Source organism: Calliphora vicina, chromosome 1 (assembly GCF_958450345.1).
Source record: "Calliphora vicina chromosome 1, idCalVici1.1, whole genome shotgun sequence".
Classification (NCBI taxonomy): domain Eukaryota; kingdom Metazoa; phylum Arthropoda; class Insecta; order Diptera; family Calliphoridae; genus Calliphora; species Calliphora vicina.
In genome coordinates this window covers 24,688,364-24,832,542 of record NC_088780.1, presented here as the reverse complement: position 1 = coordinate 24,832,542, position 144,179 = coordinate 24,688,364, and the positions used below count along the sequence as shown (strand labels likewise).

Below are 144,179 nucleotides of genomic sequence, written 5' to 3'. Positions count from 1 at the left end.
CAAAAAAAGTCAAAAATTTTATGTTTTGAGTTACAAAATATTTATTTTGATAGATATCCCACTCGCATCCCACTAAGCGACCAAGTAGGTGTTCAAGGAAAATATCTAAACTTTATTTTAAGAAAAAAAAAAAAAAAAAAAAAAGGACGTATTTTAAAAAAAAGTCAAAAAAGTTTTTGATTTCAGAAAAAAAATATTAAAAATTTTTTATTTTTTTTTTAAATATTTTTTTTCGAAAGATCGAAGAAATAGCTATCTATACTATTTGGGACACATTTTGCTAAGAACAATATGTAATAAGTTACATGGATAAGAAAAAACCCCTGTTTGACCAAATTGTCAAAATTTTACCCCCTATAACTCAGAGAGTTCTCGACCGATGTTGTTGAAAAATTGTGTCTGAGTTACTATCCAATAGAGCTAACCTTGGTGCAAATTTCATCCCGATCGGAAGACATCGATTTCAAAAGTTGGTTCACTTGACATGAAATGCCCCATATGTATCTCCACAAATTCAGCTCTAAACAAGTTTTATATATACACAATTCATGTCACCAAATTTTGTTACAATCGGTCCATAATTAGTCATAGCTCCCATACAAACTCGCTTCCGAAAATCACTTTAACGTGCATAAATCGCTTAAAAATGTTGGTATACACACAAAATTCAACATAGTTAACTTTAATATAGACATAAATCACACGACCCAATTTCATGGTGATCGGTATATAATTGGTCATAGCCCAAAAATATAATTTATTGAAATTTTAAAAGAAAAATGTTTTTGCTCTTTTACTTAGTGTAGGGTATGTCGGCCAAGCCCGACCATACTTTCTTACTTGTTTTTAATTTAATTTGCATGTTTTAGGCTAAAATTGCGGTTAAAACTATGCTCCCAATTAGACTATAATATGAAATGAATTTGACTCTGTTTACACAGAGGAGCAAAATTGACATTTTGGTTTGGTGCCGTGGAAAATATTTTTGATAAAACATGTATGGGACATTTCATAATCAAAACTATCTTTAGTTTTTTTTTGAGGAGCTCTTGTTTTTAAGATATCGCGGTTTCAATTTTTTTGGTTATTCTGTATTCTTTCTCGTTTTGTTTGATTATTTCATAAATGAAGCCTACATCAATGTTGTTTATCTAAATTTCAGGATATATTGGTGATATCGCAAGAATGTTGAAAATTAACTCTTTTCAGTTTTATCCTTTTAAGTTTGACCCATGGTGAAAGGGTTCTAAATTTCTTCACTATATACAATAAAAACATATCAATAAACTAATTTATATAAAAATATTGAAAATTTGCTGAAAATATACTAAATTATTTGGCAAATAACTCAAAGTTTTACAATATTTTTCATATGTATTTCGTATTCAAAAAATTATACAAATGTTCGTAACTTGAATGTTTTACACGTGTTTTTTTTTTTTTTTTTTGATAAATATAATTTCTCTTGTTATATTATTATTTCATTATGGCTAGTAAGATGAGATGCTGTGCTAAAGATCCTAATATGTTTTGTTACATTTGTGGCGAATCAATTACATTCACTGTTCTCCAATTGTATTTTGCTTACTTTGGTATTCAAATTCCCAACTTCGACATTTCCTGGATATATAATGTAGAAGTAAATCTATATGTTTGTAAAAATTTATTTTTTTCTATAAAATACTACACAGAAAAAACTATTTCTTAAACCGTTTCAATTCAAATATTTGTCACATATTGAACTGGTTTCAATTATTTCATAATTAAATCAAGTATTCATTTGCTCAAAAACAAAATTTCTTGATATTTTCTATTGAATTTTGAGTTTTGAATTTGATTATTTTGACAATTGAATATACAATTTTTGTTATTGGTTGAATTTCAAATACAAAAATTATTGAATAGATAATTTTCGAAATTGAGAACACATTTTTGTTATTTTTTGTGTTTCAATTACGAAAATTATCTATTCAATAATTTTTGTTTTTAAAATTCAACCAATAACGAAAATTGTATATTCAATTGTCAAAATAATCAAATACAAAACTGTTTTTAATTAAAATTTTAAGATATTTTCACCGAAAACGCTGTAAATCATGTAAATACAAAATTCGCAATATCTTAAAGACGTCAAATGAAGTATTTATATTTCTGTAGTTAAACTTAAATGTATATTAAGAAATAAGACTAATGAATACTTAAAAATTTATTTATAAAAAAAAATTTTATTTAGGACGTAAAATTTTTCATTTTAATTAAAAACTATGTTCGCTATCATGCCTTGAGTGTGCAGTGCTAAATTTTTAATTAAAATTTTCATAATGCACAATTTTATTAACCCTAGTTATATAAGGTACGTCTGTGAGACGTAGGCCTTTTCTATTTTGTGCTATTACTCTCACATTTTTTAACTTAGTACTTATTTGTGGTGATTGTTTCGTGGCTGTGAGTTATTTTGTTTTTGAGAAATAAACGAAAATAAATACAACAAATTTTTGTTATATTTTGTGTTTTCAATTACGAAAATTATCTATTCATTAATTTTTGTATTTAAAATTCAACCAATAACGAAAATTGTACATTTAATTGTGAAAATTATCAAATTCAAAACTCAAAATTTAATAGAAAATATCAGAAAATTTTGTTTTTGAGCACATGAATACTTGATTCAATTATGAAATAATTGAAACCAGTTCAATATGTGATAAATGTTTGAATTGAAATATAGTTTTTTCTGTGAAAAATAAATTTTTGTTTTGGTTGAATTTTAAGGTATTATTTTGTTTAAACTAGCTTTAAAAAATGGCTTTTAATTGCGGTTTGGCTTACGAAGAAATTGCTACCCTTTTGCAAAGCATTTTGGACGACTCGGATTCACTGGAAAATGTGAGGGAACCGAAAGATGAATTAATTGAGGATGATGTTTAAAGTGATGTAAAAGAGAACTTGTTGACATTCTTGAGCCTGATGAGAATATACCACCGATTCTGGAAAATCCTTAAGAATCTGATAATTTTACTATTTCTTTCGATAGCCGGGTTATTACGGTATTTTGATATACTATAAGAAGTAAAAGTAAGCACTGCTGGGCTACACCAAAGGTTCAAAGCCCTGGGCGAATTTCTGCAATGAAAGTAGTTCGTACGGAAAGAAAACCAACTCGAGAATGCAAGTCACTGTACTACCCAATTTCATGCTACGATATTTTTTATTACCGAAATAATTTCGGAAATTGCCCAATGGACCAATGCCAAAATTTCCATCGTTAAAAAGATATGACAACTTTAACTTTTAAAGAAACATATTCAAAAGAAATTTTTTCTCTAATAGGCGTACTTACTCTATCAGTAGCATTGAAGAATAATTAATTATTTACTGTTGTTTAACTCTACCTACAGTGGAACACGATTTACAGCACCCGTGAGTCGTATATGGCGACCACAAAAATTTAGTTTGTAAATCTTGAATATAATGCTTATCGAATTTATTTTTGTTTTTCGTTTATATAAGTTAATACAGATATTATTATATAAACAAAGTGCAAAGAAAATATTTATTTTAGTTTTTGGAACCGAATTGAAGAAGTCCTTTATAAAAAAGTCTTTAAGTTGTCATATTTTTTTTAAGGCTAATTTAATTTTATTTGTATTATTATTTTATGTATAAATATGCGTTTATTTTAAAATAAATTGAATAAGTAAATGATTTCAACCAAAAAAATTATCAATATTATTTTCGGTGATATCCCTTAAATGGTATAAACTAGCATACATCTTTAAGACATATCGTTATCTTTTCAGTACAAAAAAATAACGTTATCTAACTAGGGTGAGGATAAAGCTAAAATAGTCTAATTTCAACTTTCATGAAAGATCAGACAAATATGCCAAAACATCCATTAGAAATATTATACTCAAAATAAATATTATAAAAAAATTTCACATTCTTAGCTGCATTACCCAAAATTTTGGAAAAAAAAAACTCCAACAAAATAGGGTATTCAATGAAAATATAAAAACCGCGATATTTCGAGAACGCGAGCTGACTGAAAAAAACATAAGTAATGAGGTTTGAACTTGTACAAAGCGTAGTTCAAATCTCGGGCACCAAAATCTCTGTTCCGTAATGTTGTTTATTTGCTATTATAAAATTGTTTATTGAAACCGAATGTATATTTTCTATTAATTTTTTTTGTTTTTGTATACATATATTTACAGAATATATATTGTTTTATTATAAGACAAAAATCTGTCACGTGCGGTATGTCACGTACGATATTAAATTTTATTTATTATAAAATCATCCAAAGATTGTTTTTTTTTTTAAATATGATGGATTGTAAAGGAAAATTATTTTATTTAGGGTAAAAAATTAAAAGAAAACAAAACGCATCTTACCATTAGAAAATTTTCGCATATTTCGTACGATATACCCTATTTCGATTGATATTTTGGACAACAGTGTTTCAAAAGAACTTTTTATTTTTTAAAATATAGTACCCTCTGAATGGAACATAAAGACCAAAATCTATTTCACTCTATAGGCGCACAAATGTCACGTACGATGATATGGAATTGCCCATATGTTTCTGAAAACCAAAATATCAACCATCTATCCATAATACATTTTCAACAATATTTTGTCACTCATAAAATCATTTTTAAAAAAATTTCAATTGTTTTAGCGCCAAGTCCAATACATTTTTATATTTTACACTGTTGTTATTGTATTCCTTTTAAAATTATCATATTTATCGCATCTTTGACAATTTCTAGCATCACACTTCATTTGCTGTCTTAAGCACGCTTAAACACTCACTTTAATGCCAATAATTTAAAACAACTTTTCCCAAACCTTGATATACATATATTTTTTTATCAAATACTTACTTTTCCATTTTGCTTTGAATGTTATACTATATACTTTTTGTTTAACGAAAAATACAACGTGACTCGCTTACGAGAAACTGCTGAAAGGAAGCAAATAAGTATTAAATTTAATCATTTAATAAAAAACGTCTCAAATTTCATTTTATCCAAAAAGTAGGAAAAAAAAATATATATTTTATACAACTGACTAGGCCTAGGGAAAGAATGAATGAATCAGAGAGTGAGTAAAGTCAGTGGGTATGTGTAGCATAAATACAATTGGTTTTTGTTACTTGACATAGAATACGAACGAGTACGCTCGTTTACCCCACCAAGATCAATGAGTTGTGATAATAAGATGGCGACATAATATTATTGTATTGCTGTATCTATTTGACTTTTCACATTGTGTATAAACAATATTTTTTTCCATTTTATTTTTTTTTGTGTTTTTAATATCAAAATAAAACGGGGCGAACATGAGCATTTGTAATCAGACGTGTTTAGAATTGTTAAGTAAATGAAACAGACTAAAATTATATATTTATTTTAAATTGAAACAAATATAAGTGACAATGTTTATTAAAAACACTTTAAAATGTAAATATCAAATGGTATTATAATAAGTTAAAAAATAATTTAAAATGTAAACACATTTTTGTTGGAATTTAAGTCAATTTTGGACACGACTTTTTATTTTTTAGTACCTTGCACAGTGGATTCTATAAGGTGTATGCATCTCATAATTGATTTTTGCAAATGATTGAAATTAACTACAAAACAAGTTCTGTGGTAAAGTTAAGATGTCAAGCAATAATTATTTGCTGAAATTATAGTTATTATGTCAACAGAAGTATTTGAAAATGGTTACAGCACACACTACTTTCGACTTTAAAGATTTGGGGAGTTAAAATTATACCATGTTCAAGGGTATGTTTTTAAAATTTATAATTATTTTTTGGATTTTTTTACCTTGTTGGAAAGGGTATCTTGTCCAGATTATATCTTTGTAATGAGTTTTTTATACATTGTTAATAGGTTTGAAATTCACTCATTTCAAATATATAATGTTTTTTGGCTTACCTTCGCAACTTTGACTAGGATTTTAACTATTGGCGCCGTTTGTCGCCGATCTATTTTTAACCCATTACTGCCTGACCCCAGAATCCGTTGTCCGATTTTGATGAAATTTTATACAGACAGTACTTAAGGCATTTATATTGCCGTAGATATTTTTAATTTTTTTTATCTGCCATACCTCAGGGTATGGGTATTTTTCTACCCACTTCGGCATATATGGGTTCTAAAATGTATGTTTTTTTTAATTAGCTACTTGGAAAAAGGAAGCCTTAACGCATTTTTTTCGATGTTTTGATGATTACGTTGTAGATTTATCAATACCTAGCTACAGGCGCGGATCCAGAGGGGGTAAACAGAAAATTGTTCATATAAAAAAGGAAAAGGATGTAGAAAAAACTAACCACACACCCCACCCCCAAAATGGTTGATCTGGATCCGCGTCTGCCTAGCTTTCAGACAGATGGTGAAAAATTGAAACCACATATCTAACTGTTATGTTAACCATTTACCATCAATAGATCTACATAAGTTTGGCTTGATAAAAAATATTGTTACATTTTTTGATAAAGTAAAAGAAATTCAATAATTAGTCGGTAAAAATTTACAAAGTAAAACATCTTAAAATTTTAACAGTTGTTGGCTAACAATTATAAATATATGAGGACAAAAACGACGCAAACTACACATATTTTCCTTCAGATAAGGGTGATACCTTTAGAAAATATTATATTGTCTAATGAAATTCAAATAACTAATGAAAAGTCTGGTAAGTCTGAGATGGAGTGTATTTATAAGATCTATAGTTGTATCTTTACGTTGAAAATAATGAAAATATTGGAAATATTGGTCTCCATAATAGAGGACCATATTTTTGTTAATGAAGAGAATGTCTAGAAAACATTATATAAAAAATATATGAGGTTATCGGGAATTTCTGCATCACTTTATTATTCATATTCAACTTTTCTATGACTATTATTAAGACCATGGTAACGTGGTAAGTTAATAATGGTTCTGGTAAAGTTTTCACAAATGAATAACAAACTGAGGAGGAATGGAACTCTCTAACACTACCCAGTAGTTCGACAAGAACTCAATACACCCGTAAACTACACTAATTTTCACTATTGTCTAGACACCTGGTTGACTCTAACTTGCATGTATTGGATCATTCGTTAAGAATGTACTGGTTGTAATGCAGAGTGGAGACGGTTGTTACTTAAACATTCCCAGGTATTTCATGGCGGAGGCAGTCTTCACTTTACTGGTGCTAAGAAATCTAGAGATGGGGACATTTGTTTTTTTTGTATTGTACTTCAGAAAGCAGTTATTCAACCTATTATGACAGGCTAATGCAGAGTAAATTTTCCATTTGCAATCGACAATATGTAGCTATTGTCCCCAAAGAAAGTAGATTAGATTGCTAGTTTCAGACTGCCACCACGAACTGTGGGGTCTAAAAACCCCTACACACACATTACTACTATTTTTTTCAACATAAGATAATTGTGGTAATCACCATCAATATAAAATAACAGGTTTGGCATCATTATTTCATGATCAAAACAATTTTAGTTAGGTTGTTTCAACCTTTCACCATCTAAATATATTATATAGTCATGTATTCTCATACATTTAAATATTTTTGTTATGATTTTCTAAAGAAAAAACTAAATTTTTACTTGAAAAATTAAATTCATATTTCATATGTTTTAGAACCTACATATGCCGAAGTGGGTATTTTTATACCCAATCCACAAAATCGTACTTGTAGCTTAGTAAAGTGGGTCTAATCACTGAGTTATTTTGTTTGCTGATAGAGGATATCTAACACTATTAGACACATGGAGGCAGACCGTTTCTAGAGCCGTTTATTTTCGAATTTTGTGATTTTGTAAAATTGCTAAAATTTGGCTCACTAGTTCCCCACCAAGGAATGACCTAATATTACCGAAAATATTATTTTAAGTAGTTCGGTCCTTACTTTATCTTTTCCAGAAAAAAGATTTTTGATATCGCGCTCCTAGAATTTTCTAGAATTTTTCTAAATCGCTTTTGGGTATTTTTCTACCCATTCGGCGTTAATGGTTTAACATAGAAGTAAATTTTAACTTATTATTTAAAAGATATATCAAAATTAGATGCCTTTTGGTGCCTATAAACAAATGGCATGCAAAAATGTTGTGCAACTCAGAAATTTAAAAAAAAAAATTATCAACTTTTTTTGATTTCAGTTGCTTTTCATTGCTTTTTTTGCTACGATATCTTATAAAATTGTATAAATATGTATAAAGTAAATTTAGTTCTTAACAAAATAGTGTTTTAATTTTGGATGGATGAAAATTGTAAAAGTTATTCAATTTTTCATTAACACTTTTTATATTATTTTCTCCCTCATCGCATATGAATAAAAAAATAAGTATAAAAAAAAAATTTACAGTTTTTAATTTACAAGGTAAATTTTTTCGAAAAATATAAAATGATTTTAACAAGTGATGTCTCATTTTTGTCTCTATAAAATTTTCCTTAAAATACTGTCCAAAAATAAATAGGGTTTCATAGAAAAAAATTGAAACAACTATTGTTGAATTTGAAAAATTACGAAAAAAAATGCAAACATTTTTATAAAAACTTACATAATTTCATGAAATATGCAGACATTTATGAAAGAATAATTCGATGCCTATCCATAATTGTTTACAATTTTGAAATCGGTCTAAAAAGGTGTGAATTAGAGGTACTATAGTACTAATACTTTTATACAAAAACTCAAAAAAAAAAAAAATCAAAAAATTTATTTTTAACCGTTCGTAACTTTTTTTTTAAATAATTCGATTTTTATGATTAAAAATACATATTAAAGACTAAATTCCCTCCTATACAATAAAAAAAATCTTACAAAAATCCTCATCCATTCAAAAGTTACAGATTTTTAATCCGAAAATTACCAAAATTTTCCATTGTGCCTTGGCCTGAATTAGTTTGGTGAAGAGGCCCAAAACTTATCGCGGTTTAAAACATATTTTTTTTATTTAATATTTTAAGTTAATTTAACTCTATTATCGGGTGTATTACATAAAAATGCGGGAATTTTCTAATGCGTTGCTTTTATTTTATAACATTTGCACAAAATTCTTTCTGACATCTTATGGATTGCAAGCCAAAAGAACTGCTCAACTTTTGAGTCCAAGAATGAATTGAGGCAATCTCGGATAGTCTGTTCTGAAGTGAAGAGTATCCCAGAGAGAGAGAGCGTTCTGCATCGATCGAAACTAATAGTGCGGACGGTGCAAGGTCTTTACTGTAAGGCCGGTGAGGAAAACTTCCCAACCACTTCTTTCTATATAGTTTATAATAGGTATTGCAACATATGGGCATTACGGTTTCATGTCTCGCAGCATATTCTGGGCGTTTTTTGGACAATATTTGTGCCTTCATATCCTGGAGGGAGAATAGGTTAGGTGGTTCCATATTGAAGAAAAACTAACTACACCTGGCAACTAAATTTACTGGCATAACTTTTAAGCTTTCATTATACAATATTATTAATTTCAAACTTCTGCAAGTAACTATACTTCCAAACTAAAATTTGTGCAAAAAAAAATAGAATAAAAATATTTTAATAAATAACAAATATACAAGTTATTTTCTAAACACTCCACTCCCAACACTGCTAGTGACTCTTAATTTGGCTATTTGATCCCATGGTACAGAAATCCTTTTCACAAAACTTTTTTATTCTTTTCTATTATTTCTATTGGCTTAAAGCCAATTAAGCTATAATTTAATATACGTTTACAATACACAGAACAAAATTAAATAAAGAAGAGAAAAAAAATCTAAAACCTCAAGTCGATGATTATATTCTCAAGTGAGAGATTTTTCATACAACTTACTAATTCTCAGACATTTTTTTATATATGTATTTAAAGTTAAAAAAAGTAAACAAAAGCGGACAAGAAAAGTACAAAAAAAGAGTGAAAATGATTTTTATTTCACACCCAAATTGTATAGAAAATCATATAAATATGTAGGAATAAAAAATGCAGAGAATAGAATAGAAAAGAAATGAAATGAATTAAAGCAGTAAAAATTTTATTTTTTCAATACTTAAAAGGCAGGACTGAAAAAAATGTACACGAATTTGTTTAAAATCATTTTTTGTTTTTTGCTTTCCTTTAAGCTTTTAGTGTAGACCACAAAACAAACTTACACACACAACCGTACTCAGGCATTTGTCCATAGGAGACATTTAGATACACAGATCCACACATAGATATATAAGTACACAAAGTTGTGTACATAGAATAAAAGTTACGAGACCTCAAAAACCACAACACAACATAGAACATCATTTATTATACCACTACCAGTCTTAAGATGTACCGAAACACAGATACACATATTCAGACAGACAGTCTTGGTAACTAACACAGACAAGTTTACAAGAATTCTCACATCTATTTGTAACTGTGAGTACATTAGGTTGGCCGTTATTTTCCAACTTTCAGATTTTCTATGCACTCAAAAATTTAAATTTGTTCTCTGTCAAAATTTCCAGAATTTTCTCAAAGTTGCACATTTTATATGAAATTTTGTGTTTTTGGGTCAGATATTTAAAAAATTAAAAAAACTAAGAGATACTCGTAGTTTTCGGGAAAAAGATAATTTACATTATTTGTTTAAACCTAGCTTAAACTGAAATTGTAGTTTTTCACTTGCTGTTTATTTAGTTTATAATCTGGATTTGATTGAGCATCAGTGGCTAGTTAAACCTAAGTTAGAACTGTCAAAATGCAAACAGCGAAAAATATAAAATAATATAAAAGAGTAACGTTACTGACTGATTTATCAGCGCACAGCCCAAACGACTGAGGATAGAATCATGAAATTTTAACTGTGGGTTCCTTCCTCCCCAAGATGATCCACTTAGAAGGAATATTTGGAAATTCGGACGTTTAGGGGGTAAAAACGGGTAAATTCAGCAACGTTATACCCAATAAAATAATAAAGATACAAAATACTTAAAATTATTGTTTGGTACTTTTAGGAAGTTCGAAACGTTTATGGGATAAAACGGGTAAAAACTGTATTTTGGTACTTTTTGTCACACTGTGTATCTTTTAAAACAATAAACATAGAAACAATTTTAGAATCGTATTCTTTATTTATCAAAAAGTATTTTTGGTTCTATTTTCATAAAATATGTTTTTCTATAATTTGACATAGACATACGAATATTTTTTTATGAGCTCCCACGACGATACAGACATTTATTTGAATAAAATTTTAACACTGCAATGGGGATAAAAACGGGAAAATACAATTTATTTCGTTTGAGACATTTCTGTAGCACACAATTTGTTTTAGCAAATTGGAGTATTTTTTAAATTTCAAACTTGAAGTGTGTTCAGGTACTTTTTTTAATATTTTAAATTATTTAACTTATGGATATTAAAGTTTGATGATATGTAACAGAGTGAAATCAGAGTTAGGAATAAGGGATAATATTTAGGCTCCAAAATGTGAGAACTGAACTATATGTATTCTTTCGTTTTTCTAATGGTACTTTTTGAATTTTCTTTAATAATGGACCAAGAAATATGAAATTAATTACATATGGTTCAAAGTGAGTGAGAATTCTGTGGGGAGACTTTTTGGTACTTTTTTTTACTCGAATGGTACTTTTTGTAATTTCTTCAGCAGTGAACCTAGAAACATTAAATAAAGCTTATATGGACCTGTGCGAGTGGGAATACACAATTTGATTTTTTTTGTATAGTTACCTATACAAATTAAATATTTATGTTCGATAAAGTCGTATTTCGGAAGCACATTTGTATGGGTGATAGGTGAAACAATGGATTGATTGCAACCAGTTTGCGAAATATCTTCAAAATGGCGACCTGTACTTTGCTCACAAGGTTTACATAGACAGCCAGGCAGACGGACGGACGAACATCATTTAATCGACTCAGAAAGTTTTGATCGGTATACATTAAGGGTGGTGTTAGACAAATATTTTTTAAAAATTGACCACGCCCACTTTTTCCAATTTATATAAAATCGTTGAGTTAGAAAACATTTATTTTGTTATATGTTACACTCACATCCTACTACGAGACCAAAAAGCTCTTAAAGCAATAGACCTAAGCTTTCTTTTGAGCAAAAAAAGAGCCCATTTTGGAAAAAAGTTAGATTTTGCAAAAAAAAAAAAAATCAAAAATTGTATGTCTTGAGTTACAAAATATTTATTTTGATATATATCCCACTTGCATCCCACTAAGCGACCAAAAGTCTCTTAAAGGCATGTACATATGCTTTTTTTTCAGCAAAAAAAATTAAAAAAGGCTCATTTTGGAAAAAAGTTGCAAAAATTGTCTTGAGTTACGAAATATTTATTTTGATAGATATCCCATTCGGATCCTACTAATCGACGAAAAAGGTTTTCAATCTTTCTTTTGAGTAAACAAAAAAAAAATGGGTTCATTTTGAAAAAAATTTAAAAAATTTCATGTTTTGAGTTACAAAGCATTTATTTTGATAGATATCGAACTCGCATCCCACTAAGCAACCAAATAGGTATTCCAGGAAAGTATCTAAGCTTAATTTTAAGAAAAAAGGCAAATTTTAAAAAAGTCAAAAAAGTTTTTGATTTCGAAAAAAAATATTAAAAAATAAATGAATGAGAAAAAACACATGTTTGGCCAAAATGTCAAAATTTGACCCCCTCTAACTCAGAGAGTTCTTGACCGATCTTGTTTAAAAATTGTGTCTGAATTACTATCCAATAGATCTAACCTTGGATTCAATTCAATCAGAAGAAGTTTAAGAGTTGGTTGGTTCACTTGACATGAAATCCCCCATATATGTACATAATTAGTGATAGCTGCCATATAAGGCCCACATCAGAAAATCATTCAAGAAAATAAATTCTGTGGTGGTTTGGAAAAACTAGTTAACTAAATTTTTTGAAAACACGAGAAAAACACATTTAAAGTTTTAAACATATTACTAATTACACGGTGCTACGATGAGTACATTAGAAATTGTGTCAAAAAATGTCCAAAACACTCTCAAATTCAGAAGTTATTCTGAAAAAATCGTTTTCAGTTATATCCGTGAACTCATCGATCTGTAACTCAGTCAGTCTCTGTCCGGCTTTAAGTTTTTTAACGGGCGTAAAATAAAAACTGATTACGCTTTAAAATAACGTGAATTTTTTTTACATTTGTTAGTTATAAGTATTTTTTTTGTTAAGAATATCTAAAATAAAAACAAAATTTATCAACTATTGATTTTAATCGCTTTTCATTGCTTATTTTGATATGGAAGCTTATACAAATTTATACCAATGTATTAAGAAAATTTAGTTCTTAACAACCCATCGTTTTAATAATTCAAATTGGATGAAAATTGTAAAAGTTATTCAACTTTTCATTAACACCTTTTTTAGTATTTTCGCCCCCAACCCATATGAATAAAAAAAAACAAAAAACTATAAAAAAAAATTTTCTGCAATTTTTAATTTACAAGGTAAATTTTGTGGAACTTTTTTCGAAAAAGTTTAATAACTTTTGCAAGTATAAACCGATTTTAACAACTAATATCTCGTTTTTGTCTACATAAAATTTCGCTTTTTTCTCTCTTAGTTTCGAAACAATGTCGTTTTAAACTTCTAATTTTTCTGTTTGAAGAAAGCTGACTTATTAGCTTTTAAGGGGGTTGGATGATTTTAGATTTGAAGTGGACTGTGGATTCCTTTGTATATAAATAAAAGAATTAGAGTAATTTATTATTAAATTATTAGATTTTAAAAACAGTTTTTTTAAGAAAATATGGAGTTGCCTTGTTTTTTCAAAAAATGCATAGAGTTAGCAAGTTTTTACATGAAAATAACCTTTAAAAGAGAAACTATATCAAAATTTCGATCTGACAGAGTGATAGTAAATGAAACGTACTTTCAATTTTTGGTGTTATCTCAATTTTCTCAAAGAGTGGAGTTACCTAGTTTTTCCAAACCACCACAGAATTATTGAAATTTTAATTCTGCTATCTTGGACAATTTTCTTACCAAAGGGGTTAATAATGTCTTAGATATTTAAAATTTATTTTTAAGAAAATCGGCAAAGTCCATAATAAGCATCACCCTGGTGTTAACATATATAAATACATACATAAATTCTTAGAATTATACATATTCATGCAAACATTTACATTAATGGGGGAGATTTATATTTAAGGCATTTTTATTGTAAAATCACAGATATAGTTGATTAGAATCATGTAAGATTAATTTAGTATTGTTAAAGTTCATATTCAAATTTTTATTATTCAGGATTTGTATTACTTTTGTATTAAACTATTGAGGATGGTCCCAGCAGTTCCGGGAGACTGTCCCGAACTAATGATTTTACCTATCACTTAGTTACTTCAATAGCTACCGGCCTAGTTATTATACCCTACACCACCATAGTGGGGAGGGTATAATGCGTTTGTGCAGATGTTTGTAATGCCCAAAATTATTGGTCTAACACCCACCGATCGCCTTAGAATCACTTTCTGAGTCGATTAAACGATGTCCGTCCGTCCGTCTGGCTGGCTGGCTGTCCATGGCTGGCAATTTTGAAGATATTTCGATCAAATTTGGTAGATATAATTTTTCAGCCCAAGGACGAAGCCTATTGAAACTGGCTGAAATCGGTCCATTATTTCACCTAGCCCCCATACAAATGTCCTATCGAAATTGGACTTTATCGGTCATAAATGTTTAATTTATATATGTATCTACACAAATTTCGCTCCAAATAAGCTCTATATATACAAAATTCATGTCACCAAATTTTGTTACGATCGGTTCATAATTAGTCATAGCTCCCATATAGACCCGCTTCAGAAAATCACTTTAACGAGCATAAATCGCTTAAAAATATTGGTATACTCACAAAATTCAACATAGTAAACTTTCATATAGACATAAATCACAAGACCTAATTTCATGGTGATCGGTCCATAATTGGTCATAGCCCCCATATAAGGCTTACTCCGAAAATCACTCAAAAATATAAATTATTGAAATTTTAAAAGAAAAATGTTTTTGCTCTTTTACTTAGTGTAGGGTATTATATGGTCGGGCTTGACCGACCATACTTTCTTACTTGTTTTAATAGGTGCATGTCCTAAGCAGGGAGTTAATTGACCGATTTGGATTACAATGAGATGGATTGATAGCTGGTCCGTAGTACGCATTTGATTCACATACCGGGTACATAGTATAGTCAGTTATAGGATTTATGGGTTATAAATGTTTAACTTATATTGGCATGAAATTTCGGTTAAAGTAATTCTTATAATGGGTAATTCATCGTGAGGTTTGATTTATAATATATACCGTGTGATTGAATACCATTGATTTTATTTGTATGGGTTTTGTTTGAAGTCAAAGGCCAACAATCACCTGTATAGCATTAAATTTATCAAATTAATTCTGTCACATTTATGTGGCATCGACTGGTCATTTCTTGGTTGACAATATTTTATTACTTTCTAAAATATTGAAATACGAAACTCCCCACTTGTGCAATATTTATGAAATTGCAGATACTTTGGAATACACAAACATTTACAACAGTCAAAGTTCAAGAGAAATACAACAGCAAAAATTATACTTTTTAAATAAAAGACAAGTAGAAGTGTTGTACTCTCTTGTATACTTTAAGACATCCTGTGTGATGTTTGCTACCACTCCAATGCTTTTATTACTTCAGCTGTTTTGCTTTGGCTCCCACAGAGTGTTAAAGGAGTTGAAGAAGAAATATATGAGTGGTATGTGGGTGTGTGCTTTGGATGTAAAGTGCAGGCAAGTGTGTTTCAACAAAATATAAATTATTCATTTGGCCAAGTATCATCATTATACTTTGTGTCTCGACCGACTTAATGTTTTTTTGCTTCTCCGATAATGTTTTGGAGTATTACTCTTCATTTTTTTTCATGTTTTGTTTCATTTAGGTAGGAAATATTATTTTTTGGTATTTTACAAAAATAAATTGAAGGTTTTGCTATATTCTAAAGCAATTTATGAAAGTAAGTACTGTTGACATTTAATATAAATACAAAAAAGGGTTTTGTTGTGAACTAAAATTGTTGAATAATATCTAACAAATTTATTTTAAAGGTACTTGTAGTAAGACAAGTTAAGTTTTATTTTTATTATATATAGATGCTGCACTAAGTTCTCATTATTAATACTAAAATATTTATTGTAGTTATTTAAATGTTAAAAATGTTTCCGTTATGAAGCTATCAATTTCCTCCTTTTACTAAAGATGTTTTAACAAAACATCTTATTTATATATGAATATATTTTTGTTTGAAAAAAGACTCATACTTATGTCATTTCGAAAATTTGTCTTATAAATCTTGTTAAATGCACCCTTAATACTGATCTCCAACTACTGTAGATAATTTTAAAACAGAAATTACATAAATATTTTCATATGTTTGTATATATGGTGCAACTATAACAAGTGACAATCATTTATTTTTGGTAGAATATTACAAAGGTTTTATTACAATCTATCTTATATCTACTTATATATATAAAAAAAGTAACGTTACTGACTGACTCAACTTATCCCAGCTCAAACGCCAAAAGCTAGAGACATGCAATTTGTATAATATATTCCCCCTACTCCCTATATAGATCCACTAATACGGGATTTTTGGAAAATCCAATGTTCAGGGGGTAAAAAGGGTAATTTCGGTAACTTTATATCGGAGACAAAATTAAAAATGCATTTTTATCTACTTAAAAATTAACAGGTAGGTATTTGGTATTATCTTGGTGCTTTCGATACCCCATGTATGTTTTAAACCAATTAAAAACAATTTCAAATCGTATTCTCTAATCATTAAAAAAACAAATATAAGTTTGGAACTTTTTGAAAATTCAGACAATTAAATATTTTATTAATTTTTGGTATTGATTTGTTCAAATTTTTAGCATTTATTTTGAAAAATTTGTACAATATAAGTTTATTCAAAGAATTGGCCATTGTTAGATATGACCTTTTTTCATCTTTCTGGTAACAGTTGCCAAAACAACTGTTCATTGTTTGAGGCCAAGAACGAATCAAGCCAATATCGCATACTCTATACCAAAGTGACCCAAAGAGAGCATTCTGCATCGATCGAAACAAATAGTAGTCGAACAGAGCAAGGCCTGGACTGTAAAGCGGGTTAAGTAAAAATTCCCAACTACTTAATTCTAAATGGTTTTTAACAGGAATTACAACATGTGACCGAGAGTTGTCATTACGGAATATTACAGTTTCATGTCTGGCTGCATATCCTTGGCATTTTCGGTCAATCCTCACTTCAACTGTTGCATTAGGTACAAATTCCCTGTGATGGTCTGGCCATATTTAAGCTTCTCATAATAAATATGACTCTTTTGCTCCCACTAAATACAGGGCATTATAATAGCGCCATGAATATTTGGCATTGGTGTCGATTCGGCTTGTTGGCTGGGCTTCACGTACGATCTCTTACGCTTCGGGTTATCGTAATGGATCCTTTTTCCATTGCAAGTAATGATTCGGTAGAAAACTGATTTTCTTTTATAGCGTTCTAACATTATTTCAGACATGCAAAATCGTCTTTCAAGTTCTCTGGGATTCAATTTCCCTGCTTTTCGATGAATCCTGATACACTAGCAACATGATAGGAAAATATCAGTGCGGTTTTAGACCTGATAAGTCCACCATATACCAGATATTAACACTATGCTAAACCCTGGAAAAGACTAAAGAAAACCTACTAAACACCCACCATCATGTCGTCGACTATAAAGCTGTGTTATATATCCATGCAAAGATATTCCGGCTTTGCCGTTTCCTTTAGAGGTTTTAAGCAAGGTGATGCCTTATAGTGTGACTACTTCAATCTGCTAATGAAGAAAATTTGCAAGAAACTATTTGAAATTAAAACCACCAATATTATTTACAACATCAACAGCATTGGTCGGCACATACGAGCAGAACTTGAAAAGCAGTAATAAATTATGAGTCTAAAAGTGAAAAAGAAGTACTCATTTCGAGTAGTTAAACATCTCCGCGTATCGAACAGGGCAAGACTTTCGGAGACTACAACTTTGAGGTTGTTAACCCATTAATGCCAAATGGGTAGAAAAATATCCAAAAATAGAGCAATTTTATAAAAATTCTAGAAAAATCTGCAAGAGAGATATCAAAAATCTTTTTTCTGCAAATAGATAAAGTAAGAAACAGGATACTTAAAAAAATTTTTTCGGTAATATTAGGTCATGCCTTGGAACGGAACTAGAGGGGCAAAGTTGAGCAATTTTACAAAATCACAAAATTCGAAAATAAATTGCTCTAGAAAACGGGGGGAGTGGAAGTCCCCAATGTCCTCCCTGTGCCTAGTAGTTTTGAATGTCCTCTATAATGTCCTTATTTCGACTATGAAATAATGATGCCAAACTTGTTTTTTTATACTGATGGTTATTACCGCAACTATCTTATGTTGAAAAAAAAATGGCAGTTATGTGTGTATAATGGTTTTTAGACCCCACAGTTCGAGGTGGCAGTCCGAAACTAGCAATGTCATCTACTTTCGGGTTACCACAGAATTAGTTAGGTTACATAGGCTTGCCCAACTAGGAAGTCAATTGGCTCTTTGGAGACAGTTTACTCTGCATTCGATTTATTATGACAGGTTAAATAATTGATTTCTGAAGTACAATACAAAAAACGAAAAAAGTTTCAAATATCCCCATCTCTAGATTACCTTGGACCAGTAAAGTAACGAATGCCTCCGCCATGCAATACCTGGAAATGTTTAAGTAACAACTGTCTCCTCTCTGCATTACAACGAGTAATTTATTGACCCAATACATACAGGTTAAAGTCAACCAGGTGTTTATAATAGTGAAAATTACTGTATTTTACGGGTGTATTGTGTCATTGTCGAACTGCTGGGGAGTGTTAGAGAGTTCCATTATTACTCAATTTGTTATTTGTTTGTGAAAACTTTTTTAATAATAGTCATAGAAAAGTTGAATAGGCTTATTGGTGATGTAGAAATTGCCCATAAACCCATATATTTCTTAGATTTCCCTTCATTAACAAAAGTATGTATAGTTCTATATTATGGAAACCAATATTTTCATTATTTTCAACGTCAAGATACAACTTTAGATCTTATAAATACACTCCATCTCTGACTTACCAATCTTTTTAGTTATTTGAATTTCATCAGACATTATAAATAATATTTTTTGAAAGTATTAAAAATAAAGGTGCCACCTATGTACTTACCCATCCTACTCTATGGTGCTGAAATATGGACAATATAAATATCAGAAATATCAGTAAATATCTCGTTAATATATACGGATATATACGCGTTGATGATGGGTTCCGAAATAGAATGAACCATGAGCTGAACGATCTATAAGCGGACGTAGTGTAGTCAAGCGCCTTAAATTCCAGCAAATGCGCTGACTCGGATTACTTCAATTACACCCGGTGTTCAGGAGTGAAAGAGAAATTGTTAATTTTTCTCATAATGGTACTTTTCTAATAATATAAATTATTAAACTTGTCGACATAAAAGTTATCTGATGAGTATCAGAGTGAAGTTAGAATGAACGTAGGCAGAACTAATGGTAATTTTTGTTCTTCTAATGGCTATTTTTGTTCGATTTTTTTATTCCTAGAAACATTAATGATATGAGGACGGATCAATAAGTCGTGACCTTTTGAATGAAAAAAAATATTTTATTTTTCAACATAGTCTCTTTTGAGCTCTATACACTTTGTTCAGCGTTTCTCGAATTTGGTCCCAAACACTTCCATTGTCTGTCTAAACGAACTAAATGAGGCAGCTTGTTAAAATTTTGTCAGTTGTCAACTGATAGATGCTCGTTAACAGGAGAAGTTTTGACCTTTCAGTTAAGAAGCAAAAAATTATAAAAATCATGGACTCGGCCAGCCCTCGTAATACAAAGTGGTAATTTTTGGTACTTTCTATTTATTTTCATTTACGGTCTAAAAAGGAAGATCAGAACAATGGGTGTTTCGAAGTTTTTATTTGACATCGTACCACAGCACATATAATCCCAGCAAAAACTTCACTTACAATTTTAGATGTAACTACAATTTAATTACTTCCTGAATGCATTATTTCGTAGCCAAGTCAAATATAATTCTAACAGTGAGATCGCGAATGCAACCCCCGACTGGAGCAACATTTTTTTTTGGAAAAATGGAAATTATATTGATTTTTCTTTGTACGTGAAACCATATTTATAGTAAAGTTTTTGTGTTAATAAGTAAAATGAATTTTTTAAAGATCCTTTCATAGTTTAACTATGATTGGTGTAGCGAAGCGAACCGGGTTTGCTAGTAATTTTAATATACATATATGTAATAACCCATGTACTCTGGAAAAGGAGAGTGGCAGCAATGTTAAGGGATAAAATAGAAAAACCAAATATTGCCATTATGTGAACATGTTCATTGTTATACTTCATACATTTGCTATTTTTTATTTCCTTTACCAGTTTGCTGTTCTTTTTGCTGTAATTGTCAAAAGAAAATGTCCAATTAATTTTCTTTTCAAAAAAAAAATAAAAATAAAAAAACCAAGCGAGTATACTCGTTCAAAGTTTTTTAGTGCTTTTTTGCAAGTTGTGGCAATACACACTCTTTTAGAGACCACCTCTTCCATGTAAGCAAGAAAATTTATTAAGTAGGGTAGCTACAAAGTCTATAGTTGTCATTTTTATTTAACAAAGTATTTCGCCAAAGTATTGAGGCGTCCAGCACCTTCTAGCAAAAGCTTCATTCTGGTCATACGTAAAAATAATAAAGGATTATTCCAAAATTGCTATTTTTTTCAAAAGAAAGACCAAGCTTTCACTGACCCAGTTGACAAAACTAACATGAATTATTTTCAAAAAATTTTAAATCAAATAATACAATTATCATACCACCCTAATTAATATCCTTCACTTGGATGAAGTTAACTACAAGTATTTTCTAAATTATGGTCTAAGATGGCCTTAAGCTGTAATGTTGCAACAGCTCAGAAAAAAACAACATAAAATAGTAGGGGTTAGTGACGTTTGGTGTTTGTAATACACATTTCTCAACAACAAAAAAAAATAATTTCATTTTCTATTTTTGCTCGTGTTTATTTTTTCTCCAACGCATTCATGTTTATTTTCCTAACAACTCTTGTTGCTAATTTTTCCTAGTATTTTCTCTTTCAACATTATTTTTCTTGCCAACATATTGTTGCTGCTGCATCATCTAGAAGATTGTGCTGTCATAAATTGCTTTGCACTATGGCTTCCTTTGGCTGGCTGGCTTATTGGAATGACTGGAATGTCTTGCCATTTTGACGAAGGTTCATATATACTTGGGTAGCTATGCTTCGATATAAACTAATATCATGTTACAGATAAAACTAAAAAGCTTTATTGCGGATGAATATTTACTAGCAATATTTACAATATACGTTTAAAAAATTGCTTCAATGTACGTTGGGGCAAAACTACTTAAAACCTGGAGTTAAATAAATCACATTATTTTGGCACATGTCCGAGTATTCACTGTATTATATATCAACCTCACAAAAAATCTATAAAAACACTGTGAGACAGCTTAAATCGGCGGGGGTTCAGCTTACCCGGAAAAGTTATATCGGTATAAAAAGTTATATAGTCCCGGGTTTTCGATGGGTCAGGTCTAGGAATCGAGGTATATAAAAGCTAGTATGTATCGTATAGGGAAAATTGTAATAATGTGTGCTAACCCAACTTCGGATACTCTTTTTTGAAGTGAAGTGATCGACTGGTCTACCGGGGCACACTGTGTATCTCAGAGTGAGCATTCTGCATCAATCGAAAAGAAGAGTAGTCGGAAGCGAGGGCGGGGCGAGGTCTGGTCTATAAGGCAGGTGAGCAAAACGATCTTTGGAATGTGATGGAATATTACGATTTCATGGTTTGATCCCTGGCAGAGGACGAAAAAAGTTCATCATGGTGTTCGAGTTTTTAAAAATTAAACCCCAAAATTAAACAATCCATCCAAGAAGAACCCTGACCATCCCTCTCCATAGAAAAGAGAATAACATCATTGTAAAGGTCAGGCAGCCCGATACCACCCCCGGGAAAAAAGGTAGGATTCAAAGATTAGCAAGGTTACCCACCACTACATCAAATACACAGAGGACATTGTTTCTAGGCAACGGCAGATGGCAGTCGCATTATCCTAAACCACCTACAGCAAACCAATCATCTACTTATCTGGAACAACAACAGTTTAACCCTTATGTGTGTGACAGGGTACCCGGGTAACTTTTTGAAATTTAATTGGAATTTTCTCTGTATTGAGAATTCCTAGACGCTTGAAACTTTCTGAGAACTCATAACTTTTTGTTGTATTTATTTTTTATATTGGACACTCTTGTGTCTCGACTTGGGAGGGAGTGGTAAATAATTTTATATTTTACACCCTTAACAGGATGACAGAGCACCCGGGTACCATATACAAACTATATGGAAAATATTACTCATACGCTCACAACACAATATTGAGTAGTCTTTCTACTTGCTGAATTAATTTGAGTACTGTGTATATAAATGGGAATACCCATTTATTGAATTGACTTTAGGCCAAACTAAAACATTGTTCTTGTATTTAATAATATTTAGCATTCAAATCTTCAGATTTCAACAGCTCATATTAGAGAGAAGCCTTTTGTTTTTACCAAATTATATTAGCACCATGGATATTTGGCTTTGGTGTCAATTCGGCTGATTGGCCGGGCATCACATACGATCTCTTACACTTCGGGTTATCGTAATGTATCAATTTTTCATAGCACTAAAGCAGCATTTCAGACATGTAAAATTGTTTTTCATGTTATCTCGGCTTCAGTTCGTATGGCACACAATTTATCTGCTTTTGCATGAATCCTGTTGCTTCCAAATGCTTTGAAATTCATGACTGTGTAGCTTTCAATGATTTTGTTGGGTTTCATAAGAATCTCCTTGGAATAATGCCTCCAATTCTTGGTTTTCAAATTTTTGTGGCTTTCCTCATACAAGGCTAATGATCCGAGTTCTATAAATTTAATGCAGAGCCAGCCGAGGATCCAGAGGTGGTGAAATAGGAACTCCCCCCTATAAAAAAATAAAAAAATTAAATATGTAGAACAAATTTTAATTTTTCCCCCCAAATGGTTGACCTAGATCCGCGTCTGGACCTGCATTATGCGTTTGTGCAGATGTTTGTAACGCCCAAAAATATTAGTCAAATCTTAAAGTATACCGATCGACTTAGAATCAATTTCTGAGTCGATTAAACGATGTCCGTCTGTCTGGCTGACTGGCTGTTCATTTAAACCTTGTGCGCAAAGTACAAGTCGCAATCTATATATATAAATAAGAAATGGTCCATGTATGTAATGACATCACGTGAGAACGGCTGGAGCGATTTGGGTGATTTTTTTTGTATTCGATTTTAAATTTTCAGGAGATGGTTTGTAAAGAAAAAACCAACCAACCGAGGATCCAGAGGTGGTGAAATAGGAACTCCCCCCTATAAAAAAATAAAAAAAATTAAATATGTAGAACAAATTTTAATTTTTCCCCCCAAATGGTTGACCTAGATCCGCGCCTGGACCTGCATTATGCGTTTGTGCAGATGTTTGTAACGCCCAAAAATATTAGTCAAATCTTAAAGTATACCGATCGACTTAGAATCAATTTCTGAGTCGATTAAACGATGTCCGTCTGTCTGGCTGACTGGCTGTTCATTTAAACCTTGTGCGCAAAGTACAAGTCGCAATCTATATATATACACTGAATCAATTAAGTCTCCGTACAGACATACTCATAATATAAACTAGCAATTTACGGTCACTTTTCAATAGATATTTAAACCTTTTTTTAATTCTTTTTATAAAAAATTTTATAAACTAGAAATCAACATAAAAAAAATACGAACATTTTCCTTAAAATCATAAAAATTTACATAAATTCAATAATTTTACGAAAAGTATCACCAAAAAAGTCTCCGTACAGTTAACTATTTTAAGGCAAGGAATCCCAATATTAATCTTAATTGAATTTAATATGTGGTAGGTCCTCATTTGTGCGCAATTGCTTCATTTTAATGGCTGTGCATGGAATGGACCAGCTTTGTTGTTAGGGAGTCCAAAAATAAGCAAATTTTAATGGATAGAAAGAAAATTATTATTAACTTGCAAAATGAAGGAACGAATCTAACCGAAATCAAGGATATTGTAAAAAGACCACGCTCTTCCATTCAGTACGTTATTCAACAGTTAAAAAAAACCGGAACAATGGCAAATAAACAAAGAACTGACCATCCAAGAAAAATAGACCACCACTTAGACAGAAGAATTGTACGATTTATAGAAGGTAATCCAAAAATTATCGCATGTGTAATTGCGGGAAACTTGAAAACTAGTCATGAATTAACGGTAAACCCCCAAACTGTAAGAAATGCTCTTAAACTAAATGGATACAATGGTTGAGTAAGCCGTAAGAGGCCCCTTGTTCGAAAAGTGAACATGAAAAAGAGATTGGATTGCGCTATCGAGCATATTGATACAGATTTTTTATTTTGGTATCGAGTTATTTTTAGCGATGAAAGTAAATTGAATGTTTTTGGTTCTGATCGAAGAGAAATGTTATGGAGAAAGCCAAATACTGAAATGAATCCGAAGCATTTGATGCTAGCCGTAAAGCATGGAGGAGGTAACGTTATTGTTTGGGGTTGCATGGCTTCATCAGGGGTGGGAAATCTTATTTTTGTTGAAAACACGATGGGTAAATATGCATACCTTAATATGCTAAAAGAAAACTTAAAAAAAAGTTCTGAAAAATTAGACTTAGGACGTTTGTATTGCTTCCAACAAGACAAAGATCCCAAACACACCTCTAGATCAGTAAAGGAATATCTTATTTATAATGTTAATAAGCACTAAAATCGCTCAGCTCAGTCACCTGATCTCAACCCGATTGAGCATCTATGGGATCACTTGGAAAGAAAGATTCAGCAGCACAATATAACGAGTAAAGATCAGCTAAAAGCCGTTATAATGGAAGAGTGGCATAAAATGGCATTCCTGACAACAACAAAGCATGTCCATTCTATGCACAGCCTTTAAAATGCTGCAATTGCTCAGAAAGGAGGACCTACCACATATTAAATTCAATTAAGATTAATATTAAGATTCCTTGCCTTAAAACGGTTAACTGTACGGAGACTTTTTTGGTGATACTTTTCGTACAATTATTGAATTTATGTAAATTTTTATGTTTTTAATGAAAATGTTTGTAGTTTTTTTATGTTGATTTCTAGTTTATAAGATTTTTTATAAAATGAATTAAAAATAGTTTTAAATATGTATTGAAAAGTGACCATAAATAGCTAGTTTATATTATGAGTATGTCTGTACGGAGACTTAATTGATTCAGTGTAAATAAGAAATGGTCCATGTATGTAATGACATCACGTGAGAACGGCTGGAGCGATTTGGGTGATTTTTTTTGTATTCGATTTGAAATTTTCAGGAGATGGTTTGTAAAGAAAAAAATTCAAAAATCCCGGTAAAACACGGATTTTTTTTTTTGAGTATGTAGTATGTAGTACAAATTTAAATATTTTATTTGCAAATAAATAAGAACAGGCAGGAGATGCGGGTTGGAGAAACTTAAAGAACTAACATTAGTAAATGCTACCGGGCAAAGCCGGGGCGGTCAACTAGTTTTGAATATATTTCAATAAAATTTGCTAGCCCCCATACAAATGTCCTCCCGAAATTGTAATAAATGTTTAATTCAAAAATCTGGCGCAGATTCATGCTGAATTTGGCATGGGCTGTGTTGGTTTATAGGGCCGCTGAGGTTTGTAGCTTATCCGCGTTGACCTGTGACTTTAGAAAACCCTACAAGAATAATTCTAACATGGTCTAATCACATCAACTTCATGTGATATGACCATGACCTGAAATCGCTTGTGCAGAATGTCCAATGTGGCATGAGCCCTGTGGCATGTAGCGCCATCCTGTTGAAATTATGTCATCCAATTTGGTCCAATAGAAGTTGGTAGTCATCGACCTGTAGCGCTCGCCGATGACGATGATGGCCAAAGCCCTTGCAGCTTATGTTGATTAGCTTCATACCAAATTGGACAATTTTCTTTGGCGTTATCGCTGAAGATGATTTTTTGATGAAAACTAGGGTCAGTATGTAGCTGCTGCAGGGCCCTTTGAGATGTTTTCAGCTTGCGTTACGTCGCGTACGGTACGGTTGTTGGTTAATTTTTTACATTTTGAAAAAGCAAATCTTGTAATTTTCATGAGGTACCTTTTCTTTTCACAAAAGAATTACTAATTATATAGAAGTTAAATTCATAGAAAACTTTTAAATTTTAAAGATTTAAATGTACAAAAATTAGCATGTACCTATTTATGGTTCTTATTTATAACTATTTATAACTAGATATTATTGTTAATAATAATTCGCAGCGTAAACTTCTTTACACGCGACAATTACATACACACGCATTTGATCCTTTATTATAGCATATCCCAAAAACATGCATTTGTGTTAGAAGCTCTTGTTGGTAAAAACCAATTTCTTTCTTTAGAAAAAAAGAAACAATTGCAGCAACTAACATAACAAGCTGCTCGAATGAAGAGGAATCATAAGAATCTGCATGTTAAACACCCACAATAGCATTACTAGACCAAAATATTCTATTTACAATTGCAAACTACTACGTAAAAGTGCTCGAATAGTTTTGGTTATATGTAAAAATGTATTGAAACTAATTTTCCGCTGATTTTATTTTGGTTATTGCATATTACCCTTATTTTTTCAATTCACTTGCTATGTAACACACTTATGCTCGTGTGCACACACAAACATTTGTCGGTACGACTCAATGTATGTAAGTTCTTGCTGCAGCCAGCACTATCATTTGCAGAAGTGGCAGCAACACTATCTTGTAGTTTGCAAATTCCCAAGCAAACACTAACATAAACATAAGCACTGACACACTTACACATGTACATGCTACAACATACATATGTACATAAATAGTTGTGGCAGTAGTTGTAGTGGTACTCATGAACATTTTTCAAGTACCTTCTCAGTTTTTATTTTGTTTTTTGTTGAAATCTTCTCATTTTTTTATTAGTATTTTTGACTGCAAGGTAATATTTTTTGCAGTTGTTCTTGTTGTTCTTTATTGGTATTTTTAGTATGCTATAGAAATTGTACTTAAGTGCCTGCTTAGATTCGATGGACACTCTAACGATTTTAATGTAATTTAAATGGCTTTTTAGTTACAGCAGCATATGCAGCATGCTAGTCCAAAAATGATAATATTGAAAGGGGAGAGGGGGGAGAAAAACACAGCAAAACAGAAAAAGTATGCATTAAAATTGAACATTTTATTAGACAATTTTTATTAACAGTAAGCTCTTGATATATAAGGAAAATCAAAAATTTTGAAACCTCGTTGTTTGTTTGTTTTTCGAAATCAAAAAAAGGATAAGTGGCGGATGCCAGTAAACCATCCTAAGGAAACAATTGATAGAATACACATGGTTTATCTGTCACACTGGCTATCGTTTATTGAGATTGTTCTACCAACTCACCACGAATGGTTATAGCGCTCAGCAACGTGTTTAGCTGTTGGGAAAAACATGGCTGAAATTTTAAAAAAATTTTAAACTGAAAATTTAGAAAAAAAAATTAACCTAAATATGTCATTTTATAATAAAATTTTACTTAACCTTAACCTATTCTTTACAGTTTTTATACCCTACACCACCATAGTGGGGAGGGTATTATGCGTTTGTGCAGATGTTTGTAACACCAAAAAATATTAGTCTAACACCCACCCACCGATCGACTTATAATCACTTTCTGAGTCCGTCCGTCCGTCCGTCTGGTCGGCTGGCTGGCTGGCTGTACCATGTAAACCTTGTGCGCAGAGTACAGGTCGCAATTTTGAAGATATTTCGATGAAATTTGATACATATTATTTTTTCGGCTCAAGGACCAAGCCTATTGAAACTGGCTGAAATCGGTCCATTATTTCACCTAGCCCCCATACAAATGTCCTCCCGAAATTGGACTTTATCGGTCATAAATGTTTAATTTATATATGTATCTCCACAAATTTCGCTCCAAATAAGTTTGATATATACAAAATTCATGTGACCAAATTTTGTTACGATCGGTCCATAATTAGTCATAGCTCCCATATAGACCCGCTTCCGAAAATCACTTTAACGTGCATAAATCGCTTAAAAATGTTGGTAAACACACAAAATTCAACATAGTTAACTTTAATATAGACATAAATCACACGATCTAATTTCATGGTGATCGGTCCATAATTGGTCATAGCCCCCATATAAGGCCCACTTCCGAAAATCACTCAAAAATATAAATTAATGAAATTTTAAAAGAAACATTTTTTTGCTCTTTTACTTAGTGTAGGGTATTATATGGTCGGGCTTGACCGACCATACTTTCTTACTTGTTTTGATTTACTTCCAAATATTGCGACTTATAAATTTGATTCTCTTAGTATCTTCTCATGTTATTGACATTATAAATCAGACGTATTTTGGACGTACTTATTTTTAAAATTTCTAAATATGGAATTCATATTTTGACACACGCTAATAACTCCAATAGGGTTGTATGAATAAGTATCTTTTAAATTTCAATTAAGCAACGGTGGTATTGTAAAGAATTTTTTAAATGTTCAACTTTCAAATAACACATGCTAGTACACTGTCCAATAGCATTTTTGGAACAGAATAGATAATATACTTCTGTGCAGCTGGTGTGAATTTTTTTACAGTTGGTCAGTGTTTTAATTTTTAGATCGATGGGAGAATTATACTAAATAAAAAAAATTTTGTAAGTTAACATCTGACAGAATTCTTATAGTTAGTGTTATATTGTGGATTTTTATGACGATCATTTTTGTGGAAGATTTTAACCCTCTAACTCCTCTCTTTAGTGGTCAATTTAACCCTTTTTTGAAAAAATCAAAAAAGGTCCTTTCAAGAAGGACATTTAAGGATTAAAATATTCTTATTAAAATGTTTGCCGAAAACTTTCAGTGAAGGTCACCAAAGATACTAAAGTTGTAAGTAAAGTGTTTTTTTTTAAAAAATCGTCTAAAATCTATTTATGATCCGAATGTGCTAATATTAAGATATAAATAGTCTACAAAAAAGCTCTACAAAAAATACCCATACATACATACATATGTAAGTTATTACTTTTAGGTCAAGATTTATTTAGATTTATTTATTTTTTATTTAAATGTGGCTCGATCTTTTTTAGTTTTTAGATATGTCGCCGCTACGTAGGTTGGATTTTATTTTTTAATATCATATATATTTCGCATACAATATAAAGAACTTGCTAACAGTAATCTCGTCCATTTTTCCCTAAATACCTTTGTAAAAAAACGTTAAATTTTTTCAAAATTCAGTGAGGTTTGTGGAGCTCCTGATGAATAAATGTTAGCTTTTTGTATAAGTATTTGATATTGGTGAAAACCTTACGACCTGAAGATTAACAGTTTAGTGAAATGAAATAATTTTATAAATTTTTCGGAAGTCTTTTACCTTAGAAATTAAAAAATTAGGTATTTTCCATGAATAAAAATATAAAATTTGAATTAATGCACAATTTTAACTGCTACAGATATCCTTAATTCAATGGCATTATAATTTTTGACATTTTTTATTTTCAAATACCAAAATTCCGAAAACGGAGAAAATGTATTCTAAAAACGGCATTTTTTGGATAGGTCTAAGGACGACTATGTCTGATGCAGTTAACCAAGTTTTACTATACACATTTTATATAGTCCCGAAGAAAATGATTGTCTATAAAAGAAAAAAGATATAGACTTTTTTGTGATAAAAAATAAAAAAATACGTAAATTTTTACATGTTCCAACTTTTGATGCATGTAACTTTTTATAGGTACGAGATAACTGTTAGCAAGTTGCTTTGATTTCATTCGGAATTTTATAGCAAATATCTTATTAAACATTATTTATGTTTTAAATTTCAGCTCATTCGGATCATACTTGTATTTTTGGCGATTTTTTTAAAAAATGTGAGACCTGAGGTGGCGTGTAATTTTGCTAATTAAGCGTAAAGCGCTTTATCTATAACTTTGGTATCTTTTCGTAGAATATTTTAATCATCAAATGTCATTTTTGAAAGGACTATTGAGTTTTTTCAGTTAGTATAATGCTGCCTTCGATCAAAAAATAAAAACTTTGACACACTGTAAAAAAAATTCAGACCATCTGGACTATAAGTTTATTCTACAACAATGATCTACTGAACATGCCCTTGGACAGTTTTATTGTATATCTAAGGGCACTGCTACACGTTCAGTATATATTGACCGCGATCCGGTATCGCGATATTTATTGAACGTGTAGCATGCAGTATTGATGGATTGCGATCCAAATTGCAGAATAACCTAATTTTGCGTGATCCATTAAAATGAATCGCGATCCAAATATCACAATATATATTGAACGTGTAGCAGTGCCCTAAAACTATAAAATTTTCATTCAAAACAACATATGTTGCGTATACTTAATATGTAAATATCTGTAAAAATTAAATATCAAGTATACGCAACATATGAAACTCAACTTTTGGTAATTTAAATAAGTTTAGCATAAGTTCAAGGCTTTTAGAATATTTATTATATTTTTGTTGCTTTCAGAAAAATATCTATATATTGGTATGCATCTGGAAAGGAATGCGTAAGTAGGGTAGAAGGGGGACCATACGTCACTTTTTTTTTTGAATACATATTATATGTATGTTATATGTTGGCTTTTATTTGGATCATTTCAAACTTGCCTTTCTCATCTTAATATACATATTTTTTTAATATTTCTAGACTGACCAAAAACGGAGAAAACACCCCACCCATGGGGTAAATACGCCATAGGATGGGGCAGATTTGACATTTGTAAAATAAGACAAAAAAATCAAAAAATATAAAAAAAATTAAGCAAATTGTGACTGATTTTTTCTATATTTTCTCAACATTTTGCTCTAAATCACAGGGATTCCTTGTATCTGGCGTATGTGACCTAGGGGTAGTTTTGAGGTTTAATATAATTTTTTTTCATACTTCAAATTAAATGACCGAAACAATTAGTGTAACTTATTGTTCACTACAATTGACATTCTATCACCAACCAATATCTTTTTTGTACCACAAAAACTAAAAAAGGTAGCACAAAAAATTTGCATTCTGAAATATTTTCACAGCTTGTTGAGAAACCATTAATCTCGTCTGGCTCACATCATATGTAAAATTAAACCTTCAAACTTTCAGGGATGATAAATAATCGATAAAAGAATACATAACTTGATAATGTAACAAAATCGATTACTCGGTTTTTAAGTTATTCGGTGTTGGCAGGTGTGCCCCTATGGCTATTGATCACCCTTCTACCCTACATATATATTTTTTAAATTCTTTGAAATCGAATTATCTTGGATTCCTACTGTTGAACATTCACACATAAGCGGAAATAATACATACTACTAAAAATTTAATATAAATTGCTTATAAACTTAATATTTATTGTTCAAGATTGACAATCTACGAAACACAAAATCTTCTAATTGATGAATGAAAAAGCTTTTCCTCATCACAATAGAGCTTACTGTACCCATCCATATATTTTAGTCGTTTAAATATGTTTTTTTGTTATATATATATATTTTTGGTTGTAGTTATACAATTTTTGTTTACCTGCTGCTGCATTTGAGTATTTGAAAAATTTGATTATAAAAGCGTGACAATATTAATATTTTTTAACTGGTTGTGTTTTTATTATGGTGTTAAAATTTAATTATTTTTTATATATACTATGTAGATATTTTTTTGCTATAATAAACATTATGGCGAAAAATATGGTGTATAATGCATTCTAATGGTTTTTAGAAATTGTTCCGTTATTGCAATCACGTTAGAAATTTTAAATGTTAACTTATGCAATTTTAAACATGATGCAAAAATAAGATTTTAAGCAACTTGAAGGTGAGCTAAATAATTATTTTTAATTTTTTAAAAATTTAAAACCAATTCGAATGTGACGAATCTTCACCAAATTATACTTCAAAATAAAATTTTTTTAAAAAAATTCGGGTTAAAAATATTTTTTCTGATTTTGATCCATTGTAGGTCCAACTTACTATGGTCTTATATACGTCGTTTCAAAGGTCTCTCTCATTACATATCCATATTGTCTATACTAAGGATACACTGGTGCATATTCCTATAAACGCACTTAATTTTTTTCTGTATTTTTGTTATATCGTTGTTGTTCTCATCCAAAAGCAAAATTTAACTTAATGAGAGACAACTTAACGGTACTTTTTGAAAGTAAACAAGTTTTTTTTCTTATTCTTGTTATTTACCTTAATTATGCGATCAAATGTTCTTGGTGCTATTTTAAGTGGAAGATTCGTATAAATGCAGACGTGAAATTTGATTTTAAAAAAGTTACCAAAAATAAAATATTATCAATTTTAGTTTTTTTTTCTGCAACTTTTTATATTTGAATCAATAAATTTCATCACTTTTAAAGATGCCCAAGGAAACTTTTTTGTCCGATCAAGAAACGATTCGAATTAAATTCTTTCACGACCAAGGATGTTCCAATAGAGAAATTGGACATAAAATCGATCGATCGGAAAGTGTGGTGCGAAATTTATTGAAGAAATGTCAAAATTATGGAGTTCGCAAACCTACAAGGGGAAATACAAAACTAACAAGAAGACAACTTAATCTAATAAAACAAGAAGCACCCGCAACAAATTGAATTCCACACAAATAAAGAATAAATTGAATCTTCCAGTGACTTCCAAACATGTTGCACACATTTTACGAAACGATGAAAACATAAAATGGAAAAAGCCGAAATGTAAACCAATGCTAAAAAAGCACCATAAAGAAGATCGTCTAAAATTCCCAAGAAAATATATGAAATGGACAGATGAGTGGAAAAAAGTAATTTTCTCCGACGAAAAAAAATTTAATTTAGACGGTCCTGATTCATACTCATGCTATTGGCAAGATTTGAGATCAAACGATGTTCGGATGTCAAAACGTAATTTCGGTGGTGGCAGCGTTTTCTGCAGTTGGCAAGTCGAAAATATGTTTTGTTCTGACAAAAATGGATAGTGCGATTTATAACGAACTGTTGGATGATGATCTTATCTCTTTTATGGATGAACAAATGGATGAAGATTACATATTCCAACAAGATAATGCTGCAATCCATGTTTCTAAGCAATTGAAATCATGGTTTAATGCACATAGCATTCTTCTGTTGGACTGGCCGGCTTGTAGTCCGGACTTAAAACCGATGGAGAACTTGTGGGTATAAATGGCCCGTAAAGTAAATGCAAATAATGCCCAGAATGAAAGCATAATGACTGTGACAGGACTGAAACTAAGAATTAAACAAGTCTGGGAGGAAATTGATTCCAATCTGCTGAAAAAATTAGTGGAATCAATGCCAGCCCGTATTTTTGAAACAATCCATACCAAAGGGTCATCCACACATTATTAATAATGCTACAGTGGCCCATAAATTAAAGTGCGTTTATAGGAAAATACCCTTAAAAATGGCTGTTAATCTCGAAATTTAAATAAAAAAAATAAATAAAGTACAAATGAATTTTTTTTGTAAACAATATTTTAAGTGAAGTCTTAACTAATTTAATAAACAAATTTGTAGGCCCCTAAATATGTTCATGTTTAATTTTTACTTAATATTTAAATACCTTTAAAAATTAAATATTAAGTATACGCAACATATGACAAAATTCAAACAAGTAGAAATTTTGAGTTTTAAAGCAATTTAAATAACTGTAGCTTTATTTCGAGGCCTCAATCCAAAATATTTCAATTAGAATATAATATCTATGAAAAAACGCTTGCTTTCATTGAACATAATCAATGGTTTTCTGTGCTCCTCGAAAGAGTTGTTCGCCTTCTTTTGCCTTACCAATATCGGTTACAACTTTTTCCTGATCCAGGTTTTCTATCAATTTTCATGTCTTCATTATCCTGTTTAATGGCTTTTGAATCAGTGTAACAATGAACCTTCAGATCTCTTGATTTCTTTTTTTAGAGTCATTATTGGATTTCTTTTTTGAAGAGTTTTAATTATTTTTTCAAGTTCTTTCATTCGGCGACTATTTTGACCAAAATTTGTAAATGAATGATTTAGAAAACATAATATCTAACGTGATTAAAACAACACTAATTTGTTGGGCCAAGGATAAGTTTTTTTGACTCATTCTTTAATTAAAGAAAATAGGAAATCCATTATAAAAAATATAATATTTTTGGTTCATTACTTTGGTTATACCATACCGATGCTGCACATTTTTAATAGAAAATATTATTATTTGGTAAGAATTTCGTTCCCCTAGGTCTTTTCCCCTGGGCCCTATCATACCTTAGGTAGAGAAATGAACGGACCCAGCGAGATCGTCTTATAATGTTATAAGGTCGTGTGGATCTACGACCTATATGTGTTACAAAGAGAATAATAAAACAAATGTTCCCAACTTCATTTTGGTGGTGGATGTCATTATGTTCCTCCGAAACATAATGAACATTGTTCATACAGTATGAACTAGGATTAATGGATGATCAACCCAATGTAGCTTTTAGTGGTGATTATAGAGAAGCTATAATTTCTTCGATCCCAGTATTGCATTAATGCAATTTTACAAATCTGCCTCGTTAAAAATACAAAAATTATATTAAATTTGTTGTGGAATATCTGAGATAACATATCACCTATCTAAAGTGTTAAAATGCTATTTTGCCAACAAAATCTAACAAAACACTATATTTTCATTTCTAATTACTTCCAACATTTAATTTCATTTACATGTATGCAATATTTTAATAAATACAACATATTCCAGCACATGGAAAGAAACAAGATTTATAGAAAATTTATTGTTGTAACAAATTGTTTGTAAAACAAAATTATTGTTCTAAATATTTTTGTAAAGATTACAGAGGATTTTAGTGTTTATTCTTGTTGAATTCATTTCTTGTGTTTTTTTTTTGTATGTACACTCCCATTTTCGCACACATTCTAAGTTGAAAGGATTTTTTTTTTTGTTGAAAAATATTTTAAACAATATCTAACCATGTAGAACAATAATCTAAAGCTTTGCACTTTTAGCAAACAATATAGCAGCAACAATGGTGAATGGCTATGACTATGACGGGGCTAAAGTGTTGGCTGTTTAGCAGGGGAGGAGAGAGATGGTTGAGGTGGCCCTGATGATGTTGGTGGTGGTGTTGATGTTGATGGTAGTAAATGATAGCAATAAAAAACTCAACAACAATAGTTGTTGCTATTGTTAGTTTGATGTTTCTATTTCTTTATTGTATTCTTTTTTTATTTTGAGCTATGAAATATTTCTTAAACAACAATTTAAAGCGAGGGTTATTTGAGAAGGTATAGTTAAGGAAAGGTTAATTTTCGGTTTCATTGCTGGAAAAAACTTTAAAGTCTATAATAATCACTGCTCGAATTGAGCATCCCTCGCATTAAACTACATTTAGTTGCCTTTTTTCTGTCATTTTGTGCACTTTTTTTTTGTGTAAACGAAATCATCCTTTTCTAGATTTGGTTCTTTTTACTTTTCAAACAACATGTTGTTGTTATTGTGTCAAAACAATGAAACTTAAAGAGTAACAAACTGAAAACATGGCAACAACATGAACACAGATACACACACACATACAGATAAAAAACAGCATAAAAAAAGATACAAAAAAGAGACAAGCAGCAGAAAGAAGCAACAACAGCAGCAGACACAATACAACAATATTGTTTATGGCAAGGAACATGTCACAGTGACATGTAATTGCTCAAATTATGACACACAATGTGTAATTGTAAGCGTATATTTTCTTGTTTTAGAGAAATAAACGAACAAAAACATACAAAAGTAGAAAACAAACAAAAAGCACAAGGATTACATTTTATTTTTGTGCAACTGCTACAACAAAACGAAATAGTTGCTTGCAACATACTACACATATACACGGTGAAGCCGTGTAATAAGTTTGTTCCATAGAAAACTCATTGAATGTCTTTTTATTATTTCTAAAGCTGCATTTCATACACAAAAAAAAAAACAGCATAGAAAAATATCTATTGTATGTATATTTTGAATACAAATGAATAACTCTAAATGATGTTGTAAACAATTGCAATTGTCCTACACGTAACAATAGTTCTGTTGCTGAGAAATTATAATTCCCCCTTGGAATTTGTAACGCTAAACTAAATTTTCACGAACAAAGAAAATGCATTTTTGTTTATTATTTGTTATTTTTTCTTTTGGAACCAAAATTAAACTTAATTTGTTTTAAAATATGTTCATACTGTTACACCTTGAATAACTATATAATAGTTACAATAAGGAATAACAATTTCTATATATTTTTGAAAGATAATTGAGTGAACACTAAACTTATTTATCTATTTGGATATGCCTTTTAGTTCAAAGCTTATATGTAAATAACACAGTGCTACAGTGACAAAAAAACAAACTTGAAAAACGACCTAGCGTGGGTTATAGCTTTTGCTGAGTACATTACAAATTGTGTCAAAAAATTTCAGTAAACACCCTCAAATTTAAAATGATGTGTAGCTTTTGATACATTTGTAAGTTATAAGCAGGGAAACCAAAATATGCAAATGCATGTTTTTTCTGGTGAGTCTAATGAGCACATGGATAAGATATTTACACGTTTCAGAACTATTTAAGAATTTTGGCATCGATTTGTTAGTGCATATTTTTGCATATTTTACCCTTAAATACATATTTTTGCATATATTTGTTTTAAGAGCATATTTATGTCATATTTTGCGTTTTTAGAGCATATTTTACTGTTTAATAGCATATTTTGAGTTTATCAAAAACAAATTTTGTCTTACTTATTTTTCGCTGTTGTGTTACAGGTTTTTACTTCCTTTGTTTAAAATTCAAAATTGAAAAATAGATGGCTTTTCACCAAAAAAAAAAATTTTAAAAACAGAAAATTTTTTTTTAAAATTTAAAATAACAATTCGAAAAATCTTTTTATCCAAAAAATGAAAAAACTGAAAAAAAAATTGTTGTTCACCTAAAAATATTTAAATTTTTTATTTTGAAGTATAATTATGTGAAGGGTATATAAGATTCGGCACAGCCGAATATAGCTCTCTTACTTGTTTTAATATAAAATAAGCACTATTTTAATAATAGCTCCATCTAAATATCAAATTTTAGTTCTAATTCAAACTTAACCGTTCTAAGTGTTAAAAAAATATTGTCTTTTAAATTTGCTCCTGTAACATCAGTTGATGTCGAAAGAACATTTTCTATGTTTAAAAATGTTTTCAGATCCAATAGACAACGATTTTTATTTGAAAATTTAAGTAATTTTTTTTTGGTTAAAAATTATGTAAAAGTTTGTTTTTTTAAGAGCATATTTTTTAAATTTTAAGAGCATATTTTAAAGTTTTTACTGCATATTTAAAGCTCCTAAAACGCTTTTTTTAGAGCATATTTCCGGTTTCCCTGGTTATAAGTATTGTTTTTGTTAAGAATATCTAAAAAAAAAAATGATCAACTTTTTTGATTTAGTAGCCTTTCATTGCTTATTTGGATATGAAAACTTATAGATATTTATACCAATATATAGAGAATATATCGAGCCCTTAGGCCAAATTATCGTAAGCGACATTTTCTAAATTTTTTTTATTGCAAAAATTAAAATTTTATGGACCGACTGATGTTTTAGCGTTCTCAGAATATCAAAATTATTAATAACTTCAAAATTATAGAGGGTCATATTTTATCGTAAGTCAATGTTTACATTTCACAGTAAACGAATTTTGTCGTAAGCGACACATAAAAGATGGAAATAAATCTGTAACTTCTAAATGGTTAGATTGGTTTGAATGAAATTTCACATGCGCAAAGAAAAAGTGTTCTCGAGTTTAAGTTCTGAACGTGGACCTCATGGGCCTTCCAGCGTTGCGACCAGAGGTCCTCAAAGTAGACACCTCGGGTATATTACATTTTTAAAATGATCCTATTTCTTCGTTTGTGTTCCGATTTCAAAAAAATTACATACATAAAATAGTCGTAGCTATCAATTGTCTCTTATAGCTTAGGAGATATTCGCATTTGAAAATTAAATTTTCAACATGTTTACCCAACCTTTTTTATAACAGCGTATCCAAATATTTTCCGATTTTCTGCAGTTTTCCTTCCAAAGTTATATGCATTTGAACTTAAAAAATTTTTGAAAAGCCGATTTTTCGCTAATGTTTTGGGAAAAAAGAACTTTTTTTCTTTTTAAGTTATCGCAAAAAATTTCTAAGAGGATGTGTAAGGATATATTTTAAATGAAAAAACAATTAAAAATTTTTGTTACCGAGGGGACCAGGTCCATTCAAAAAACACCTATTTTTTATGTAAAATTAAACTTTAGTGCAAAGATTCTCAAATCGCATATTCGATATTAAAATATAATAACCGTTTTTATGCCTAATATGCTTTTAATTATTTTGTAAAGGATTCCGATAACTCCGACCCTGGTATGGATATTATAGCCAAAAAACTAAAAATTTCCATTTTTGGTATTTTTCAAAACTTTTTTGGGAATTGCGGGATTGCTGATAATAAATTTCAAAATTTGTTTTTATTTTTCTATTTTAAATAGAAAATTTTACATAAATGTGAAATTCCATTAAAACTATTCATAAATAAATATTTTATTTCAATTGTATCTATGCAAAAATTCAATAAAAAATATTTTTTGTCATATTTTTGAATAAAGTGTTCCATGAATTTTTAATTGTCAAAAGTTATAAATATTTTTGAAAAGTAGACAAATAGCTTGAACGAAATTATAATATATCGCATCATAAAATTTTTAATTCTATGTATAAACTTCAAAATAATCGAAAAAACCTTCTCTTGTAAAATTTGTGTTTTACTGCTTACGATAATTTGGCGTTAAGGGCTCGATATAGTTCTTAACAAATTTTAATTTGTTAATTTCAAATCGGATGAAAATTATAAAAGTTATTCAACTTTTTATTAACACCTTTTTTAGTATTTTCTCTCACAGCGCATATTTGTACAATTTATAATTTTCAAGGTAAGTTTTTTCGACTTTTTTTCGATAAAGTTTACTAACTTTTGCAAATATAAACTGATTTTAATAGATAATGTCTGGTTTTTTTTTCTATAAAAAATTATCTTAACAACAGTGTGCAAAAAATAGGTTCTTATAGAGAAAAATTAAAATGACTGTAGTCGAATTTAAAAAATTACGAAAAAAAGAATAAAAAATATGCGAAATTTTTATAAAAACTTAAATAATTTCTTGGAATATAATATATTTATATGAAAAGCTTAATTATTTGTCTCTCCATAATTGATAAAATTATGTAAATTGTGTTCTTGTTTAATAAGAAACGCAAAACTTGCAAAATAAAAAAGCTCATTGAATTAAATTTTTTTTTTTAATTTCTGAGTTGCTGAACATTTTTGCATGCCATTTGTTCATGGGCACGAAAAGGCAGCTAGTTTGGATACATCTTTTAGATGTATAGAAATAATTCTAGCATTAATTCTATATAAAAACTAGATCGGTTACAAACGGTAGGTAAGCCAAAACACAATATATATTTCAAATGAAAAAATTTCAATTCTGATAACAATGTATAAAAAGCTCATAACAAAAACAGAACCTGGATAAGATACTCTTTCGAAAATGGTATAACAATCCTAAAAAAAAATAATTACAAATATTAAAGATACGTCGTTGAATATGGTATAAATTTATTTTCCCAAATCTTTAAAGTCGAAAGTCCTAGAGTCTCAATGAATGAACAGCCATTAGCAATATCACATCCTGAAACTCCATTAGCAATAGCAGAACCACAACCACGCAGATCGAGTCGAACTAAAAAGAAACCTGATCGTTATTCTCCTTAGTTACCATGTTTTAAATAGACGAGGAGGAAATGATATGTTTTTTAATTTATTTAAATAATTTGTATAAAATCATATATTCACTGAAATTCATAAATTTGTTTTGTCAATTACTTTTCAATATTTTCCTCATTCAAGAATTTAATTTCAATAAAAATACTACTATTCGTTTTAATAAAATATTGTATTGAGAAACATTTTAGACACCAACGACATATGGTTTCCACAGACGCAACGGCTCGACGTGCCACACAGCTCATTCCACATAACACCTTATGCACCAACGATTTGAGGGCGGTAAATTAAAAGGGTCACCGAGATCGTGCCATTTTTCTTCGATTAAGCAAGAAATAACAGCGACCATCAATCAAAGCTTGTTTTAAGTTCCAGATTCATGAAGAATAGGCCAACGAAGCCGAGGCTTATATTTTTGCGATGTTATATTCCACACATGGTGCGTAGGTCTTTTAAACGAATAAAAAGTTTCGATGATATCTAACACACACTTTGTTTTATTTATTTTGGAAGCGCCTAATGATGTTTATCTACGCACAGTGTGGCCATTTGAGTTTTTTCGTTACAAAAATCATAACTTTTGAAACATATGAGACATATGATAGATAATTAATCAATCTACGAAATAAGCGTTTGGAAAGGGTTCTACGTTTTTTAGGTGCCTACTTATGGGTTAGCAAAATAAAAAATTTTTGGATAAATAAATTTTATGGGAAGTAAAATAAAACATTTTTTAAAATATTTCATTTTATATGTTTCTTTATGACTAAAAATTATTTCAGAAAAGATTTTTTATTATTTATTTTTCAATTTTTATTTTAACTATTCCAATCCGTAAAAGAAGGCTTTTCAAGGTTGTATGTCATAAATTGCCCAGAAATGCATGCAACACATTTTTGGAAATATGTCTTTTTCCAAAATTTTATCTCTGGAAATTTTTGCATTAGATAAAGGAATAATCAAAGAACTTATTTTGAAAATATGTCAAATATATATCAAAGTTGAGAAATATTGAAAAAAACGGATAATTGGTAAATATCGATCGGAGTTATCGCAACGAAATTTTACTAGGTTTGAGCTGAGGTGTTTTCGAGTTGATTTACAGTTAATATTTTTCTAGTTTTTAAGGTAAATGTCAGTTTATGAAAATTATTTTATTTCACTAAAATATCAATCTTCTAGTCCTAAGGTTTTCATCAATACCAAGTACTATAAAAGTTTATATTTACTCTTGAGAAACCCCACAAATCTTGTCCATTGCATTAGTAGGTAATAAAAAGTCGGCTGATTTAATTTTTTTTAAATATTACCTCAACATTTCCAATAGTTCCCGAGATACCGAATTATTTTTATGTGAGGTATGACCAATTATAGGTCCCTATATATATATATGTGGATTAGCAGTCTCTCCCACACTCCCTTTTGCAGAATTATGAAACAACGATCTACTCAGTCAATATCTGCAGCAAGCGGTAAAACAATTCCCCTCAAAATTTAATTTCATTACTAATACTTAAGTATTAAAATTAATCAAGCTTCAGAACACTTTTTTGTTTTATCTAGCTAGCCCCTCTTAAATATGATTTTTGCACTTTAAAAGCACTACAAAAGTCTACAAATATTCGCAGAAATAAATACAATAACAGCAAATAACACATAAAAGTAACATGTGTGAAATAAAAATTGCATAAAACAAACATAGTTTTGGCAACATAATTAAGACTGGTTGAGACTTAAATGCCAAAGTGTAACCATGCACAATTTTTTGTTGTTTGCAGTTTGGTGGTTTTCAATAGAACTTGAAATAAACGCAAAAAAAATAAAAAAAAAAACAAAAAAACATATGCAAACATTTATATGTACATTAGGGTGGCCTGGTTTATATGGATGAAAAATAAGGTTTCCATGTTGGCAGTTAAAATTAAACTTTCTCTTGTTATAGTATAGAATATTGGTATCATTTGAAAGAGTTTTCAATACAGTATTTATAAACAGGACAAGTTTTTCCAGCAAAAAGCTTGCAAAGTAAGATTTTTAAGCTGCTGAACCTTGCATAAATGTTCATAGATCTATTATAATTTATTTCAAGACTAGCTGACCCGACAGATGTTGTCCTGTCCAAGCAACAGCAGCATACATGTAAATCAATGTACATATTTTAAGTTTTTATATAAGTAATCGAATTTTGGTCAGAAATATGAGTGATCACCGATCGAGCTGCTTTCCTTGATTAAACGCTTATCGGCCAAGTTATTAGCGAATTTAGATATTTTGAGTTTCTATATAAAAAATCGATTTTTGTTCAGAACTATGAGTGATCACAGATCGAGCTCCTTTTCTTGATCAAACGCTTATTGGCCAAGTTATTAGCGAATTTAGACATTTTGAGTTTTTATATAAAAAATCGATTTTTGGCCAGAAATATAAGTGATCACAGGTCGATCTCCTTTTCTTGATTAAACGCTTATTGGCCAAGTTATTAGCAAATTTAGATATTATTTTAGTTTTTATATAAGAAATCTGTTTTTGTTCAGAAATATGAGTGATCACAGTTCGAGCTGCTTTTCTGGATTAAACGCTTATTGGCCAAGTTATTAGCAATTTTAGATATTGTGAGTTTTTATATAAAAAATCGATTTTTGAATGTGTCTTTGGAAAATAAATGGGGGAAACCTGGAACTGGAATGCTTTGTTTCCGCCGTTGAAATTTCTTTGACCATTGATTCCAGCTATAATATCTTTTCATTTCGGAGTATGGCAGCGTTCTGCCACATTTATCATTCCGGCGCATATCAAAAAATGTGGTTAGTGTTGCAGATGGCGGTCGATCTACTATTTTCTAGATGCCATGTCACTACCTTTGGTCACTTATTTACAGCACTTGATAAGTGGGCGTATTATTGGGCGTAAAAAACTTTTGTGGACTATTACTAACATTTAAAAAAAATAGCCAAATCGGCCCAGGCGTTCTGAGATTTTAAATATATAGAAAAAAAGTGGGCGTGGTAAATTTTTCTTACGAATTTTACTGCGAACATTTAAAAAAGTTTTTTTCCTTCAGTGAAAACTTAAATTGGATAACTACGAACATCTGAACAAAAAATTAGCCAAAATAAATAAAAAAAGTGGGCGTAAAAGTGGGCATGGTCAATTTTTGATTCCGTAAAAACCTAAGTTTTACTATGACCAACATTTTTAAAAAAAAATTGACTAAATCGGTCAGGCCGTTCTCAACTGATGCAATTACCAACGAATGACAATTGATTGTTATTTATATAGAAGATAGATATCAGATATTCATTTGTAAATCCCAAAAAATATAAATACATATGGGGGATTTCATGTCAAGTAAAGCAACTTTTGAAATCGATGTCTTCCGATTGGGATGAAATTTGCACCAAGGTTAGTTCTATCGGATAGTAATTCAGACACAATTTTTCAACAATATGGCCAAACTGATGTTTCTTCTCATCCATTTAAATTATTACATATTGTTCTTAGCAAAATTTGTCCGATATATTTTAGATAGCTATTTCTTCAATAGGTCTGTTCATTTACTTTCCGAGTAAATACTTGCAACGAGAGAATAAAATCAAAATTTACAAAATTACTCTCTTAAATTCTCAAAAATAGTAAAAAGTAAATGAACGCTTTTCCAGTAACAATTGTTTTATACACACAATTTTCTTATTTTATTCCTTTTAAAATGTATAAATACTCACATTTTCTTTAATTTTATTGAAAATTCTTTTGTTTTGGCATTTTTTCACCACAAAAACAAAATTTTAAATAAATAAACAATAACACAAAACATATAAAATATAAGCTGCTAACTATTACGAGTTCAAAATAGAACTTGTAATAATTTGCAACGAGAGAACACTCTCTAAAATTTTTACGCTCTTGATTTTTTCTCTACTTGCAAGTTTTTGAGTTAATGAACGCTTTTCCAGTAACAATTGTTACTAACTAGTAACAACTTTTAGTTATTGAACAAAGCTAATATATCGAAAAAAAAAATTTAAAAAAATGTTTGACATTTTCTATACGAAATCAAAAACTTGTATGTCTTGAGTTACAAAATATTTATTTTGATAGACATCCAACTCGCATCCCACTAAACGACCAAAAACCCCAAAAAATTAAAAAAGGGCCCATTTTGAAAAAAAAAAATAGATTTTGCCAAAAAAAAGTAAAAAAATTTATATCTTGAGTTACAAAACATTTATTTTGATAGATATCCCACTCGCATCCCACTAAACGATCAAAAACGTCTTCAAGGCAAATATCTAAGCTTTCTGTTGAGCAAAAAAAAAAAATTAAAAATGGGTCCATTTTGAAAAAAAAGTCAACAAAAATTTTAATTTTGCAAAAAAAAAAGTAAAAAATTTTATGTTTTGAGTTTCAAAACATTTATTTTGACAGATATCCAACTTTTGAGAAAAAAGGGCCCATTTTGAAAAAAAAAGTAAAAAAAGGTTTTTGATTTCGGAAAAAATATTAAACATTTTTTATTTTTTTTTCTGAAAGATTGCAGAAATAGCTATGTAAAATGTTTAGGACACATTTTTCTGCCTGAACTGCTTGGCCAAATGTCAAATTTTGTCAGAGAGTTCTCGACCTATCTTGTTGATAAATTCTGTCTGAATTAGTATCCAATAGAACTGGCAAATAGAACTGATGCAAATTTCATTCCGATCGGAAGACATCGATTTCAAAAGTTGGTTTACTTGACATCGAATCCCCCATATATATTCCCTCTGAAAATTAAAGACGATCGAGCCTGTCCGTCTGTCTTGAAAGAATAAAATAATTTTTTTCATTAAATTTAATTTTATGTTGATTTGTATCGCAAATAAAGAATATATCGTTTTGGAATGTGGAACAACAATTTATTGTTCTGTACAAAAAAAAAAGTTTATTACAATAACATTGGTTTAAACTATTATTTTTGCTGAGCATATCCATACTTTTTTCAGCTTATTTCCAAATTTTTGAGCTATTTGATTGATAATTTTATCAGATAAATTGAAAAATTTGGTTATTTTATTATAGCAAGTGTATTGGTTTACGACTTTCTCATATAATTAACATCTGATAAGAGTGAAAATTGGTTTCCAAAAATTCAAATAAAAATTCGAAAAGTGGAACAACTTATTTCAGTAAAATTATATGAAGTTTATAACGCAATCATTTCAACTAATTATTTGAATTAATTATATGCAACTTTTTAAAAAAAACTAAAAATTTCTGCAAAAAATTACAGAAGTTTGAATATTTATCATAAAAACCTTACAAAAGGTTCCTTTTATCCTTATTTGGTGCCAACCTAATGTACATACGTATGAATATAAATAAATGCCAACATACAGATGTGGTGCAACGTCATTAAAAACAATAACAGCAACAACCTGATAAGCTTCACTTGAGCATATATGGAGCACATATAACTACATACTGGCATATCGTCGAGGCGCCAACATTAAGTCTTGTGTGGTTTTAAAGCTATTTTTCCAGAAATAAAAACAGTATAGTTTTTTATGGAATAGTGCTGTAAAACTTCTCATTAATCTCTTTGATAACTTAGTAACTAATGGACATTTGTGGGAATTCTTTGCTGGATAAATATACATACGTTGAGTAATGTTTTCAGGTGATCGAATGAAAAAAAAATATATAAATTACACATAAGACTTTCTGTAGGTGAAGAGACGATATAAATATAGGAAAAATCAAAATTTTTTTGAGAATTTGATTAAAAATATTTTTTTATTAGTTATTTAGGGGCTGCGAAAGGTTTATTACAACAGACAGATGGACAAATGGACATGGCAGAATAAAAAGGGTTTTGCAATATGGAATTTCGAACTTTGACAGTTGATAGCAGCTATATTGTTGAAGTTTCAGCTGTTGTTGAAGCTACATCTACATCTCACGTGGAGGTGATGTGAACTGGCCAACTGATCATGCGAGTTGACCCCATTAGACGTTTCCTTGTAAGGTTTTCTTTAGTTGCAGGTTTATGCGAATAAGCCAAAAATCATTTCTGTGCACGCTACCTATCGAAGCCTCGACGGAAATTAGTTTGTTGTTATTTTCCATATATAATATATATATATATATATATATATATATATATATATATATATATATATATATATATATATATATATATATATATATATATATATAGTCTACCCATGAGTGTCATCGATTTTTTTCATTTCGAAACACAAACGAAATACAAGCTATTTACATTTAGTTTCAACAATTCTCCATAATTTTTGTTTTTTCTCATATATTTCTGTATGTTTGCTATATGTTCATAACAGTAATATTAATAGTAGTTGGAGTAGAACTATAATGATGATGTTACTACTTATTTTACCTATATGCATGCAACATTTTTGCTTACAAGTATACATACATGTAATTTTGGTCAGAGATGGGAAAGTGACAACACTCACTTAATAACCTCATTTAACAAGGAGTTCTACTCATATAAAATACAAAGTAAATACATGTTTTAGAAAAGTAATTATTTTAAAGTTGTGTATAGAAAATTTGCAATAATTTGTCACACACTTGTCCATCACTGCTGCATATAACGCTGGTTAGTTAAAGATGTATGTTTTTAAGTTAAATGAGAGGTAGTTTATTTAAACTCAGCCACATGGTACATTCGACATCTATCCATAAAAACTTTACACAAACCCATACGCATACCGACATACATACATACACATCAACCAATACAAAACATGTTTAATAGGGTGGCCCCTTTTTTGGATTTTCGGTGCTTTCTCTGTCTTCCAAAAAATTAGGTTATTTTCGTAAAAACTTAAAAATTTTCCGGGATGTTTTTCCCAACAGTTACATGAAAACAACATATTAAAATTGAGGATAACGTTCTTCAAAGCATTATAATCAAACTAAGTATCCTCTTTCTGATAAAAACGTTTATTTTACAGAGAGAAAACAGATTCGTCATAGCACCCGAATTTGTTGCCAATCGAATGATTCTGCCTTAGTGACCGAATTTTACAGTTGTGGCTACAAAATATTAGAATTGGTATCAAAACTTTGGTTGCTTCATCCGAAACTCTTATTTATCAACTCATAATCTGTAACTAGAACCGAAAAATTCTATGATTAAGTAAACTCATTGGAAAATGAAAGAAAATATAGCCCCAACTTTTTTGATTTTGTCATTCCATTTGTAACACATCGAAATATTAAACACATTTAATACGATCTAGCTATGTCCGTCCATCTGTCTGTCTGTTGAAAACACGGCTTAAATCCACAAATACTCTATATTGACAAGGTGTGTTTGGTATTGAACATGGGCAATATCGGTCCATGATTTCACCTAGGCCCAATACAAATGTCCCTCTGGAATACTGTTTGATCAGTCAGGATTAGGTTGATTATGTTGCAATTCTGATACAATTTTGCACAAATTAACTACTATTAATCTGATGTGGTGACGTGGCGTAGTGGTTAATGTGCTTGCCTACAAAACCAAGCACCTCAGGTTCGATTCCTGGTAGAGGCCAACAATTTTCACCATGGTTTTTTCGAATTTTAAAAATTAAGTGGCTTCACCCCCCTCCAAAAAAATCCATCCCAGAAGCACCCTGACACTCCCACTCCCTGGGAAAGAGGAAAAACATAACACAAAGGGCAGGCAGTCGCCACCCACTGGGAAAAAGGTAGGAATCAATGATTAGCAAGATTAACCACCACAACACAACTGAAAAAAAAACAAAAAACACAGAGTGCGTTGTTTCTAGGCAACTACAGATGGCAGCCCCATCACCTACTACAGTAGACCAATCATCTACTTAGCTGGAACAACAACCGATTAACGAAACTGACACAAGGTAAAATAACAACAGACTGATCTAATGCAACACCTTTGGCACACGAATAAGAACACGCATAGCTCAATGGAATGTACGAACCCTACGTGAAGCATCAAGGCTTGCACAATTGGAACACCAAATGACATCACATAAGATAGAAGTCCCAGGCATAAGCTAAATGAGATGGACTAATAATAATGAACTTATCACTGGAAATGGTAACACTGCAATCTACAGCGGAAAGGAAGATGGCGGCAATAGTGGAGTTGGCTTCATAATAAGAAACTCCCTCCAAACATGGAAGCCTACATCAGACCGAATAATAATGGCTCGCATCAAGAGCAGAGTAAGACATATCACCATGATACAGTGTTAAGCACCTACAGAAGACGCTGATGATACCAAGAAAGATGTATTCTATGCACAATTAACATCCACGCTCAATGATATTCGAAGAGGAGATATCATAATACGCATGGGTGACTTCAACGATAAGATAGGAAGTGACAACACCAACATCAACACTACCATTGGTACGCACGGCTGTGGAGTTAGAAACAACAATGGGGAGCGGTTAATCGAACTATGCCAGACATATCAATTCGTCATAGGTGGCTCCATCTTTCCGCATAAGGAGATACACAAATATACGTGAACATCACCTAATGGCAACACACGCAATCAGATAGACCATATATGCATGAGCAAAAGGTCGAGAAGCTCCTTAATGGATGTCAGAAACAGAAGAGGTGCTGACATCGGCAGTGATCATGAGCTCATCACAGGCGAAATCAAGATCAAACTGAAATGGCAAAGAAGAACAACCAGGCACACAAGACGAAAACGGCTCTACCTACAACAACTCCAAAATAACGATACTAAGAACACGCTAGCGGCGAAAATTCGTGAACAGCTACTTGAACATTTATAATTGCCTTATAATAATTAATATAGTTTATCTATATCTATATGTATATGGGGGATTTCATATCAAGTGAACTAACTTTTGATCGATATCTTCCGATCGGGTTAGTTCTTTTGGATAGTAATTCAGACACAATTTTTCAATAAGATCGGTCTAGAACTCTCTGAGTTAGACGGGTTCAAAATTTGAAATTTTGGCCAAACAGGTGTTTTTTCTCATCCATTTTGCTCTTAGAAAATGTTTCCTAAATAGTTTAGATAGCTTTTTCTTCAGTCTTTCGAATAAAATATAAAAATTGGTCGCTTAGTGGGATGCGAGTTGGATATCTATCAAAATAAATGTTTTATAACTCAAAACATATAGTTTTTGCTTTCTTTTGCAAAATCAAGAACTTTGTTGACTTTTTTTTTAAATAGACCCTTCACCTTCGTGAGAAGGGTATGTATAAATTTGTCAACTTTCCGAAGCCCCCAAATAACTTACATACAAGATTTATACATCAATATATCCGGAATTCTTTCGGCTCGGTTGCTATTCAAAATCGAGGAAATCGGTCCACAAATGGCAGAGATATAAGGAAAAAACAGAACAACCTAGATTTTTTACCTATTTTTGACCTATGCATATCTGTATTACTAAGTCATTAATATAGATAATATGGATATCTAATGATAGATGTTTCAAAGACTTTTGCAACGACGTATATAAGACCATAGTAAGTTGGACCTACAATGGCTCAAAATTGGAAAAAATCTTTTTTAACCCGAATTTTATTTTCACCAAAAGTTTTTTTTCGCTAAATATTAAATAAAATATTGATAAAAAACAAAAAAAAAAATTTAAATTTAAAAAAAAAATCGAAATTTTTTTTTCCAAAAAATTAAAAAAACAACTTTGGAAAAAAATGTTGTTTACCTAAAAATATTTAAAATTTTTATTTTGATGTACAATTTGGTGAAGGGTATATAAGATTCGGCAACTTCTTGCTTCAAAGAAAGCTTAGGTATTTTCCTTTAAGAGCTTATTTGTCGTTGTGTATGATGCGAGTGGGATATGTATCAAAATAAATGTTTTGTAACTCAAGACATAAAATTTTTTAACAGTTTTCAAAAGAAACATTAAAGAGAACTATACTATACTTCATAAAAATAATGTGAACATTAATTATTGTTATTACTTTATTATTTACATCATGATATATTTAATAATTAGTGGATGCGAGTGGATCAAAGTAAGTGTTTTGTAACTCAAGATATACAATTTTTTATTTTTATTTTTTTTAAATTATTTTTTTTTTTACTAAAAATAGGCATGATCGTTTAAATGGGCGTGGCATCTCCCATACAATGTAAATAGTTTTTTTAAAATATCTGCAGAACTATAATTGTGACAGCCTTTAAACCCTATATGAACCAATTTCTTACCAAAAGTGGGACGAATTGGAACAGGGAGAGTGGCACCTCCCTCACAAAGAAAATAGATATTTTCAAATATCTGGAGAACTACAATTGTTGATGTCTTAAAATTTTGCTCAAATATCACCGTTATTATTCTACATAGTTGGGGTGAAAATGTGCGGTATTACATTAGTGGGCGTGGCAGCTTCCATACAATGTAAAATGTTAATTTAACATTGTTATATTCGGCTGTGGCCAATCTTATAAATATGTGGGTATACACACATATTTATACTCTACACCACCATAGTGGGGAGGTTATTATGCGTTTGTGCAGATGTTTGTAACGCCCAAAAATATTAGTCTAACACCCACCTTAAAGTATACCGACCGACTTAGAATCACTTTCTGAGTCGATTAAACGATGTCCGTTCGTCCGTCTGGTCGGCTGGCTGGCTGTCCATGTAAACCTTGTGCGCAGAGTACAGGTCGAAATTTTGAAGATATTTCGATCAAATTTGGTACATATTATTTTTTCGGCCCAAGGACCAAGCCTATTGAAACTAACTGAAATCGGTCCATTATTTCACCTAGCCCCCATACAAATGTCCTTCCGAAATTTTACTTTATCGGTCATAAATGTTTAATTTATATATGTAACTAAACAAATTTCATTCCAAATAAGTTTTATATATACAGCATTCATGTCACTAAATTTTGTTACCATCGGTCCATAATTAGTTATAGCTCCCATATAGACCCGCTTCCGAAAACCACTTTAACGTGCATAAATCGCTTAATAATTTTGGTATACACACAAAATTCAACATAGCTTTAATATAAACATATCACACGACATAATTACATGGTGATCGGTCCATAATTGGTCATAGCTCCCATGTTAGGCCCACCTTCGAAAATCTCTCAAAAGTATAAATTATTGAAATTTTAAAAGAAAAATATTTTTGCTCTTTTACTTAGTGTAGGGTATTATATGGTCGGGCTTGACCGACCATACTTTTTTGCTTGTTTTCTTATATAGTGGTTATATGGGGGTTAGGGTCAATTATGGTCTCCACCTAAACGTTATGCGATTTTGCTTAAATTTTCAAATTTGGTTCTTGGATGACGTAAAACAGGTTTAGACCTTGAGGGCATCGAAAACCAAAAAAAAATTAAAAAAATAAGGACCAACCTAATGTATACACTCACATGAACATCAGCAGCTTGTTGAAAGTTTACTTGTTTATTGTATTGTTGTTTTATCATGGTGTTGCTGTTGTTCTTGTGGAATTTATATATATCCTATATACATACATATATATTTTTTATTATTTTATATTTTTTGAGTTGGTACTTGTTAATGAAAGTATGTCAATGCACTGAAACATATCAATGAGTTCAGTCGAGAAGTGAGTATATGAGTGAGTAAGTTTCTCCACATGTATTTATGTAGGTGCATCCTTGCAGGTTCATGTGAATATATCCGCACAAATGAGTGTATGTAACCATAGAGCTCTCCTGCTCAATATTTTAAAGTAAGTTACAGCATATTGATTTTTATATTGTAATAATGAATATGAACAGTATACAAAAAAAGTTATAAAAAAAAATATAGGTGTTCTATATATACAAGTGTATGCTGGTAGGTATGATGAGTTTTTTTTTTTCAAACTGCAAGTAAGAACAAACAAAATTGAGCAGCAAAAAAATTTATACAGTAAAGTTTTAATTAATCAAGCTATAACTTTTAATTAATCTCAACAAAATACTTGTATATTTTTATATTTGTATCTCTCTGTCTGTAAATAAATAAATAAAAATGCTTATAAATATTTTTTCATATTTTGCTTTGTTATTTGTTATTAGTTTTTTTATTGCAGAGTGGTAATCTTGGTATTGGCAGTAAGATTACTGCTTCTAGAAAATGGATTTTAAAGGAATATGTATGAGGTAAAATAAAAGAACAAGTTTAAGAATTTATGGTATTTATGGCACACATGTGATTTCAGGTTTCAAGCAAACTTATCATAAACCTGATATAAAGGTCTCAATACCTACATTGTTTGGTTGAAATCATTCGACGCGTGTGAGCGCGATGAGGCGACATACATAAGGCCAAAATCGACTCCTTATTGTGAATGTTTTCTATCAGTTTTAACGTGCGAAAGATGGTTCATGGGGTTCCGACGTAGTGATTTTTTCACGGAAGACAAAGATCGCCCACGCCAGCGATCTAGAATACAATTAGAAAATTCCGAAATATAATTGGAAATTTCTGAAATTCAATTGGATTTTTTTGAAAAACCATTAGAAACTTCTGAAATACAATTGGAAATGGTGTAGATCTACAATTTGCTTAAATAATTTAATGTAGAATTAAACCAATGTCACTACTAAACTGAATAAATTATTTACTGAAAATATTACAACATTTCTATGGCTTTTAGTGAAACATCAAATTGCAACAAATGCCATTAAATCATCATTTGTAAATGTAAATTATATTTTTCTACAAGTTTTATTTATTTTTTTTTTTGTAACATTTTGTAATTATACAAACACAAATATCAATTCAAATGTCAATAATTATTTTTGACATAATAATTGAAAAATTACCAAGAATTTCCTATGAAATGGACAATTACTAAAATGAGGCATTTTGGAATTGTAAATAATGTTAAATTTACATACATATGTATGTATTTATGTATGTATGTATATTTGCTTAGATTTAAATAAAGTGAATAGTGAAAAGTAAGTAAATTTTTTATGAAAAACTAACTTTAGACCAAAGTTCAGCACATAACTTCTTAACTGAATGAGTGTCAGATAGGGTGGCACTTAAAGGGGGGTCAGACGGCATGTATTGCTTGTGTTTTGTGCCATGTATTGGGACATTTTTCCACATGTAAACATATACATACCGTGTGATAAATATGAAACTTTGTGTATGTAAAATACATGTGTATTACTCGTGACATTTTTGGCAATTAGAGCATGTTCTATTTTCGTGTGTATAACAGTGTTGTATTTTGAAATACAACACTGTGAGAATGCAAAATAAAAAAAACAAAACAAGAAAGAGTAAAGAAAAATCATAACAAAATAACTTTCATTGCATTAAATATATTTATTGTTATTTAAAAATGTTTTAAATAAATATATTGTTAAAAACAACAAACATATAAACTAATAGAGGTTATGTTACATGCAATGACATATGTACGTTTGAACGTGGAAATTATGAATCGTATGTATAACGTGAATTTTGACATACACACGGAATTCCATATGTATCGAATACATGTCCCAATACACAAGCAATACATGCCGTCTGACCCCCCTATTACTTTCAGTTTTTAATGCTAACAAGGTCTAAAATTTTTATCCAAAACCCAAAAGCTGAACATTTTACCCAAACCGGCTAACGTTTGCGGGTTTCATACTTTATTGAAAGTTTCGAGTTTTGTTTCAAGGATCAAATATTGTGAAAAGAGATTTTTATATATTAAAAGATACATATGGGAAATTTTATGTCAAGTGAATCAACTTTTGAAGTAGATGCTATCCGATCAGCATGAAATTTGCAGCAAGATTAGTCCTATTTTTCAACAAGATCGGTGGCGAACTCTCTGAGTTAAAGGGGGTCAAAAGGGGGGCCAAGCAGGTATTTTTTCTAATGCATGTAATTTATTACCTATTGTTCTTAGTAAAATATTTTCTTCAATCTTTCGGAAAACTAAAGTGATGGACTTAAGTATAGACACAACAGCAATTTTGTATTTAAAGATTGCATTAAAACCAGAAATAAGATTTTTTGAATTGAAACTACTATTAATCTATTAACCCTCCGTTAGTCGCAATCATTTTCAATCGAGACTAGTCGCAATGTATCAAAGTGATATCAATAAAAAAAACGCGCGTTTAAAAAAATCTCTTCACTTTATTATTTTGAAAACATAAAAACCATATTAAATACAAAGTATTTAAAAGAGTAATAAAAATAAAATTACAGTCAAAATTTACCCTAAAATTTAGGGTGTTTAAAAAAATTTACAATAAAAAAATTTCTGCCTGTATCAACCAGATCAGTTGCGACTAACGGAGGGTTGAAAGTTGCGACATATTTTAAGATACTAGCAGTTTTATTCATGTAGAAAGATGAGTTAGTCCGATGGCAGATATAAAGTACAAAAAGATCTAAAATACGATGGACAAAAGTATAGGCACATTTCTTTGGCATCATCTAGTTATTTAAATTTCAATAATCAAGCAACAATTTTACATCCGGCACATGCTCTTATGATCCGTTATTATTTTTTAGTCATTTAGATAAGTAAGAAGTTTGAAAAAGTTAATATATATATAATACTTAATTTGTTTGTTATCTTTTTAAAATTATCCCCAACTTCTGAAGCTCAGCGCAGAGTAAATTTATATTTGCATAACCAAGGCAAATCGTTTGATGAGATCGGCGAATTAATGAATCGCAGTCGTTTTACCATATAGACTATTGTAAATAGGTCCAAAGGCAAACAAACATTGAAAATGTAGTCGTCCTCGAAAATTAACTCAGAAAGAACGTGCTCAAATCGTACGAAAAGTAAGACTTGATCTAAAAATAACATCTTCCCAGGTTGACGCAAAGATTAAGCATGATTTTGGCAAAGATGTGCATTCCAAAAATGTTCGGAGAACGTTGCATGAAGCTGGTTATAACTTACGTGTGGCTAGACGCAAACCGTTAACATTTACTAGTAATCAAAAAAAGAGAGTAGACTATGCCAAACAGTTTGCATGCGATTTTTGGGATCAGACGAAAGTAAATTTAATATTTTCTGAACTTATGGACACACTAGGGTCTGACGAAAGCGTAACACTGTATATGAAGGCAAAAATGTTTTACAAACAGTAAAGTATGGTGGAGGAATTGTTTTGGTATGGGGCTGAATGTCTTCTGCGGATGTGGGAGAGGTCATTGACCAGATAATGGATAAGAGAGTTTACCTTAGCATTTGAAGGAGAATGCCATAAAAAGCGCAGAGAAGCTAAACCTAAATCATTTACCATCAAGCAAGACAACGGCTCATGTATTCCAGCCTATAACACGGCCCATGTCTTGACACACCCCCTGTAGTTTCCAGACCTAAATCATTTGTGGGAGGAAGAAACCGAAAACGCCCAATTTCAAATAAGACTGAGCTTAAAGCTGTTTTCATGGAAGAATGACATAACGTAGGCGAAAATAGAACCAAAAAGTTAGTCCACTTCATGCCAAATAGATTTATTCAGTAAAAAAGACTGCCAACTAAATATTAAATTAATGTTTTTATTATTGTACAAATAGTTGTGCCTATACTTTTGTCCAGTAAAATAATGAATTTTTTAACATTTTCTTTAATAACTTTTTTTGCAAAGAATTTAATTTTCATGCTTAATATTTTAATGTACTCCTATAATATATACTCCTATAATTTAATCATAAAATGAATTTCATGATTTTTCGGGTTTTCTTATACAATGCGGATCGTGCCTATACTTAAGTCCACCACTGTATATTAAAAATAAAAAACTTTGAAATTTTTTTTCGAAATCAAAAACCTTTTTTAATTTTTTTTTTTAAAATGGACCCTTTTTCAAAAGAATGCTTAGATATTCTCCTTGAAGACCTATTTGGTCGCTTAGTGGTGAGATATATATCAAAATAAATATTTTGTAATTCAAAACATAAAATTTTTGAATTATTTTTGCAAATTTTTTTTTTTTATAAAATTTACTTCTTATCTTTTTTGCTCAAAAGAAAGTTTAGATATTTTCCTTTAAGACCTTTTTGGTCGCTTAGTGCGATATCTATCAAAACAAATTCAAGACATACAATTTTAGTTTTTATTTGATTTTGTTAAAAACATTAAAAAATTTATTTTTTTTTTCATTTTTTTAATTTTTTTTTGGAAAGATTGATTGAGCTACCACCTAAAGTATTTGGGACAAATTTTTCTAAGAACAATAGGTAATACAGAAAGTGCCACATCATAGAAGAGGCTCTAGTGATTCGCAGATATTGTATTTAAGGGTTTTAAAAGTGTTAAGAATTGATCTATTGAAAGAAAACAAGTAAGTTTGTTATATTGAGCTGTGTTAAACCTTATATATCCTTCACCAAGTATAATTTAACATAAAAATTAAAAGTAATTTTTGGTGAAAAAAAATTTGGATGAAATAAATTTTTGGTGAAAAAAATGTTTGATGAAAAATATAATTTTTGACAGCTTTTAGTTAAATTGAACAATGTTTGAGCTAAGAACGTATATACTAGGGTATTCAATCGATTAACCGTTAATCGGTTAACCGATTAATTTTGGTCGGTTAACTGTCCGAATAATTTAAAATTGACGATTTTCAAATAACAAATAAACCGATTAATTTGTGTCGATTAACCGAAATTTCTTTTTTTTGCGCTTTATATAGAAATGTAGTTTTATTTCTTAACTCGTGAACATTTCCTTCTAGCAATAGTTTTTTGATGTATTGTACGGAAACTGAAACTAAGGAATTTGGAAATGATCTTTTTTGTAGAATGTTTCTATGATGAACTTTGTCCTAATGAGTCCGAGGACGACATGGTAATAAACCAAACTGAAGACATTACTGAAACGTGTCATTTATCAAAACTTGACGAAACTAATAAAGTATTCAAAATCTAAAAAAATCCAAAAAGGACTCCAATGGTATGATGGAGAATTGTATATGCTTAGAGAAAACTAAAAACAGAACTGAGAAATTGGATATTCTTTATCATGCCTTACTTTCGACTTCTACAATCAATGAGAGTGTTTTGTCAAGTTTTAAATATTGAAATGTAAAAAAAATAGTTTAAAAGGAAAGCATTTAAATTATATTCTTTTTAAAAAGATTATTTCAGAAAATTCCCTATTTAGTGTTTATTGTTTTGTTGTATTGTTATGTTTTGTTTGGTTTTTATGTTTTCGTTTTTTTATTAAAAAAATGCTTATAAAAGTACACAAAATTCGTGTTTTTCCCTTCAATATAAAATTAAACTAAAATTTACTCGGTTAATCGAATAATTTAAAATTAACCGATTATTAACCGATTCAATCTAAATCCCGATTAATTATTTGCTCGATTAACTGATTAAACCAGGAACCCGATTAATTGAATAGCCTAGTACTACATAATAAATACAACAACAACAAATCGAGGTTGTTGTAGTTTTTTGCTCATATCTCAGCTATTTATAGGCAGATTTTCTCAATTTGACGGCTTCGGAATGTTTTTTTCCATAACCACACTGATAGATTTACATCTATAACGGAAGGACAGACTTATTTAAACACACTCATGAAGTTGAAGGTATAAAAATAAAGCTTTTCTTGGGATGGACTCTTACCCATAAATAGTATTTTTAACAGTGAAATATTTATTTTTAATATTTAAGCAAAGAACGAAATAACTTCAAATAGTATTAAGTCGTTCTTGGTATAATTTTTAAGAAATTTACAATTTGTATGAAAACACCCATATAACCTTTATTGTAGATACCTACTATATTTACATTTTCTCTTTTCACCACATCAAAGAGCATTTATATTGCAATTAATATTTGCTGTTTATTGTTCTTGTTGTTGGTAATATTTAGCCTCCATTATTGGCATTGTTGTACGTATGTATGTTCACTCATAAATGACTTTATATAGAATACAACAAAATTCACCATAATTGTATAATTATGACTACATTATAATGTGAATAGTGACAATTGACTATAATTTTATCTGTCAACTACTTTCAAATGAAACAATATCTAGCCTACAGCTTTGAAACCGCCACTAAACGGATATTATAGAACATTTTGTCGTTTTGTCAGTTTGACTGTGAGTGTTTGTGAGTATAAGTGTGTTTGGGTTTGATAGTTTGTATTTTTCATTGTGTTGGCGATAATGTCATTAAATGGCTGGCAAGGTCTGTATTTGTAACATTTCAAAAGTGGGTAATGATGGTGGTCGTTACACAAACATACTTGAAATGAAACAATAACAAATTGAACAAAACAAAAAGTGTCCAACCAACCAAACAGCCATTCAGCCAGCCAACAAACACCCTTAGCTCTACCATCAGCTGCATATAAAATAATATAAAAACCAAACATCAAACAATAGTGCAGTGTCAGAACGTTAAACAAGAACAACAACAACAACATGTATTTAAGCGGATCTAAAGTAATTGCAATATTGTGTATCACAACCGCAATCTCTTCTGGCATAGAAGTGTTAACACAAGTGCAACAGCGAAACTTCATCAATAACGAAAACAAGAACATCATCAGCAACAAAACCACTTCTTATGAATTAAACGTATTAAATGAATTTCTTGATTATAATCAGTTACAACGTGCCATCATTATTTACACATCATCATCCGCGACCACTTTAAAGGAGCGCACACAAAGATGCCCGGATAATGTTGTTAAGGATAACTTTGTACAATTGCCATTAATTCGAAAATTAACAGAAAATTATCACATACAATTTGTAAATACTTTATCCGCCAATAACACTGAATATTTATTTCAATCATTTATGCGCGGCATAGTGGTCTTTATGAAATATGTAGCCGCAGATAACGGAAAAGAAATGATTTTAAAATTGGTTTCGATGCGAGAGAAATTTAATAAGTCGTTAGTGTGGCTGGTGTTAATGGAGGATTTGGAAAATCCTGTGGCAAGTATACGAGAGCACTTGGGTTATTTAAACATAATGATGGATGCTGATGTTACAGTGGCTGTTTATCGTAAGGAGTAAGTATTTTTGATATTTATCTGTGTTTCCTTGCAAATACTGTTTTCATTCTTAATAAAGTTCCAAAATTAAAGTATTGACAACCAAAAAAAAACTTTCGTCTGTGCCGAATTTTATATAATACGAATTCAGTACGGACATTTCATGTAAAACTTTTATTTGGTCGATTCAATTTGATTAATATTATGCTTTGTTTTACCATAAAATATTGGTGGTAAAATTTATCTTGCTATATTTGTCCATTTTAACGTTATCGGGAACAAAATACATGCAGTGTGAAGTCCTAATAAAGCTCTTGATCAAAACTTTTTACCGGTTCCAATCTATTTGAATATTTTTCTGACACATAACATAGCTATTAGCAATAAGTATTTCTGAAAATTCCATTTTCTATGTGTACGTATTCTACTTGTAGGCCACATCTTTCTTTTATTGTTTTTAAACGTCGCACAGTGGTATGAGAAAAAAAAATGATGGAAATAAATCTGTAACTTCTAAACCCTTAGTCCGATTGGAATGAAATTTGACATGCGCACAGAAGAAGTGTTGTCGAGTATAAGTTTTGAACTTTGACCACATAGCCCCACCACGGGTGCGGCCAGGGTTCCCCAAAGTAGGACACCTCGGGTATGTTCAGTTTTTAAAACGATCCTATTTCTTCGGCTGTGTTCCGGTTTCAAAACGATCACATATGTAGAATCTCCTCGTCGAGCACTATCAATTATCTGTTATAACTTAGGAGATATTCGCATTTAAATATTAAATTTTTAACATTTTTACCAACCATACTCCAGTTTTTTGATAACAGCAGGTCCAAATATATCCCGATTTTCTCCATTTTTATTATATAGGTCTAACAACAAATCTATATATCAAATAAAGAAAGAATTTACCTAAAAAAATGGGATATTTTAGTTTTTAGGCTATAATATCCATACCAGGGGCGGGGTTATCGGAACCCTTTACAAAATAATTAAGAACATATTGAGCCATCTAAAATGGATTACTATATTTTGATATCGACTATGCGATTTGAGAATTTTTGTACTAAAGTTGAATTTTACATAAAAAATATGCGTTTTTTGAATGGACCTGGTCCCCTCGATGTTAAAAATTTTAAACTTTTTTTTCCATTTAAAACATTCGATGTAAAGTTAGCTTTTCAAAGGGTATAAATTCTTTATGCAGCCTTTCAGAAATTTTTTAAATAACTTAAAAAGAATAAAAGTACTTGTATACCAAAAAAAATAGCGAAAAATCGCCGTTTTAAATTTTTTTAAATTCAAATGCATGTAACTTTGGACTCAGTCATGATTTTGAAACAATTCTTTCTATATTTGATATATAAATTTATTGTTAGTCTAATAAAAGCCAAATGGAGAAAATCGGGAAATATTTGGAACCGCTGTTATCAAAAAACTGGAGTAGGGTGGGCAAAAATTATGAAAATTTAATTTTCAAATGCGAATATCTCCTAAGTTATTAGAGATAATTGATAGCTACGACGAGGTTTTTAGCATCGCACAGTGGTATAGAAAAAAAGAGGAAAATAAATCTGTAATTTCTAACCGGTTAGCCCGGTTTGAATGGAATTTCACATGCGCAAAGAGGAAGAGTTTTCGAGTTTAAGTTTTGAATTTAGACCTCATTGGCCAGCCAGGAGCTCGCCCAGGGGTCCACAAATTAGGACACCTCGGGTATGTTATATTTTTAAAACGATCATATTTCTTCGTTTGTGTTCCGATATTCGCATTTGAAAATTAAATTTTCAGAATATTTATCCACTCTACTCCAGTTTTTTCATAACAGGAATAAATACGATCGTTTTGTAAATGTAACATAACCGAGGTGTCCTACTTTGGAGACCCCTGGCCGCGAAGGGAGCACTGCTAGTGGACTTGGTGTGAATGCTGGGAAAACTGAGTTTGTGCTTTTTTCAAGAAGTTACAAAATCCCCTCGTTCCTATTAACACGCCTTGACGGATTCTAACTTATGCTCACGAATAGTGCTAAGTATTTGGGAATTATTCTGGATTCTAAGCTATTCTGGAACCCAAATATACACGCGAAAGCGTCCAAGGCGTCTATCGCCATTTATGCCTGTAAAAGGGACATTGAGAAGACCTTGATAATAAGCCATAGGAATGCGAAATGGCTTTTTGACATGGTGGTAAAGCCCATACTAATATATGGAGCACTAGTATGATGGAAGGCTCTAAGTAAATCTACCTACTGTGTCTTGCGAATCTCTGCACTAATGATTACGGGTGCGCAACGAAGCACTCCATCTCGTGCTCTGTTTCTTATGATGCACAATTGCCCATAAATTCGGCGGTTAGGCACTGTGGGAGCATGAAGGTCTGGTACCGGCCATGCGTCTATTTTGGAAAGTGTACCTTATCTCCCTGTTAACATTGACTACTGCACTCGTTGGCAGGCGAGTTACCTTTTTCTAGGAACTGGGCTAGTTGGGGTGAATTGTGGCTTCTATATTCCACATTTTCAGAAAGCTACATGATCAATGTAGTGTAATTGAAATTGAAATTTCAGCGTTCAAAAGGGCAGTAGACTGAATAAAGTACTATAGGAATTAAGTGTGAATATCCGAATCTATACTGACAGTAAGCCTGCTATCAAATCCCTAACTTTCGTCTACTCGATATCCAGATTGGTACATGAATTCCGGGTATCTCTTAACGAGATGGCGAGACATTCTAACCTGCAGTTTTCTGTATGCCGGGTTACCCTGGTATACATGACAGTAATATTGCGAATGAACTGGCTAAAAGAGGCTCACGTCTACAAGTTGATCAGATCGATATTCTGGGCGGTTTTCTGCTATCCTGCTGTAAATCACTCATACAGCGTAAATTATTTGAGTCTGCTCCGCTCAGATGGTCTAAATTTAAAAATTGCACGATATCGAGGCACACATGACCCATTTTTAACCATCATAGGTCAATGTCCCTCAAGGAGCTATCATGTGCTAGGCTGCTAGCTCTGATATCAGTATTTACTGGGCACTGCTTGATTGGTGTGCATGCAGTACAATGACTTATGAAGACGTTGCCATGACGAAGACGAGGAGGAAACGGTTGAACATCTCCTCTGTCTTTGCCCTGCTCTATTGGGGGCTTGGACTGCGACAATAGTTAGTTCTTTTCTGCACGGTCTAGCTGATCTATCTACTAGGGTATTCGAATTATTCGATTTTTCTCTTGTTCGAATAAAACGAATAATTCGAATAAGAGATTTTAACTTGTTCGAATAATTCGATCACACGTTTAAAATTAATCGAATTATTCGAATAATTTATTTTTTTTTTAAAAAAGTAAAGAATGAAGTTTTGTTGTCGGTTTTTTAATATTTTATTGTTAAAGTAAAACAAAAAAAAACGTTAAAGTTAACAATTCAAGTACTGATAATGTTAAAAAACATTCGAAAACAAAGTCCATCATTAAATTTTCAACAGAAATATTCTGATCAGATTAACTCCCGAACAATCTACAAAACTAGTCAATTGTTTTGTAGATTAGTATCCGTTTTGGAGCTATGGTTTAAAAAATTTTATCTACTTAGTTGGACATGATCCTGAACTCAAATACAATATAAACGTATTAAGAACTTTTTATGTCGTTCATTAATACGGATTTTAAATGGAGTAACTAATTCTTTAGTAAATTAATTATTTACAATTTCTAAATTATTTATAACAAGTTGTATATACATCAAGCTCTATCAACGTTGCCGAATCTTTGCTTAATAAAGTGGTCTTGGGTAATTACACAATAAAGGGAATCTGTCCAAAGTTTGATATCATTGTCAGTGAACGTGGCTAATTTGAAGTCAGGCAGTGCATGATTGACGCATTTATAAATACGCAAAAAGTTTATTACAATGTTAGACAAAGATGTTCAACGATGTTCAAAATCATGTATAAAACGAACTCCATTCTTTTCTTGCAACAAAACGTTAGTTTGAATTATTTGTGTTTATCATTCGATTTATTAAATATTTTGCAACGGTTAATAACATCACTTATACATATTTTAAGATCATGGCTTTCATCTATTTCAATGCAATCATTATAAATGTCATCCTCAATATCACTTTCGACGACCGTTTCAAAATCAAATTCTCCATCACATTCAACTCCACTTTAATCTAAGTTAAAATTTTGATTATTAATTGCGATTCTTCTAATATTTCGCCAGCTAAATAACAAATATTTTGTTCCGTACCTTTTATTTTCATTGGTTTAAGTCCTAAGTTAAAAATTTTTGAAAGATTTGTTTTTAGAATTGTAACTTCGTGCAGTAATATTTATATATTTATAGAAGCAGCTATCGGAACACTCATCTACAGTGATCGAAAATCCCTTTGTCTTTAGCTATTTGTCGAATTTCAGAAACAATACAATTTTTGTGAGTCACTATTACTTATTTAAATTTGAAATTATGAAAAATTTTAAGCAATTTAATAAATTTAAATATATATGAACATTTATTCGTTTTATTCGATTATTCTACATAAAATTGTTCGAATTATTCGTTATTCGAAAATGGCCATTTTTAAATTGTTCGAATAATTATTCGTAAGAAATTATTCGATTAATCGAACGATCATTAGTCGAATGAATACCCTACTATCTACTGTGGATGTCAGGAAGATAGTTTCTTTTAATTGGGCGTCAGGTTGATTCAGCATTGAACCCATTCCCGATATGTGAAGGACCTCTTGAGGACATGAGCATGATCCTTAGGGTACCACAAAGGGACCAATTCATGGACCCAATATAACCTAACCTAATTTACGGAGAAGCATTGTCGGTGATTCAACCTTAAATTTTATAAATGTGGTGGCATTCCGGCTGGATCCAATGAATTCAAAAAATTAGTACGATAATTGACGGCTTGTTCTTCGTTTATTACTATGCCAATCGATTTGTATTTCATTCTTTCTTCAGGTAGTTTCAATTGAATTTGATCATTAAGATTGTTGATATCACAATTTGTTGGTTCCAAAATTACACAGCCAATCCGAATTTTTGTGGTAGTTTGACTTGGGATTACCTTATCGACTACGACTTGAAAATTGTGGCAGGATCAATTGCAATTTTCGATATCCAACATTTGTTTTGAGAATGTTTAGGCAGAAGGGTATTGCAGCAAATGCACACTCACGCTGCACCTAATGTGTTATATTTTGGAAAAAAATGACAAAAATTGTATGTCTTGAGTTACAAAATAATTATTATGATAGATATCCCACTTGCATCCCACTAACCGACCAAAAACATAAGTTTTAGTTTGAGCCAAAAAAAAATTAAAAAAAGGTCCATTTAAAAAAAGAAGTCAAAAAAAATGTTTGATTTTGAAAAAAAAGTAAAAAATTTTATGTTTTGAGTTACAAAACATTTATTTTGATAGATATCCAACTTTCATTGCACTGAGCGACCAAATAGGTCTTCAAGGAAAATATCTAATGTGCTGTTTTTCTATAGCGAATGAGCGTTTTGAGTGGACGTTTTACATGTATTTTGTTTTTGTTACAATAACAAAACACATGTTAAATTTCCACTCAAAGTACTCGTTCGCTATAGAAAAACAGCACATGAGCTTTATTTTGAGAAAAAAATCAAAAAAGTTTTTGATTTCGGAAAAAAAAATTCAAATTTTTTTTATTTGTTTTTAAATTTCTTTTATCGAAAGATTGAGAAATAACTATCCAAACTATTTTGGACATATTTTGCTAAGAACAATAGGTAATAAGTTACATGGATGAGAAAAAAACTAACTCAGAGAGTTCTCCAACGATTGAAACATTGTTTCTGAATTACTATCCAATAGAACTAACCATGGTGAAAATTTCATACCGTTCGGAATACATCGATTTCAAAATTTGGTTCACTTGACATGAAATCCCCCATATACAGAATTCTAAAAGCACCGTTTGATGAACGTAAATGTACCATAAAGTCTCCCTTTTTGGTACTTTTATAACATTAAGTCTCCTATCATTGATACTTGCTTTACTCAAAAGAATATTTTTTAACTAAGTTATACATAATATGTGGATAATGTATAATTTGTATTTATATAATTTATGTATAATTTAATATATTAAAAAAGTCGGTGCTGAATATAAAGAAATATTAAAAACAATACGACTTCCATCACACAATAATTGTAGCATATTTGTTTAGTCAATTTAACACTATTTATGATTACATATTTGAAGAAACTTTTAAATTTTATGTACAAAACATATTATGAATGAATTTTTCAAACAATTTTCTCAAATATTTAGATTTTGTTGCAATCTTAAGTCTAATTAATACAATATTCAGCATAATTTTCTTTCTAATCCTTTTCTAGCAGGCCGATTTTAGATTTATATGATATATATAAAATTTGTCATGATTGCGGCTCTTCCTTGGAAGTTGAATACAAAGGGAAATGGTCTGCTGAAACAGGATTTAAAATATTGAATAAATTTCACTATGGTATTGCAATACGCAGAAATAATTTTAAAAATTTTTCAATTAAGGCATCCACAGCGGTAAGTTAGTAATTATTAACACAACTAAAAATAAGCAACAAAGTAAGTTATAAACAGAATGACAAACCACCCATATTTTTGGTGGTCGCTATACACATTTATTTGAATTAATTTATTGTTATGATTTCTATTTTAGATACTTAACAAACCAGCAAACCTCAACCTAACCGATTTTGAGTATCTCAATAATGACAAAGAATTTATGGAAGATGATGCTATGCAAAGGAAAACCTATCAAATGATGAAGCTTTTGGCAAATATGTTTAATTTCACGTAACTATTATTCTTGTAAAAGGCTGGCAAAATATGTTGATTTAAGCAAATGATAATTTAAAATAATAATTTCATAAAATTTTATCATGATTGAGGTAGCCATAATAAGTTGCGATATATATGATTTTAGTAAATAAGTATATGTTTCTGACAACCGTTTTTATGATGAAAGATTTACCACATTATGTCCATCTCGGGTATGGTTATCACAATCTGAGAACAACATATTATGATATAATGATAATTGTCATAAACATATATTTATTTATTACGATCATATATATGATTGTGATTATCATGTGGATGATTAATTTGACATATTATGGATACAGTAAACTTGTACTGAAAGACATATATTTGATGCAATTACCGTCATAAAACTACAAAATTTACCAGCTATTTTGAATTTTTGTAGTAACTTATTTAACTTAAATATTTGTTAACAGATATGATATATATTATAAAGACAAATGGGGTGCTGAAACAAATGGCAGTTGGTCTGGCGTTATTGGTCTCTTAGATAGACATCAAGTTGAATTATCTTTGTGCCCTTTAAGATATCTTATACATAGATTAAAAGCCTTTGATTATTCAAGAAATATACATACTGAAAAGTAAGTCATTGTAAGCTATAAATTTTTATTCTGAAATATAATTTATAATTACACTCTGCTACAAAATAACACATTTTTTCAGAACTTGAAAAGCGACGTAATGGGGGTTATAGGCATAGGTGAGGACATTCTAAACCCATTTGCAAAGATTTTGAAACGCCATCAAAATTTTGAGTTATTTTTTAAAAAAAATATTTTAGGGTAGGTCGTAGTACTTTAGTACAGTGCAACTTCGACAATCCGGACACATATAGTTTTAGGCTCGGTCGGATTATCGAGTTGTCCGGACTATAGCAGTGAACATTTTTGAAATAATCTGAGTGAATTAAAACATGAATTTACTCTTTTGGTGCATATATATTTTTTCAAAAACCAAAATTCCTCTAATTCTGAAATTTTCTGCTTATTTCATAACTTTTCTATTTCCTAAAAGAAATTTTTATATTCAGTCCAATTATGAATAAAAAATCTGCTGGAGTTTTTTCCCTTCTCCCATTTTTATTGAATTTGAATAGCAAAAATTGAAAAAGGGAAAAAAAAATTTCAATACATTATTTTGGTTCAAATGTTAACGGGTCCACATTATAGGTATACGAAATACATTTTTTTATCTTCTAATTATTTTTTTTTTCGAATCAAGGCTTTTGTAAAATATCCACTATTACTTTGAAGTTAGTGTGTTTTATGTTTGCGAAATTAGACAAACACGCTTACGAGGGAAATAACAGAAACTGAAGTAATGACAGTGCAAAATGTGAATCAAAGTGTGAACAACAAAACATTCGAGGTTAAAACGGTAAAACAACGGCATTTAATTTTTGTTCTTGCATAAAGAAACATTTGTCCGGATTCTGGAGGCAAAAATTTTATATTGTCCGAAACGTATAAGCGTCCGAATTATTGGAGTGACCGGACTGGCGCATGTCCGAACTGTCGAAGTTGCACTGTACTTCTAACTCACACATTTTTAGACCGATTTCAAAATTGTAAACAATTGTGAAGAGGCAAAGAATTAAGCTTTAATAAAATGTATGTTCCAATAAAATTGTATAAGAAAGGTATTCAATTAATCGGATTTCTGGTTTAATCGGTTAATCGAGCAAATAATTAATCGAGGTTTAGATTTATTCGGTTAATAATCGGTTAATTTAAAATTATTCGATTAACCGAATAATTTCTATTTTAATTTTAAATTGAAAATTCAACAACGAATTTTGTGTACAAAAACATAAAAAACAGCAAATAAGGCATTTGAGATCATTTTTGTAAACATATCGCTTATTTGCAACAACGTCATAACTCAAAATCCGTGTTTTTTGAACTGAGTAATACAAAATATAATCTTTCATATATTTTTATCAGTTTTCAAAAAAGTCAATTGTTTTTTGTGTTAGAGTGTTTTTTAGTTGTAAACATCAAAATTAAAATTCATGTTTTCTCGTATAATTGATAAGTAAAAATTTGGGTTAAATACAGATTAGAAAGATATTAACATCTACTATTTATATTTCTGAAATCGCATGATTTGTTGAAAATTTATTTAAGAAATAGTAAAATGTCATAAAAAATTCAAAGACGTTTTTCTCGAAACGACTTTTTTGAATTATGACGTTGTTGCAGCAAATGAGCGATGTGTGAGTTTTTTAGGGTTTTAGAGAGAGATCTTCTGAAATATTGTTTTATAAAAATAATATAATTTAAACGATTTTTTTCTTTTGATTTAATAAAACTTTTCTTGGAAAAAAACTCTCTCGCTGATTGTATATGTTTCAGAAATCAAAAGCATGATAAATAATATTCCTTTTTGGATTGTTTTAGATTTTGATTAATTTAAGTTTCGTTTAGTTATGCTAAAAGACTAATTTCAAAAAAAATGTCGTCTATACATGTAAATACAAACAAAGTTTCAAAGACGTGTAAATTAAATATGTCAGTTGTTATACATACTCACTAATCATGTTTATTGGATGTTCAAAAGTATCTAATTTTAATTTGAAATTTGTATTTGAATTGAAAGTGAAAAATAAATACAAAAAATAATTTTAAAGTGCAAAAAAAAGGAATTTCGGTTAATCGGTTAATCGACACAAATTAATCGGTTTATTTGTTATTTGAAAATCGGCAATTTTAAATTATTCGAACAGTTAACCGTCCAAAATTAATCGGTTAACCGATTAACGGTTAATCGATTGAATACTCTAGTTTATATACAAAATTAAAAATAGTTTTTTTTTTTTTTTGAAAAAAGGAAATTTTGTATATCTTAATTGTAGTGGATGATTGTAAGTTTAAAACAGCAGCACTTAGCGATTGACCTTGAGACCTTTATGAACCAATCAGCATTTACTAAAGTAGAAATATACTTGGCTGATATGAAATCGAAAACTGAAACTGAAATATCGAATAAGCAAATTATTTCATTATTAATTATTTTTTAATAGAGTGGTTGTAAAAAAAAGTACCAAAAACAGGGATCAATTAATCCCCTTATATGTTCAAATTTCTAAAAAGTTCCAAAATCAGTTTGAAATTTTTTTATATATAATTTCGCCGCACAAAACATTCCACTTATTTATTGCATACATTCAGATTATGTTGGGTTTTTGGTTCTAAATTTATTAGTTATGGAGATATAGAGTTACCGATTTTATCAGTTTCTTCTAGTTTTTACCCTCTTAAAATTTGAATTTCCAAAATCACTTCTCGGGAGAAGTGCCTACAAACAAAATTTTAAGACACGCAAATTTTCAAAAATTCAAAATTTTAAAAAATATGTAAGAGAGCTATATTCGGCCGAATCTTATATACCCTTCACCAAATTATACTTCAAAATACAAATTTTAAATATTTTTAGGTAAACAAAATTTATTTTTTCCAAAGTTGTTTTTTTAATTTCTTGGAAAAAAAAAATTTTCGAACTGTTATTTTAATTTTAAAATATTTCTTTTAAATTAAATTTTTTTTTTTAGTTTTAAAACAATTTTTTTTTGGTGAAAAAAAAATTCGGGTTAAAAAATTTTTCTTCCGATTTTGACCCATTGTAGGTCCAACTTACAATGGTCGTATATACATCGTTGCAAAGGTCTTTGAAATATCTATCATTAGATATTAGGTTATTCAATCGATTAACCGTTAATCGGTTAACCGATTAATTTTGGACGGTTAACTGTTCGAATAATTTAATATTTCCGATTTTCAAATAACAAATAAACCGATTAATTTGTGTCGATTAACCGAAATTCCTTTTTTTGCACTATACAATTTTTTTTTGTATTTATTTTTCCCTTTCAATTCAAATACAAATTTCATATTAAAATTAGATATTTTTTGAACATCCAATAAACGTGATTAGTGAGTATGTATAACAACTGACATATTTAATTTACATGTCTTTGAAACTTTGTTTTTATTTACATGTATAGACGAAACTTTTTTTTTGAAATGAGTCTTTTATCATAACTAAGTGAAACTATTAAATTAATCAATATCTAAAACAATCCAAAATGGAATATTCTTGATTTCTCCAATATATACAATCAGCGAGAGAGTTTTTTTCCAAGAAAAGTTTTATTAAATTTAAAGAAAAAATCGTTTAAATTATATTCTTTTTATAAAAGATTATTTTAGAAGATCTCACTAAAACCTTAAAAAACTCACACATCGCTCATTTGCTGCAACAACGTCATAATTCAAAAAAGGCGTTTCGAGAAAAACGTCTTTGAATGTTTTATGACATTTTAATATTTCTTAAATAAATTTTCAACAAATCATGCGATTTGAGAAATATAAATAGTAGATGTTAATATCTTTCTAATCTGTATTTAACCCAAATTTTTATTTATCAAATATACGAGAAAACATGAATTTTAATTTTGATGATTACAACAAAAAAACACTCTCACACAAAAAATAATTTACTTTTTTGAAAAATGATAAAACTACATGAAAGATTATAGAACGGCGCATATTTTGTATTACAAAGTTCAAAAAACACGGATTTTGAGTTATGACGTTGTTGCAGCAAATAGCCGATATGTTTACAAAAATTATCTCAAATATGTACCTTAATTGCCGTTTTTTATGTTCTTGTACACAAAATTTGTTGTATTTTCAATTTAAAATAAAAATAGAAATTATTGGGTTAATCGAATAATTTTAAATTAACCGAATAAATCTAAACCTCGATTAATTATTTGCTCGATTAACCGATTAAACCAGAAACGCGATTAATTGAATATCCTATTAGATATCCATATTGTCTATATTAATGACTTGGTAATCCAGATATAGGTCAAAAATAGGTAAAAAATCGAGGTTGTCCTGGTTTTTTCCTCATATCTCAGTCATTTGTGGACCGATTTAGCTGATCTTAAACATGTAACTTCTCTGCAAGAATTATTGAAGATTTGGATCCTGAAGATATCTGGGGTCCTTAGAAAATTGATTTCAACAGACAGACGGCCAGACAGATAGCGGACATGGCTTAATCGACTGCTCTATTTATAAGGATCCAGAATATATATACTTTTTAGGGTCGGAAAATTATATTGTGGAAATTACAAACGGAATGGCAAACTTATATATGGTTAGCTAAAATGCATAAAGACATAAGTAGCAAAAATATAATTTTACAGGAGAAGCAAAAAACTTTGTAAAATGAAAACTACAAATATGTTTAACGAAGTTTTTTCGAATTTCACTTTAAGCACTCTGACAAATTTTTGATCGAAGAAGTGTAACGATATACCCTTCTCACGTAGGTAAAGTGTATACAAATTTGTATGAGAAAATTCGAAAATCAGCTTTAAGAATGGACCTAATGCGTTTTTTTAGGTGTCTAAAACCATCTTCAAAAAATTTCCTTTCAAATGAAACAGGCTTGTTTTTTATTCTTGTGCGCTGGGGTAAAAAATACTAAAAATGGTGTTAATGAAAAGTTGAATAACTTTTAAAATATTTATCCGATTTGAATAATTAAAATATTTGTATAAATTTTTGAAAGCTTTCATATCAAAATAAGCAATGAAAAGCGCCTAAAATCAAAAAAAATGATAAATTCTGTTTTTCTTTTAGATATTCTTAACAATAACAATATTTATAACTTACAAATGTATGAAAAAAGTGAACGTAATTTTAAAGCTTAATTAGTTTTCATTCCAAAACCATTAAAAAATTTAAAGTCGAACAAAAACTGACTAAGCTACAGGTCGATAAATTGATGAATATCACTGAAAACGGTTTTTTTAAAATAACTTTTAAATTTGAGGGTGTTTCTGATACTGTTGGACAAAATTTGTAATGTACTCAGCAAGATCTATAACCTACGCTGGGACGTTTTCCAAGTTTGTTTTCATCGTAGCACCGTGTTATATAATTAATGTTTTCAGAACTCATGAAATAATCTATAATTTACTAATCATATTTCTTTTATTTTTTTATTTCAATATTGCTGCTTTGTTATTGTAACTGTTCTCTTACATTTTCTTTCATTACAACAAACTCATCAACTAGAATACATTTTCTTTTTCGCCATCCCAAACGCTCAAGTATTCGCAATATATTCGTGGAGCCATTAGCTGATGTTGTATGGTGGTGTGTTTTGGCCTTAATTGTTGTTACGATACTCTTGTTGACCATACATGTGCATACAGAATACAAACTATTTGCGAAATTGCAAAGACAACATCAACAACAGCAGCAGCAGCAGCATCAAGTTGCCGAAAACAATGCTGATGCTACTGTTACTGATGGTAGAGTTGAAAGTGCCGCAATACAATTTCAATTTCATACTAACCTGGCGATGGAGAACCATTTCGATTTCATTGTTTTCTGCATTATGGAGGCCATACTAATGCAGGGTCCAACACCAGAATTATTTCGCTGTAATTCAACACGTCTACTTGTAGTGAGCGTATCTATATTTTCAATTCTCCTAATGCAATTCTATGGGGCATTCATTGTTAGCTCATTACTGTCAGAGCCACCACGTACCATTACCAATCTACAGGCTTTGTACAACAGTAGCCTGGAGTTGGGCATGGAAAATGTATCATATAATTATGAAGTTTTTATCAACAGCACAAATCCTTTGGTACGCAATCTGTACAAATATCGTATTTGCAATAAACATACAAATCATCATAATATAATGACGCTGGCAGAGGGTGTCAAACGGATTGGTAAGGGAAATTTTGCATTTCATGTGGCCATCGATCGAGCATATCGTCTGCTGACAAGTGAGTATAATTGAATAGAATTTCCCATAAAAAGCCTAAATATTTTAATTATAATTCCAGTAAATTAGCTACATAATTTGGTGTATTGTTTTAGTTCATGTATTTAACAAATTGTTAAATTTTACTAAATTGTATTCACTAATGAAATCTGTTGTGTTTTTGTGTGTGTGAAATCGTTTGAGCATTTAAATTGATTATACTTTAATAATTTATTATTTATTATTAATATTCTTTCTATTAATAATAATAATGCAATTTTATTACAATTTTAAATGTGTATTTCATTTTGATCATATTTAAAATAAACGCTTCACTTTTCTGTTTTAATTATTTTAAATGTATTTATGGCATTTCAGTCATGTGTTTGTTTATATTTATGGGTTTAAATTATTCTTTTATATCTGTGTGTATCTGTGTGTTTTTGTGTAAATTATAAAATACCGCCATTGACAATTGAATGATTTTTCATGCGATCACGTTTTTAACGTTTTAAATAATATTTATTGTTAACAATAAAACAAAAGAAATACAATTAATTTATATTTAATGCCCTACAGAAGTGTTTGTATATTATATAGATAAATTGTTGTATTTGCTAGGGATATACATTAAAGGATTTAACATTTTGGTATTTAAAATCAGCAAAATCGCTCCATATATAGATGAATTTCCATGCTCAATGGACTCCTTCAAAACGGAATTGAAATATGAGAACCTCTGTACATTTTTTTCTAAGAACCAATAAGACCAAAATCTTTTTCAAATGATTTTTCTATTCACTATTAACTTTTTCCGGTTTAGTGGTCACTTTTCTAACCACCTTTTCTAGAGTCTATAAACAATTTTTGGTGACATCTATTGGCATTTTGCTAAACAATTACAATTTTTTAAATCATCGTTTAAATATTTTTGTAAAACTTTGCCGTCAGGTTGCTCTGTTTAGATTAATATATTAATTTGAAAATATTGTAAACTGCAGTTTTTCTAAGGGGTTTACCCGCATTCAATAAAAAAAGTCAGAGTGTTTATTGTTCATAAAATTCAAAGTTACTTTGTTATTTAGTGTTTGTTTGGTTGGGTTATGCTAACAAAGTAGTATTTTATTCTATATTCTTTGATAAATAATGTTAGTAATAAGGTGGTTAGATTACTAACCACTGTCACTGAAATAGGTTTTATATAAAGTATATCTCTACATAATTTTATGTTATTTTGTAAGGATGCCGCTTGTACTCAATGAACATTAAATTGAAGATATTTAGCTTGAAGGTATACCTTCGGATTCGAATGTGTCTGCAGTCTTGAACCCGTCGAAGAAGAGTATTATTAGAAGCAAGTCGACATAGGGTAGCAGGGGGATCATGCGCCATAGGGGCACATCTGCCATCACCGCATAACTTAAAAACCGAGTAATCGATTTTGTTACATTATCAAGTTATGTATTCTTTTATCGATTGTTTGAAAGTTTAATTTTACATATGATGTGAGCCAGACGCGATTAATGGTTTTTCAACAAGCTATGAAAATATTCCAGCTTGCGAATTTTTTGTGCTAACTTCTTTAGTTTTTGTGATGCAAAAAAGATTTTGATTGGTGCTAGAATGTCAATAGTAGTGAACAATAAGTGACAATAATTTTTTCGGTCATTTAATTTGAAGTATGAAAAAAATGTATTTTAAACCTCAAAACTTCCCCTGGGGCACATACGCCAGATACAAGGAATCCCTGTGATTTAGAGAAAAATGTTGATAAAATATACAAAAAATCAGTCACAATTTGCTTAAACTTTTTTTGCTAAGTTATGTGAAATAAACAATAAATATCTAGTTTATTATACTTTGTTTTGTGAATTAAGGTATAAAACAATAAAATACGATTATATTTTTTGATTTTTTTGTCTTATTTAACAAATGACAAATCTGTTCCATCCCTATGGCGTATTTATCCCATGGGTGGGGTGGTTTTCCCGTTTTTGGTCAGTCTAGAAATGTTAAAAAAATATGTATATTAAGATGAGATAGGAAAAATTCAAATGATCAAAATTAAAGCCAATATATCTAAGTATCCGAAACAAGAAAATAATTAAGAATATGTATTGTGGTTTTAATTTGAGAACGCCTCAAAAAAAAGTTGCGTATGGTCCCCCTTCTACCCTAACTTCGATGCTCCAATTAAAAAATGATGTTAAAATGTAATAAAATTTTGCTAATGCTTCTGTTAGTGACTTATCTACCCAAACTGCTGTGGTGGAACCAAAATGTGATTTGGATTGGAAGAGCTGGTTGATTACACAGAAGGTTTGGGTATACCAAATAATATAAAAGAGTTGGAGAATATCCCACCTAAACAGCTATTTCGTTAGTTTTGCTCAGAATATTTATCATAATTATTTCTAATGCCAAACGCCATAGTGGTTAATAAACTAACCACCTTATTCCATAAAAAGCTTGAACCCTAATTAAAGTAAAAATTCAATTGTTTAGATTATAAACTTATACATATAAAACTGCAGCTGAAATAGATAACTCCAAACGACACACAATGGTTTAGAAACGTTTTTTTTTTTGGAAATAATTCTGTATCATGGGAAGTATAGGAGATATTGTTACGAAATTTCACATGATTGGAGTTTGATCAGCTTTCTAGCGCTAATGGGAGCCAGTGCGTGGCCCCGCAAAGTTGGTCACCTCGGGTCTAAAATTTTTCAAAAAAAAAAACGCCAAAAATTCTATTTTCCGAATTCCTTGAGAAGATCTATAAAAAAATTAGTTGAAGAGATATTTAGGTTTATTGATTTATTTTTTAAGATATGGCGGGACTACCGATTGTCCAAATTTATTTTTAAGATATCACCTCTATTGACGATAAAATTCTAAATATAATAAAAAAACCTGCTAACACTTATCTCGTTCCTAGAAAAATTTACACGCAACCAGAGTACAAGATTATTTATTTTTTCTTTTTTAGAAAAAAATTTTCTTCGGGACTATATAAAATTTTCATATGACCCGGAAAGAAAACTTAATGCGAAAGCGTGTACAGTCAAATTTGACTCCGTTAAGTGGACCTGGTCCTCAACAGGCCTATCCAAACTTAGCAAATTTTTTAAAAAAAATTAGGTTTGAGTAAAAAATTCTAAAAAGGCAATTCACCGATCCTCGTAAAGGCTCCACATTTGTATAACCCTATATGTTTCTCAAATACATACAGAGTTTAGTTATTATCACATGGTAAATAACGTCACACATTTTCCCCGTTTTAGGAATTTCGGTATTTTCAAATAAAAAATGTCAAAAATTGTAATGCCATTGATTTAAGGGCATTTAGGTCTACATTGGTTCCAAATTTTGTTATAATATCTTTAACTGTTAAAATTTTAATTAAAATTTTATATTTTTCTTCAAAGAAAATCACCATATGATAATTTGTTTAGTTTTTAAGGTAAATGTCATTCGAAAAACTCATAAAGTTATTTCATTTCACTAAACTGTTAAACTTCAAGTCGTAAGTACCAACTATTTGTACAAAATGCTTATATTTATTCATCAGGAGCTTCACAAACCTTGCTCCCTTTGAAAAATTTTTACGTTTTTTCATACATTGCATGCAAAATCGGGTTTATATCACTCGATTAACCGGTTTTATAAATTGTGGACTAAAATTATAAATCTCATGTTTTGCTGACTTTTTTATATTCATTGTATACACATTATATAAAATATTTGGTCTGATTTGAAACCTTAACTGTTGATATAGAAAATACTCCTTTTACGATACAATTTTTTAAGAATTACAATGATTCTAAGTATTATAGGACGACGCGTCGCGACGTTTTTACTTAAAAACTTTTTCAGAATCAATTGCACATAATGAAGCTATTAAAAATTTAAATTCCGCATAATTCTAGAAGTTAAGCTAAATCTTACTAATGATTCATTATAAACTTAGGGATGATTTTACCAAACGTTAAATTAAATTTGGTGTATATATCTTAAAAACTAATTTAATTAATCATTTCGTTAGCTTAGTGTACAAAATGCTAAGTCAATTTTCAGAATTATTACAGAAGAGACAAAAATGTTCTAAAATCCTTGATTTTATATATTTTTGAAATCTGTTAATGGAGTTTTATTACTTATTTGTTATGATTTATAATGAGAAATAATCACAGTTAAGAAGAAGTGATTTTGCATCTTATAGGCTTGTTGGCATAATTCCTTGAATTCAAATAAAGTCATAAACAGAAATCCAATGGTGTTAAATCAAACGATCTTGGGAATCAATTCTGATCACTTAATTGGTTGAGAGCTACTTGAATTCTTAACACTACATTTCGTTTAAAACAATTTTGGCAACTTGGAAAAAAATCATATACCTGTCAAAACCCTATATTACCAGCAATATCACCAACATTCATATACCGAACTGAACTACAATCTGCAATACAGAGAGAGAGAGCATTAACATTATCCATCAGTAAATATAAAAATTATTTTGCATTTGGCTTTTGTAGCAGCACATAAATTTAAAGATAGTTTCCGTCGGTTTAAGTATATTTAACAAAAGAATGAAATATGTTTGCCTGGAAGCATTGCAAATATTTTATAAATTGACTTTGTGGGGATTTCTCGTTTTTTTTAATTAATAAATAAATCAACAAACAATCATATGCCACATGCTACTAAATGATACAAAAGCAATCGAAGTGTTTATTAAAAAGTTTACTGTATACAGCAAAAATTAATCATACGCCATGATGAACTGGTAAATTATAAACATACATATGGATAATTGTATATGTTTTATCTTTGCGTTTATATTAGAGTGGCACTTATGAGTATTATGCAGTTTTTGAGATTCCAAGATGATTCCAAGGCATAAAATTGTTAGCCAGCTAAATCGGATAAAGTTTAGAGATTGTACATTTTCAAAATAGCAATATTTAGCAATGGTTTATGGGGTTCAGAAGTGGAGATATAGACAGCGACCAACCAGGCCATCCAAAAAAGTTTGAAGTCCATGATGATTGTTGTAAAACTCAACAAGAATTTGCAAAATTATTATTTTTATAAACGGAAATGGTGCTCGAAATTCATTTCTGAGCTACGGTTTCTTCAGAAAAGTTTCTTGGAATGTCCCATAGAACAAGAATCGCGATGCGGCTTTGTAGCAAAAAATTCTACCCACCCTAATAAATATGTGTGTATGTATTTGGGTTAACCGGGAAATTAAAAAAAGAAATCAATAATTATTTTATGTTATGTGTATTTTTCTATTGTCTTAATTAAAATTGAAATTATGGTAAACAATTCATTATTAGTTTGTTTGAATTTTAACGAAAGTTGCAGTTTGATTAAAATTGCTTGAAATTTGTATAGCATCTATGTAGAGAATAAATATAGTTGTACATGTTTACCATAACCTTTAAACGTTTTTATTAGTTTTTTTAACAATATTATGGTCAATGTAATTATATATATAATTGCGGTCACCATATTTTTTTTTAATTACCATTCATATCATTTTAACAATGATATATATGATTGTAGTAATAATGTATATGTTTGTGACAACCATGTTTATGATGTAATACTTGATCTTATTGTATTGTTCTAGGATTAAGATTATCATACTCTGAGATCAACATATTATGATATAATGATTCATAATTAACATGATAGCAATAAACATATATTTATTTACAAATCATCATATATATAAGTGTATCAATGTGAATGGTAACTTAAACATATTATGGGTACGGCAATTATATAAATATTTACAATGACAATAACATTGTTAAAAAACATTTAAACATTTTGAAGTGGTTATGGTAAACATGTTCAACAATATTTTGTCTCTGGGTGAAGATTGATCCATACTGTACATCATTATAATCTACACCAGGATATTATGAGTTTTTGCTTATGTTTGTAAATATGTATAATCTAAAGAATACCGATCGACTCGGAATCAGTTTTTGATGTCCGTCCGTCCGTCTGTCCGTCTGTCTATCTGGCTGTCCATGTAAACTTGTGCGCAAAGTACAGATCGCAATTTCGAAGATTTTTTAAAAAAATTTGACATATGGGCAATTCCACGAGAATGATAACCATGACTGAAAAAAATCAAAACCCTTTTTATACCCTACACCACCATAGTGGGGAGGGTATTATGCGTTTGTGCAGATGTTTGTAACGCCCAAAAATATTAGTCTAACACCCACCTTAAAGTATACCGATCGACTTAGAATCACTTTCTGAGTCGATTAAGCGATGTCCGTCCGTACGTCTGGTCGGCTGGCTGGCTGGCTGTCCATGTAAACATTGTGCGCAGAGTACAGGTCGCAATTTTGAAGATATTTGGTACATATTATTTTTTCGGCTCAAGGACCAAGCCTATTGAAACTGGCTGAAATCGGTCCACTATTTCACCTAGCCCCCATACAAATGTCCTCCCGAAATTGGACTTCATCGGTCATAAATGTTTAATTTATATATGTATCTCCACAAATTCCGCTTCAAATAAGTTTTATATACACAAAATTCATGTCACCAAATTTTGTTACGATCGGTCCATAATTATTCATAGCTCCCATATAGACCCGCTTCCGAAAATCACTTTAACGTGCATAAATCGCTTAAAAATTTTGGTAAACACACAAAATTCAACATTGTTAACTTTAATATAGACATAAATCACACGACCTAATTTCATGGTGATCGGTTCATAATTGGTCATAGCCCCCATATAACCCCACTTCCGAAAATCACTCAAAAATATAAATTATTGAAATTTTAAAAGAAAAATTTGTTTTGCTCTTTTACTTAGTGTAGGGTATTATATGGTCGGGCTTGACCGACAATACTTTCTTACTTGTTTTGTATGATGATTTGAATAGGAGAAAACAAAAGTAACTAAATAGTTACTATGTGAAAGTATTAAGACAACATTTTTAGGGCAAAAATAAGAGTTTAAACTTATATATATTTAATTTTTTCATTCAATTGGTATGTTTTAGGCTAAGATTGCGGTGAAAACTGATTCTGATTATTTTTTTTGCTATTATCAACTTGTATATGAGGGGCTTATAGCACAAGGGATTCAAGTGACTAATGCTTAATAATGAGAAAAATGAGGTTAAAGTTAATTTTCAATACAAAATGTTAGATGCTATCTGGAATATTGCTTTTTAATTGATAGAGATCCTGAGATATATTTTAATCTAACACGATAAAAAATTTACCATATTTTACATATACAAATACCCAAAAATTACCTTTGAAGTGAGGAAAGTCGCACTTATACCCCTTGTGCTTTAATTTTTTTTCAAAGTTCTGAATTACCTAATAAGAAAACAATATAGACTCAATTTTTTTTAATAACATTTTATTAAGAAAATCTTTTATGTTTCTTTGTTACATTTTTTAGTCGTCATAATCAGATTCCATGACATCATCGGGGTCATCCTCACCTTGACTTTCGATTCTTTCCGGAATTTATTCCATTCTATCGTGAGGAAATGCTTTAAACCATTTATGGTAAATTGGTGGTATATAGCAAGGAAGATCTTGTATTGTTTTGACGCTGTTTTTTGGAGGAAGTTGTGGTAGTAACTACACGATTCGGGCAACATTTCGAGCTTTTATATTTTATTTGGTGAAGTTTTCTTGCACATTCATAAGATCATCTTTGTATGAGATGATCATATTCAGAAAATTCATCAATATTATTTTCAGATTCACTTATTTTTAATGATTTTACGTACCATAAATAATAAAAAATCAACAATTATTAATATACTCGATTCCATTATTTTATGTTACTTTTTCTTTTTTGGAAAATAATTTACAAAGGTATTTGAAACAGTTATTTTGATAACAAGTGATGGAATTAATCGCTAGATTTTCACTCATCTGAATTCACTAAATCAGTCCATGTGAAAAATTAATTTTAATATTTGCTTAGAACACAAGGGGTTTAAGTGCTCATGTACCCCTAGTGCTCCAACCGAAACAGGTATTTTAATGACAAGTGCCACAATTGGTCGCCATATCTCGCTAACGGATGAGAATCCCACATTCAACTCTTGTGCTATGAACTTGTCTGAACTTTACTTACTAACTCCATATGTTAACTCAATTTGCGAAAAAAAGGCACTTGAACAACTTGTGCTCTAAGCCCCTCATATATTTTCTATTTATTATACCCTACACCACCATAGTGGGGAGGGTATTATGCGTTTGTGCAGATGTTTGTAACGCCCAAAAATATTAGTCTAACACCCACCTTAAAGTATACCGATCGATTTAGAATCACTTTCTGAGTCGATTAAACGATGTCCGTCCGTCCGTCCGTCCGTCTGGTTGGCTGGCTGTCCATGTAAACCTTGTGCGCAGAGTACAGGTCGCAATTTTGAAGATATTTCGATCAAATTTGGTACATATTACTTTTTCGGCCCAAGGACCAAGCCTATTGAAACTGGCTGAAATCGGTACATTATTTCACCTAGCCCCCATACAAATGTCCCCTCGAAATTGGACTATATCGGTCATAAATGTTTAATTTATCTATGTATCTACACAAATTTCGCTCCAAATAAGTTTTATATATACAAAATTCATGTCAGCAAATTTTGTTACGATGGGTCCATAATTAGTCATAGCTCCCATATAGACCCGCTTCCGAAAATCACTTTAACGTGCATAAATCACTTAAAAATGTTGGTATACACACAAAATTCAACATAAATTACTTTCATATAGACATAAATCACACGACCTAATTTTATGGTGATCGGTCCATAATTGATCATAGCTCCCATTTAAGGCCCCTTCGAAAAATCACTCAAAAATATAAATTATTGATATTTTAAAAGAAAAATATTTTTACTCATTTACTTGGTGTAGGGTATTATATGGTCGGGCTTGACCGACCATACTTTCTTACTTGTTTTTTTTTTAGTTTTTGTATACAATGTTTTACTATAAGAAAAAATTCTTTCACGTACGGTATGTCACGTACGATATTTAATTTCATTTATTATAATATCATCCACTGATTATTTTTATTTAAATATTACAGACTGTAAAGAAAAAATATTTCGTTTAGTGCAACAATGAAAACATAACGCCTCTCACGATTCTCAAAATTTTTGCATATCTCCACATGTACTTCAAAATTACTTACGTTTTATGTCACGTGCTATATACCCTTATTTCGCTCGATATTTTGGACAACAATGTTTCAAAAGTTCGTATTATTTTTTTAAAAATAAAGTACCGCCTGTATGGAGCATAAACAGCAAAATAATGTTTCAGATATTCTTATTTTTGCAAAATCTATTTCACTCTATAGGAGTACTAATGTCACGTACGATGACATGTCCTCTACACCTTAACATTTTTAGTGGATCGATTCATAATTACCATACACCCAGCGAAAAAATGAACACATCCGTGTACAATTTGACACCATTCGGTGTCAATAGTGTATAAATTTCGTATGTGTACAAATTGTACACGAACGGTGTCAATTTGACAACGAAAAAATTACACCATTCCGTTGCCGAATTGACACCATCCGTTGTCGATTTGACAACGTTCGTGTACGATTTTATAACAGACCGTTGACAATTTGTCACCGTGAGTGTACGATTTGACATCAGATCGTTGTCAATTTGACTCCATAAGTTGTCGACTTGATACCGTTCGTGTACGATGTGACACCTGACAATTTTTCCTTTCTATTTTTTTGGTAATTAATATAAATAATTTCTTTATTTTTTACATTTTTTTAATACAATACTTATAAATACTTAAATATTAAATAAATATAAAAACCATAGAGACGAGACACTCCGATTTGTAAAACAAAATTACAACAAATCATATGTCTAATACAACAACAAAATACATTGACTAGCATGTATTTTATTTTTGCCAGAGATAGGTTTTTGACAACAAACAATTACTTCTCGTCTCTATGTTACCCTATGATAAAAACTATCACCCCAACTATGAAAGAAATTTTAAAGTTAATTTTTGTTAAAGTCGACTTTATTTTAAAATAGAACTTTTGTTTTTATTTGAAAAAAGCTTTAAAAAAAATATTTTCAAATGAATGTAAATAAAAAAAAAGAAATTTCAAAAAATTAAAAAAAAAATGTACACAAAAGTTCAAAACAAAAAGCTTTTTTTTTTTAAATAATAAAAAAAAAATAAAAAAATTTGTTTTATGGTACGAAATTTAAAATAATAGTCAACTTTATGGACTTAAAATCGACTTTAAGGTTTTTGTAGTTAGGCTGTATAAGTTTCCATTTGGAGATTATGTCGTCACTGGATTCGGTGGTCTTCTCTGCCTGGATCTTCACTTCCTTCACTGCCTGGATCTTCATCTGCATCAGAACAAATTCGCAATCAAACACAATTACACTTTCTTTTATATTTTGGTTTTTAAACCATTTATTTGCATTACTATTACCCTTTATTATTTATTAAAATATTTAAAATTTTGAATGTAAATAAAACAAGTAAGAAAGTATGGTCGGTCAAGCCCGACCATATAATACCCTACACCAAGTAAATGAGTAAAAATATTTGTCTTTTAAAATATCAATAATTTATATTTTTGAGTGATTTTTCGAAGGGGCCTTATTAGGTCGTGTGATTTATGTTATATGAAAGTTATTTATATTGAATTTTGTGTGTATACCAACATTTTTAAGTGATTTATGCACGTTAAAGTGATTTTCGGAAGCGGGTCTATATGGGATCTATGACTAATTATGGACCGATCGTATCAAAATTTGGTGACATGAATTTTGTATATATAAAACTTATTTGGAGCGAAATTTGTGTAGAAACATAGATAAATTAAACATTTATTACCGATAAAGTCCAATTTCGAGGGGACATTTGTATGGGGGCTAGGTGAAATAATGGACCGATTTTTATAAGTGCGTTTTAATGGGTATAATTAAAACGCACTTATAAAAAGCAACTCACGTTAAAATGCGTCGTGAATATTTTAACAACATTGCGTTGTCGATTCGTACCCGTTTGTTTACAAATTTTAAACGTACGGTGTTGAAAAAAAGTGACACCGTATGGTGTCAAAATGACACCAACCGTTGTCGATTTTGCAACGTCGTTTTTCCCTCAGTGTAGTCCCCATGTATGGCCTACTTCCGAAAATTACTTTAACGAAAAGAACTCTTAATTTTGGTATCCAGAAAAACTTGAACACAATAAGTCTAATATAGAAATAAATCACGTGACCACATTTCATGGTGAGCGGTCCATAATTGGTTAAAGCCCACATCCAAAAATCAGTCTCGAAAAAAATTATTGAAATTTACTTAGAATATTGATTTGTTCATACTCAGTGTAGGGTATTATTGGATCGGACTTGAACAACTATACTTGCTTACTTGCTTTCATTATTTTTTTTTTTATTTTTTCTTTCTTTCCAGCCTTTTTAACCGAATCCGAATTTTGTGATCTGCAAGAAGTAAATTTCCATCAATCCTTTACATTTGCCTCCGGTGTGGGCATACGAAAATCATCGCCCTATTATGAGTTTATAACACTGTCCCTAGCAATGTTTCAAGAGGCTGCCTTACTGCCCTACAATGACAAAAAATGGGAAGTGAATAAAATCGATTGTTCAACCATAAAAAGTGATGAGGTTGAAGTTGATTTAGAACATTTTGCACCAGCTTTGGTATTTCTATTGCTTGCCATACTAATCAGTGCAACGGCTTTAATTATCGAAATTATTTACAAAAAGTATACAATGAGAACAAATTTATATATTGCCTATGAGTGTAAATGAGGTTATTCATGTAATTTGAATATGAAAATTTGTAGCTAAAATTAAGTGTATTGTTTGCAATTTATTGAGCAAAATGAAATCAATTAATAGCATTGATTGTTAGCATACAACCACTTGAAAATAAATGGATAAAAAAAATATAAATTTATACGGAGTTTGTTATTTGGGTTTTATTTAAATGAACATAAATATATTATTATATTTCTGTATAAAATAAATAAAACACAGTGGTCAAAAAGTGATCAAAATTTGAACGTTTTTAAAAATATTTAGGAATAATGAAGTCTCAAGCTTAGTAAATTAGTGCCAAGAAAAAATTTAAACAAAATTATTAATTCGGAACATAGTGTTGTTTAATGAGCCACTGTGCTTTGGCATACTTTTCACAAATATTCCCATAATGCACAAATGAGATGGAAATCGTAAACGCCAAACAGGAAATATGGCAAAATATACCAACCAACACACCAACACTGAGAACTTCCACTCACACATCCAAAAAAAAAAAACCAACACTTAAACTCAATAATTTTGAGAAACAAGGCAGCCAAAAAAAGGCAGCAGCACAATAAAACAACAAAAGTTAAATGAAAAAGTTTAATGACGACTACTCATTTCGAAGAAAGGAACAAAAAAAATTATTGAAATACAAAAGCCAACACAAAAACCCTTAAATAAATACAAGGAAAAATATATACAACAAAGGTTGTAATTATAATTATAATGTTGAAGAGTCAAGTAGAAAATAATAAAACAAACAAAAAAAGAGAAAAAAATGGAGTAAGATGAAATGGAATACATGCCACACAGCACAATAACCCACAACAATGAAATGAGATCTTTAATAAAGAAACAAAAAAAAAAACATACCAAACGGAAGTTGAATTTAAACAAAAAAAATACCATTTTGTATTCATTATTCATTAATTGTTATTAAGAGCCACTATTTACAACTATTACAAATGTCTGGAATTGAAATTTCATTCAAACGAGGGTCTCTTGTTAAAATTGATGGGAAATATTTAGAAAGGAATTGAGATCTAGATAAATAAATACAGATACAAAAATATATTTAAACTGCAAATCAAACAGCTAGTGAAAAATACAAAGGATATTCAAGTAAACGATTTGAATTAAATAGAAAACATAGGTTTTTTATGGACCAGCAGATCGGTCAAATCGCCTTTACGGATTTGCTGACCAATTTTTCCATGAACATTTTGCATAAATGTAGCCTAATATTTTTGATCCAGCTTTGAACTATATCTTTAAATGCTTGGCTGTTTGTGGGCTTGTTTGTATAGATCTTTGGGTCCACATAGACCGATAAAAAGAAATACAATGATTTAACACAATCTAATGTCCCAAAACGACCAGAAAATATCTCCAGTACTTGATTTGTTTCACTGAGTGTGTGACATGACAAAAAGTTTAGTTGGAGCATATTTCTTCTTAATACTTACGCTCGATATCGAGACATGGTAAGAGAGTTCTTTCTGCCAAAATTGTATGGCATTGATGTGGACCTGCATATGGTCCACATCAATGCCATACAAGTATTAAGAAGAAATATGCTCCAATGAGGACTACAGCCCAAACTCGTAACAACCAGGGTCAATTTTGTTTCTCAAAAACCAAATCATACTAAAATGTTGTATAGGATGAAACTCTAAACAATATTTTTAAGGGCCTCATTCTATAAAACGAAGCGTTCAGAAACGTAAGCAATTTGTATGAAGAATACTAATAAAAATGTTTGAAACTTGAATATTTTCCATACAAAATTTGTTTAACGTTTGCGTTGCGTTTTGTAAAATGAGGCCATAAATATTTTCAAACAATGAAACCTGGTTGATTTTTCATGCAATAATTGATTTTACCAAACCTAAACTGTCAGCTGTAAAGGCATTTTTGGACTGCACAAATGATAGCAAATTAAAATATCCAAATGCTTAAAGCGTTTCAAAATCATCGAATGTGGTAACAAGAAAGCCCTAGTATTACTTAAAACTGCATCCGAGGAGATGGCGAATTCTGACCCAATGCGAGAAAATAAATCGTTTTTCGTACGACGGTGAGAGCCTCTTCACACCCTGGATAATGAAGCAACACTAATGTTTATAAGGCGTCATAATGAGGCAATTGGCACATACGATTGGTCAAACATTTGGGGTAAGGGAAATCATGGCAGATTTTCTGTTAAATTAATATGAAAATACGCTTTCCAAGTTGCAGGATCTATTAAAATGGGGGTTCTCAAATCCAAATATGTAGATTAATAAATTTAATTTTTAGTGAGGAGAAAATTGCATGTCCATGCCTTTTTAGTATTTTATTGGTGTTGCTTGGAATCAGGGCAGATTTCGAAAAATAGAGGGAGGTAAATATTCTTAAAACTTGAAATATAAACCACACTACAGCAAAGGATAACTGGAAATACTGGTTGATGATACTATCAGGGATACCCTCTCCCCTGATAACTTCTGATGGCATTTCATGGTGTTACCGGTAATTACTCTTGACATAAATATAGTATATTATGAGGTCTTTCTTAGGTAAGGAATACATCCTTATCCTTATCTTGAAAGTTGTAACAAGAGGCACACTGAGCCTGAAAATTCAGTAGTCTGAGGACATTGCACAGTGGTATGAGTAAAAAAAAGAGGGAAATAAATCTGTAACTTCTAAACCCTTAGTCCGATTTGAATGAAATTGCACATGCGCAAAGGGGAAGTATTGTCGAGTTTAAGTTTTGAATCTGGACCTCATAGAATCTTGTCATTGAGCACTACATAAAACCTCGGGCAATGAACAGACGAGTTTCTATCGCCATGATTTCCAAACCTCAGACCAGTTTCAAGACGACAACATAAAATGAATTTCTGCTAAGTCTTCCGTATTAGTCACAGTACCATCGTTAAAAAGATAAGCAGGTCAGTCTTGGGGCAATGAACTGACTATATAGTTACATATATTAATCATCTAAGTACGTGGGTAGAATTACATTAGTTAATTCTATCAACTATAAGTTCGAAATATTTTTTTCGATTGCTTTGATACACTGACCCAACTTACACAACAGCTCTTCGAGTGAGTAAGATACAAACAGGTTGTCCTTGGAAGTAATTGTTGCACAAAGAGCAATTTGGAAGTGGTATCGAATTTTATGGACGAATGGATGTTGGAAGAGATGGATCTCAGATGGTCTACTACTATCACTTGAAGAATATGCTTCGGCCCTCTCTGGCAAAAAAAATTTAATCTAATCAAATATGTGAGAAGTATCGGTTGATTCTTCTGTGAACCACAGGATTTACAAAGTCGTGCGGATTAGAAATGTCTAAGGTTATCAGAATAAATGAAGTATGGCAACTGGTATTTTTAATTGGATGTCATTAGCAAAGCTAGATAGATGATGGAATTTATAACTTTCATACAAAATAAAAAAATATTAGCTTGGAGATGAGTTTCTAGATAGAAGTTAATCAAAAAGAAATTTATATAACTGTTTTCTATAAAAATTAAGAAAACATCAAAAGTCGAAACACAAATTCAAAAATTTGCTAATTTCTTAATGCCATAATTTGTAATTAAATAACACAAACAAATACATACATAGATATGTATATTTAGAAAATCAAACAAAACTGTCATAACATCAAACAACATTGCCAACAAAAAACAACATAACTAATGATGATTATACTGCATAAAATGCAATTAAGTTGAATTAAGAACAAAAATAATACCGACAACTTTAAAAATATTGTTGGAAAAACACATTTACAAATAAAATTGAAACGCAAACACAGGCAGCAGACACAATGATTGTATGCAAATGTAGGTGTCTGGTTATAAAAAGGACAAAGGTATGTGTATGTATGCTTTTATGAATACTGGCATTAAAAAATTTTACATTTAAATTGATAATATAAATTTTAATTAATAAAACAGCAATAAACTATGATATTGTTAATATTTATATACAACTGAATGAAATATACATAAACTCTCAACCACACTTACATATAGACACATATGTGCAAAAACACAATTTTGTTGAAATTTCAGTTTGGATTTTGTGAATTTTTCAAGTGGTTGTGAAAATTCTTGCACTCCATACTTTCATGGGTTCCTCCATCTATAATATTTTATAGACAAAAAACTGAATTCACACAATAAATCTATCTTTTATATTTAGGGCAGTGGATGTGCCTTGCATATGTCCTAAACGAAGTATAATTATATCAGTTGGTAAAAAAAACTAAAAACATTGATTTCCTTTCTGACACAAAATGTTGCCTATATATTTTGTACCATTTATTAAATAATGTGTTGCATTTTCAACGATCACAATAGAACAAAAATCATTACCATTTATGCAATTTTCTTTTATGTGGCTTTTAAATATTACAAAACTATACTTTTTGCTACATGTTTCACCCTCAATTTTATCGAGGGTAGCATATATTCAGGGTTTTAGGGTAAAATTATTAGAAAAGAACACGACCAAACTACATTTTTTTCAGAAAAGAACACAAAAAAAGGTAAAAGGCAGAATAAATGCATCGTTTATGTCAGAAAAGAAAACACAATAAATGTTGGCTTCAATATTATGCATCCTATAACATTCTACCGGACGATGATTGAGTAATAGCGCATACAACAATACTGGTAATGTTCGGTTAGGTTCCGTAGGCAGCCACTCGTCAATCAGCTCACTTGGGTCCATTCAAAACTGATCCCATTGTGATACCACAGGGGTAAACAGCAGGGAATTTGTAATGCGTACGTTGTATCCGATTTAAGCCAACCAGATCTCCTGATGAACGAGTAGATTCCTCTAACATTCATCTTTAATAGCTCATCCAAGTATGCTGGGAAAGGAATTCAAAGCATACTTTCCCTCAGGTATGTCAGAGCCGGGAAATGACAGAAAAGGTGAGACACAGTCTCCTACTCTTCTTTGTTATGACACATTCTACAGTAGTCGTTGTACCGTAGACCCAGTCTTCTAGCATGTGTCCCAAATATACAGTGTCCTGCAATAAAAGAGACAATAAGCTTATTTGCTCACGACGAAATTCCATAAGTAGTTAACCTAGATGTCGTGAAGACACCCGCTAGTCCGTTAACGGAAGCTTTGCTTGCAGTTAGTATACATATATCACCAGATATAAGATAATATCTCAGTCAATTAGATGCATGTTTAATACCAGTAATTTCCGCCTGGAGAGCAATACAGATTTTATCTCAAAGTTATCAATACATAAACCTCCTCCGACATTATTGCACCTGTTAGCGGACACGGCAAATAGGAAGACAGAACAAAAAAAACAGACAGAAAGAAAAAAACACGACCTGATATTTTGTCTAAATAGGAATAGGTCTAAATAGGAACAAAATTTTATTTACAAAATTATTTACTTACATATATAATACTATTTCTTCTTAGAAACGAACATAAAAATGCAAACATTAAAAACAATGCATTTGGAAAGTCTAATCAGAAAACGTTGTAGTATTAAACTGTGTATTTTATGGAAAGCCATAAAACTACACAATCAAAAAATACAGCATGAATTTTCATGCAACAATCGATGTCATATGTCACAGATAAACTTTAAATTAATAGATTATTTTATAGCTAACAATATAAATATTATATTGTTTAATATCTAAAAATAGCTTCAATATAATTGAACAGCACTCTGTAGAGCAGCTTTGTCATGGGGAAGTGTCCGCGCTGCCATAAATACCTCTTCGGGATTATAATATCGAAAAAAGTTTTTGCCAGCATTCAGTCTCAAAGCCATTTTTATCACCATCATAATATCAACTAGTAACAAGTTTAAAATAGTAATTAGAGGAGGTAGACCTTACAGCGCATTAACCCATTAAAAACCAAGACCATTTAAAATGAAAAATTTTTAAATTCATTGATTTATTTAAACTAAAATACGATCAAGGATCATAAAAAACTTAAAAAATTAAAAAAAAAATTTAGGGAAAGTGTTTTTGGTGCTGTACCCGAATGGGTACAATGGCGTAAAGTGTAAGCTATTTTGATAGTGTGTGAAAATTTTTAAATTTTTAGTTTTTCAACGCTTAACGCAATATCGCATTATTCAGACAATCATATTATTCCAGAAGCCAGTGTAGTTTTGCCATTTTGTCAATAGCATCTAAATTAGTATTATTAGCCAAATTAATAAAACGTTTTATTTCTTTTAATCTGTTCCGTGACATAATTTCGGAAACAATTGGAGTATGAGTATCCTCTCAGATCTGCCAATACATATCCTCTCTTGGCATAGAGCAATATCCACTGTAAAGCAAAATACTCAAGAATATTTTAAAATCTTCTGCGTTGAAGGATAAATTGTGCTTATTAGCTTGCGATGAATAAATGCAAGTCTGCTAAATGGTTAAACTAACAACAAATTCCCATTCAAGTCTGAAATAATATTGAGCTCATTGTCCAAAACAAACATTTTGAGACATTTGTACATCGCATGGTCTTATTGTACAAATATAATTTTTTTTATGATCTTAAGGGCATTATTTTCTGTCAGAACAGCTCAAGTGGAACATCATCGTCGCTATAACTGTCACAAGATACTTCTATTTCACCTGGTACATGCGATCTCTAACAATATCCTCAGCAACACCTTTATCTTCATCCATATTACAATCCGGATCTGATAAAATAATAGCTATCAAAATTGTGGTGCTCATATTTTTCCAAAAAATCAAGTTTTTAAAACATTTGCATTAAAAACTTCAAGTTTTGATGGTCTGAAATTATATTTTAGCATAAGAAAAATCTTTAAAAAAATAATACATATCAAGCCATTGTACCCATACACCGATTTTCCTACACACATAACTTTGTCCAAAAAAAATATTTTTCTTATACATTTTTATAAAATGTACACACAATCACTCTACTTCGCAAAATTATAAGAAAAACTCTGGCTTTCATAAAACTGGGTTTGCTCAACGCAGCTCAATTGTTACTAACCTTGCTAATATTCAAAAATATGATAAAGCATTATAAACACAGGACAAAATATACCTTAACGGTATTATTTTTTTTAAATTTGTATGTGTATTGTTTAAGAACACAGTGTGTTAAATGCAAAATCAAAATAAACGTTGTCAAATTTATCTTATTTATGCATATTTGAATATTGCCTTTTTTTGTTCTCAAGCAGGTACAATGGCTGGGAATAGGTTAATCAATCGCTATAGCCCTTAAGACTCATTCAACTGCCTTCCGCAGCATTATCCAAGGCGTGCCACCACACCAGTTCTCCATAAAAAAAATGGGTTTAACAACTGCTTTGAAGATTCAATTGATACTCTCTGTCATAATACCAAATTAGTACCACTTACCCTTTTACAGGATGGTCATATTCCACAGAAGTGGTAATAGTACACTTCTCAAGTATGTCCATCCCAGATAGGATGGCATCGAGCTTAACATTGATAAAAGCTCCGTCAATATTGAGGAAGGCAATAAATGAATATTCCTTATATGATAGCGACTCTTCAATGTAGCCAACTGACGAATGTAGAGCTGTTTCCACAGATCTGCCGTTGTTGTAGGCAAGTTGGGATTTAGAGATGAGTTCCATCGGAATGGTCATTCTCAGGTATACGTCAAGATTCTGAAATTTTGCAATTTTATTGATGGTAGAGTCATTGAGTCATTATTTGTAAAATTGTGAAAATATAGATTTAAAAAAGGAAGTGTTTTAGCACATATACCTTACATGTAAATTTATTCGTGTATACATTTACAAATATACATACATAAATACTGATTCATTTCCCAGCAGTTACGCAAATAGACAATGTATCCCTTATAGACAGTAAATGTTACTCATATCTGATCACTTTGCTGACAATTAATATATTTTGGATAATTTGACACGTAAATATGTGATCTTTTTAGTGCAGAGAGAAGCCAATTGGTTACTTTATACATCCAGTGTAATCTAGCGTGAAGACAATTGTCACTTATGTGTCTCTAGGTAAACTAGAGTGTAGTTACATTAAACATTAATTCTGTACTACATTTTGTATGTGTAATTCGTACAAACTGGTTTTATACAAATTGTGTTGATATAATTCTCATACAGTTAATTTTCTTTTGGCTTAAGTATACTGACACCCCAACCTAGTGTGAAGTCAATTTTTTCTTTACTTTCTCTAAGTAACCTAGAGTGTAACCATTTTATATATTTATTTTTGTACTGCACAAAAGTAGTTATTTTACCCACCAGAAGTATTATATTGGAGAGTTGTCGGAGGAAGGTTTGTTTAAAAGTAATCGGTTATTGGACTGTCTATGGTATATCTTTTTAATTGACTATATAGTTAAAATAACTAGTTAGTTCTGTAGCTGGTCAAGTAACCAGTTAGGTGACTAGTAAGTTATCTGACTCTAGGTAATTGGTCTGTGAATTCAATGCCTTGACTACTTTGGACCAGCTATCAAACAGGGTCATTGTAATTCAACATGGTCAAGTATGATATGGACAAGTTAAATTAACTAGTCACGTAGCCAGTTAACTACTTAGCTGTCACCCTAAATGATGACAGGAACTGCTGGGTTGGGTATACAAATTTAAAAGAGTTAAATTTGCTATTGAGTAAGTCCGTGTGTTTTTGTTGTATTAATACAACAAAACTCGCATGCATACATTAACAGAAATAAAAAAACACACACACACACACACCAGTATAATTCAACATTATTGTCACACATTTACGAATATAAATTAAATACGTTACATGCCGCAACAGTTCACTTCCGTAGATGTTTGTTCGCCTGTTTGAGAATATATGTACGCGTGTGTATCTCTGTATTTTATATCCATTGTATACAAACGTGCATCCGTTTTTTGTTATACTCTGCTACATACTAAATGTGCATGTAATGAACAGGTTTTTATTACTATACATACAGTTTTAATATATATAATATAATTCGTACCGAAAGAACAATTTATATATTGTACTAACTAGTTAGTATATAATTTAATATATGAGTTGCTCTATGAATAAAGATGTATGTTGGTATGTTTGTTAAATGCAAGCAAGGGCAGTATATATTTTTCATAATACTTTTATTTGGTTATTGGTTAGAGGAATCGGTATTTTCTTATATACATAAATATAACTTGTTTTTATATCTGAAAATTCATATGTAAATATCTCGTATATTTGAAAAACCGAAATGACAATTTAAGATTCTGAAAATCAAATCCTATCTTGCGCATTTCGTCTTTTATCCAATGAAAAAAAAAATTATTAGAAAAAAATATGTATTGAAATATCATTGGATAAAAGACGAATTGCGCAAGATAGGATTTGATTTTAGACCTATGGTTTTTTGGGGAAAATTTCTTAGAATATTCCGTAGAATGCGTTTCTGCTATACGATTTTTCGTGAAAAGAAATCGACCCGCCCTAAAGCATGATATGTATAGGAGTTAATATTTTTTTCAGTGCGTGCAAAAGTTATGGTGATTTAAAGTTGGAAAATTGGATACAATACGAATTGAACCTGAGAGACCTTGAACGATTATTTTGTATGTCTGAAGTGCTGCTTGAACGCTATAATAGAAAATTAGTTTTGCACTTGCGATGAAACATGGAGCCAAAACTGAATCAAAACCAGTCAACCAACCAGCCAAATCGACATCAAAGCCAAATATCCATGGCGCTAAAGTAATTTTCTGTATTTGGTGGGAGCAAAAGGGTCTTCACTATTATGAGCTACTGAAATCTCACCATACCAACCAGTATAGAATGCAACTGATTCGTTGGAAGGGAGCATTGTCCGAAGAACACCAAGAATATGTGGCAGACATAAAACCATAATATTTCATCATGACAACGCTTGGCCACATGTTGGAATACCTGTTATAATTTATTTAGAATGCAGTGATTGAAAAGTTTTGCCTCACCCGGACAGTGCCCCGTCCGACAACTATTTATTTCAATCAATGCAAAACACTCTCTGTGGGATACCGATTCAACCTGCCTTTGGATACATAAGTTGGCAATAGCTATTTATGACAAATTTGGTTTTTCTAGGTCTACTCGTATTTTAGTAGGTCCGATTTTACGCATTATGTTTAGCTTCGACTTTCTTGATATATATATATATGAGTTCCACAATGATATGAATGCTGTGTTCATTCGGCTGGAGATATGAGCTTTGAAAACTCCACTTTTATCCAATATGCTTCGGAACGGTTAATGTTTGCTCATTATTTAAGTTAATTTTCAAGCCAACGTGTGTTGCAGACACTGCATGTCTGAAAAGTTATAAGTAAGTGTGAAAATTATAATCAGCATAGTCAAGGTACTCCAATCTGTCTTGGAGATCCCAAGTGATTTGAAAGTTTAATTTTTTTTCGTGAAGAGTACGACATTTTGAGTTTTCATATAGTCCTTTGATGAGACTTGTTAGCTTGGCAGGTATACTTTTACATTCTAAGTCGTTCCGTGATTTAGAATGTCAAAACCTTTCACAAGGTCTATAAGCATTAGCTTAATAGGTGACCTCCATTCTACAGACTGCTGTATGATCACTCTTAGGCTGTTAATATGATCGCCCCAGGATTTGTGAGCACGAAAACCGGCTTGTTCCTTTCTAAGATCAGGAAGAAGAGAAGTTGAAAGTATTTTATTCATTATTTGTACAATCACCTTGTTGATCATACTCAAAGGCCTAACTTTTACGGGCTGTTAGATCTGGATGGATAGTTCGACTGAAGGGCACATTTTATCTTTATTGTGTGCGATTTATGGTCCAATCGATCTCAAAAATTAATAATGCATCAGAACACACATAATTGTAGTGTCGATAGAACAGCAAAATACAAATTACACGATGCAAAAAAACATACGGTCATGAGAGTATAGGGTAGTAAAACCCTAAACTCAGATTGGCAATTTTGGTGACCAATTGTTTTTATGTGCCTCCAAAAATTTTAAAAATTATGGCCCTCAAAAAAAGTATCATCAGTTTTTGGCCAACAGCTAATTATGACTTGGTGATAACGCTTAACTATATATGGCAATAATAGAGCTAAGAGTCCACCACAGATTTTATTTAAATTTTTTGCCAAAAATTTGTATTTTTTTTTAAAAAAATAAAGGAAGAAACATTTTTTTCACTTTTTTGTAAACATATGTATCAATGCAATCTGAATGTACCTAACTACTCTAATTAGTTTATAAATATTACTTTGTACCTTAAAATTTTTAGTTTTTCACTATTTTTTGAAGCTAAAATAAAAATTGTTTGTGAAAATAGTATCATCAAGTTCACATTTCAATGTTGTGCTGCAATAGCAAATAATGGGCAACTTTGCTAAATATTGTTTAGCAAAAAATTAGAAGTTATCTGTAAGTTATTCTAAAAGAGTGGACTTTCAGCTGTATTATTGCGATGTTTAGTTAAACAAAGACACCATTTTTCCGAATCTTTTGAGACCAATAAAAAAAATTGGTCACCAGAATCGCCAAACTGAGTATAGAGTTTTACTACCCTTTGGTAGTAGAGTCCAACCTTTACTATCATGACCGTGTGTTTTTCCAAAAGCTTTCATTTGTTGCACAGAGGGATGCCAATCCCGAAAATCCCGGGATTTTTCGTAGCCCGATTTCCGCAGTACTCTACAGTATAATTTCAGAGTACTTACAACTTATTTTGTGCAAAATTTTATAAGGATTGCCGCATAATCAATATATTTATGACTACTCAAACAGTACTCCGGGGGACGATTGTATGGAGCTAGGGGAAATCATGGACTATTTTATTTTAATTTAATGCATTAATTTTTGATTTTTTATATTTTTACTTAAATATATTAATGAAATTAATAGTTTTTATTGTTGAATTTGATATTTTTGACATTTAACTAAAATCCCGAAATCCCGAAAAATCCCGGGATTTACATTTCTAAAATCCCGAATCCCGAGATTTGTAAAACCCAGTCCCGTTTGGCATCCCTAGTTGCACACTAGATTATCCAAAACCGAAAACGGGTCAACCGGTTTTTTCATCTTTGTAAACTCCACTGGTTTTGGTTTTATTAACTTTTCGATTTTTTGACAAACCGGTTTTTGTAAGACGGTTAACCGGTTTTAATGAAATATATTTTCTAAAGCTCATTAAAAAAAAAATTAAGAAATAATTGCATAGAGATAAAGCCTTATGAATTCAAAAATGGTCAATTTCCGAAGATTTAGTACACAATTCTTAACGCATTTCCTATTAACTTCCACAATTAAGAATTAATTTAAGGAGGCCTTTTTCATATTAAATAAAAATTTAATATAAACCGGTTAACCGGTTTTTTTAAAAGACACTAAACAAAACCGGTTTTTTCAAAAACACAATTTTTATAGAAAGAAAGAAACCGGTTTTTAAAATTTGACGATTTTTTGGACACTCTATTCCAAACTGTTACTTATAGAATTTAAAACAGTTTATAAAAAAATATCAAAAATTTTAGTTATTTACGACCACTTCCACGTTTATAACAATTTTTGTTACACTAAATTTAAAACAACATCAATATATTTAAAAAAGTTTCTTCATATCTAGTTACTAAATCAATTTTTTCCATAAACTAATAAAAAATATTTTTATGCATGCTTTTATTATTGTATTGCAAACATTTATGCATCCGTTTAACAAAACGCACGTGCACGCAATAATCTCCCACTCCCCCAAAAATATTGTTTCATTTTTTTAAAGACTAATGTAGGGAAAACAAAAATAAAAACGAAAAAAAAGTATATTATACAAGTATATGTAGACATTGGAAGTAGAAAAAATATAAAATATTAAAAAAGAAGTATATTTTTTCCAACCACATTTCTGTTTCCGTTTCCTTACGTGCTGCTGCTGCTGCCGCTGATGATGTTGCTATTGCTACTGGTGCTGTTGCTGTTGCTATAGCTGCTGATGGTGTTGTGGTTAGAACTCATTCATTTATACTCTCAAATACAAATACACATAAACACAAACACATAAGCCTTGGCATGGTTATACATATGTATGGGTAGAGTAGAGTATCATGTGTAAATGTGTAGGTAGTAACCAACCACTACCGCAAGTAACAAGTACTCAATGAAACTTGAATTTTTCTGTGGTTTTCTACGTAAAACTCAATTGTTTGTACTTTAAAAAAATGTGAACAAAAAAAAAGTATAAATGTGGATCTTCTTCACTTAGAATCACATGTGAAGAACAATAAAGTAGTTTACTACTACAGCATTACCACTTATTCACAAACTACTACAATTACAAATACACATAGTATATATGTATGAATGTATAATTACACACACATACTTACTTACCTATATAGTATTTACTATATGCGACATAAGATGTCTAGTATGTTTTTACATCCTTATCCGCCATCACTAATTGCCAGGCATTAAATTGTTTTTTTTTTTCCACATCAACATCATTTTGTAGCAGTTGTGCTCTGCTCTCATTTCTTTCTTTCATTCTATTCTTCAGTTTCATTCATTCCTTTTTTGCATTTGTTCTTCCTTCTATTAATGTAGTTGTATTTATTTTTTTGTTCTCATTTCACTTGTTTTGCAGTTGTTTTGTTTAGAATCGTACTCTATTGCTTTTGTATTATTTTTCACTATTTAAAAATGTTTATGCTGTCCTTAGCTACGTGTTCATTGTCACTACAAAATGTTACTTTAGATTGCAGGTTTATTACATGAAAAACTACTGAGAATTTGCAGCAAAAAAAAACATAGAAACTAAATAGAGGAAACTAAAATGCTATAGAATAGAATGAAAATGAAGCTAATACAATCGTGAGAAAATATAAACTGATTTCATTAAAAATGTATTTAGATTGGAGTTAAGTATATTCTTGTGTTTTTTTCTGAGTGTTATAACTTTAATTCAGAAAATGGCACAAACTTAAAAGGGTTTATAACGAAATTTTAAGCTAACAACGGTCTTGAAAGCAATTCTGTGAAAACAAAGAAGAAAACTGTAAAAACTTTGACATCAGAAGAAATTCTTTGCAGCCTCTGCCAATTTGGATTCCTTGTAATTCTAAATGGCATCTAAGCTTTAGCAAGCAAATACACTTTGACACTATCCGGGAAATCGTTTTTTATATGAAGCGCCCGCTATTTATATTTCAACGACATAGCTCCCTTCTTTCTTTAAATAACCCGTTTTATTTAATTGCAAACAAAAGCAATTAGCAATTTTAAAATTGTAACTTCTCTTTATTTATTCAAATCAACACAACAATTTAAATAGTCTTTTTTAATTCACTCACTTTTTAATTTACAATAAGACACTGGTAATACAGTTGATGTTTACTCTAACAGCGCCCTTTATACACTGGTGCATATTCCTATAAACACACACTACTTTTTTTTAAGAAGATTGTAAAAATAAAACATGAACATATTTAGGGGCTACAAATTTGTTTATTAAATTAGTTAAGACTTCACTTAAAATATTGTTTACAAAACAAATCATTTGTACTTTACTTATTTTTTTAACTTAATTTTCGAGATTAACAGCCATTTTTAAGGGTATTTTCCATAAATGCAGTTTAATTTATGGGCCACTGTAGCATTATTAATAATGTGTGGATGATCCTTTGTTATGGATTGTTTCAAAAATACGATTTGGCGTTGATTCCACTAATTTTTTTAAGCAGATTGGAATCAATTTCCTGTCAGACTTGTTTAATTCTTAGTTTCAGCTCTGTCACAGTTATTATGCTTTCATTCTGGGCATTATTTGCATACACTTTAGGGGCCATGTATCCCCACAAGTTCTCCATTGGGTTTAAGACCGGACTACAAACCGGCCAGTCCAACAGAGGAATGCTATGTTCATTATACCAAGATTTAGATTGCTCAGATACATGAATTACAGCATTATCTTGTTGGAATATGCAATCTTCATCTATTTTTTCATCCATAAATGAGAGAAGAGCATCTTCCAACAGTTCTATATAAATCGCACTATTCATATTTGTCGGAACAAAACATATTTTCGACTTGCCAACTGCAGAAAACGCTGCCCAAACCATAACACTGCCACCACCGAAATTACGTTTTGACATCCGAACATCGTTTGATCTCAAATCGTGCCAATAGCATGAGTATGAGTCAGGACCGTCTAAATTTAATTTTGTTTTGTCAGAGAAAATTACTTTTTTCCACTCATCTGTCCATTTCATATATTTTCTTGCGAATTTTAGACGACTATCTTTATGGTGCTAAAGATAATCATGCTAAGGTTTACATTTCGGCTTTTTCCATTTAATGTTTTCATCGTTTCGTAAAATGTGTGCAACGTGTTTGGAAGTCACTGGAAGATTCAGTTTATTCTTTATTTGTGTGGAATTAAATTTGTTTCGGGTTGCTTCTTGTTTCATTAGATTAAGTTGTCTTCCTGTTAGTTTTGTATTTCCCTTTGTATTTTTGCGAACTCCATAATTTTGATATTTCTTCAAGAAATTTCGCACCACACTTTCCGACGATCGATTTTACGTCCAATTTCTCAATTGGAACATCCTTGGTCGTGAAAAAATTTAATTTCAATCTTTTCTTGATAGGACAAAAAAGTTCCCTTGGGCATCTTTAAAAGTGATGAAATTTATTGATTCAAATAGAAAAAGTTGCAGTAAATTGAGATGTTACTATTAGAAACGTACCTTTGGTTGAAAAAAAAAACTAAAATTGATAATATTTTATTTTTGGTAACTTTTTTAAAAACAAATTTCACGTCTGCGTTTATACGAATCTTCCACTTAAAATAGCACTAAGAACATTTGATCGCATAATTAAGGCAAACAACAAGAATAAGAAAAAAAACTTCTTTACTTTCAAAAAGTACCGTTAAGTTTTCAAAAAGTACCGTTTTGCTTTTGGATGAGAACAACAAAGATATAACAAAAAAAAAATACAGAAAAAAATTAAGTGCGTTTATTGGAATATGCACTGGTGTATACTGTCTGCTCATCAACTCGCTGTTACTATTTATATACATACTCTAATCTTCTAGTAGTTTCATGAATTAACTAACGGAAAAACTCGAATGTTCTATATCAACAGTAAGTAGCTAGAGCTTTAAACCTGCTTCACAGATAATTTTGTCATACTTATGAACAGTGTTAGTAACAGCGTGTTGTCAATATTGTTGATAATTATAAGTTTCTACTGATGGAAATGATAAACATGATTAATGTTGCAAGTAGCCGTTCCAGACCGTTAAATTCGAATTGAAAATGTCGAATTTTGTATCAACGAATCATCATATACGCAAGTTTTTCTTCATTTATTTAATTTGAAAAATGTGTAGCTGAAGCTTGTGGTGAATGTGTTTCACTAGTGATGGTCGGGTTCATAAGATGTGATTTTGGCACGCCCAGGTCAGCCAAAAAGGTTTGAAGACCAAGAATTGGAGGCATTACTTCATGAAGATTGTTGGCAGACTGAACAAGACCTTGCAAAATCATTGGGAACTACAAAATCAGCAATTTCAAAAAGTTTGTAAGCAGCTGTATTCACTTAGAAGCAGAGGGTACCATATGAATTGAAGATGAGAGAAAATCGTCTCTCATCTTCAATTCATATGGTAATATCTGAAATGTCTGAAATGCTGCTTGAACGCTATAAAAGAAAATCATTTTTGCATCGAATTATTACTTGCGATGAAAAATGTATACATTGCGATAACCCGAAGAGATAACGCATGTGAAGGTAAAGATTCGATTGAGCACGGTACCGATTCCATATGTACCGACTTCATATGTTGCCTGCAGGTTGGGAAGAGTTCATAGATATCAATGGCCAAAACTTTCAATAAATTTATATTGTACAACTGTTTCAAAATAAAGGCAAAAAATATGAAAAAATTACGCATTTTTAAGTCATACACCCAACATTTTTTTAATGCATTAATAACTGTTACCAATGGTTATATTATATCATTTATTAATTTTAATTCAGTGTTGAGATGGTTCGAAAAAATAACAGAATTTTTCTTTCACTTTAAATGGAATAACGATTTGTTGATTTTTTTTTTTAAATTTCAAATTTTTGAAAGAATTTAATTTTTTTTTTGTAATATTAACGGATTGATTTTTTGTTTGTAAAATTTCTCATTTTTAAAAAAATTTACGATGCTTTCATTTTTCGATGTTTTGCAAAATTTACAAATAACTAAACGTTAGTTTGCATCAAATTAATTTTTCAAGTTTGCAAATAAAGGTTATAACCTGACATTTACGAATCAAAAAAATTATTATAAATAAATCATTTTTATTCGTTTCTCTCAACCACTAACCTAATATGTTATATTATAAATCACTCTCTCAGTGATATACCATAAAAAACGTTTTCGAACTGGTTAAGGGCCGTTTTCTTATTAGGTGATTATCTTTTTTCCCAACGAAAAACTGCAGATTAAAGAAATTTGGTTTTCTCAATGTCTCATTTGCTTCTATTCTGTCGCAAAGCTAACCCGACCTCATCTGCCAATTATTTATTTATCGTACAAATAAATTCAATCAGCTGACTGCTGTTCATAGTTTGTATGTGTTTTTCTAAACGAAATTAAATAGATTTTATAAAAAAAAGTTTAATAGAAGAATTAACATTAATTTGATTGAGGATGAACACGAAGAACATGAGTTCCAAGTGAATGCTGAAAGATTTTATCATGCCAGGCCTAACTACCTGGCAGACATGGAGGATAATGAATATTTCAAAAGATTCCGGCTGTCGACACAAAGTATACAGAGGCGACACGGCAAAAAAAATATATTTGTGTCTTTCGCTCGAAACAATTTCAACTGGTTTGGTTTTATGTTTATTTATATAGTTGTTTGTTTTAACGCACTGTCTGTGTTAAACCGCAAATTTGTTTTCTCTTTCTATCGAAACAATTTCAAAAAAAGCTGATTTTAGTGTCGATGGCCACGTTAAACAGCTGATTTATGTAAACATGTTGTCAATTGAAGGCAGGGTTCCCAACTTTCACATCTATTTTGAGAGGTATTTCCAACTGAAAATAATCTTTTTTGTCGGTATATTGAGAAAAACAAAATTGTTAACGGACAGTTTATCGGCCTAATAAATGTATGTCGACATTTAGTAACAGGCAGTTTTTCGATACATTGAGAAAACGGGCCTAAGTCTTTGAATTCGCAAAGGCAAAGCTATATAGATTCACTATTTTTTTGTTAATTTAAAAAAATTAAAATCAAATACGACTTAGAAATATCTCGATTACAAATAACAACACAAACATCAGACATTGCTTAATTTTACACTTTATTATCTCTCTATAATTTTTCTGAAAGCAAAATAAATTTATTGAATAAATATTCTAAATAAGTTAAACTTCTGCTTGTTTAAAACTGTCATATGTTGCGTATACTTGTTATTGAATTCTTAGAGTTATTTAAATATTAAGTATACGCAACATCTTACACTCAAACAACCAACCAACCAACTTTTGAAATCGATCTTTTGAACCGATAGGGATGAAATTTGCACCAAGGTTAGTTCTATTGGATAGTAACTCAGACACAACTCAGCTTTTGGTTGAGCCAAAAAAAAAATTTAAAACTTTTGAAAAAAAAGTCAACAAAGTTTTTGATTTTGCAAAAAAAAAGTCAAAAATTGTATGTTTTGAGTTACAAAATATTTATTTTGATACATATCCAACTCGCATCCCACTAAGCGACCAAATACGTCTTCAAGGAAAATATCTAAGCTTTGTTTTAAAAAAAAAAGTGACCATCTCTAAAAAAAGTCAAAAAAGTTTTTGATTTCGGAAAAAAAATATTTAAATTTTTTTTTATTTTTTTTTAAATATTTTTTTCGAAAGATTGAAGAAAGAGCTATCTAAACTATTTAATACACATTTAGCTAAGAGCAATAGGTAATAAGTTACATGGATAAGAAAAAAACCCTTCTTGGCCAAAATGTAAAATTTTGGTTGGTTCACTTGACATGAAATGCTAAAAATATAAATGTAGAAACAGCTCGATCTGTGATAACTGACATTTCTGAACAAAAATCGAATTTTTATATAAAGACTCAAAATATATAAATTCGCTAATAACTTGGCCAATAAGCGTTTAATCAAGAAAAGGAGCCCGATCTGTGATCACTCATATTTCGCGATCTCTGATCAAAAAATCGATTTTTTATATAAAAACTCCGATAGTGTCTTTAGTGTGCTGAACTATTAATCTGAGGGTTGCGGGTTCGATTCCCGCCAGAGACTCTGGGTGTAACAGCAGACAAGCAAAACGTTTGTGTTTCTTTAAAAAAAAAAAAAAACTTGGCCAATAAGCGTTGAATCAAGAAAATGCGCTCGATCTGTGATCACTCATATTTCTCTATCTGTGATCACTCATATTTCTGATAAAAACTCAATTTTTTAATATAAAAATTAAAAAATATCTAAGTTTGCTAATAACTTGATAAATTTTTATTTAAAAACTCAAAATATCTAAATTCACTAATAATTTGGATAATAAGGTTTTAATGAAGAAAAAGAGCTCGATCAGTGATCACTCATATTTCTGAACAAAAATCGATTTTTTATATAAAAACTCAAAATATCTAAATTCGCTAATAACTTGGCCAATAAGCGTTTAATCAAGAAAAGGAGCTCGATCTGTGATCACTCTTATTTCAGATATAAAAACTCAAAATGTGTACTTTGAGTTACATGTATTCTTTTGTTGCAAGACTTAGGTTTTTGACAACAGATTTTGATTATTTGCCTCTCAGTAACGCTTCTATGTATATTTTATTCTGTGACCATAAGATGCATTGTACATATTTTAAAATCAAATGTCAATCAAACATAATCCAAACCTATATAAATAAAAATTATCATTCAACAATACGTTTTTTTTTTTCATTTTAACTATTTTTATCCATTTCAAACCGCTTCCCACAAATTCACAAATCGAACACAAGCATTTTTTTTTAATTTTTTTGTCGGGTCAGCTAGTATACAATATATATTTTTTAATATCTTATATATCATTTTGTTTACCTTACAATTATTTCACTTAATGAATGCATTACTTAAGTCTTAACAATTTATTATATTTTTAAAAAGCCATATTGATTTCCTTAATGACTGTCTGGAATAACTACTGCCAAGGTAAATACTATTATATCGTTTCGTGTACAAAAAGAAAATAATATTTATTACCGCATTAAAAGCTTTAGCATGAGAAACATAAAAACATCAATATATTTTCTACTGCAATGTGGCAAAACAAAGTTCTTAAGTAAAACATCATTAATAACTGCCAATAATTGTTTAACAAATTTTTGCTTTAGCTTCAATAATTTTTCAAATGTCTTAATCTCAAATGTTCTTACCTAGAAACTGTTGTTAGTCTTAGTCAAACTGTAAGGCGTCGTACAAACATAGCAAGGAGTATTGGTCTTGGTCCTTGGTCGTTTGTAAAATCTTGTTGCACATTTTCTTTGTTTTGTTTTTATATTAACGAAACACCTTGTCTATATAATCATTTGTTATCTTCAAAATCTTAAAAAGTAAGTTTATCAAGGGATAATATTGATTTTGACACCCAAATAGATTTCAAGAAAATAACAAAAAAAAAATAGAAATAAAGAGAAAAACAAACAAAGAAGAAAATAAAACTCAAATGCAGCTTTCTCTCGGTCTTTGGTAATATTGTAGAATTTTTGTAATCTAAAATGAAAAAACGTGTTGCAATATAAAAGTTTTCCTTATTTTGGGTTTTTAATAGTATAGCGTGACAGTGAATAGTTCAGTCAAATGCATAAGTTCTTTGTCATGAATTTCTTGGTTTTTAATTGCTCTTTCCTTGTCAAAAGTAGATACTTTACAGGATTTGCAGTTAAGAGGAAATAAGTATCTTCTAATTTCTATAAATTAATATTGTTCAAACAGGCATAGTATCGTGATTCACGTTAATTCCCATTACTTTAATAATAACGACTTGTATTGATCTTTATTTTGAGCAAGTACTTAGGACTATCCAAGAACTGATTTATACTTATTTGCAGACATATATTCCCATAATTTTTCAAGACCAAAAAAAAAAATAATTTTGTGTCTCTAAATTTATGTGTTTTTTTAATATTTACATCAAGTATTACTTTTCATACTATAAAACGTTCACAAATTCACAACGTATATGAAAAGGATTTCAAACATGCATGGAACTATAATGAACTTAAATAAAACTAAGGTAAAGTCATTAAAAGCAATAGAAAGCGACAATTTGTAACACTATAAGGAACGTTTTTAAAAGAACTAGTTCACGTGTCTCTAAAACTTAATTAACAGAAGCTTTATTTAAGAATTTAAGAAGCATGTTAGATGGGAAAGTTGTGATTACAATTTCTGGATATCTTGCAATCCTTCACGGTGATCTAAATTTTAAATTATAAACAATTTTGAGTTTATAAATATGTATATTTTATTTTTCTGATAAACTTTTTTATAGTGAAAGTTAGCCGGTCAGTTTGTAGGCTGCTTAATATTTTGATAGGAGCAGGGGGCAGTATCCTATAGGAAGAAAATGATGGAGGTGGGATGAGCTTTTTTTCAATACTCATTCCTTATAAGTTACATTTGAGACAATCATAGTCATGCTGGACTTTTTTAAATTTATGGCTTTTATTTTGAAACCCGTCTGCGGTGCTTATTCAAAGAATTGAGCATTCTTAGCTATGACTTTCTCCCATTCCGAGCCCAAAGAACTACTCATCAGTTCTAAAGTGATAAGTATCCCAGAGAGAGCGTTCTGCATCGACCTAAACACACAGTAGTCCGACGGGGCACTGTCTGGACTATAAAGAGGGGGAGGCTGAACTTCCCAACCACTTCATTCTAAATACTTTTTAACGGGTACTGCATATTCTGGGCATTTTTCCGCCGATGCTGGCTTCAAATTGATCCGTTGTATGTTCGGTGTAGGTTCCCTGTGTTGCTCTGGTCAGATTGCAGCATCTTGTAAAAGTTAGGATGGTTGGCTGGGCTTCACATACGATTTCTTACGCTTCGGGTTATCGTAATGGATCCATTTTTCAGCGCTAGTACTGATTCGGTAAAAAATGGTTTTCTTTTATAGCGTTTAAGCATCATTTCGAACATGTAAAATCATCTTTAAAGGTAGCTGGGCTTCAATTTGTATGCAAACCAATATTCCAGCTTTTGGATGAATCCTGATTTTGCAAGCTCTTGCTGAGTTTTACAACAATCTTCATGGAGTAGGTAATGCCCCCAGTTCTTAGTCTTCACATTTTTTTTTGGCCACTATCTTTGCCTTCCGTGTCAAAATCGCCACTTCGCAAGTTGCAGCCAATGAAACTCATTCACCACAAGCTTTTGTGAGCAATCGGTGTGCTTCAGCGGCACTTTTTTTCAAAATAAAGAAGTAAAGCAAAATTTCTTGCATATGACGCTTTGTTGGTACAAAATTCCACATTTGATAATGTTTAATAACTATTTAAGTGAGATAAATGTCATATAAGTTATTAAAAACAAGTAAGAAAGTATGGACGGTCAAGCCCGATCATATAATACCCTACACTAAGTAAAAGAGCAATTATGGACCGATCTTCATGGTGAAATTAGGCCGTGTAATTCATGTCTATATGAGAGTATACTGAGTTGAGTTTTGTGACTAGACCAACATTTTTAAGCGATTTATGCACGTTAAACTGATTTTCGGAAGCGGGTCTATATGGGAGCTATGACTAATTATGGACCTATCGTAACAAAATTTGGTGACATGAATTTTGTATATATAAAACTTATTTGGAGCGCAATTTGTGGAGATACATTAATAAATTAAACATTTATGACCGATAAAGTCCAATTTCGGAAGGACATTTGTATGGGGGCTAGGTGAAATAATGGACTGATTTCAGCCAGTTTCAATAGGCTTGGTCCTTGGGCCGAAAAAATAATATATACAAAATTTTATCGAAATATCTTCAAAATTGCGACCTGTACTCTGCGCAAAATGTTTACATGGACAGCCAGCCAGCCAGCCAACCAGACGGACGAACATCGTTTAATCGATGTTCGTCATCATTACTATTTGTAAGCACCTTGCATTGCAATTTAATAAATAATAAAGAGATACGAAAAAACAAAAACAATTTAATAATAGGAATCAATCAATAACAAATTAAAAACACACAGGTTTTTTTTAAATTGCAATGCAAGGTGCTTACAAATAGTAATGATCTGACCAACGACAAGCAATTTGCATAAAATGAGTTTTGTTTTCTGACAGAAAAATAAAAGTCCTCAAATGACTTTTATTTTATGACGGAAAAAATAAAAGTCCTCAAATGAGTTTTTTTTCTGACGGAAAAAATAAAAGTCCTCAAAAGACTTTTATTTATGACGGATATTTAAAACTCTTTTTTTAACGATTTCATCGGAACTTTTATTTTTACGTTGAAAAATAATAGTTTTAGATGGATTTTTATTTTTAAAGTCACAAAATAACGGTTATCAAATAACTTTTTTGCATCTTACCTACCCTGAATAAATATATTTACTACTACTATTTCCCTATCCGTCAGTAGTTGGTTTTTTTCTGGAAGTACCAGATGCGAAACGTGAAGAGGCATATTATTGTCGAACAGAGATGCTGAGAGCGATAGAGTTTTTAGTTTAGATATTTACTTTAGATATTTAGATTTTTTTTGGCAACTGACTTAGGTTTTTGATAACAGAAATTCTTATACAATATATACATATAAAAATGGATGTGTGTAAGTATGTTCCCTATGGACTCAAAAACGACTGGAGCGATTTTGATGAAATTTCCATGGAATCTTCAGCATAGCCTGGCGGGTGACACGGTAAAGTCAGATCTTAGATTTTCTTTAGGCAAAGGGGCGTGGAAAATTCAAATTTTTACACTATACTGCTAATGACATAAAAAATATATTTCGTTTTATTTCATTCCCAATGTTCAAGTAACGACAATTTTCATTTCTTTGCTTTACACATTCTAAAAATGTTAATTCGCAGTGGTATAAGCGAAGATTGGAATACATTGCAACAAATTTTCATATCCTTTGAATTTGAAAAAAGAATCACCAACTTGCTAGAAAATACGTCATGGTCAAAATCCATAAAACGTGCTGCAATGGCACATAAGTAATTTCTCGAAGAGACCTACCGGACCCTGCGTGATTTTCTAGGAAACAACCAACTGATGGAAGGCGCTCTGATTCTTCTTGCTGGTGACTTCCGCCAAAATTTGCCAGTTTTTCATCGATTGAAATGTTCGTGGCTTTGGAACCGATTCGAAAAAGCCAAACATGCGTATGCATTTGATGCAATACCCGCCTACAGAAACATTCTCACAACAACTGTTGGATCGGAAATGGAAAAATTATAATTCATCCTGCCACAAATGAGATCTCGTTCCCGCCGAACTTCTGATGATGTCAACAAGCTGAATGAGAAAATTCAGTTGAAAGTGCCTGGCGAAACAATAAAATACATATCGATTAACTCAGTAATGAACAAAGAACAAGCCATTAATTACTGAATTTTTGAATTCATTGGAATCAGCCACCAAAGGTATTAACATTGAAGGTTGGATCATCGATAATGCTTCTCCTCAACTTAAACGCGCCAAACTTATGCAATATAACAAGACTGACCATCAGAAAATTTTCACCAAATTTCATTGAGGCAAAAATCATAAGGCAGATTCAAAGGCGAAGACGTACTGAATCCACACATACCGATGATTTCCAAAGACTTACTATTTCAATTCAAACGGCTGCAGTTTCTGTTTCGTCTTGCCTTTGCTAGAAGCAAAAAATGGAGGCTTACGTTTGAAAAATTCATGTTTTTACATCAAAAATATTTTGAAAATTTAGCCATGGAGGCTTACGTTTGAAAAATTCATGTTTTTACATCAAAAATATTTTGGAAATTTAGCCAAGTTAGCTAATGAAACGAAAGTATTATTAAATATGCTGAATTTTCGCAGAGAAATCATGTAGGAAAACCATTTATATCCAATAGAAATTATAAACTTTACCTTTAATTTTAATTTCATCTTTAAACTTTAAACTTTACCAATGCCATATTTGACAAAAACTGACGCAAATATCAAGCTCTACACGAAATTCCTGTAGGGTATTACAAAGGTCACTCGATGATTAGTGGGTGTGCATTTGAGCTTGTTTAAGCAAAAGGGTGTGCTCTAATATTTAACTCTCTCAACGAAAAGAACTGGAAACGAAAAAACAAAACGAAAAAAACTTTTCCTTTTTGCTAAACTGTTAACCAGCTAAATGACCTCATTGCATTTGATTACAGGTTCTATGTTTTTATACGTATATTTTAACAATTTCTCTGCCAAAGAAACAAAAAAAAAATTATATCTTCTTTTATTTCTCAAAAGCAAGTAAGTAAGAAAGAAAGAATAAAAACTAACTAAAAATTTCCCTGTAAAGCAATAAGAAAGTTTTGTTGCTTGTTCTAATATTTCTTACATTTAACATTTCTCAGGTGAATTTGAAATTTTTTTTTTTTTAATTTTTTTTTCAAAAACATTTTTTTTTGCTTGTGTGTATTTCTCATTTTTTTTATATTTTCTTTAAGTTTTTTGATTTTGTGCACAAAAAGTTTAACGCTGTAGTTGCTGGTCCTGCTACTGCTTACTTTCGTTTAACAATTTTTGCTAAATTGCATGTGGTATGAGCAATGAAATGTAATCGTTAACTTCCAAGGCGCCAATGCAGTGGAAATAACTTTTTCTAGTTGCTTTGCTGCTGTTGGATTTCTTTTCGTTTTTTTTTATTTTTTACTTATTTTTCTTGTGCATTCAAATATTATCAACAATTTTTAAATTTAACAATCTTTGGCTATAGTTTGACTTAGTTGCTGTTGTTGTTTCTATTTGATATTGCATTGTGAGGAATATTGGTTCGCATAAGCTTTTATTCAAGTTGTTGAAATTTAAACGGGACCAGTATTAATTCTGAGATGTAGTATGATATTAATGTCCTTAACGTCTTAATGCAATTGTATTGTCTTCAAACTATAATAATAAGTTAAATGAAATTATGCCTGATTTTAGTAGATAAATTGATCAATTTCCACAAATGTGTTCCAAAATAATTCAATCAGTTTATATGATGGCATTGTTTAAAGCTCTTAAAATAAAAGATGACATTTTAAATTAAAAAAGGAAAATTTTGTTTCCCACTTACATACAGAAACAAATACAATTGCTAGTCATCACCCACAGAAAAGCAATTTAGTTGGTTTCATTATGTTGCAGCAGTGTGAAGAGTACTCATTCGCTTTCTTCTTGATTTGAGCAAACACAACACATTTATGTGCATTAGGGTACAAATTTAAAATCGCGGTTTCGGTTTTAAGAAATTGAAAACCGATATTTGCTGGTTTTCGGTTTTGCTTTTGAGCCACAAAGAACCGTGGTTTCATTTAAAACCGAACAATCTTATATATAAGTTAGTGATTCCGTTTGTAATTCCTAAAATTAGTCTACTACGCCATAAATTTATAGATATAGATAGCGGATTTGATAAAGCCAAGTCCAAATAATTTTGTCGTGACTCATACTTAAATATTTCCACTATAGTTCTGGTTATTTAAATCGCTTCGCAAATGGCTGAGATATAAGCAAAAAAATAAGTCTCGATTTTTTACTTTTTTTATTTATATCGGGATTCCTAAGTCATTAATATAGACAGTAAGGATATCTTATGATAGACACTTAAAGGATCTTTCCAACAACGTTTTCAGATATAACAAATTTTGTTTTCACCAGAAAAAATAGACCTAATTCTTTTAAATTTTTGTCTTAAAGTATATGGTGAAGGATATATAAGATTCGGTATAGCTCTCTTACTTATATTTCATTTACCTATAGATGAAACCACCAGCAAAATACATAAATTCATTTATACATCATGCAACTCCCAAATTTCATACTTTAAAAATATTTTAACAAGTATGAACGCGGGTTGATATTCGAACAAATTTTCTAGAAACTTAACTCATTATTCAAGTAACTTTTCTTTAGAAAAATATTTCCATATTCGAAGAAATGTTCTCTAGAAGTATTGGTGAAATTTTTCTAGATATTCGAAAAAATAGTCCCTAGAAACTTTTGTCGATAGTCGACCAAATTCTTTCCGGAAACTTTGGTCAATAGTTGAAAAATTTTTTCTAGCAGACTTGATCGATATTCGAACAAATATTCTCTAAAAACTTTGTTCTATATTTAGCAAATTATTAAAAAAATGTCTAATTTTAATTAGGTTCGATATTTTAGCAAATTCTGGTCAATATTCGAATAAATGTGTTTTTAATACTTAATAATATTGGGTGTATGACTTCAAAATGCGTAAACAAAACATTTTTTTGTTGCTTCGAATATGTCGAATTTTGTACCAACAAAGCGTCATATGCGGGAAGTTTTGCTTTACTTCTTAAATTTTAACAAAAGTGCCCATGAAGCTTATGGTGAATGTATTTCATCGGTTTCAACGTGCGATAAATTGCAGCCACATTTTTGGGCGCCAGTATATACCAGGTACTAAAATTTAAAACCACAAAAATCTATAAAGCTAAGAATTTTAGTAATATAAAATTAAATTGGAATGTAAAAATAGGTTTTTAAATATGTAATAAAATGTTATACTACAACAGCTGTTTGTAAGTATTTCTAAAACTAAATATTGTTTAAAGCCTAAAATTAGGCGACATAGCACATTATTTGCCATTGTTTAATTCAACTCCAAATTGTTTAAATTATTATAAAATATTTGTACATAGATGTTAGCATGATATTTTTGAATTTTTGTGGATGTTTTTAGATGCAATGTTATTAGCAATAAACATTTTGAAAGAAACATTTTTTTGTACTAATCAAATTGTTACTAAACTGCTATCGAGAAACTAAAATAGGAAAAAGAATTGGTAAGAATTGTTTATATTTTTTCACTTCAAAGTCATACAAATGTCGCGTTCTGGCCAGTGGAAATGCCCATATAAAACAGAATTTAAATTCAATAAACAATTTATTACTAGAAATATTTTAAATACAAAACCTTGTATGCTAAAAATTATAGTTTTTTCTTTAAACCGATCCTCAAAAAATTTTGGTAGAAGGATTAAGGTTCATATAAAACTTGTTTATGTCCAGTTTCATGACGATATTAATTACACTCTGCTACAATATAACACTTCCATCGTAGCACCGTGTTATTATCAGAAAAATATAAATGTTCAAATCACTTTCAGTTGGGGACTAGCGACAAATTTTACCCGATTTTTGCCATACTTTATAGTATAAACGAATTTGTGCAAACTTTTATAAGGATTTCCGCAAAATCAACATATTTATGGCAGCGCAAACAGTATTCCGGGTGACACTTGTATAGGGGCTAGGTGAAATCATGAATATTGCCCATTTTCAATACCAAATAAATCTTATCAACACAGATTATTTGTAGAAAATTTGAGCCAGCTACCAACCCAATCGTGTTTTCAACAGACAGCCAAAGGGAATGCCATAACACTAGTTTGTGATAGAATCTTATGGGGGATTTCGTGTCAAGTGAAACAACTTCTGAAATCGATGTATTCCGATCGGGATGAAATTTGCAAAATGAACCTATTGGATAGTAATTCAGACACAAGTTTTCAACAACGTCGGTGAATAACTCTCTGAGTTAGAGGAGGTCAAAATTTAACAATTTCGCCAAAGAAGTCTTTTTTATCATTCATGTAACTTATTAACAATCGTCCTTAGCAAAATGTGTCCGAAATAAATATTTCTTCAATCTTTCGAAAAAAATAATAAAAAATGTTTGACATTTTTTTTTCTCAAAATCATGTCTTGATGTAAACGGAAAACATATATCTTAAAGGAAAATAAATAAGCTTTTTATTTTGCAAAAAAAGAAAAAAAAACAAGTAAGAATGTATGGTCGGTCAAGCCGGACCATGTAATACACTACACTAAGTAAAAGAGCAAAAAACATTTTTCTTTTAAAATTTCAATAATTAATATTTTTGAGTGATTTTCGGAAGTGGGCCTTATATGGGGGCTATGACCAATTTTGGACCGATCACCATGAAATTAGGTCGTGTCTATGTCTATATGAAAGTTTACTATGTTGAATTTTGTGAGTATACTAACATTTTTAAGCAATTTATGCACGTTAAAGTGATTTTCGAAGCGGCTTGTATGGGAGCTATGACTAATTATGGACCGATCATAACAAAATTTGGTGACATGAATTTTGTATATATAAAACTTATTTGGAGCGCAATTTGTGGAGATACATTTATAAATTATGTCCGATAAAGTTCAATTTCGGAAGGACGTTTGTATGGGGGGTAGGTGAAATAATAGACCGATTTCAGCCAGTTTCAACAGGCGTGGTTCTTGGCCCGAATGATATGTACCACATTTGATCGAAATATCTGCAAAATTGCGACCTGTACACTGCGCACAAGGTTTACATGGACAGCCAGCCTTCCAGATTCTAAGTCGATCGGTATACTTTAAGGTGGGTGTTAGACTAATATTTTATCTGCACAAACGCATTATGTTTTGAGTTAAAAAACATTTACATTGATAGATATTCCTATCCTCAAGGAAAAGACCTAAGTTTTCTTTTGAGAAAAAAAGTCGATTTTGTAAAAAAGGAAAAAAAATTTTGATTTTGGAAAAAAAAGTCAAAGATTTTAAATATCTTTTTTTATTTTTTTAGAAACATTGAAGAAAGCGTTATCTAAACCACATTTTGCTAAGATCAATAGGTAATAATTTACACGTTTGAGAAAAAACACCAGAATGGCCAAAATGTAATTTTTTTTTAAAATTGTGTCTGAATTACTGTCCGATAGGCCTAAGCTTGATGCAAATTTTATACCGATCGGAAGACTTCGATATCAAAAGTTGGTTCACTTGATATGGAATCCCCCATACACAAAGTTGGGTTTGCTATAAATATTTTAATAGAGTACACGCAGAGAAAATATATAGTTTTACATGTTTACTGTAACCATTTCAACATGTTTACAAATTTTTCTACAATGTTGTGGACACTGTAATTATTTATATGATTGCGGTAACCACAATATATTAAGGTTGCAGTAAATATGTATATGTTTTAGAAAACTATTTTTTGTGATTTTGACACGGAAGACAAAGTTTGATGACCAAGAATTAAAAGCTTTTCTACATGAATATTGTTGTAAAACTCAACAAGAGTTTGCAAAATCATTGGGAGCTACTCAAGCAGCAATTCTAAATTGTTTGCGAGGAGGATGCATCAAAAATCAGGGAAATTGGGTACCGTACGAATTGAAGCCGAGACGCATTGAAAGACGATTTTGAATGTCAGAAATTATGCTTCAACGCTATAAAATATAATTGTGTTTGCACCGAATCATTACTTGCGCTGAAAAAGGGATCTATTACAATAATCCAAAGCCTAAAGGATCGTTTGAGAATCCCGGCCAACCAGCCGTATCGACACCAATGCCAAATATATGTATATGGCGTTAATGTAATTCTCTGTATTTAATGGGAGCAAAAGTGTACTACTATGATCTGCTGAAATATGGCCAGACAACATGGAACCTGTACCAGATGCAACTACAGAATATAGAATATAAAACCATAATATTCCATCATGACAACACTCGGCCACATGTTGAAATACCTGTTAAAAAATGTGTAGAATGAAGTGGGATTTTGACTCATCTACTTTAAAGTCAAGACCTTGCCTCGCGACTAATATTTGTTTCGATCGAAGCAGAGTGCTCCTCTGATATCCTATATTGGCTTTATTCGTTCTTGGCCTGAAAAAATTAGCAATTCTTTTGTCTTGGAATCCATATGTTGTCATAAAGAAGGAAATGGCCATAGCTAACAATGGCCAATACTTTGAATAAATTTATGTTCTACAAATGTTTCAAGATAAGATTTAAAAAAAAATCGCATTTTTAAGTCATACACCCAATAATATTGCTATTTTAAAAACATGAAACACAAAACTTCAACAAAAATGCAAGCTCTAGTTTTAAGCATTTTTTTTTGATGATGGTAAGGGCCACCCTATTGTCCATATGTAGTAGGTGGCTACAAGGGTATATGTCTTTTGTGCTATATGAGTTCGTTTGTGTGTGTATATATGCATATTGTTCAGACACGATAACTGATTGAATTGTTGCAACATGTTACGTGTGTTGAATTATAAAATTTTATTTTTCAATATATTTTTATTATTTCGTTTCGTCTTCTTTTACATTCTCTATATACATATATTTTGCCCAAATAATGTTGAAATAAAAACCGAAACGCAAAGTTCTTTTTAGTAAAATGAGCAACATTTGCAGTTAAAGTTCGTTACATTTTTCTATTTGTTGAAACATGCTTACAAAAAGACGAAGAAAAAAAAAAACAGTAAAATTTTTGTTACTTGTTTTATTTTTTTGCATTGAAAAGTTTTTTTTGATTTTCATTTTTTTTTATCTACAAAAATCAAGGTATTAGCTTTATTTTTATATATCTATTTTTTTTTTTGTACGCAAAGTGGGTGGTGTCATGAGTTTAATGTATAACAATTTGAAAAGTTTTCGATAAATTTCTTGTTACATTACATATTGAATGTGTAATTTGTTGCAAACTTTGGTACATGTGTTATTTATTAATTTATATTTGAAAGTGATTTATGGCCAAAATCTAAGAGAAATTACCCATATTATGGAAAACATATTTTGTTTGCTATTTATTCTTTTTCTTTTTTTTGCAAGATTGTATGTTTTATTATTATGTTTAATCTAAAATGAATAACAAATTTTGAATATGAAATTTGCAATAAATGCATAAATATTTTGAAGGCAAATGCAATTAAATCAGAAGGTTTTGTAGACTATGAGTTATTTGCAAATCACTATTGTATTAAATATTACTCATACGATGTGTTGCATACAATACATCGTATATGAACAGTTTTGAATTAAATATTACTTATACGATATGGGGTGTATAAAAATACCATCCAAAACTGTTTTTTAAATGAAGTAATTTTATTATTTAGTATATTTCAAACTGAAATTTTTTAGATTAAAACTGTCACCATTAGTGGCAAGGGTATATATAAGTTTGTCATTTCGTTTGTAATTTCCACATTATTCATTTGCCTCCCAATAATGTATACATTCTGTTTGGTTATAGATAGAGGATGATAGAGGTATGATTGATACATCAATACAGTCCGACTTAGTTTGCTATTTAAAATCGAGAAAATCTGAAAATCCAATAAATTACTGAGATTTTACAAAGATAATGTGGTTTTATACTGACATGTTTTAGATATTTATTACATCTTTTTCGGAAATGGTCCTTATATGGAAGCTATGACCTATTATCGGCCAATCGTCATAAAATTCGGTACAGTGATTTCAATGTATATGAGAATTTTAGCATGATAAAGATATTTATAAGTGATTTATGAGTACTTAACTGATTTTCGGAAGTGGACTTTTTATGGGAGCTATGGTAAAATATGGACCGATATTCACAAAATTCTGCAGTATGATTTTTAAATATAAATTACGGATCTGTGTAAAATTTTGATTTGATTGATGATTTGATTTTTTAGATATGTAAGCAGGTTAAGTAATTTTTGTATACACGTTGATTATTTGTGTGGAATTTAAACTCAATAGCGATATTTATAAGATATTTATGCGTGTTTAAGTGATTTTCGGAAGTGAACTTTATATCGGTGCTATGGTCAAATAAGGGCCAATCCACGAAAAATTTGGTCTTGCGATTTCTTTTAGCACGAAACTTATTTTTGCTGAATTTAGTATGGATACTGCAATTCTGTAGGCATTTATTGACCATAGCTCCATATTTCGGGAAGAAATTTATATGGGGCTAGAAGAAATCAATAACGAGTGTAAAAGAAGAAAGAAAGGCCCTACACTAAGTAAATGAGCAAAAATATTTTTCCATTAAAATTTCAATAAATTATATTCGTGACTGATTTTCGGAAGTGGGCCTTATATGAGAGCTATGAATAATTATTTACCGATCACAATGATATTAGGTAGTGTGATTTATTTCTATATGAAAGTTATTTATGTTGAATTTTATGTGTTTACCAACATTCTAAGGAGATTTATGCTCGTTAAAGTGATTTTCGGAGGAGGGTCTTATATGGGAGCTATGACTAATTATGGACCGATTATAATAAAATTTGTAGACATGAATTCTGTATATATAAGACTTATTTGGAGTAAAACATAGATAGGAGTAGATGCCTGTATAAATTAAACAGTTATGACCGATGAAGTCAAATTTCGGGAGGACATTTGTCTCCCGAAATAATGGAAAAATTTCAGCCATTTTCAATAGGCTATGTTCGAAGGTTAAAAAAATTGTATGTGCCAAACTTTGTTAAAATATCTTTAAAATTGCGACCTGTACTTTGCGCACAAGGTTTACATGGACAGACGGACGGAAGGACATCGTTTAATTGACTCAGTGGTCGAAAGTGATTCTGAGTCGATCCGATCCGACTAGTGTGGGTGTTAGACTAGTATTTTTGCACGTTACAAACATATGCGCAAACACATTATACCTTCCCCACTATGGTGGTGTAGGGTATAAATTTATGAATATTATCAATTTTATTTTGGTTCATAACTTTGGTTCTACTGTACGGATTTGGCTGATTTTCAAGGACAATAATAAAATTTTTTTTGAAAGTATACAAATTTTTTTGGGTATTTTGGACGTGAGCGTGTTTTACACAGACGTATAGACAGACGGACATAGCTCAAAGGATCAATAATATATATACTTTACTAGTTCTTAGGTGACTATTTCTCAATGTTACACACCGGATGACAATCTTATATATAGCCAGTATATATTCACCACTTATGCTGGTGGAGGGTACAAAAAATACAAAAATAAGAAATAACACATTTTATAGCAAATGCATTAATATTAAAAACGTATTATTTCTAAGAAATATTCAATTGTTTAAACAAAATAATAATTGAATGGATTTTGTTGATAAACCTTTATAATAAAACTCTTCACTGATATAACGTTCCTTTTTGGTAATGTAAAGAAATCCACATTTTAATTTCGATCCTTTATCAAAAATATTATAATAAAAATATTTTAGTTACGATAAGTTCAGTGATTAAATTAGTCTGTTAAAGTAAAAAGGCTCAAATACTTTATCAGACTAATTTAGTCATTGAACTTATTTATTGAACTTGTCATGAATTCAAAAATGTGAAAAGTTAAAAAACAATTTGTAAAAAACAGACCAAAAAAAATGCAGAAAAAAATTTAATTTATGGAAAAACCAAACAGAGCAAATAATAACTATGATTAAAGGTGTTTAACCAGACTTAACCCATTATTGCCCAGCCGGTAATTTCACTTACCAGCTCTTTAAACAGCTCTATAGCTAATAATGTATAAAAGAGTGAACTTTTCTCTCAAAAACATTTTAATTTAGTGTGTTTAAAAAAAAACAATTTGGAGGATATTTATTTTTTTTAATTTATGTGTCTTTGGCGAACGTTTTCGCCAACCTCCAAAATTGGACATATTTTGAGATAAGTATACAAATTATATAAAATATTAAATTGACTAACAGTAAACTGTTTATAAGCAATAATTTGTATCACTTTTATTACGTATAAAAAATAATTCAAATAAATTTACCTAAACTCTTGAAATACTATCACCTATCCTTGTGGTAATTTTACTTACCAATGGGCAGAATGTGTAGCAAATTCGGCAAAATTTATAAAATTCGCTTAATTCGTATTAAATTCTAAAAAAGGGGAATTCCTTATATATCTTATGCTGACTAGTGAATTTAGTATGCAACAATGTCACGTTGTCTGTTGAGCCGCATGATATAAAAATTTTGTTGTATTTTTGTTATATATCGGCATTCATGAATTACCGGAATAGAAAATATACTGGTCAAAGGACCCATATTTTGGCGTTTAAATTATTTATAAAGCTATATCATGAAATCGTGCCGAAATGATAAAACGATACATTAATTTATCGTTAAAAGGTTATTCGGGAATACAAAAATTTATTTGACAAGAGCAACATTGATCTAAAAGATATATTCTGTAAAGTAGTAGACTTAGTAGCATTTTTAGACTTATTAAACAAACGTTTCATACTGTTTTTAATATTTGCTCTCAATTTAGCCATTGATGAGGAAATGATTCCATATTTCGGTAGGCATTATTGTAAGAAGTTTATTAAAGGAAAGCCTATTCGTTTTGAATTGAAGGCATGGTGTTTGACTGCATCAAACGGATATCTTTACAACGTACAACTCTATGGCGGTTCATCATCAAATTATGAAAGTGCCCAACTCCCAGGGGAGATGACAAACGGCGATCGCTGGAGAGACAAATCTCGGCAGAGTGGATCCAAAACCAAACACCATACTGGATTGGATATAGGTGGAGTGGATCTACATGACAATCCGTTAGCTAACTATAGAATTGATTTACGATCAAACAAATTTTGGTGGCCATTGTTTTTGAATTCGTGGAAACTGCATGTATTGGTCTCAACAAAAGAGGGAATAAAACCATTTTCGCAACTAATATTTCGTGCAGCTGTTGTAAATGAACTGCTGACCATTATAAGACCACCCGAAAGTTAAGAATTTTCACTACCATGAGACCATTAGTCGCAATTGGCAAACCTTAACAAAACAATACATTGTATTTCAAGACGTTTTGGAAACCGAAAACGGGTTGTCATACCCATACAACATATGAATGCCAAGTATGCAATATCTGTTTACATCAAAAATGCTTTAAAAAAGCATATAAAAGTATAAAATTTTATTTTATATGGTAAATGTAAACTTATTTCCAAAAAATGTATTGACTTTTTACTGTACTTTTACGAAAAAATCAATTTTATTGTTAACAAAATTTTTGTGTAATATTCCGAAAACCCTCAACATATTAGCCCACTGGTAAGTAAACTTACCATCTCATATCTCAAAAACCAACCGTTCCATTTTCTTGAAACTTTAATTATTCCTTAGTTAGACCTAAAAACCACTACAAACAAAGTTTCATTGAAATTGGTTAACGCTTTCGGGTATCGGGCAATAATGTGTTAAATAATTGTATCTATCTACCGAGTATATAAGCAAATAATTATTCTACGAACACTTCAATAATTGTATTTTCATGAGTGATAGCTCATTATATAGGAGCTATGACCAATTATGGACCGATCGTGCTGAAATTTGGTTGCGAGGTTTATGTCTATATGAAACTTATTTCTATTGAATTTTATGTGGATACCAACATTTTTGTGAGCTTTATTGGCATATATAATGGCAAATATTGACCAGTCGTACTGAAATGAGGGCCCACCTGTTGAATTTTAAGTGGATTCCTAAATTTTAAAGAGATTTATGCTCGTTTGATGAGAGCTATCGCCAATTATGGGCCGATCGTCGTGCAATTAGGTCGCACAATTTATTTCTAATGAAATTTCATTCTGTTAAATTTAATTTGGACATCAACATTTTTATGTTATTAGACTGATATGGGAATTATGATGAGTTATGGACCTATTTCCCTTATGTATATACGAAATTTTTTCTGTTGAATTTTATGTGGATACCAATATTTGTATAGGCTTTAAGCTTCTTAAAGAAAGATGATCAATATTGGATTGATCCAAAATAAATTTTAAATATTGTTACGAAATTGCGCTATCAATTTGAATTTAACGTTTAGCACGTTTGTAAGTATGGCAACATTAAATGTTAAAGCTGCTAAAAGCTCTAGAAATGGAACATTATAGTGTTGCCTTTTAAGATAATTCATGAAAATGCTGGAAGATCGCACTGTATATAAGTAGCGACAGTAGAAGTCAGTTCAGTTTATCATAGGCGCATATTATTATAAATTACCAGTGTGTCTTTAAAGTGTATAATATAAGTGTGTGTATTAAAATAGTGTGTATTTCTACTTGGTATAAATATGCATATTCTTACCTAAGAAACCTATTTCAACCTAACTCCTGTGCAGGGCTTAGAATAACAAATTTGTTTCATACTTTAATTGTTTTAGATCAAGAATGCTAACAAGAAGTCGAGACAGAGTATATAAAACTCATGCTATTTTTAGCATGTATTTGTAAGTTTTACGTTGTATTAGTTTTTTTGACAAGTCATCAAAAAACACACAACAGCAGCATCATCAACAATATTTTTCAAGACTTTCTGTGGTCTGGGTGCGTAAGTGTTTGGTTTGGTTTCCAAAGTGTGTAGTTTTACTACAGCCTGTCAAATAACTATAGTACTTTGTATTTGTGCTTAAATATATTTTGCCAATGTTGTACCATTTGCTTATATTTTAAAAACAGTTTTACTAAATTAGTCTTTGACTTATTTGCTGACAATACAATAAACATCTATAAATTCTATTTACTCTCTTTGAAGTAAGGAAAATCAGACTTTTTAATGAGTATTTGATCAGCGATCTCCATTTATGCAATATTCAACCAATACGAAATAAATATAGAATAGTTAAAACAAATTAAAACCGAGATATTTTGAAAACAAGAGCTGCCCAATAAAAACTAAATATAGTTTGGAAAATGAAATTTCCCATTTATGTTTTATCAATTATATTTCTCGCTGCACCAAACCAAAATGTCAATTTTGTTCCTCTGTGTTATTTATTGACAAATAAATTATGGACCGATCCTCACAAACATTGTTAGAAAGATGTTCGTTCGTCTTAGAATCATATTAGGACCCAGAGTTATTTGACAGAGTGTATGTGTAGATGCATGTTTAAGTGTATTTGTTTAAATATGTAGATACACACACACACATAGTAAGTATGTAAGAAAATGTGTGGGTTTGTAAGATTGTTAGGCATATTACACGCATGAATCATTGAAATTATCAATCATGATAATAAATAAATTTGCCTTACCATTACTTTGTACAAATAATGAACTTTGCAAACGACGAAAATTGATAAGGAGTATGAGTGCTTATGGAGTTTATTAAAATTAAAAGATACACTTAACAAAATTTGGATAAATAAACAAATATTTATTTAGCGTTTGATTTTATTTAATTGATATATATGTATTTTGTTTTGCTAAAGGGCTAAATTATTAACAAAATACATATAACTAAAACATAATTTCTGATGCTATGTTGAGAGAAGTTTTAGCAGTGTAAGTAACACAAAATTTTGTTTTTTGTTTGCACAAAACTAAAATCTTACTGATAGTTCCACAACAAGCACGAGCCGTAAAGTATGAGCAGTCAGTATTAGGGTGGCCTTTACAGTACACTTTTTCGTCTTTCTCTGCTTCCAAGATCTCAAATTGTTTTCCGTCATCTATAAACAAAATGCTGAAAATTTTAGCCGGAAATTTCGAGTTTTGGGTAGCAATTTTTTACTAAAATCTAAAATCAAATTTGTATATCTTGAGTTACAAAACATTTATTTTGATATATATCCAACTCGCATCCCACTAAGTGACTAAAACCCTTGTAAAGCAAAAAAACAAATTTTAAAAGGGCCCATTTTGAAAAAAAAGTAATTTTTTGCAAAAAAATTTAAAAAATTCTATGTCTTGAGTTACAAAATATTTATTTTGATAGATATCGCATCGTATTGAGCGACCAAAACCTCTTCAAGGAAAAAACCTTAGCTTTCTTTTGAGCAAAAAATAAAAATTCAAAAAATGGCCCATTTTGAAAAAAAGTAAACAAAGTTCTTGATTTTGAAAAAAGTCAAAAATAGCTTGTTTTGAGTTACAAAACATTTTTATATCGAACTCGCATCTTAGTAAGCGACCAAATGGCTCTTCAAGGAAAATATTTAAGCTATCTTTTAAGAAAAAAGGGCCTATTTTGAAAAAAAATTATTAAAAATTTTTCATTTTTTTTAAATATTTTTTTTTTTCGAAAGATTGAAGAAATAGCTACATATCTGAACAATTTGGGACACATTTTGCTAAGAACAATAGGTAATAATTTACTGGATTGTCATATTTTGACCCCCTATAACTCAGAGAGTTCTTGACCGATCTTGTTGAAAAATTGTGTCTGAATTACTATCCGGTCTAACTTTGGTGCAAATTTCATCCCGATCGAAAGACATTGATTTTAAAAATTGGTTCACTTGACATGAAATTCCCCATATATCAATACTATAGGTTGAGATTCGGTGACTCTACAATGCAAACCTCGAATAGTAGGAAGGATTGCAGATTTTCCAAGGATATTTGGCTAAAGTTGGATGCAAAAGAAACCAAAAAACTACCTTTTGAATTTCCATCCTCTAAGCTGAAAGGAAAACACTACTCCTGTCAGTTGCCTCTTGCCAAATTTGAACAAGCTGTGGCACTTAGATTTTGCTATGGATAGCAGACTACCTCGTGACTTGTGAAGAGCATGGAAAAAAGTGAATTTCGTGTGCTCATTAAGCATGATATTTTTGCGGAAAAACCATCACTCAAACGAAGAGTAAGCTTGATAAATGCAATGGGAATTCTACACCATTAATATCAATTGGAGATTGAAAAATCGAGAGATTGTGGAAGCCATAGGCATCTCTCCTGGATCAGTCCTATCAATTTTGAATGATCCCTTGGTTTTTCGAAAGATGGGTGCTGTATTTTCTAACAATCGAGTGTAAAAATCCCTGAATTAGGCTACGAATTTCTCTGTCATATACCCTATCCTCCTCAATTAGCTCCGAGTGATTATTCCTTGGTTTTAAACCTGAGGAAATAGCTCGAAGGAAAATCATTTGACTTCAACGATGAAATCATCTCACAAGCAAATACCTACATATTTTGATAACCCCGACTAATCTTAGTTTTTGGAAGGAATTAACAAATTAGAGAAAAGTTTGAGAAAGTGTATGAAGCTCAAAAGAGACTGTGTTGAAAAATAAAATGATTTTTTATACAAAATCCTGTGTTCCATTCAATAAGTCACTGACCTATTGACCCGCCCTCATACTAATTGGGTTGGATAGGAGCATGCTCAGATCTCTAGAAGGAGTGATAAGCGGTCGTTGATCAATTGGAGCCATTGCTAAGGAATGGGGTAGTTTCACACAAGACTTTTGTGTGAAATGTGCGAGGATATTGATGAGTGAAAGACAGTAGAACACATTTTGTGTAACTGTTATATATTACAGGTTCTGGGACAAAAAGGGCTGAGGGATATATTCAATGATGAACTAGGGGATATAGCTGGTTATTTCAATTCAAAGTCTTGGGAGAATTACGGTAAATACCAATTTTCTATCCTTCTATTCAATTTTATTTTTAATTTCATTTCTGCACATCACATGTAGGTCTGTTCCTGAGGAGTATTATAATAGATCCCATGGGTCTTCGATGATACATAAATGCCTTTCAAATAGCAGTATTCCTACAAAATTCAGCAAGAATAGGTCATATATAAATTGAAAACTTAAAACGATTTATCCACAGATAAATAGCCCACATAGAAAAGGCTGAAATTCATAATCATCCAAGACTATAAATATGAAACATTTGGAGATATTTGTCGCAGGCCCACACTATTATATATATTGTGATTCCCCATACGATTCTAAGACGATCGAGATATGTCCGTCGATCTGTCCGTCTGTATATCTGTTGAAAAAAACCCGTCGAGGCCCAAAGGCTAGCTGGCTGAAATTGTCCACAAATACTCTCTGTTGATAAGGTTTGTTTGGAACTGAAAATGATCAATATCGGTCAATGAATTCATATTGCTCCCATACAAATTACTACGGTTTGAGTAGTAATAAATATGTTGATTATGCGACAATGCAGGCAAAATTTGGATTTTAGTTATGATAAAATTTGATCTATTAACTCTGTTAAAAATTGGATTAGTTCTAAATACTCTGAAATTATATTGTAAAGTAAAGCGAAAATCGGCTAACATTTGGCACTAGTCCCCATACAAGGTCTCCCAGAGGAAAATGACTTGAAAATTCATAAATAAATAATTAATGCCGTGATGAAATTGGACATAAACAAGTTTTATATGAACCTAAATCATTCTACCAACTTTTGTGAGGATCGGTCCATTATCAATGGTGGGTGTACAAGATTCGGCACAGCCAAATATTATACACTCTTACTTGTTATTATTTTATGTTTATATAACAAAGAACAACTTCAGGTCTTGATAACATCGAAAATCCATCAAAATTACTATATAAGGACCACCCTAGTGAGTATGTATAAAACAAATATAATCTAACAAAGTGGTTTTATACTTACAAGCAATACTACCAACAATACACAAACCCTACATTGATTGTCAGTATACATGAGTATTTGTTGGCTGTTTGTTGTTAAAATCTTATATTTTTCTCATCTTTAGTTGGCAGCATTGTTTGCTTATACATATAACAGTGTGTGTGTGTGTTTGTGTTTGTGTGTGAGTTTGTGTCACTGTCAACATGATTTAAACAAATTTGTCTTTTGTCATTTGGGGTAACGAGAGAAAGAGAAAATGTGACAGGATTCCACTTTTCAGCACTAACAATCAATGATAAAAACCAAAAGAACACAAATGAAAAATGATTTAAGTAACCAGAAAAACTACAATACTTTCAATAAAGATAAAGAAAAGGATAAAGTGTAAATAATAGAATAAAAACTGAAAGACTTATAAATATAATTAAGAATTTCAAAATATTTCCATAAAAAAAAATCTCTTATCATTATAATAAGAAATTTACAAAAAAAAAACAGTTTTTTTAAGTTTATCACATTTTTCTTCCTATAAAGTTTCGAAATTTGTTCTTGAAATGAAAATATTTATGAAATTTCTTCTCTCTAAAAATATTTTACACAGTTTGTTATGTTATTTGCCAATTTATGAATAATGATATGTAAATATTAGATTTCTGTAAATACTCTCAAGTTCTAGTGTTACACAAACGATTAGATTGCATTCATTAGTTAAGTAAACTTTTATTTAGTTGGGAAATGTGGCACTTCCCACCCCTCTAAAACTCCATATAAGTAGTTTTGAAAACTAAAAATGAAAAAACGTTGTTGTTTTCAACGAACACTTGAGGCGGGGTATGAGAACTAATTGATAATAATCTCATAAGTGTGAGTAAATAATAATTTTTCATATATGAGATTTATAGTTACATAAATAAATCATAGAAAAAGTCAACAGTTACAAAAGTGATATGAAATTAAAGTATGAAAATGAAAACTATGAGAAAGAAAACTTAGTTGTGTACCGGGGTATATTTCTCATTATCAAGTTGATATAGTTTGATTTGATTGATTGAATTATATATAGAAACGAGACACTTCGTTTTGTCAAACAAAAAAAAAAAAAATAATATCTGATACAACAACAAACACATTGACTAACATGTATTTTGTTGTTGCAATAGTTAGATTTTCGAAATACTTCCCGAAAATGGGAACCCTTTACAAAATAATTAAGATTATATTGGGCCATCTAAAATGTGTTACTTCATTTTGATATTGACTATGCGATGTGAGTATTTTTTCCCTAAAGTTGAATTTTACATAAAAAAATTAAATTTTTGGATGGACCTGGTCCCCTCGGTATCAAAAATTATCAATTTTTTTATTTAAAATATTTGGAGTAAAGTTAGCTTTTCAAAAAGTACAAAGTCCGTACACAGCTTCTTAGAAATTTTTCAAAAACATACTTTTTTCCAAAAAAGATCGCCTTTTAAATTTTTTAAATTCAAGTGCATATAACTTTAGACCCAGCCATGATTTTTAAACAATTTGTTTTTTATTTGCCTTACACATTTGTTAGTAGTTCAACAAAAGAAAAATGGAGAAAATCCGGAAATATTTGAACCCGATGTTGCCAACTGGAGTTGGGTGGGTAAAAAGGTTGAAAAATAATTCCTAAGCCATAAGAGATAATTGGTAGCTACGACAAGGTTTTTTGTAGTGCTTGCCGAGGAGATTATATTTCAAAGATTTATTTCCCTCTTTTTATACCCTTCACTCCGTTTGTAATTTCTAAATTTTTCCCACAAAGTATATATGTTCTGGATCGTTATAGACAGCGAAGTCGATTTAGACATGTCCGTCTATCCGTCTGTCTGACTGTATGTTGAAAACCGTGGCCCCCAAATAACTTACAAACATGACTGATACATCAATATATTTAGAATTCTCCGGGCTCGGTTGGTACTTAAAATCGATAAGGAAAAAACCGGGATAATTTTTATACCCTACACCACCATAGTGGGGAGGGTATTATGCGTTTGTGCAGATGTTTGTAACGCCCAAAAATATTAGTCTAACTCCCACCTTTAAGTATACCGATCGACTTAGAATCAATTTCTGAGTCGATTAAACGATGTCCGTCCGTCTGGTTGACTGGCTGTCTATGTAAACCTTGTGCACAGAGTACAGGTCGCAATTTTGAAGATATTTCGATCAAATTCGGCCCAAGGACCAAGCCTATTAAAACTCGCTAAAATCAGTTTATTATTTCACCTAGCCCCCATACAAATGTCCTCTCGAAATTGGACTTTATCGGTCATAAATGTTTAATTTATCCATATATCTACACAAATTTCGCTCCAAATAAGTTTTATATATACAAAATTCATGTCACGATCGGTCCATAATTAGTCATAGCTCACATATAGACCCGCTTCCGAAAATCACTTTAACTTGCACAAATCGCTTAAAAATCTTGGTATACTCATAAAATTCAACATAGTACACTTTCATAGAGACATAAATCACACGATCTAATTTCATTATGATCGGTCCATAATTGGTCATAGCCCTCATATAAGGCCCACTTCCGAAAATCACTCAAAAATATAAATTATTGAAATTTGAAAAGAAAAATGTTTTTGCTCTTTTACTTAGTGTAGGGTATTATATGGTCGGGCTTGACCGACCATACTTTCTTACTTGTTTTGATAGATATCTGTATTACTAAGTCATTAATATAGACAATATACATATCCTATGATAGATATTTCAAAGTCCATTGCAACGATGTATATAAAGCTATATATAGTAAGTTGGACCTACAAAGGATCAAAATCGGAAAAAATATTTTTTAACCCGAATTTTGTTTTCACCAAAAAAATTTATCTGTCATATATTTTTTACTAATAAAGTTAAAAAACAAAATTTTAAACAATTTTTTTTTTAATATGTCAATTTTCATATAATTTTGATATTTACGTAGTCGAAAGTTGAACATTCAAATTTTTGCCGCAATAAATGGAATGGGCACATAGTACACTGTGTATATAAGTAGTAACAACGAGTTACTGAGAAGTCGACGTATCGTAGGCACTTTTATAGATAACATCAACTGAATTGCAACAACTATCCAAATTGTTGTGCTAATTTAAATAAAGAGTTGTTGCAATTTTTAGTTATTATGCTTTAAATTTAAAAGGTAAAAACGTAAAAATATGTTAATGGATCTGTTAAATATTACGATACAAAAAACATGTTTAATTACTTCCAAAAATGAAAACAGCATATCAAAGATAGAAGAAAAATTCACAAGGCATGTTAAAGTATATTGTTTAAAGGATTTTTTTTTAGTTTTTTCAGGCGAACTAAAGAACATTTTCTTTCAACTCTAGAATCATTTCCTTTGCAATCAATATTGATATTATGATTAGAAAACGAAAAACTGAGTACGCACTTTTTAATGAGTCATGTGTACATCGAATTATCCATGCCAAAAAATGCTGCGAAAAATCAACAGAAAGACGGACAGACATATCTTGGTCGCCTTAGAATCTTATGAGTACCTAGAATATATATTCTATTGTGGGTTTACGATGATTATTTCGATGTGTTACAAAGAGAGTGGCAAAATCATTATACCCCCATCTTTTTTAATGATGGGTATAAAATATACAATCTTTTTAAAAGCATTTATATACATAAATTAAAAATCATTTTAACGTTTTTTATAAGCATTTTGATTAGTCTTTTGTACGCTAAAAAAAAATCTTATTATATATACATATGCATATTACACTCAAATGATTATGAATATCAGCTTATTACAAAAATATGTATGCAGATACGGATGTATTATATGAAATTGCATATATCCATCTATGTAGCTTGATATTAATTTCAAACGTCTTTATGGGTATGAGTTTCAATGTTGTACCATGTACCCGTAATAGAAAAACAAGATATTATAGTAATGATATTTCATCACACACATACACACGCCAAAATAAACTCACACTTAAAATATTAGACATACTCGTAGCTGCATATAGTATCGGTCAAAACATATTGGGGAAAAATCGCGTTATAAGTTCTTTTACAATTCGAAAGTAAGTAGAAATTTTAAAAACAACAAATGGACTCTTAAATAAAAAATATATCATCGGTATTATTAACAAGAAGGAAGTATGGTCGGTCAAGCCCGACCATATAATACTCTACACTAAGTAAAAGAGCAAAAACATTTTTCTTTTAAAATTTCAATAATTTATATTTTTAAGTGATTTTCGGAAGTGGGCCTTATATGGGGGCTATGACCAATTATGGATGGGAGCTAGGTGAAACAATAAACCGATTTCAGCCAGTTTCAATAGGCTTGGTCCTTGGGCCGAAAAAATAATATGTACCAAATTTGATCGAAATATCTTCAAAATTGCGACCTGTACTCTACGCACAAGATTTACATGGACATCCAGCCAGCCGACCAGACGGACGGACGGACATCGTTTAATCGACTCAGAAAGTGATTCTAAGTCGATTGGTATACGCATTATACCCTCCCCACTTTGGTGGTGTAGGGTATAAAAGGAATAACAGGCACTATTAGCATTTGAAATACAAAAGCTTACTTATATTATCAACTCTGGCAGACCACTCAAAGCAGAATTTTACAAAAGTCTGTGTATAGAAGCAATTTTAGTTCAATGTGTTTTTCCCACCACTGTACATTCAAAAGAACCCGGATACATATGCACATTGTATGGTACAGTTGTACAACAAAAATGATTACAAGTACAGAGTTTCTTAAGTTTAATGCTAATGTATCTGGTTGTAAGTAGCATAATGGTACGGTTACACCCACTAATAATGCAATTGCTTGAAATGTATATAGAATATATACAGAAATGTGGAAAATTTTAGCACAAGTGAACATAATAACAAGAGGAATTTCCTTATTAGAACATATTATATATCCGTGCTCTTAACTGTTTTTTACTTTCATTTTGGCTTATCATCTTATGGATGCGTATAAAAAATACTAAAGGAAAAAAAATTAAAAAAAGAAATGATATGATATGGGAAAAACTAAGACAACTTTTATATTTAAACTCTGTGTGTAGGTAAGACCGAATATAAAGCACTGAAAATGATATTTTGAATTTACTTTTATGGCAGATTTTCATGTTCTTACATCGAATGCATGCATGTTATATAAAAGAGAAAATCCATTTCTCTTGCTTGTTTTTTTTTTTGAAACTTTGTGTGAGCAATTTTTTTCTTTCTTCAATTTCAATTTGGTTTTTGTTCTTTTTTTAAACTAAACAATTTTTTTTATTGCAAAAATATTATTCGTTTTTGTGTTGCATAGAAGAAAACTAAAGCGTCTTAAGTTATTATGTTGTAAATTATGGATTTGTAGCATATAGTAAGGCAAATAATAATTACCTAAAGGAGCACGAGAAATGCATGCGATTTACATTTGCTTGATTTTAAAATCCAATCAAAAGATGCTTTTTGAGATTATAGAGAAAAGGTATTAGTATTTTGCGATTTAAGCAAATAAAGCTATCTTATAGTAACGTTACTTAATCAAATTATTAATGATTCATTTATTTAAAATTAACAACTGTGTAGATCTAGGGGTCAACGATTTATTTCGTGTGACAGGAAGGAGCTGTCATATGTTGCTCTGATTGCGAAAACCGACCTTATTCTTCAATGAATTGTTTATGCCATACTCTTGTATCTAATTCTCATTTAATTTAGATTATTAGTTATAGGTTGGCAAAGAGCAAAGGAGCTTATAAATCACTGACTTATTTAAATCACTATTTGTAAGCGTTCATGGTAAGTACTTACATTCAATGCACTAGCCCAATTAGGTGTTTAGCCAATCATTAACAATTACTAAAACCGCAAGGAATAAAACTTGAGCGAATAACCTGATGATGATATTTAACATTTTGATAATGGAGCAAATTATATATTTTTGAACCGGATAAACTAGCTGAGCTATGCAGAGTATTAGATATTTAAAGGATTAGCGAAACTAGATGACCAGATCCTGTAATTTTAAATTTTTTACGGATCGTACGCTATCAAGTCATCTCGCAAAAGTGTTAGAAATATTATATGTTTGGGTAAATGTAGTAGGCACACAGAGAAATCAGTTTCGTGATAGCAACCGAATTTGTTGTCAATCGAATGATTCGGTTGCACACATCGATTTTTTTAGTTCTATCAACAGAAAGTCAGTAGATAAAGAAGAATTTCGATTGAAGCAACCAAACTTTTGTTAACCTTTCCAAAATTATGTACCAACAACTGTAAAATTCGTTCACTAAGGTAGAATCATTCGATTGGCAACAAATTCGGTTGCTATCACGAATCTGATTTCTATGTGCAGAAATTTTCAACAGTAAAATCTCCAGAATAATGTCGTCTATTTACTGAGAAGATTTTTAATTGCAACTGAGGTCAGACAACATGAACATTTAAAATATCATGGTTTCACCTACGCTTGAAAGAATGTCTGAAAACCGCGAATCCAATAGGGAATTTCGAACTTCGGTAGATGATAGTAGCCATATTGTTGAAGCTAGATCTGTCGAGTTGGCTGTCATTTATTATGATTGTTTTGATAAATCACCATGGACGGATATAGCATTCAACAAAGGTAATATTTAAAAGAAAAATTAAATCTTTTATTACCTACTAAAAAAACCTCAAAAATTAAAAGTAAAAAAAAATAAATTTGGACTCGAAAATGATTTTTTTTGATATGTCGTATTGGAACTTTTTTTTCCTCATGCCAAAAGCTATCGAAAAATCGATGGCATAATATCGACTATTTTTTCCTTACAAATCGACCCACCCTAATATACATACCGATGGCTTAATATAAAAAAGGCGTAACTCGATTTTTTGATACTTTACAGGAGAAGGAAAAAACTTAATAAAATCCATACAATTTTAGACACAAAAAAGGTTTTAATGCAATTTTTAATAAAAAGAGACATCAAATTTTATTTCACATTTAAAACATTTTTTTTTATTATTTTAATAAGTCATTTAATATCACCTTTTTCATTGATATTTTTGAAAAAAAAAAATTAGTTACGCCTTTTTCATATTAAGCCATCGATACATACAGTGGGGAGCTCAAATGAGTACATGTTTCTATTGTGTGCACTTCTTATGGAATAAAAATAAAACTAATAAAGCAAATCCAAAAATTTTTTCTGTCATTTATTTTATGTTTAATATGTAACAAAATGAATTACAATTCAAACAAAAAAAATCCAGTTCTAAATAAAAAAACAGACAAAACTAAAATAACTCGCATGTACTCAATTTTGCACCCCACAATAACCTTAGGGAAGAATTGCATTTTTTAAAAAAATTTTCAAAATCTTTTATTACGTAAATAAAATTTTACACGCACTGGCATATTTTATAAATTTTTCATTAACTTTTTTTGGAATACTCTCTCTCTCGTGCTCAATCCGCTGTTAAAGCTCGTACAAATTGGTAGGAGTTAATCGGTATTGTTTAAACCGCCAATTCACGATTCACTAAAAATTCTCAATAGGATTGAACTCAAGACATTGAGCTCATAACTGCATTAATAAGAAATTTTTCTAGGAACACCATTCTTTACGATTTTTGACGTGTGTATTGGGTCACCATCCTATTGAAAAATTACTTCTTCTGCATGATAAGCGTTATAATCTACAAAGTCAAAAGACGTATGTGAAAAAGACAAAGATGATTACGTATTGAGGTCGGTATATCGAACTGGACAATATTTCGGTAGAAATTTTGCTCACTAAACCATTTTTCAAAGTTTTTGATGAGTGCTTTAATTCGCCATCCTGCTGTAAAATAACTTCTTCGACATGATTGGCGCTTTTATCTTCAAAATTGGAATGGCAAGTCTATAAATTCGGTATGATTAGTCTTCAACATACGCAAATAGTCTTCTTAACTCATTATTTCGCCGATTTTTTCAAAATTGGTGACACAGTAAGGAAACAGTAAAACACGGTAATGATATGGGGTTGCTTTATATGGTGCCACCTTGGACCAATGCAAAGAATCAATGAAATAATGGGAAAAGAAAACCATCTGCGTATTTTGCAGACTCACCATACCGATTTTGTAGTCTCATCATCACGTTTTTGTATATAAAAGAGGAAATCCTGCAGAAGAAGTAATTTTTCAATAGGATGGTGACCCAATGCACACGTCAAAAATCGTAAAGAATGGTGTTCCTAGAAAAATTTCTTATTAATGCAGTTATGAGCTCAATGTCTTGAGTTCAATCCTATTGAGAATTTTTAGTGAATCGTGAATTGGCGGTTTAAACAATACCGATTAACTCCTACCAATTTGTACGAGCTTTAACAGCGGATTGAGCACGAGAGAGAGAGTATTCCAAAAAAAGTTAATGAAAAATTTATATAAAATATGCCAATGCGTGTAAAATTTTATTTACGTAATAAAGGATTTTGAAATTTTTTTTAAAAAATGCAATTCTTCCCTAAAATTATTGTGGGGTGCAAAATTGAGTACATGCGAGTTATTTTAGTTTTGTCTGTTTTTTTATTTAGAACTGGATGTTTTTTGTTTTGAATTGTAATTAGTTTTGTTACATATTAGACATAAAATAAATGACAGAAAAAATTTTTGGATTTGCTTTATTAGTTTTATTTTTATTCCATAAGAAGTGCACACAATAGAAACATGTACTCATTTGAGCTCCCCACTGTACATACTTCCAAATTGTTTTTTTGCAGGCTATATTAATTTATGCATAATATAAAGGTGCGTATACGTGATATTTAAATTTAACTAATTAAATAATAATCATACGCCCACAAGTTCTTTTTGCATAGAATATTTTTCTTTGTTTCAAAGAAATTAAAACAAAATAGTTTTACTTAAAAACAAACCAAAGTTTTTAATTGCAAGGTTTTTATTAATGATGTGAAACATATATGGGTTTGGGTTTGTTATTTCATTAATATTATTATCTATTATTAAAGTTGGAGTCATTTTGTAATGAGGACCTTGTATCGGGACTAGGGACAAATGTTACCCAATTTTTGTCATACTTTGCAGTATAATTTCGGCTTACTTAGAACTTATTTGTGCAAAATTTATAAAGATGGATGCATAATCAACATATTTACAGTATTTCAAGGAGACATTTGTATGAGGGCTAGATGAAATCATTGACCGCTATTGCCCATTTGCAATACCAAACATCCCTTATTAATAGGGAGTATTTATGCAATATTTCAGACACCTTTCTCCTTTTGTTAGGGCCGTGTCCTAGAATCTTACGAGGACCCAAAATATATTTATTACTTAACCACCTTCAGTTTGCAAGGCTTTGTAGAGCTTGTAAATTTTACTAATATGGAAAGCTATTGGGTTTATGACATACAAATGCCGGATTTGCAATAGATGGGGTAACTTTTAAACGCAATTTTTGTTTTTATAAACATTAGAGTTCGTTTGTGATCAGGTCACGTCATTTGATTTTCGGGTATCATAATTTTTCTGAAGGTATTTGCGCAAATAAAAATAATGACGTCCTTTTTTTTGGAAAATTTTCGCTCCTTGTGGTGGTTTAACGCACCTAAAGATGCCCATTTTGAGTACTTTTTTCTGTAGAGCAAAAACGGTTGAATATATTGCAAATATGATTTCACTAGTAGATTCTGCATCAAAAATTAATACAATTGGTGTTTTTTGAATCATTAAAAATAATTTCAAAAACCCACAACAGGGGGCGCAAATTTCATAAACAAAATAAAAAAAAGCATTTTAGAGTTTTTAAATATACACGATGAAAGGGCATTTTAAGCTTAGCAAAATGGCACCAATATTTATTTTCTATCAGTAACCATTAAAAAGTTATTTATTTAACTAGAAAATAATATTTGGTAAAAAAAAGTTTAGAAATTTTTTTATTAGCTTGTCTTAACAAAACATTTTTAAAGCAACATAACTTTTTAACGGGTTGTGATAGAAAGGAAATATTGATACCATTTTGCTAAGCTTAAGCCCTCTCATCGTGTGCCGCACACTTTGGAATACATATATTACTATGTCTGATTATGTGTTGAACTCAAGAAATTGAGTTATTTTGGTTTTTCAGCAAAAATTCACAGTTTAAGTTACATTGGAATGCGGAGTATTTCCAAAATCGGAAAAAAGCTGCCCCGAATTTGGCTAATTTTTTGTTTCAATGTTCATTGTAATCCAATTTAATTTTTTACTGAAAGAAAAACTGGACGCCTTGACCGATATGTCTAATTTTTTTTAATGTTCGCAATAGTCCAAAAGAGTTTTTACAGAAATAAAAATTGTCCACGTCCACTAATACGTCCACTTATTAAATACATTTACAAAATACATCAATCTGTGATCACTAATAACTTGGCCAATAAGCGTTTATTCAAGAAAACGAGCTCGATCTGTGATCACTCATATTTTTCAACAAAAATCGATTTTTAATTTAAAAACTCAAAATATCGAAATTCGCTAATAACTTGGCCAATAAGCGTTTAATCAAGAAAAGGATTTCGATCTGTGAACACTCATATTTCTGACCAAAAATCAATTTTTTACATAAAAACTCAAAATATCTAAATTAGCTAATAACTTGGCCAATAAGCTTTTAATCAAGAAAAGTTACGAATCCAAGAATTGGAGGCATTAAATCATGAAGATTGTTGTAAGACTCAATAAGGGCATGCAAAATCATTGGGTGCTACTCAAGCAGTAGTTTCAAAATGGTTGTGACGGCGTAATTCATCCAAAAGCAGGGAACTTGGGTAACATACAAATTGAAGCTGAGGGAACTTAAAAAATGATTTTGCATATTATTTTTGGACCGAAGTGTAAGTGATCGCATGTGAAGCCCGGCCAACCAGCCGAAACGACCCTGAAGCCACATATCTATGGCGCTAAGGTAATGCTCTGTATTTGATGGGATCAAAAGGGTCATATCTTTTATGAGCTGCTGAAATCTGGCTAGACCATTACATGAAACTTGTACCAAAGGCAACTGAGGCATGATAAGCTATCATTTACCGACAACCTCTCAGAATATGATGTCAGTCATTAAACCGTAATATTCCATCATGACAGCACTCGGCCACTTGTTGCCAAACCGGTTAAAAACTATTTAGAAAGAAGTGGTTAGGAGTTTTGCCTCACCCACCTTATAGTCCAGACCTTGCCCCATCCGAATACTATTTGTTTCGATCGATGCAGAATGCTCTCTCCTTTTGGCTCGGAATCCATATGTTAGAAGTTCATAGCTAACAATGGCGAATACTTTGAATAAATTTATATTGTATAAATGTTTGAAAATAAAAGCTTGACATGTTTTTGTAAGCTTGTGTTTTGAATTAGTTTAAAGTAAACCAATTAATCTTTATACATTACTCAAAACTTTATTTCATTTACTTCGGTCTTATAACATTTTTTTTCTTTCAAGCTTTTTTGTAGTCATCCAAAAACATTTGTCCAATTCTAATAATTTCTGTTATATTGCCAATTTCTTACACCTAGCTAACCAATTGCTACCAATTAATTATAAAATCATGCCACTAAATGCATTAAACTTTTTAATTTTATACACCAATAATCACTAAGACAATCTAATCTTGGTGGCTGCAATAAAATAAATTATTTTGTGGTAGACTACTTTATTACATCTAGCTAACAATTGCAATCAAACAATCTTTTGATCTATTAGATTATGCAAATTATTTTTAACAAAATAGTTATGTATATGCAGATACTAACACCAGCGTAGACACGCAAATATATCAAACAGACACATATACAAATAGTAGTGACACAATACACACAATCATCATTTGTGTCACTACAAATTTTAAACGTTTGTAGTTGTAAGGATGGGAGAAAAAAAACTTTGTAAAAAATTATTTTTTGTATAAAGTTGTTGCCATCTTTTCTGATTTCTTTATTTTGCTTTTGTTGAAAAGATTTTATTTTTTGTTGTAGAGCGCAAAAAGTTTTTCCTGTATAGAAAATAAATGTTTATAGTAAAAAATTGGAATTGAGCTTGAACGGGTACAGAAGAAGCTACAGTGTGGATGAAATTAGTATGAATATTCGAGCTTTATTACGTAAATCAAGTATCAAGTACTGTCACGAATATAAGTTATCAATCATATAACAAATCGGCTTAAAAAATATAATTTGATATTTTAATATGAAAATACATGTTTGTTTTAATTAATTTTTACCTAGAACCATTAAATTTAATTTCATTTTGTTTAATTTTATGCTTAGATTTAAAATTAAAAGGGTTTTGACTAATTTTTGAAAATCCTTGAAAATTTTATATTTTGAAAGAAAAATGTGTATTGTGTTTTTGAAAATACAATTTTTTTTTATAAAATTGTTGTTAAAAGTAGTAGTTCGTTTCAAAAGAGACATTTTTTAAAATTAGTGTAAATAAATTCTTTTATTTCAATCATACCTTTGTTGCTTGAACCGAAAATAAATCATTCGATTGGAACAAATTTGATCATCACAATAAATCTGAATATTGTAACTTTAAGAAGAAAATGTGTAAAGAAATTCCTGACAAAAATTTTTCGAAAATTTATAAAAAATTATTCCCGGGAAACTGTTGCCGCGTAGGAACCCAAGTTTAAGCTCGATAATATTTACCACAGATGAGGAGGACTCAACGCTTGTTAGATTGACATTGCTCTTATATAAACTACAATTATATTGTCATTATTGTAGACCAAAAATCCAAAATCATAAACTATTCATCTTAACTAATTATATCAAAACCGATCGTTTTTTTTATATTTTTAACACTTTATTGCCATCCACTGTTTTGCACAAAATAATAATGACAAGCAACTAATGGAAATTGCTTACAATTTTCTTGGTACAGAAAGTTTTTCTTTCTTTGCAATATTTTCTTTGCTATTTCATATATTTATTCATACCATAGACTTGTTGTGCAGTACCAGGTAGATAGAGAGAGATGGCTGGGTAAAGGTGTTACTATTAAGTAAAAGTTTTGTTGCCTGCAACAATAGTTTGTTGTCCAACAATACAAGCAGGTAACTGCAACTCAGTTAACAAATGGCTTCATTTATTTATGTCTATGAAAAGCTTTACACTACACCAGCCACTATTCTGTGACTATTTCTTTTACTTAGTAAATGCGAAAGACCAAATCCAAGCAAAAAATAAGGAAAAAATAAATCCAACACAACTTAAGAATTATAGGGAAAAACCGTCAAGAACTAAAAAGTTGTTTATTCTTCTATTTGTATGGCTGTGCAAAACAACAAGAAGAAAGAAGTCCTAGAAAAAACCAAAATGAAAGAAATGTTTATTGTTGCATCAAGAAAATCAAAAATGTCTATTAAAACATACAAAAACAGTAAAAGAGAGGGAGGTAAATAGAAAAGGTAAAAAACCAAACAGTGTAGCAATGTTGGCAAAAGAAACCCATTTAGCTAGAAATTAGTTTCTAAACAAAGTTTTTAAACAAAAAAAAAAAAGGAAAAAATACCATAAAAATGCGAAAGCGAAAAAAGAAATGGCTGCATACAAATTAATTAAATTAACATGATAAAATACAACACCTTGAATTATGTAAATTATAAAACACTCCATTTTAACATCTTTCCACTTGTATCCATTTTTTCTAAATTCTTTCTTTTTTCTCTCCACTCAAGTTTTATTTTCATTTGCATAATTTATCAATGAAAGCAACGAGGTGCTCGCTAGCTTTACTCTTGCTCAGGCTAATCAAGTGTTTTTAATGGATTTTAAGTGTTCGACTAATGCAATTTTCTCAACTTCTTTTTTTTCTTTTTTGTTGCAGCTACAACTGCCATCAGTACTAATACCTCGACTACTGTTGCTACCGGGAGTAGTACTTCATTCGAGAATGGCAGCAACAACAGCAACAAAAAACAAAGTAATTAGTCATAAAAATACAATATATTATGTTATGCAAACCATGTATGTCTGTGTATTTGTTGTGCTTTGTTATTTTCCTGTGAGTTTTTATAATGCAACTTTTACTACACTACAAACCGCTAGTGTATTTAATAAAAATATCATGTTGTATGGCACAGAAGTAAGTATTTCATCAAACAGCCATCTATAGGTGCTGCGAATAATGGATCAAAAGTGGAAAATATCACCCTTTTTTTGTTGATCTAAAATATAAAGAATTACCTCAAATTCTGGGGTAATTGTTCTCTATGAAAAATTAGACCAAATATATAAATGAAATTTTACCCCAAACGTTGTTTTGACCACCAATTTAAAATTAACATGTTCTCTTGGCCGTATGACTTAAAAATTTCCAATAGATGGCATATCTTTTGAACACGGTTTTTTTTAATAACTAATATATCATTTTGAAGGGTATATATCCGCTAATTATTAACATTCTAGTGTAAACAACAATTTTTTTTTTGCTTCGAAAATGTTGAATTTTGTACTAACAAAGTAAATGCGGGAAGTATTGCTTTACTTCTTGAATTTGAAAAAGTGCCGCTGAAGCACACATATTACTCACGGAAGCTTATGGAGAATGTCTTCCATCGGTTTCAACGTGCGAGATATGGTTTGTAATGTTCAGAAGTGGTGATTTTGACACAGGAGACAAAAATCGCCCAAGCCAGCCAAAAAACATTGAAGACCCAAAATTGGTGGCATTACTCCATCAAGAATGTTGTAGAACTAAACATCAACTTTCATAATCATTGGGAGCTACTCACTCAGTTATTAAACATTCTACACCATTTCAAATTGTATTTCAGAAAATTCCAATAGAATTTTAGAAATTTCCAATTATATTTCAGAACTTTGTATTTATATTTCAGAATTTTCCAAAAGGGCGAGATCTTCGTGTGCCAAAGTGCTGAGGCGTAAAAAATCTTTACACGAGCATCGCCTCCGTGCCAAAGTTCTTACTGCTCCCCTGGGCAGCAAAAGCTTTTGGTCGTTCATTAAAAAAATAAAGGATAATGCTTGTTCCTCAATTCCTACTCTTTTAAAGGATGGCAAATCATTCACTGACCCGGTTGATGGAGCTAATCTGATGGAATTAATCTTCAAAATTAATTTTTTTCCAAAAATTTCTTTTTTGTTCACCAAATTATATTTTGAAATAAAATTTTTTTGAAAATTTGATGGCAAATTTTTTTTTTAAAAATTTATTTTTTAATATTTTTCCAATTTTTTTTTTAAATTAAAGTTTTGTAGTCATGAAAAATTAATATGGTCTCTATAATTTCTTGTTATAACCACATCTTCACTATCGTCGAACAAAACTTCACGTCTTAACGTTTTTATACCCTTCACCATGAGTGGCAAGGGTATATATAAGTTTGTCATTCCGTTTGTAATTTCTACATTTTTCATTTGCGACCCCACAAAGTATATATATTCTGAATTGCTATAGATAGCGGAGTCGATATAGCCATGGCCGTCTGTCCATCTGTGTGTTGAAATCAACTTTCTGAAGCCCCCAAATAACTTACATACACGAATGATGCATCAATATCTCCAAAATTCTTCCGGCTCGGTTGCTATTTAAAATCGAGAAAATCGGTCTACAAATGGCTGAGATATAAGGAAAAAACCAGGACAACCTCGATTTTTTACCTATTTTTGACCCATATCTGGATTACTAAATCATTAATATAGACAATATGGATATCTAATGATAGATATTTCAAAGACCTGTGCAACGACGTATATAAGACCATAGTAAGTTGGACCTACAATGGGTCAAAATCGGAAAAAATATTTTTTAACCCGAATTTTTTTTTTCACAAAAAATTTTTTTCACTAAATATTAAAAAAATAAATTTAAAAACTAAAAAATTTTTTTTTTTTAAATTAAAAAAACAATTTCGAAAAAACAACTGGAAAAAAATTTAAATTTTGTTTACCTAAAAATATTTAAAATTTTTATTTTAAAGTATAACTTGGTGAAGGGTATTAAGATTCGGCACAGTCGAATATAGCTCTCTTACTTGTTAAAGCTTCACTAGTTATGTATAACAATATGAATTTGTATAGCGATCGTTTACCTTGCAAATTTTCAAAATTATCAAAATTTGCGTTGCAAAAATAGAATTTACGGTTTTTGTGGTCAGCCAGTTTAGCAAATTGACCAAAAATTTGATAAGTGAAAAGTTGATAAGTTGTTTTGTGGAATAGGGCCTTGGTTCAAGCAAAGAAAAGAAAAAAAATGATATTTCACAATTTTCCATTTACATACATATCAGAATTTTCAATTGATTTTCAGAATATTCCAATTGTATTTCAGAAATATCCGTTTGTGTTTTAGAAAATTATAATAGCAATACCAATGTCAATTTCTGAAATACAAATAGAAATTTCTGAAAAACAATTGGAAATGTCTGAAATACAACAAGAAACTGTTTATGTATAAATTAATAATTCTGAAATACAAATGAAAATTTCTGAAATACAATTGGAAAATTCTGAAATACAATTAGAAATATCTGAAACATAATTAGAAATTTCTGAAATTTAATTAGAATTTTCTGAAATATAAGCGGAAATTCAATTGCAAATTTGCAAAATCATTAGGAGCTACTCAAGCAGCAATTTCAAAACGTTTGCTAGTAGCAGGATTCACCCAAAAGCAGTCAATATGAATTGAAGCCGAGAGACCTTGAAAGGCGATTTTGCATGTCCGATGATGATGTTTGAACGGTATAAATAAAAATAATTTTTGAACCGAATCATTACTTAAAGCTAGGGGAATCAGCGGAGTATACAGCAAAGCCAAATATCAATGGCACTAAGAGCATTGGCGGAAAAACGCCCTGAAAATGCGGCCAGTCCATCACGACAACTCTCGGTGGTTGGAAAGTTTTACCTCACCCGCTTTGTAGTCCAGACCGTTCCCCGTCCGACTACAATTTGTTTCAATCGGTGTAGAACGCTTTCTCTGACAAACGCAAAAATGAGCAGTTGGCTCGGAATCCATATGTTGCTTGAAAGATGGTAAAAGGCCATAGCTAAAATAGCTAATATCATAGACAACAACTAGATAGGTAACTGAGAGCCAAAAACCTAAGTCTGTTGTCAAAAACCTAATTCATAAGAATGTATTTCATGTATTTTGCTTTTGTATCACTTCTTCATTTCTTTGCAAAAATGCTTGAAATTTGGTATTTGTATTAAGAATAACATAACCGATCGATCGATAAATACTTCGATGTTCAAATACAGGGTTTGGCCAAAAAAGCATGGACGTTCTAAAAGTATCAAAAAAATTGCATGTTAGTGGTTGAAATTTAGTCAAAAAGTAAAGAATAAAATATGTGATCGAAAAAAATTGGTCCTTCAAATTTTGGATTACATATATAGGATTTAGCCAAACAAGCATGTACGTTTTAAAAGCATCGAAAAAATTAGGTTATTCATGTAAATTCCTTAAATTTAGTCCAAAAATGAACAATCATGGTCGTTTTGACATTATCGGAAAAGTTTGGTTATTCGTGTAAACGCCTGAAATTTGGTGTACATTTAAGGAAAACCCACTTGATCCATCCAAAAAAATATTAGAAATTGCATACAGGGGTTGGCCAAATAAACATTGACGTTATAAAAGTATGTAATTTTTGTAAATGGCTTCAAATAGGTTTATAATTAAAAACTTCGACATACAAAAACATTGTTTGGCCAATTCAGCATAGACGTAAATAACTCTCAAACTTACATAATTTTTGAAATTGACCAAAAAAAATACCAAAAAAATGTGTAAAATATGTAGGCACTGAAATCGTTCTGGTTATTAGAATTGCAGACAATTGCAGCTGAAACTTTCAGTACTTAGTCTTGATGCTTTACAGTATTAGATGTAATTTACACTTAACCTCTAATAACCCCTTTGAATTTGTTCTGGCCTTTCAAATTTTTTTTAATTTAGTTTCTATAGATTTAAAACTAGTTCCTAATCACTTCCCTTTTATATAAAAACAACACACAAAAACTCC

The 144,179-nt window shown here is 30.5% G+C and overlaps 1 protein-coding gene across 1 annotated transcript; it reads left to right on the top strand.

The window, feature by feature from the left end:
- The first annotated feature begins 58,557 nt into the window (after positions 1-58,557).
- Ir84a (Ionotropic receptor 84a) lies at positions 58,558-140,115 on the top strand. The gene is made up of 8 exons (XM_065509826.1): positions 58,558-59,156; positions 65,538-65,718; positions 65,855-65,991; positions 66,438-66,605; positions 72,117-72,318; positions 72,412-72,841; positions 84,318-84,671; positions 140,012-140,115. The coding sequence occupies exons 1-8, from the start codon at positions 58,558-58,560 to the stop codon at positions 140,113-140,115; spliced, it is 2,175 nt and encodes a 724-aa protein (XP_065365898.1).
- The last annotated feature ends 4,064 nt before the right edge of the window (positions 140,116-144,179 follow it).

Coding starts and splice junctions, on each gene's coding strand:
- Ir84a (XM_065509826.1), top strand. CDS start 58,558: ATGTATTTAAGCGGATCTAAAGTAATTGCAATATTGTGTATCACAACC. Junction 65,719..65,854: donor CAATTAAGGCATCCACAGCG/GTAAGTTAGTAA, acceptor TTTCTATTTTAG/ATACTTAACAAACCAGCAAA. Junction 72,842..84,317: donor AGCATATCGTCTGCTGACAA/GTGAGTATAATT, acceptor CTTTCTTTCCAG/CCTTTTTAACCGAATCCGAA.